This window comes from Callospermophilus lateralis, chromosome X, assembly GCF_048772815.1.
Source record: "Callospermophilus lateralis isolate mCalLat2 chromosome X, mCalLat2.hap1, whole genome shotgun sequence".
Classification (NCBI taxonomy): domain Eukaryota; kingdom Metazoa; phylum Chordata; class Mammalia; order Rodentia; family Sciuridae; genus Callospermophilus; species Callospermophilus lateralis.
Genome location: NC_135325.1, coordinates 107526892 through 107671070, shown reverse-complemented (window position 1 = coordinate 107671070; position 144179 = coordinate 107526892). Strand labels below are relative to the sequence as shown.

The 144179-nt window shown below is 36.3% G+C and overlaps 1 protein-coding gene across 1 annotated transcript; it reads left to right on the top strand.

The window, feature by feature from the left end:
• Positions 1–66909: 66909 nt before the first annotated feature.
• Mbnl3 (muscleblind like splicing regulator 3) lies at positions 66910–126723 on the top strand. Its single transcript, XM_077106271.1, has 9 exons — positions 66910–67086; positions 97094–97258; positions 113429–113620; positions 114724–114960; positions 118566–118716; positions 120945–120980; positions 123482–123576; positions 124672–124745; positions 126485–126723. The coding sequence occupies exons 1-8, from the start codon at positions 66910–66912 to the stop codon at positions 124726–124728; spliced, it is 1110 nt and encodes a 369-aa protein (XP_076962386.1). The 3' UTR covers positions 124729–124745; positions 126485–126723.
• The last annotated feature ends 17456 nt before the right edge of the window (positions 126724–144179 follow it).

Sequence of the window (144179 nt, the reverse complement as noted above, 5' to 3'; positions counted from 1 at the left end):
TAGCAAGTATTAAACAAAATGACAAAAATGGCTGAAAAGATGATTTATGAAGGAATAAATGTAAAATATTAGCTAGGACCAGAAAATAAATAAATGTAGTTATCTTATGTAGTTATCACAAGAAAATTATAGAAAACCGTGCTCCACAAGAAACTAAGGCACCTTCCCTTTCAGAAGATACTGTAGTATTTTTTAATAATATTGGTTGAGTTTCACTTGCTTTATTGTTGTTTGCTTGTCTCTGAGTAAAAGGTAATGATAGCAACTTAAGAGTTTTAGTTGGTTGAGATCCAGTTAATTGAGATTTTTCTCCTAGTATCAATAACTGAGAATTGACCTCAACTATAATAATAAACTCATGATCCTCTAAGTATGTAATTTGAGGGGGAAAAAGGAAAATTTAAGAGTAAATAATTTACTAAAGCCTCAATGAGAAATTCTGTATCTGACTCCTTATTTTAAGGGTCTGGATTAGCATCAACTCTTGTATTTCAAAGGAAGTTCAACCAACCAAATGTTATTTCAAGTGAACTCAAATTAAGGTTTTTAACTAACTTATTTAGCTATTCTTGGTTAAATGTTTGTAGAGTTGAAATACCAATATAAGAAGAATAGCAAATCTTAAGTCAATTGGGAGTAATTATCAGGTATAGGGAGTTACTCTTTCTTTGAGTTTAAATTCATTCATATCTTGAAGGTGTTTAATTTTTTTTTTGTACTAGGATTGAACCCAGGGGTGCTTAACCACTGAACCACATCACAGCCCTTTATATGTTTTATTTTGAGATAGGTTCTCGCTAAAGTGCTTAGGACCTTACTGAGTTGCTGAAGCTGGCCTTGAACTGGTCTCCTACCTTAGGCTCCCAAGCTGCTGGTATGATAGGCATGTGCCACCATGCCCTGCTTTAATCTTTTCTTAATAGCATCATTTGGAACCAAAATAGGAAAAATGAATCCTTAGGAAAATTGAAGCTACCCCTTTCTACATTTACATCTGTTTTTGCCTTTCTATTCTTCTAATTTAAGCAGAACTATTCATTCTTTTCTGCATAAGTGCTTATGTTTACTTAAACACATATACATACACCTTACCTTTGAAGATGAAATCTGGGGTCCACAAAATATATCCACATATCACATTTATTTATTACAACAGCCTTTTGGGGGTTTTATCCCCATTGTTATACTTAGAAACAAGGAAGCCTAGATTTTTTTTAAAATCCACTTTAAGGGGCCGGGGTTGTGGCTCAGTGGTAGAGCACTTGCCTAGCACAAGTGAGGCACTGGGTTTGATCCTCAGCACCACATAGAAATAAATAAAGGTATTATGTCCAACTACAACTAAAAAAGGTTTTAAAAATCTACTTTAAACTAAGTTTTCTTATCCTCCCCTACTATTTAAATAACATTCTACAATTTAAACAGAAATAAATACTCTTCCTTTGGGGGCTATATACGTTGTTCAATGAGAAACTTCCTCTTTGGAAATTGTCTGCAGAGCTCATTTTTATGTCTCTTAGTGGTGCAAAAAATTTTGTCTTCTGAGAGAGGATTTAATTTTTGGAAAGGGCATCCAGTCTCTGGATGCCAAGTCTAATGTGCTATGGAGATGGGGATAGGAATCAAGCTGAGCAAATGCTGTTTTTGTTCAATAACTAGGTGTGGATCTGAAGGAATAGATGTGCTTTACTTGCGTGACTCATACTGGCTCTAAAGATGTTTCCCCAAGAGGAGTTTAAAATATGAAGCACTGGCAATGATGAGGTTACTTTTGAAAGAAAAAGTTCACTTGGATGGTTCAAGTACTAGACGCTTCATTGAAACAGAGCACAGTAGCCTCATGGCTTCTATACAGGCCGTGGTCATTACAGTCTAGGAGACTAGCTTTTCCCCTGATGAGTTAAGTATAATTTTACTTTTGTTGGCCTCTTCTTCTAAAAAAAACCAAGCCTTCAGTTGCTTATCATGAGTCATTTATTTTGAAAACTTAGGCCATTCCTACTTATATAACACTTAGCTCTTTTAGTCTGTGGAGTCAAAATGAAGAATGATCTGGGAGTCTTGCTGATGTAAGAAACATCTTATGAGGAGAATTTGCTTCTGTTAAATAAATTGAGAGATCTCAAAACTTAGGTAAATTTCTCCAAAAATTTTCAAATGCAAGAGCCTGATTACATGTGGATTGTACTGCTCCAACAAGAATGGTAACTTGCACTGGGACCAAGAAAGAAACGTAATATTTGTCAGTAACATTCAGCATCCTTTTAATTCTGGGTGACCACAATGTTAAAAGGACTTCAATCAAGTATACAGTAATGAGAAATGCATAATGAGATTAAGGAGAAATCATACTACGGAGTATTAATGAGTAATCCCACTTCTGTTATGCCTTTCTTGTTTGCCACTGAAATGCAGCCAACTCTCTGTGACAGGGTAGGCAGCCCACTTGCACAAGAGCACACTGCACAGCAGGAATGGGAAGAAGAATGTCTTCCCAGAGGGTCACCAAATTTTCATATTCCAGTTTATTTTATTTATTTGTTTGTTTATTTATTTATTTGGGAGGGGTACCAGGGACTGAGCTCAGGGGCACTCAACCACTGAGGCACATCCCCATCCCTATTTTGTATTTTATTTAGAGACAGGGTCTCACTGAGTTGCTTAGCACCTTGCTTTTGCTGAGGCTGACTTTGAACTTGCGATCCTCCTGCCTCAGCCTCCCGAGCCACTGGGATTACAGGCATGCACTACTGTGCATGGCACAGATTTTCAATTCTTATGAGGAGACGCTGATGCTTCTCCTTTTCTGGAAAAAGCAAGTATCCGGAAATTGATCTCTTGGTTAGGATTCTTGGAGGCTACAAACACAGCACTGCCGGTTTGAGATTTTTTTTTTTCTATTGCATTGTACAGTGGTACAGTAAGAGGGTCTAGTCCTTGGACCATTATACAGTAAAGGAGCATACAAGCACTTCTTTACAAATGTCCACTTTTGGGTGGAGTTTACATGTGCTTCCTGAAGAGACAAGGAAGCCTGCAGATGGATGATGCCAGCCAGAGATGCCCTTAATGCACACTTTGACTTTTGGCTTTTAGAGTTTTTATCTAAGCCTTAGTCATTCACTACAAAGAGTTATGAACCCTCAATTGAAATTCCTCTGCCTTTCCTTACATTCTCCTCCTGTGTCTACCTTTCTAGATGCATTAAAAGAACAGTTTCATAGAAACAGAATTAAGAGAAACCAATCGTCCTCCCACATTTTCCTTTTTCTCTTTCTTGCTCTTTCTGACAAAGTACTTGCATTATTTGTATGTGACTGTTGGCCCTTTTAAATTTCACAGAATACCAGCAGGAAAACAACAACAACTTTGAAAAATGCTCCACTTAAGTAACCCCATTGAACTGTCACCAGAGCAATCAGCTCCTTCAAGCAACTGGTAGAATTTTCAGTTGCAGGTGGAATGTAAGGAAGCCCCCATTTTTCCCAGAAGGCCTGCTACTTACCTAAGTCTTTAGACACAGGGAGAAAGAAGCTGAAGTGGCTTAGAAGTACTTTACATATGATGATTGCAGCCATCAGTGATTGGGGATTATATGGCTTGGGTTGCACATCAGGTTTTGTGCGTCTGGGTTATGTGGTGTAAGTCAGTTTATAAAGGGTTGCACTTACCAAGGAAATAAAGTACCACACATGATCTGCCTTTAATGAACTGGCAAGTATTTTTTAGAATAGACAGTGACACAGGCTGGTAGAGAATTGCAAAAGTCAAATTTTTCTGTTTACCTTGAAAAAGAGGAAAATAGGTTTCAGCACAGAGGATGAGGGAAGCCAAGATGGTTAAAAAAGATTAGATGAGGCAGTATACAAAATATAAAATACAAATGATTTAAGAATGGAAAATTTGGGAGGACTGTTGGTTTCTCAAGCCCTTCTGCATCACTGTATTATCAATTCTCAAACCTATACAAAACGTGGTTTTCATTGAGGAGGGAAAGTATCAATTTAGCCTATTGTTGAGAGTTTTCAGGATGTATCTTGTCCAACCCTTTTCACTCATGCATTAATTTATTCCTTCCTATATCATTTGTATCAAATTTTTGAGCACTGACTGCATTCAAGGTAATAGTGCTACAAATAAAAGTAAGATTTAGTTCCAGCTCTAGAAAAGTACAAGGCCTAATCAGACAAAGTGGAAAGTGAAGGGATTGAGTTGTACCTGATTGTACAGTAAGGGCACAAAGGGGAAGATGGTCACTTTTGCCAAAGGAAGTTAATAATAATAATAATTCACAGACCAGATGATACCATTACTGATGAAGAAAAATGAGGTCTGGAGATGGGGAAGGGAAGCAAGCTGCCTAAGGTCCATGTGGGAGGTTCTATTGGACACTACCTTGCTATTGCCATAAAGGCAATAACTTTATACAGCAATAGCCGGTTGGTCTTGACCCCATAAATACCAATGGAAACTGAACCATTTGCTCAAAGAATATACAGAAACAGACTGGGTATGTAGATCTGTGGTGTTCTTGCCCAGCATGTACAAGGCCCTAGATTCCATCCCCAGCACGAGGAGGAGGAAGAGGAGGGAAGTAGGAGGAGGAGGAAGAGCAAGAGAGGAGGGGAGATTATCCCACAGGAAAAAAGTCTCATTCTCCTATAGGACATGGGTGTTAGAGAGAACTCCCTCAGGTTTATTCTGCTTAGCCAGAGGCACCTGAAAGAGCCCAGACTTTTGGTCTTCATGAGCCTCCTTCAAAGTGGGTTGTCACTCAGGCTGATGACCTGGTTACAGAAGCAAAGTCTTGGGATTGGTAAAATACTGTGCTCTTAATCATTCATAACTAAGAGCTTAGCTCAGCAAGCACACGTGTATCCTCAACCAGGAGTGAGAGGCATCCAAGTTTTGCTGGCATTGCCTCCCAGGGAACAGGTTTATTGTAGCAGAAAGAGAGAAGATTCTTTCCTTCTCCCATATTAGTCTGGACATCACTTTCCAACCACACTATTGTCTGAAAATGTTACTGGTGCTCCTTACAGGATCAAGTTCAAGGGCCTTCTTAATTAAGTCTTAACTGGGTTTTAAAATTATTTATTTATTTTAATTTTATTTTTTTACTGCCAGAGACCTGAAAGAAAAACCTGAAAGAAAAACAACAGACCCCATCTGATCATCTGTTTTTATTGAAATTTTTAAGAATTAAAACAAGGCTAAGGAATTATTAACTCACTCCTTTCCTTCATCATTTTGATCATATTTGTGATATACGCTCTGTGTTAGTCAGCTTTTCATTGCTGTTAACAAAATAACTGACAAGGTCAACTTAGAGAAGGAAGAGTTTATTTGGGGCTCACCATTTCAGAGGTTAAGTCCACAATCAGCCAATTCCATTGTTCTGTGCCTGTGGTGAAGCAGAGCATCATGGTGGAAGGGCATGGTGGAGGAAAGCTGCTCAGCTTCTTGCAGCCAGGAAGCAGAGAGAGCATGAGGAGCCAGGGACAAGATCTATAATCCTCATAGGCATGCTCCTAGTGACCTACTGTCTTCAGCCACACCCCACCTGTCTACAGTTACTGGTAACCCCACGATCCATTCAAATTATTGATCCATCCAATGGATTAATCCACTGACTAGGTTACAGCTCTCATGATTTAAACATTTCACCCCTGAACATTCCTGCATTATCTATCACATGAGCTTATTGGGGGAGACAACTAATATCCAAACCATAACAGGCTCATATCCCTTTTATAAATAAAATATATAAAATGTGGAGAGAAAGAGGATGAATGATTGACCTAAGAATATATAAATGGTAGTGATGGAGGCAAAGATATTGACTATCAACATAGGATTAACTTCTTTTAGTTCACATCACAATTATAATGTGAAATGTTTGTGTATATAAAATTACAAAGGAATATTGTATGCCAGTGTCACCTTTAATACTGACACTTAAATGGGAATGTTGCCTATACCAATTAAAAGAAGTTTATAATAGGACTTACTAGTTTCCCCTACATCAGGTTTTATTATTTATTTGGCAAAGACTTATATAGGGCTTCCCATATTTTTGTATTATTCTAAAACTTATAAAAGTTTGAAGTTCATTGACCTTCATAAGCACCATATTAAGTAGATACTAGTCATATCCCAAATTTATAGATATTTAACAGGTTTACTTTGTTTATTTATTTAGGGTACAGGGAATTGAACTCAGGGACACTTGGCCACTGAGCCACATCCCCAGCCCTATCATACTTTATTTAGAGACAGGGTCTCACTGAGTTGCTTAGGGCCTTGCTAAGTTGCTGAGGCTGGCTTTGAACTCGTGATCCTCCTGCCTTAGCCTTCTGAGCTGCTGGGATTACACACATGTGCCACTGTGCCTGGCTTAACAGTTTTATGTACATTTTAGTTCAAATTCAAATTTGTTAACAAAGGAAAGAAGCAGTTATGTGTTTATCTCTCCAATCATTATTAACTCTGAATAGACCTATTTTTTTCCTGCACTGGAAGTGATTAAGGCAGATCACCCATGTCCATTTTTCAGGGAAATCGATATTTATGATATGCCCTTGATCCTGACTTATCATGTATGCCACCTTTCTTTCATCACTAAAAATGCTCTATCATTGACTTTTGGAGGAAAACAGTAACTACCATGTAATTACAGACTGTGTCTCAGGAGCAAAATGAACTGGAAGGCCCTGGACCATGACATACCATCTCTGAGTGTTATTTACAGGTCCATGTTATCCTTTCCAGGACTTCCACTGTCTTTTTGGCTAACTTTAGCTGTATGAAGGAGGAAGACTGATGGATCCAATTGCCAAGGCAGACAGAGTGTGGACATGCAGTGCCAGGCTCATGCCGTAACTGGTGATCACACTTCACTAGAACCTTGCAACACTTGCTGTAATCCCAGCTGGGCCTCCCGTGAGCAGAGAGGCAATTATGTGTAGTGGTTTTCAGATGTAAACAAATGTTCATGGGGGACTGAGTTATAATCAGCCAAGTCATTTCACTTATGGCTTGCAACGAATTAGAATGAAGGGCTCTGATCAGGGAAATAGAGCACATTCATTTACTACCTCAGCAAGTGTTTTTAGAACTTATATACATTTCTTCCCCTTTGGAGATATGTATGTACAGTATACTCAGGGTTCAGAAAGCACTTTAGAAATAGAGTGTAACTCAAAAATAACTTCATATTTCCCTTTGCACTTAGCTCAAGAACACCAACCTGCATTTGGCCATTTTCCATTACTATTATTTCTTCTTACTCAGTGCCATATATCTGGAAAGGCAAAACACAGAAAATTACATTATTACAGGAATTTTGGTGTTACCATACTGCTTCTCTGTCTCTCAGTCTCTGTGTCCATCTCTCTTAGTATCTAAGCACTAGCAAAATCTTTAAAAGATGAGAGCTGAGAGAATTTTTTAAAATCTAAGAAAAAAATGCTAAAACTTTATATAGGATGAGTTCAAAACCAAAATGTCATTTCTTTTTTATTAACTAATTAATTGGTTTTTTGGTACCAGGGATTGAACCCAGGGTCTCTTAAACACTGAGCCAAATCCACAGCCCCTTTAATGTATTTGTTTTTTTAATTTTTGAGATAAGTTTTCACTAAGTTGCTTAGGGCCTTGCTGAGTTGCTGAGGCTGATCTTGAACTTGCAATCTTCCTGCTTCAGCCTCCTGAGTCGTTGGGATTACAGGCATGTACCACTGTACCTGACCCAAAATGTCATTTCTTTCTGGCATTGGTTAATTTAAAACTCAGGGTTGGGGTTGTAGCTCAGTGGTAGAGCACTTGCCTATGTGTGTGAGGCACTGGGTTCAATTCTCAACACTGCATATAAATAAATGTATAAAATAAAGGTCCATCAACAACTAATTTTTTTAAAAAAACATACATGCTCTATTAAAAAAAAAACCCTCAAACTGAAAATGGATGGGTAGAAGTAGAAAATGTGGGCTACCTAAGACTAAGGAATTCTAGATCACTATGAGCTGCCATATGCTTATTCCACTCAAAACTCTGTAAGACCACACATTCCATTGAAGAGCTATGGGCAAAATTTCAATGAAAAAACACAGACGAAATACTAGGAATATTGGAGGATTAAAAGAAAGAAATAGACTCTTTTTATTTTAATTTGTTCTTTTAAGATATATACAACAGTACAGTGTATTTTGATGTATTATACATACTTGGAGTATAGCTTATTCTAGTTAGGATCCCATTCTGCAGTTCTACATGATAATGAGTTTCACAGGTCATGTATTCATATATGAACATATGAAAATAATGTCCTATTCATTCTGCTGTCTTTCCTATTCCCATCTCCCCTCCCTCCCCTTCATTCCCCTTTGTCTAATCCAATGAATGTCTATTCTTCTCCTTCCCATCTCCCCTTATTGTGTGTTAGCACCCACCTGTCAGAGAGAGAACATTCAGTCTTTGATGTTTGGGGACTAACTTATTTCACTTAGCATGATAGTCTCCAGTTCCATCCAGTTAGTGACAAATGCCATAATTTCATCTTTCTTTATGGCTGAGTAATATTCCTTTGTGTGTGTATGTATATATGTATATATACGTATATATATATATGTGTGTGTGTTTGTATATGTGTATGTATATATATATATATATATATATATATATATATATATATATATATAAAGAAAATGTGATATATATCACATTTTCTTTATCCATTCATCTGTTGAAGGGCAGCTAGGTTGGTTCCATAATTTAGCTATTGTGAATTGGGCTGCTATAAACATTGTTGTGGCTACAACACTATAATATGTTGATTTTAAGCCCTTTGGACATATACTAAAGAGTAGGATTACTGGGTCTAATGGTGGTCTCGTTCCAAGTTTTCTGAGGAATCTACATATTGCTTTCCATAGTGGTTGCACCAATTTACAGTCCCACCAGCAAGATATGAATGAACCTTTTCTCTCCACATCCTCATCAACATTTATTACTACTTGTATTCTTGATAATTGTCATTCTGATTGGAGTGAGATGGAATCTCAGTGTAGTTTTAATTTGCATTTCTCTAATTGTTAGAGATGTTGAACAGTTTTTTTATATATTTGCTGCTTGATTGTATTTATTCTTCTGTGAAGTGCCTGTTCAATTTCTTTGCCAATTTATTGATTGGATAATTTTGGGGTTTTTTTTGTGTCAAGTTTTTGAGTTCTTTATATATCCTGGAGATTAATACTCTATCTCTGGTGCAGTTGGCAAAGATTTTCTCTCATTCTGTAGACTCTCTCTTCAAGTTCTTGATTGTTTCCTTTGCTGTGAAGAAGCTTTTTAGTTTGATATCATCCCATTTATTGATTCTTGATTTTCCTTCTTGCACTTTAGGAGTCTTGTTGAAAAACTTGGTTCCTAAGCCAATATTATAGAGATTTGGGCCTACATATTCTTCTAGTAGGTATAGGGTCTTTGGTTTAATACCTAAGTCCTTGATCCACTTTGAGTTTTTTGTGCAGGGTGAGAGATAGGGGTTCAATTTCATTCTACAACATATGGATTTCCAGTTTTCCCAGCACCATTGTTGAGGAAGCTATCTTTTCTCCAAAATATGTTTATGGCACCTTTGTCTAATATGAGAAAACTGTATTTAAGTGGGTTTGTCTCTGTGTCTTTTATTCTGCTCCATTAGTTTCATGCCTGTTTTTATGCCAATACCATGCTGTATTTGTTACTATAACTCTGTAGTACAATATGAGGTCTGCTAATGTGATGCCTCCTGCTTCACTTTTCTTGCTAAGAGTTGCTTTGGCTATTTATTCTAAGCCTCTTATTTTTCCAAATGCATTTTCATGCATGCTTTTTCTATTGCTATGAAGAACATCATTGGAATTTTAATGGGAATTACATTAAATTTGTATAATGCTTCTGGTATTATGGCCTTTTTGACACATTATTAATTCTGACTACCCAATAACATGGGAGATTTTTCCATCTTTTAAGGTCTTCTTCAAGAGGTGCACAAGCTAGTTTGGGGAAAAGATAATGTGGAGGAACAAATTAAAATCCTTAAGCAAGGAGTCTGTCACCAAGTATTAGCCTGTGAACCAGAGTGGGGGTGGTCAAGGCAAATTTCCTGGGACATTGGAGACTTCAAGGAGTCCATGAAAAGAAGTGAAATTTGGGTTCCATAGAAAAAGCAGGAATTTTCCTAGGACTGAAGTATTTGGACCTGGGCTCAAGTCCTGCCTCTTTCCCACACTGGCTGCATAACCTTGGGCAAGTTTATTTTATTTATTTAAGCAAACACAAAATGTTCCATCTGTGGCAGACACTGTTGTAAAGGCTTGGTAAATATTAACTCATTGAAGTCTTATAAAATTTACATAAAACAATGCTACTATTTTTTTATCTTCATTTTTAACAAAAAAGAAATGGAGGAACAGAGATGTGAAGCAACTTGTTGAAGGTCACATAGCTAATAAGTGGCAGAACCAGGAGTCAAACCAGATCCATGTCTGGGCACTTAGCTGCTACACCATGCTATATATTTCTCAGCTTTTCTGATGATCAGATTTCAATTTATTAACAAAGTATTTTTTTGTACTCTTGTGAGGAATAAATGTGATAAGGCCAGTAAAAACGCCTGGCACAAAGGAGGCACTCAATTAAAAAAAAAATAAAAAAAAAAAAACTCTTTCTTTTTTAAGATTTCCTCTCTCTTGGAAATTTTGGTTTCCTTTGGTTCTTGGATTCATTCTTGATATTTTCTTGAATATTTATTGCCTCAATGCTTGGATCTTCAACATACTTCTGGAGTGTATACAATGACACTCAGGCTATGTCATCAGCACTTTCTTAGTGCATGTTGAGTTGAGGCCACAAGTGCCTATTTCACTCTATGGAGCAGGTCAGCCTCTAGATTATACCTCTTCTACTCTGACCTAATAGTGTTCATAATAGGACATCTCTGCAGCAAGGGGAGACTTCTGGTGAGTATTCACTTGCCAGGAATTTCATAAATATCCTTTGATTTTATAGGTGGCCCTGTGTTAGGTAATATACAGTACAGAAAAAAAGGAGAAAAAATAAAACAAAATAAAGGGAGGGGGGAAGACAGTAGGTCTCCATCCCAGAGATCCTACAGAGCATGGATTTGCCCAGCTTTAGTCCCCAGGAGCCCCTGGGATGCTTCCAGATGCCCCTTTCCTCTTCCTTTCTTTGCAACATCATTAACTATCCTTCATCTGCTGGCTTCAGGGTCCAGCTCCCAGAAGCTAAGTAATCTGATAAAAGTAATCTCCACTAAAGTGTTCATCCAGCTAACAGGTTAATGTGTTACTCTTCCTGGGTAATTTGTTCATTTCAAAAGGGGTTTTTTGAAGACATTAAGGCATGATGGCAGGAAATTTCAGGTCTCATTGCAGTCTAGAGAGGAAAAGAATGCCCCCATATGACCCAGACTTTCAGAACGAGGCCCAGTCTGGTTTCTATGGACCTTTGCAAGGTTTTCCCAGTGCAAAGTCACTTCACTGCCTTGTGGGTTTTATTATGACACAACAACATTTGGATCAAAAAGAAAATGCATGATATCTCTCTTTTGTGTTTGAAATTTGTCTTCCCTGAACCCAGGAAGAAAATTCTTCTCATCACAAGAGAAGCTGAGGAATGGGCTGTTGGTACCTGGATAAAACTAGGCCACAGTCATGATCTGACAGGAAGCATTCCAATACCCTTACACATGTAAGAGCCTTACACATCTCTTTTAGTTCTCTCCCTGTAGTTCATCATTATGCCAGTCTTCAAACAAAGAACTGAAGCACAGAGAGGCTAAGTAACTTTATTCAAGGTTACAGTGCTACCAAATGGACTCAGGCAGCATGGCTCATAATTACTGTGCCATGACAACCAGTCTCAGGTTCAAGTTCCCTTTTCCTGCCTAGCATCAGCAGATAGACAGACACAGCCATTGACTCATATGCTCACCATTAAGGCACAGGATTTGTCCCTTATCCTGGATACTGCAGCCATATTGCACAATTAGCAGGGCAGATAGACCACTGACCTGGCACTCTGGCCCTGCATGTAGGAGCCTAAACTACTTTCCAGCCAACAGTGCCCTCTTCTCTTCTGTGCTCTACAAGGTTGGCAAAGGACAACCTCTAGCACTCTCCCTCTGCCACATTGTTTCACCCCAAAATGGGAGGCAATGCTCAGATCTGGTGGCTGCTTTGAAGATTTGATAAGGAACAGCTGACCTGTGACTAATCCTGTTTTCCAAAAGTAAAAGGCAGATTCTTCAAAATTAATCATGCAATACAACTATAGCCAGGCCAGTCTCTTGTCAAGCCACCTTGTATACTATGCCCCTAACTCTGCAATGCCTCTACCTTCTTTCACTGATGGAGTGCTTGCTCTGTGCCAGGTAGCATATTATAGCATATTAAGTGCTTTCAAAACCTGCCATACAGTAGAATGAATTGGACATAACTTTTCTATGTTTGTATATGAATACAACCAGTGTAACTCCACATCATGTACAACCACAAGAAGGGGATCCTAATCAGAATAACTTATACTCCATGTATGTATAATATGACAAAATACACTCTACTGTCATGTATGTCTAAAAAAGAACAAATAAAAAATACAAAAGTATATTTTTTGAAATCTATCATATTAGGAGTGTGACTCAGTGGTAGAGCACTTACCTAGCATGCAGGAGGCTTTTGGCTCTATCCATAGTATTGCAAAATCTAACAAAGAACCCTGTAATATTTAATCATTTATTTTATTTAATTATGCGGTGCTGAGGATCGAACCCAGTGCCTCACACATGCTAGGCAAGTGCTTTACCACTGAGCCCCAGCCCCAGCCCCAGTCCCATAATATTTAATCTTATAATATATGCTTCCAGGAAGATAGTAGTATTGTCACGTTATTTCTGAGGAAGTTGAAAGGGAAAAAACTTGCCCAAAGTTATGAGATACCAATAGATATTTTCTAGCTTCTTGCCCATTCTCTGCATTTGTGTGTTACCATATACTTTCATCCCAGGTTCCAGGATTAATAGCACCCATTCATACTGATATTACAGTCACAATAACATGAAGGCAAAATACAATGAGATCACAATTAGTGGTCAACATGCTGTATGAAGATTAGGGCATATTTCAGAAAGATTAAAAGGTGGATATTTGCTGCTAGAAATGGCACCCACCTGCAATCCCAGCGACTGGGGAAGCTAAGGCAGAAAGATCACAAGTTCAGGGTCAGCCTCAGAAACTTAATGAGGAATTGTCTCAAAATAAAAAATAAAAAGAGTTGAGGATGTAGCTCAGTGGTAGAGCACTTGCCTACCATGCATAAGACCCTGGGTTCAATCCCTAATATTGGAAAAAAATTCAAAGGTATTTGAAAATAAAAAATTGGAACAGCAAGGGTTTCTGGTTATATGCCAATGTAAACTTTTCATATTTATAGTCATTCTTCTTCTTGTGGTGATAAATCCAATGGAATTATGATATTGAGTATTTAACACTTAAGTTTAGGGACTAGAAGAAGCTTTTCAACTTTAGGGACTAGAAGAAGCTTTTCATTTAGTCTTTCCCATGCATAATTAAAGACCATTCAATTTGGATGCCCTTTATTAAAGAATTTTAAAATAATGAATTCAGCTCATTCACTTTAAAAATGAACAAAAGCAATGTTTTATACAACAGAAAAATAAAATACATTCCTGTCCCATATTTTAACTATTCTAAAATCAGAGGTAAAAAAGGGGTTAAAAGGACTAATGGGTAAAAGGAAGAGTAAAATGGATGATAGAAGAAAAAAGGAAGGGTAGTTGGAATAGGGAGAAATGAACAGAGACAGAAGGGCCAGAGAAATAGTCATAGAAGGTAAATTAATAGATTTTGAAGTGAAAAAGGTGAGAGAAATAGAAGTAGTTTATTTGAAATGGAGGTTTGAGTCACACATTAAATTATTTATTTCTCCAATTACATAGTGTTTTATTAGACAAATTATCAAAAATTTAAAATGAATAGAATATTCCCATATTAACTTTTTAAAAAACTGAATTGTAATTTTTTGTGTTTTCATGATTATTATACTTATCAATGCATATGAATGCAAACAAAGTGAAGAATATAATTTTCATTTTATCATGTTATTTCCTACACAATTTTCTTTCTTCTTTTTTTTACACAATGACATTATTTATTTATTTTTATGTGGTGCCTCACACATGCTAGGCAAGCACTCTACCACTGAGCCATAACCCCAACCCTCCTACACAATTTTCTATTTTTGAAGTTATAGTATTTAAATTATTCCACCATATTAATATATAATAAATAGCTTAAGCATTCCCCTTTTGTTGGATATTTAGGTTGCTTTTTAGGGTATGGATTTTTTAAATACTCAAACTAAGTTTTTTTTTTTTTTTCAAATTATTGCCTTCATATAATTTTCAGGTTCAAAATCCCTGGGACTAAAACTATGAACATTTTTATGATTCTTTTTCTTTTTCTTTCTTTCTTTTTTTTTTTTTTTTTTTTTTTGTACTGGGGATTAAACTCAGGGGCACTTGACCACTGAGCCACATCCCTAGCCCTATTTTGTATTTTATTTAGAGACAGGGTCTCACTGAGTTGCTTAACACATGAGGCTGGCTTCGAACTCGTGATCCTCCTGCCTCAGTCTCCTGAGCATTTGGGATTATAGGCATGTTCCACCATGCCTGGCTCATTTTTATGATTTTTAATTCAGTTTTTAATGCCATCAACAACTTGAATCGACCTATTCTTCCTGGGCATGAGTAGTATTTATTGATGCTTGTAAATTGTTATTTTGGGCAATTTGTTGAGTATCAGATGATGTCTCTTAGTTTGAACCATGTATTTTTCTTTCAGCTTGATGATGTTCTTTGAGTATTTGTCTCTCGGGGATCTAGTATAGGTCTCATAGATCCATAATACTTTTGTATATAGTATAGATTTTATTAATTTATCTATGATGTTTCTATCATTTCCACACTTTAACATTATTTTTAATACTGATTTTATATTGTTGTATTGTTTTATTTTTAATCAATCTTTCCTTTGTAATATTTCCTATTAATTCAAAACTTTTAAAAATCCCCATAATAAAATAGTGCAGCCTTTCTAGTGTTTGAGTTTTCTTTAAATATTTAGTTTTCTAGTTGATGTAGAATTATTACATATGATAAGAGATAAAAACTTGTGTCAATTTCTCTCCATATTCATGACCAGTTACACCAGGTGAATTTAATAAATACAAATGCTTTCCCCCATTGTTTAGTTATGTTTTGTTCATCAACATCCAATTCCTACATTTATTAGGGTTTTTTCCTGGTCTCAGTTTCATTTACTTATCTACATTTCTGATTTGCATCAGAATACTGCTGTTTAAACTAGTGTCCTTTTATAATACATTCTAATATTTGGAGGTTCTTTTAGATTTGTGTTTTCCTAGAATAGTCATGTGCAATTAATGTGGTACCATTTTTGAACTAATATTTGCCTTCATTTGAATTGTCTACATTTATAAATCTGTAAATTAGTATCATCTTCATACAGTTGGTGTTCCCTTTCAGAAATACAGTATGACTTTTTTCAAAAATTTGTCACTGATTTTATATCAATTCATTTTCTCACAATTCTTGTGTATGTTGATTTGTTTCCAAATATGTTGATGACTTTGCTTTTTAAATTACTCTTCTCCTTTTTGGTTGGCTTAGAAATAGGTAATGTATTGACTTTGAAAGGCAACTTATGCTGAATTTTGTGAATTTACCAAACTGTAGCTATATTCAATCTCTTTCACTTTAGTTTTGTGTTTTTTCTATGTATACTATAATGTTGTCTAAATTTTTTTCTATTTTGGATTTAGGACAGTGAAACTATTCTGAATGATACTAAAATGGTGGATTCACGTCATTACATACTTATACAAACTCATAATATACAGCACCAAGAATGACCCCTATTATAAATTGTGGATTGCTTATGAGAATGTACACTCTGGTGGAAGATATAATAAATAGAGGAGTCAGCACATGAGTGGGGGCCAGAACTATATCAGTAATCTCTGTATCTTCCTCTCAATTTTGCTTTTGTCCTAAACTGCTTTAAAAAATTAAGTCTTTAATTTAAAAAATCTATCTTTAATTTCTTATTTTGCAATATTTACAACCATTTTATTTTCATACCTTATTGCCAAAACAAGAATTTCTCAGAAACACTAAATTTATAGATTAAAAGCACTCTTTTTTTAGTTCTGTTTTTATGGGAACTATCATTTGTCCTAGGCAATTAATTCTTTCTTTTTTAATATAAATTGTTTATTATATTAAAGATATAGCTCAGTATTACTAGATGGTAACCATAATAATAACTGCATTTTATCAAATGATTTTTTTGGTATTTACTGGAATGATCATACATTTTTCAATACTATTGATATTTTGTTGAAATTATGATTACATTTCTGAAATAAATAGTACTTGATCTAAAATCGAAATTATTTAAATAAGTTTCTGTATTTCCTTTGTAGTATTTTAGTTAAAATTCCCACATCAATTAAAGCAGTGTGGCATTCTAGGTGGAATAAGTGTTGGAGTTCAAGTCCAAATGGATCTTGCATTAGCTGTATTCAGTACTGTGTAGTAGTTAAAAGCATAAAAAATTGTGGGCCCTCTGATTAGAGACAACTAATTTACAATCCTTGCTCTCCTACTTAATAGTGTTGTTACTTTGCTCCTTTGGGAAAGCCTCACTTTACCTATTTTTCACATGAGCCCATAATACTAGTTATCATGTAGGGATTGATGTGAGAATTAAATGGGCTACCATGTGCCTAGTATGGAATAGTTCCATTTTAAATTGTTGCTTTAATAATTGTCATATTTCTCAGTGACAATAGGCCTCGTTTTCTTTTTTATACCATTCTTAACTTTTGTATTATTCTTATTCTTTGTAGTACTGGTATCTGTATTATTCTTGATACATTTCCCTCTAAGGATACTTTTAAGAAATATACCATATTTTTCAATGATCAAGGATAATTCATATACTATATTCTTCAAAGGCTGGGGTGGGGTGAAAATTATCTTGTAAACCCATCAGGCCCAAGTGTGTTTTGGAGAATGGAGGATGAAGTTCTTTAATATTTATCTTGTTTTCTTCTGTATTTATTAGAATATACCCAGGTAAGTTTGACAGTTTTGTCCAAGTTAAAACAAACAAAGCCTTGAATTTCAGAAATTTTATTTGCAACCCAAGAACTGTTGATCAATTTATTTTCTATGCTTGCAATTATTTCTGCATTCTGCTTGTCACAAGATTGCCTTAGCTTTTATTCTGTAAGAAATGCAGCCTGCACCATTTTACAAACACGTTACCTTGAAAGCCTACATTTATTTGATCATTCAAACTTTTTTTTAACAACAGATCCTGCTTTTTCTTCTGTTTCTTTAGTTGAGACCTTTCTGTGAACCCCAAACTCCAAATCTTTAACTCTGAATGAAAAAGGCTTTTTTCAAGAATGAATGAATAATAAACAATGCCTGTAGCTCTTGAACCACCCTTCAATGCCGGAGGCTTTCTTTCCCAAAAGACCACAAATGTTACCGTGGGGCTGCAGCCTGCAGAGCCATCCCTGGAACACAGCAACAGCAAATAACAGTTCCACGGATTCAAAACAGGAAGGAGATCCTTCAGCTTTTGTCCATAGCATGGCCCTGCTGATATGTTCAATAGCACAGGTTGACTCTGTTTTTAAGAGAATAACAAATGATTTATGTGGCTTAGAAGAGCAATGAAATGATAATTGCGATAGAATATAATGACAGCTCAAAAATTCCTTAAAATCACGGTGCACTAATATACCAGAGAGTGTAACTTTTCACTTCTCCAGCATCTCTAAAAACACAGCAATATTTGTTTGGTGGTGGATTACAATAATCCTTTTGTTACTAAATCATTACATAACTTTTAGAATTCTTTCCTGCACCAGTGAAAATTAATTATATTTTATTGGGAAAACATGCTACTTGCAAGGCTGTGACATCTTTACTCAGAGTCTTAGTCTTACATTTTTATATGTAAGTGTCCATTTTGAGCTTTAAGACACAGATCTTGGTAGGAATGTCTTGAGGTGTTTTTAAATATTTGCTTACATGCCTCCACTTGACTGGCTGGGGCAGAGGGCAAGTGTTGCAAGACACTGACCTTTGAAGGCACATCAGGAGAATGGTTCTCAGAGGATCCTCAAATGCAATGGAGGAACAGGTGTGAGCATGGAGTGACTATAATATACATACATTATGCTAAGAACTCATCCAGGCTGTCAGTCAGTATATAACTCTATTTTTCCTGGGTCATGTCTCCAACCATGTCCAAGAAGAACAAAGAGAAAATGTTGGGTAGTTTTGGCCACTCCACTAAAGTGGAAAGTAATTCCAAGGTGAATCTACACCAGAGAGCAAATTGACCCTTTTAAAATACAGAGGGGAGGGAACAGTAATTTCCCAAGGCATTTGAAAATTTTCCCCAGTGGCTGGGTGACAAGGAAATTTGCCTAGCTTCATTTGTGGAGGTCATATCACCCTTGGTAAAAGGAAGACAGTTTACCAGGCTAAAATTTGTTTATAAGGTTACTCTCCCCTGCAGCGTGGGAAAGAGAATAATAAAGTCTCATTTGCAATTTTCACTGGCCAGAAATTTTAAGCAACAGACAATGTGGAAGAAATAGCAAAATGACCAATGTTTGTTTTACATTTATAATAAAACAGTTACTTCAGCCACTCAAGAACAATAAAATTGAGTCAGTTTCTGTGGTATTAGGGAAACCCCAAGTGTCCCGCAGGACATGTGGCTTGCAATAGTGGACAGAGGTAAAAGGACTGGTGTTGACCCAGGTTAGGTTTAGTATAAAGACTTCTTTGTTGACTCACAGCAATAACAGTTCCTCATTTGTTAGATCATTGGATATAAAGTTATATAATTCAGCCTTGCCCTTCTCTCAGCCTCCTGTTGTAGCCAACATCTACTTTTAGCTGTGATAGTTTCTGGACTGCCAACGCCATTTCCTATAGGTTAGACAAATCTGAATTTTACAGTAATGCGGGTAACTTGGCAAATTTGAAGATAGGTGGGGAGAGGTGGTTAGGAATTTGTGAGTCACAAGAAACTCCTTCTCTGTTTAACTTATGCTAGGATTCTATCCATATTACAAAGCATCAGGCACTGTTCCTGCCCATAGTCCTGATGACTTTCACAGTTCTTATCAAATGCCATTGGGAATTCTCTCAATTATTTGAAAGGCAGTTTGTACCCAGTCTTTGCCTCCCAACCATTAGGATCCCACTCCTATTATCTTGCATTTAACAAACAGAGATTGATTTCTTGCCTAAAATTAGCTGGAGAATTCTATTTGGAGCAGTCCAGCAGAATTAAAAAGTATAATTAGCCCAAGAATTCACTCCACTCCTCAACCTAACTGCTGCTTAAATATCTCCTGCAATGTTTTTGCACTTTCTGCAGAGCATGTAAAACTCAGTCCTCGGATGAAACCATTGATTGCAGGAAAGCAGCCATGAATTGCTATGAGCTTGTCACTGCCGATCCTGCATATGCGTGTGTTATCAACTACAATTGTCCTCATAAAATTAAATAAAAGCACGCATTTATTATTGTGAGGCTCCAATTAAGGGACAGCTGGTGCTCCTATTATACTTGCATTAAATCGAAACTTGTAATTTAGCTGTCCAGATGCACACTTTTTAATCAAAATATAAAATTGCATTTGCTTTGTTCATTTTCCATTCAAAAGTATCTGGAAGCTTACCTCAGGCTCCTCCTACCCTGCAAACTCCATCGAAGAAGGGGAACTATTTGCACTGATCAACATTTTCCTCTAGTAGGTTCTTGGAGGGAAATGAAAAATTGGGGGCATTTATGGAAGGGTAAGGACCCACAAAGGCAGCTGGTGAGTATTTATTTATTCAATCGGCAGTGAGTCGCTCTATTTATTGACTATGGTCGTTTTTGGAATACCTCTTTTGCCTCACCTGTCTCAGAAATGTCTATAAGCCCACAGCTTTGAGGCACACTGCATTTTCCATTGGCACTTCAGTTTCTGAGGCTCTAGAAACTTTGCTGTCGCCCCCTCCCACCCAGGATGTGTCCATACTCCATGTGTTTTCGTTTTGGAATAAGCCCAGCGTTATGATTTGCCCCCCTTCCCTTAATAATGAAATGACAAAGGGCATTCACAGCGGGGGCTGGGCGGCCAGGTTTGGGGGAGAGGCGTCACACCCCCTGAGAATAAAGCCCACGCTGCTCTCTCTGAAAACCCTGCACGAAGGAACGAATCACACAAAGAATATATTTCGCGACGAAACAGCGCCCTACAGGAAGAAAGTGCCCGCACTCGGAGCGTGATCAGGAGCGCGACTTTTTGGCGCTCTTTGGGAGCAGCGAGAGGGAGGCAGAGGACAGAGAGTCCCCGGGTGGGCGCTGGAGCCCAGGCAGCACGCGCCCCAATTCCCGCGCGTTCCTCAGCGGCGAGCCAAGGCTGGAGCCCAGCGCCTAGCCAGGTGAGGTCGGCGGCCGCGGCGATGCGGGGCGCGCCGCACTACCTGGCCGGGCGGGGCGGGGCCAGGTGGCTGGGGACGGCCGTGAGCCACTTCCGAACCCCGCGCGCTTGCTGCCTGCGCGCTCGCGGCTCCAATGCCTTGTAGAGTTTCGCGGGAGTTGCGTTTTGGCGCCTAAAGCCCCCTCGCGAGCGCCGCTCCGTCAGCGCGACTGGTATGTCAGGCGCAGGGCACCGGAGAACTGTGGCCCCAGCGGCCTGGCCCGGGCTACTCGGGTCAGCGGACTCCGCGAGGGGACATCTGGTTTAGGGCACTGACCTGGACGGGAGGGCACGCCTTTGGCTAGGACCGGGCGGGGTTTGGGCCGGGGTTGCTATGGCAGCTTCTAGCCCGGGCGGGAGCCCCACGCCCGCCCGCTGCCGCGAGGGAGCTGGGGCGCTCCGAGGTGTGCTCCAAGTGGACTGAACCAAGAGGATGGGAGAAAGGGGGAGGGCTGGCCCGGGTCCCCCGTCCCCTCCCCCAGTCGGTTGCCGGCCCCGGGAAAGGGCCCCAGTGGAGTCCAGAAAATAAAATATTCTTTCCTCCGGGCTTGAAAGGAGGCTTGCAAAAGCACAGGGGTGGCACGGGGACGAGGGAAGCGGAGGGACTGTCGCCTCCATTCGGGAGTCCCCATGTGCGTGTCTCCAATCTTGACATTTTATACCCCCAGCGGCCGACTCAGAGCCAGGTAGCACGTCCCAGCCCTGAAGTTATGTAGGTGGGGCGGGCTTTAATTTGCTTATATCTAATGATTTGAGGAACCTCGCTTTAAAATGGCGGCATTCAGTATACACCCCTGCTAAAGGCTCTCCCGGCACCGGGGCCACCTCACGCAGCGCTGCTTTTGCTTCTGCCGCTAACACATGGCATGTGCCGCTGTCGCTGCCGCTGCCCCTACTGCTGCCGCTGAGAGCAGGGTCCCTTAGCCTCTGGGTTTGCGCTAGCAGCATAAGGTAAGGCTGGAGATAAGTTGGGGTTTGTGAGAGTGGCTGCCTTTTTTAGGACGCTAAGAAATACAATGGTTTTAAACTTTATTTTACAAAATGGCAAATAGAAGGAATATTAATACTGCAACTTTGTTGGAATTTAGAGCTTTTATCTCCCTCCTTTTTTCTCCTCTTTCCTTCTTTTTTCCCCTTGCTGTCGTCTCTTTAAATAAATTAAAAGGAACTTCTTGCGTGGCATACCATCAGCAAATGCTTTTAACAACACATCTCCCCATTTCCACTGCGATACCGATATCGTGAGCAGTGCCACAGCTTCCTGGAAAAACCAGGTCTCTTCCCGCCCTGGATCAACACATTTGGGCAGCTTACTGTTACTGCCCGGCTCTGAAGGGAATGAGAATAGATTTTGGGTAGATCTTAGGAGAGTGTTAAAAAGGTAACTTTAGCTTTTAACACTCATACAATATGCTTTTATGGTAAGAAACTGAAATTAAACCCAGACTAAAAATGAAAGTTGGAATTTAAGTGATTCATTTATGTAGTTTTATGATTGGGATAGACCTACTGTGTGTTCCTGAACACAGTCTAGTGGTTGGTATATATAGGTACAATATATGAATTCATGTTGGTCTAATTAGTGTGTTTTAGAGGAGTTTTCTCTGAGATATTCTTAAATTGCTATTTTTAAGTTGGGCTCAGATCCCCACAGCCTCTCCATATATATCTATAAAGTTCATTGGGAAGCATCAATTAAAACTAAACTGTTGCAGTATTTAATTTGTAAATGATTGGAAATTTTTCACTATGCTGGCTTCCTCATTTAATGAATAAGTTTTTGGGTGATTACTGATATAATGGTCAGAAAGCACGCTGTTGATGTAGCTGTATAATGACTAGATACTAATGCTTAATATAATTTGCTTGGGTTTTTCCTTTTCTTTTTCCCCCCTTCTGATGAAAGGCATGTTTGACATTGAGACTTACAAGAGACCTTGGATTTTTCCTTTTTATATTCACATTTTGTCTTTTACTGATGCATATTTAGTCTTGATGTTTAAATACATTTAAATTAATTTAATTTTTAATTTGCAATACTTTGGAGGGATGCTTTCATATTTATAAAAACTTTTCCAAATATAAGCTAAATAGTCTTTTGCCCACAGACCAGCTGATATTATACTATCCCAGTCCACATTTTACTTCTCCCAGCACAGTGGACTTACTCTTTCCATTAAGTTTAGCAAGTGTCTGGAAAGGGTGGGGTGGGGGGAGTGTTGCTTTGCAACTATTAAAGCATGGTATGGTTTTTCTACCCAGGTGCTGTAGTCTACCTAGAAACAAAGAACAGAACTGCTTACAATGTGATTTACTATATAGTAAATTTCACATCACTTTTTAAGATTATTTTTGAGAGACTGGCTGTGGGGGCAGTTCATTTCTTCATGCCTGAGGGTTCCTATACATACAGCAATAGATTAACTTGAATTTTTTCAATGGGACGATAACAAATAAGCACTTCTTCCATTTTTAGATCCCAGTTCTGTAAGCTTTGATTCTGGATGTGATTCCTTGTTGCTGAACAACTTTGGACCAAATGCATCCTTTTTTTTTTTTAAAGTGAAAATACTAAACCTTGAGGCCAGAGTAGATAAGCTAAATTGGTGTTACAGACTTAGGAGGAAATTTTGCCAGTTACCATTCTGCTGCCATATATAGTGATGAGATTGGAAATCTTGTATGGAAACAAGGAAAGGAGTTTGTCAGAAAAAAATTTTTTTAAAGAGAGAACTGATATAGTGCTGGGCTATAGGTGGTGACTGCATGCTTTGCTCTACTTCTAAGATCTACTTCATTTCTTTGATTTCCTTTACTGCCTTAAGCACTCATAATGACTCCCAGGACTATTATAAAATAGCTTCCCCCCCTCAACTGTCCACTTCAGGCATTTCACAACAGCTGCTTTTTAAGGAGGATAAAACTTATGGTTATGAGCTGGTAGCCAAAGTAGCTTTTATTTATTCCCTTGCACCTATCCTACACCTAAATAATACTTTGCACAAAGTAGGTGCTTAATAAATGTTGAATTAAAAAGAAAATGTATAGCTTATAAACCCACGAGGAGCATGCTTGGGCACAGCTTTTAATTTAAATGGAAGACTTTTTGTGTGCTTACAAGAATCTAAATTTTAAAATTGATTTGAATGTATATTCCCCTAATTGTCTGTATTCTACTTGCCTCTCATTGTACTTTATAGGCACTTGTGTAAGACATGACTTTAATCAGTAGGTGCATTATTATCTGTCCAGCTTGACAGTATGAAAAAGGGAAAAAACAGCTTAGGAATAAAAAAGGGTTTTGTTTTTTGAGTGGCTGTACAGCACTGTACATGCTGGAACAGTGATAGTCCCTCTGCTGTTGTACAGATGTTGACAATATAGTTTGAAGTACAGTTTGGTTCTGTACCCAGCTGTCTTTGTATGTGAGGTAAGGGGAGAAGGAAGGAAGGGAGTGAGAAACCCTGAAGTGATGGAAGATTTTTATTCATAAAATTTTACTTATCTTGCTTATGTTACAATAAATTCAGGAAGGTGGCAGAATTTCTCTGTTTTGAAATAAATTATATTGTCTGATAGGATTACAAACAGGGATTGGGGCAGAGCAGACAAAAATAAGTTACAGTACATGTTTGACAAGTAATTTGATCCTGTAATTAAAGTTAGATAATGGCCACTGCCATGTTAAAACTATCAAATGTCTAAAAGAAATGGCAGGATACACTCACCTTTATTTTATCCAGGCGCTTCCATGCTGGCAAGTTTTCTCATGACAACATCTACTAGATTAAAAAGATAGATTTCCCCCATTATAAATGTAAGTTATGTCAAGAAAATGGAAATCAGAAATTATGCTTCATTGTGAGATTTTTCTGCCTCCCCTTAGGTGTGCTGTGTTTCCTCACTTCGAAAATAGAAACCCGAGGGGCTGGAGCTGTAGCTCAGTGGGAGAACACTTGCCTAGCATGTGTGAGGCACTGAGTTCGACCTTTAGCACTGCACAAAAATAAATAAATAAAATAAAGGTATTGTGTTCATCTACAACTAAAAATAAAAAAAGTGGAAATTTGAGTTTCAGATAAAATAAAGTGGATAATTTCCTTCTATGAGAATAACCGTTCTGAGAGCAAGTAGCTTATCAACTAACTAAGCAACAAACATGATGTATGACCAAGAAGAAGGCCGTTAGATCTATATTAATGAGGGATTTTTGATCTAAAGGAAACCAGATGGTTATATGGCATCCTACTCTTCCTGAGTGATTATATATTGCCTCAAGACAGCCAAGTGACAATAATGGAAAGACAATCTTGAGAATTAGGATAAATTAGGTATCAATTACCTTATCAGGTGATAATGACATCCATGGGACCTAAAAGGGATCAGAAAATATTTATTTTCAGGCCATTCTAGTAAGGGCACAGTAAAAATCCATCATTTTTTTCTACTTGGTATTAAATTGAGTGACATTGTTTTTAAAAAATTGATGGGGAAAATAATAGAATCCAGGAAGTTGGACATTATTTTTATTTGAGTAATAAAAGTATTCCCAAATTGCTTGGGACCACAGACACAAACACAATATATGTGTATGAATGCATATATTAGTGGTCAGTTTAGAACAATTTTTACAGCCATGTATTCATTTCTCCTTGGAAGAATATAGAAAAAAATACACATTTTTACATCATTCTTCCAATTCTAAGAATTAAAAGAAAAAGGTTCACAATAAATTATAAGAAATATTTAACGTAAGTATTGTGTCTCTGAGGCTGAGAAAAAGAGCCAGGCCTCTAAATGTTTAACTCCATATAATTAACTTTCAGAAAAAGGATGGATGCATTGTTCAGAACTCAAGAAGAAGAAAGAGTGAAAAGAGGCTTGATTTGTACATGCATGAGTATCTATGTGTATTATATGTAAATAGTGCTTTTCAAGAATCATAGTAACCCCAGAACTCTTTTTTTCTTTCATTATTTTGAGACATAGACTCACTGTATTTCACAGGCTGGTCTTTACTTCCTGGGCTCAAGCCATCCTCCTGCTTCAGCCTCTTAGGTAGCTAGAAATTGGGTTGGGTTACACAGAGCCCAGCTTCCCAGAACTCTTTATAACAGCCACAAGAACAAAGTGTAAAGGGGAAAAAAGAAGCCTGATTAGAGATTTAAGACTCAATTAGTCATGCTTGTTAAAATATTATGTCCACTCTCAAATCCTTCTTGCATCAGCATTAAGATGGCTCATGAGCAGAAGAAGTGATTTGTTTCTGATTTTAGGCAGTTTGATTTATGCCTGTACAGTGAGTGAACTTGAAGGGTTCAGAAAGAAAGGGCCTCCAATTGAGAAAAAGGCAGTTTAGACAGAATGCAGGGCTGTCACTAAAGACTTCAGACAATTTGATCTCCTTAGGCCATAGGAACATCCTAGAGACTGCTGGTTTGAAGGATCTGGTTTTCCATTTTGGCTTATTCAAATTGAATTAAAATTGTTCCCATTCTATTCTCTGAATTCTGAGCTTCTTGGTGTCGCCTGCAAATAGGGCGGGAATTTGAGAAAGGTTTCTTTAGGCTCATTCAGGTGTCCTTGAATGTACCAGTAACTCCTTATTAGGTAGGTTACTGGGTCTCTTACATCATCTCCCCAGTGCCTGCGGGTCTTGGTAAAAGTTTAAGTAAATCCAAGAATAGATTCATTTTTCTAATATGTACTTGTATTTTGTGAACATTCTTCCTGTGATTTTAGGTAGCATTATTTTTTTATTGATAAAACATCAACAACAGTGAACACTAGGTTGAATGTAGGTTGCTGCAGCAGCAACTCTAAATAAACAGGGAGAAGCTTGCATTGGCAGCTTTTGGGCTGAGATTTTGAGGACTGGCTTGAAAGCCAGCTGCTATTTTTCTGTCGCCTGAAGTTACACTTTTCCCTCCATCACAGGGAAATCAGTCTTCAACACGAAGTTATATAGAAACAGTTCTGTAAACTGTTTTACTAGATAAAAAAAAGAACAAAAGAAATACTGGGGCTCGGGTGCCTCCTGTCATGTGTAGTTTAGAAAGTGATGAAGTCACAGCTGAAACCCAAAAAGGATACTGGAAGCTGTCTCATTTTCAGTCAGACACTGATTGCCCATTTAGAGTTTGGATTTTCATCGGTTTTTATTTACCAAGATACAGGTGTGAATAGTGCCTCTTTTTACTGTATCCAGAAAGCAAAGTCCACACAGTAGAAGGGAAAAGAGCTGCCATTTCAGATCCACCACAATCATCTTTTGTGCCCAGAGGACCATCAGTCCTTAGGTACAGCTCTTGCAATTTCTCCTTATGTGGTAGTATGAAGAAACCAAACAAGAAGGCGTGTTGAGGAAAGCCGTAGAAGGGGTGACCTATTGGCAAAAATGAGACTCAAAGAACCAGAGAGCTTACATTTCACATTTTGTTTTGTAGTCTTCAGCCTTTAAGCAGGAAAACAAAACACAGCAAAACAAAAGGGCCATTTGTAATATTAGCTTGGGCATATATCCTATAATTCCCCAGTTATTTGTTTTACAAATGGAGAAAATGAGATTGTCAGATAATATTAAGGTAACTGCTTTATTAAGATTGGATTTGTGCCGGGCACGGTGGCTCATGCCTGTGGTCCCAGCAACGCCCCAGGCTGAGGCAAGAGATTACAAGTTCGAGGTCAGCCTCAGCAACTTACTGAGACCCTGTCTCAAAAAATAAAAAGGGATGGGGGTGTAAACTCAGTGGTAAAGCACCCCTGCATTATCCCAGCACCAAAAAAAAAAAAAATTAAGAAAAAGAGAAAAACAATATTGAATTCATATATTTTGATTTTTTTCTTGAATTCTATTTAAAATATATAGAGATACATTTAGCAAGACTCGTGGCACATTTCACATTTGTGGGGATCACATTTCACCTCCATACCCAAGTGAAAAGTTTGTATTTGTCCTCTGAAAACTAGGCATTCAATAAATGGTCCTGTTGTGCATGCCTTTTTTTTATTAAAGGGCACACTGATGTTCTCAAAATTCTTGCTGTCTGATATTGACGAGAATCCCAGAGGGAGGGGGGAGTATTTATTTTCAGAAGTGATTTTGAGAAAAAAAAACAGTGCACATTGTACAGTCTTGTTTTACATCTAAGGGCTTCAAAATCATAAAATCTTTGGAGGGAAGCTAGGATGCTGAGCCTATGTGATTTGATCTCTTTTTTGAATGCCTACACCAGCAGCCTCAGCTACAGACTTTGAGTCAATGAACACACAAGCTAGGGTAGGGGCTGGACTCAGATTGACAGGCTCTGCAAGGGAAAGCCATTTTTGAAAAGAGCCTTGGATTTTGGCGGGACTTTTTAAAATGGGGATGGAACCTAGGGCCTCACACATGCTAAATAGGCACTCTGCCACTGAGCTACATCCCCAGCCCTTGCTGGGACGTTTAACTGATGGATTAACTTCATGTATTAATTCTCTTTCTCAGCGAAGTAAACCTGGCCCTGCTGGGAAATTCATGTGGACATACTGAGACATTCAGTGTTGCAATAATACTATGCTTTTCACCAGCTGGGGTTGTAGCTTAGTGGTAGAGATCTTGCCTAGCACATGTGAGGTACTGGGTTTGATCCTCAGCACCACATCAAAATAAATAAAATAAAGGTTAAAAATATTTTTAAAAATGCTTTTCTTTCCTACTGAAATGTCCCCTCCAAAGCTCTTTGTCATTGAGAAGATGACAGGATAGACAAAATGTGACCTAGCCCTCATAGCATTTCACAGTGCTGGAAAAACATGAGAACATTTCTGTATTTTTGGAGAGTGTGATGATGATGATTATCTATAATGTGATTCAATTAGAAGATTCTCATCCCTGCACATACATTGAATTTGCACAAGTCATTTTGTGGGATAATGATGAGGAGGAGGAAGCAGGCAAATCTAAGAAGCTATTACTCTGGGATAATGTAGTATTCAAGTTCTATCATTTACTAATCAGATACATGAAAATTGTGGTTTGATCCTAAATTAACAGGAGCTGGGCATGTTGGTACACACATGTAATCTCCTCGACCTGGGAGGCTGAGGCAGGAGAACAGCAAGTTCAAGGCCAGACTCAGCAATTTAGTGAGGCCCTAAGCAACTTAGTAAGACCCTGTCTCAAAATTTTAAAACATTAAAAGGACTGGGGGATATGGCTCAGTAGTAAAGCACTGGGTTCAATTCCCAGTATCAAGATAATAATATTTTTTAAATAAAAATTAACAGGAAACAACTAGGCTATCTCATGTCTAATTCTGAGCACTTATCATTCTGGTATCCATTTAAAGTGATCAGATGTGTGACCTGTGTTATTTTTTTCTGTAAAAGTTATATTTCTCACTCTTAAGCCAAGATCACATAATAGCCCTCCTTAATGTCTTATGTCTATCCCTGGAGAAATTTCCATAATAATTTTAGCCATCTAAGAAAACAATTCAGATAGAAGCACTCAGAAATGGTGACAAGCAATGACAGGAAGTACTGGTTGCCCTGGTCTCCTTCATAACTTAGTTGAGGCCACAGCTGGCTGATTTGCTTTAAACTTCCTGTTTGGGGTCTATTTGGGTCAAAAGTAGCTGTGTTTTCCATATAGTGATTTTTTTTCTTTATTCTGTAAGACCACAATAAATCTGTCACTGGACTGCATGTTTTGTATATTTTATGAACTGTATCATGTGGTTCGAGTTTAATTTGGAAGGCAGTGCTTTTACAATCAAGATCCCCCCCCACACACGTGCAGCTTTGGGGTCTGGGATTGCAGGGGCCTTCAAAAGTTTATAGCTTTATTTACACAATAGTGATTGCTGAGGAGGGCATTTCCTGCCCGTTAATGACTAGTTGGGAGGACCAACAGTCCAAATCCAGTGAGAGAGGACCTTTCATTAAATGCCACGAGGGGACCAAGGCACTTTTCTCATGGAGAGGTGGGGAGAAAGTGAAACCACATTCTGCCCTTTGAAAAGCCCACAGCAGTGAGAGCAGAACTAGCTATGGATGTGGGGTCTGGTAGTGCTGAGAATGGAGCTTCTTTTCCTGAGAGGAACAAATTAATTCTTTCCCATAGGTTGCCAAAGGGGAACATGAGTGGGGAAGGTATTTCCTTTAGATTGATGGCCCAGTAGAGAAGGGTCAAATAAAGCAGAGGCCTTCAAACTTCCCATTTAGTGCCTGAAAATGTTCAACACAGTGGTGTTAGAGTTACTTTTAAAACCTGTAAGATCACATGATTGAATTTCCTAATTTGTTGAATAACTGATCATAATTAAAGTGAACAAAAACTTGGAAAGGAATGGAAAGAACGATCTCTTTTCAAGGTCAGTTTAGCAAGACATACAGATTCTATTTGGATTCCTCTAATATAATAAAGGTAAATAATATTCGCAAAGTGTTTTCTTTTGGGGAAAGTAACATTGAGAGCTGAAATATTAACCATATAATCCATGCTATTCCCAGGAAACAGTTTTGTTCCCCAGTATAATTCTTGCCTTCTATAAAGCAGCTGAGGTGTGAAGAGTTTGGCATTGATTTAGAGCAAAAACAGAATTAAGATCAAGGTTGGGTTCACATCCAGGAATCCCTGGACTTCCTGGCCTGTCCTTCACTCCCTTAGCTTGCTAAGCCTTCAATTTGCCAAAAGTTCAATGTTTATAAAAGATAAACATCTGTTCTGAGTTCTTTTAGTAGGTACCTCCATATAAAGGTCGTATAACACCCCCCCGCCTCCGAACTTGGCTTTTTTTTTTTTTTTTACCTTAAAATTTTAATTTCTTTCATATCTTTCAAGCTTGGTGGCGGATGGCAGGGGTGGGCTGGACCCCTAAAATAGAGGCAATTGTTGAAGGCCAGACACCTGGGTTTCTTCATGGGATTGAATAATCTGTCACATGAAGAATAAACCAAATATTAAGTTTCATTTTTTTGAGCCTGGCAAATGTCATTATATGCTTTTTAAATATTCAGTAATCCAGGGATTGTCGGTCATTACCAGTTCACAAAAGTGAAAAAGTTTTCTGAACTTTAAAACATTCTACAAATAAACTGTATACTCCCTACATTTATTACTTTTAAATGATGCCTCAAGTAGATTTATAAACACAGAAGTGACTGATGAACTAAAAAAATACATTAAAACATGATTCTAGTTTTTGAACACTCTTAAGTTTGATTGTGAAAATACACTAAAATATTTGCCAACTCAGATTAAAGACAGTGTTCTGATTTACAAGATGTTTTGGACTAAGAACTAACAAGGTTTTTCTAAGTACATGTCCTATTCACTTGAATGTTAACACTCATTACAATTAGCAACACAGCTGAATTTAAATAATAATTCCAAAACCATAGAAGTAGCTTGTTCTATTTAAGAAGTCAAATACTTCCATTTTCATGAAGTTATTATTTTGTTCAGCAAACCCTTTCTTTATAGGTAATCTAAAAATATATTTCAAGCTGGTCCAGGTTCAGTTATTGTAGTCTGAACTACTGGCATAAAAATCAAATGAAGATTTACCCTGCTATATTTGGATCTGACAACATTCCCTTGTAGTATTAGAAAAGTGTATTTGTTCTATCATTGTAGTTTTCAAGTGTTGGGCAACAACTTTAGCACATAATGAAATCCCTCTAGTAGGTTGCAATTTGGCATTTCTTTTAAACAAAATTCCATGAAATATCAATGTATCATCTACGAAAATTAGGCATTTTGTGTGAGTTTGCTATTTGTAATCCATGCACATATGTACTGAGTTAGGATGCAAAGTATGTTTCTTACCATTTGTTGCTGTCAAAAAGGTTTAAAATCAATGTTTAGTTGGATGTTAATTCAGACTGGATCAGAAATGGCTTTTCTTCTTTTTTATTTTTTGAGAGAAAAGTGGTCAAAAGATGCTGGAGGCTTTGGAGCAGATACGGAGTGATGTTTGTTAAGTTCTTTGGTAGTTATATGTGTTTTTCAAATGCCTAGAGCATTAATGGGAATGATTGTACAAATAAAGACAACAGTAGCCACATAGCCTTTCCAATAATTGAACCCAGGAGTAGGAAACAAAAAGGATTTACTTCCCTGGCCAGATATGAGATTAAGTACTGTATTCAATTCACCAGGAGATGGAATCATCCTTAGAAGCCTGGACAATTGTGCAGATTACTTTGAATTAAATAATTGTTGGGTAGAGGAAAATATTACCTTCTGGGGTACTATTGTGTCTTCAGCAGGTGCCTAAGGATCTTGTCTTTACCCTCCCTTCATCCCTCTCCCTTTTTTCTCCCAATGCTATTAAATCCCTGTCTGCTGTTGAATTCATTCCCAAAGGCCTCCTTCTGCGGACGTCCTTCAGAGGCTCAAATGCTGCTTTCTCAACTCCGAGGACTTGAAATCTAATTAGGCTTTTCATCATAGATGTTTAATTGTTAAACTTAAGTTGCTTTTCTGAGAATAAAATATAATGTTGGCTCTGATGAGTTTGTTACTAAATTCTGTGATTATAAATGAGTTTATAACTTCCTCCTCAGACCACACTTAAAATTCATTAAAAATAGAAAAAGACTTACACCTCTAATTGTTGTCTAATTAGCAATCAAGTTATGAAATGAGATGTAAAACAAATTAAGTATCATAGTAGAGTTATACCATCACCCCCCAAGAAAACAAAACAAAAACAAAAAACCCTCAATTTCTATATGCATGACTTTTCATGGTAAAAACTAAAAAATGTTGATGGATGAAATTTCATGTGTTTCTGTACCCTGGGAGTGACAGGTTTTAACTATTTCTTATTCTGTTTGCTAAAGCTATGTAGAAAGCAATAACAATATGTTCTGGTGCCAGAGGCTACCTTTGCCTTATAGAATTTATTTTACTGTAAGCAACATTTACAGAATAGCATAGAGTAGGTTGAATAAGGTGGGTGGTTTGAGTGTGAATAATGCACAGTTTCCAGTTGCAGCCAGCATATAGTTGTGTGTTTTAGGCAAACCAAATTAGTCATTGTTTGGGGGTATCAGCTACAGTTTTTTCTATTTAGACTTCTGGGATTTTTGTTATGGAATACTTGGAAAATGAATATTGAGAAGTGGAAGCTATGTGCGAGGGTGTCCTAAAGCCAGAGAAACCCCAAGCTATCATCATTTCATGAGGCATTCTGAGCTTTTCTGTTGGTTTAGGAAATACTATTATTATCTGTTGTATAATAACCTTCCAAATTGCATTTGAATCTTTAAGGTATACACAGGAACTGAAGGCCTTCAACAGGTGAGTTTGTTTTGTTTATTGTGCATAAATTTCCCATGGGAGGCAATAAGACTGTGGGGATACACTTTCTTCTAGAATGCAGGAAGAGGAAGGAAGAGGAGAACAAGATACAAAATTCACTACTCATTAGTTTGAGTGGTCCCTTATACCATATTTCTCATTTTTATGGAATCTTTTTGGCCCAAAGAAAGTTCAGAAGTTGGTGTTGCTATGAGTAGAGTCTTTCCTGAGGAGTGAGGAAAACCCCTTGGTCTTGGCAACAAAAGCCTGATCGTCTTGGCTTCTGGATGGGAGTTTTACTTCTTATCTTTGTACTCCATATCTTTTTTTTTATATTGGATAATAATTAAAATTTTAAAAAACCCTCTTGAAGTGTCATGGGTTTTCTACAGTGAAATAAGTTGGTTTCCTTATACTACTGTAAAGGAAATCTTGTGAAGCACCTGTCTAGACCTCTGAGATTTCATTCTTTCAGCTTTCTAGAGCAAGACAGATTTAGAAAATAGGAAGTCAAAATAAAAGCAACAGTAATGGCCTCTGTGCAGATAAGGGTCCCTTTCTGATTTAGCTTGGTGTGAATAGTGGTGGAAAATTTAACCATTCAAGGTTTTAGAGGCCTGAGACTTTGCTCAACACTTCTTTATGCTGTCAGGCCCAGGCAGGGTAATTTTGGCTCTTGTAGTACTTGGGTGGCAGGAGAACCAGCGTTTACAACCACCTTCACCTCCAGGAATGTATTATACTTTTAAATCAATCTTAATATCTGTAGGCAAGAGTTTATATATAGGAATAAAATTTGAGCCCCCATTTTCACACCCAATAAAAATGTCCTATAATAGGTGTTTATTCAGAGTCAACTGACATTTATTGAACAATTACTATGTGCCAGATGCCCTGCTAGGTATTTGCATTTTGTTATGACAAAATTTTCTTTAGTAATGAAATACACTTTGTTTTCTGCAGGCAGGTACTCTCTGGCATCTAATAGACATCAAGCTAAAATTATACTCTTAAGTCTGTTCTCACTTTTTATAAACCTCCTTGAACAAAATAATTTCTTCTTCATCTAGTCATATCCTCTTTGCATGGGGACCATTGTATGGCCCATGGCCCACCTCTCTTCTATCAGTGAAGCATTTATTTCCTCATAAGTCAAAAAACACTAATCTCTTACCCATCTTGATATAACAAAAGGAACGTTTAGCTATTTGGTGGATGGTGCTCCAATAAGATAGGGAAAACAGAAGAAGAGGCTTGACAGGCGGCTGAAGAGCAGGGAGTCAAGTGTATAAAATGATGTGGAGTAAAATGCTAGTGAAAGCTGTGTAGAAAAAATCTATAACAGCATTAGATTAAACATGTCCAAAATGCAGAGAAAATAACAGCAAGATGTTTGTTAGTTAATTCTTCACCCCTCAGAGTAGCCAAAGCATCCAAGAGAGGAGGAATCTTCATGTTACAGAAGCAGAAGGGAAAGAAAGTTTCTAGAAGACGAGAGCAATCAATAAATACTATGGGAATTATGTAACTTGGGGCTGCTGGTTTTGAAATTTAAGAGGTCATTGTGACCTATGAGGAAACCAGAAGCCAGTTTACAGTAGGTTAAGGAGTAAATGAAAAGTTGGAAAATGAACATGGGGTATTTGATGATGAAGGATAAGAAACGTTGGAATGTAAAGAAATTGGATCAAGGGAAAAAAGACTTTGGCTGTTTTTAGAGTGGGAATGACTTAGATATACTTGCAGATGAGGAGGCAAAAGTGAATATAAAATGTACATCAAGCACAAAATATGTCCTGAGTGACTACTCTACTTGTCCAACATCTCTATTAATAATATGCAGAGTATTATTTGTGCAGTCTGATTAATACATGCAAAACCCTGGTGATATTAAGTTTTAGATCCTGCTTATTCTTCTTGTCTTTAACATATTGAATTAAGCTTGTCATGAAAGAACTGGGATAGGTTTGTAACCCTCAAAAAAGACAATGGAATTTAGCCAGAATAACAGGTAAGATTGTTTTTAAATGGCTTCAGAAACAAGATAGTGTTACTGAATTAGGGAAAATGTGGCTGACATTTTTTATCGCCCAGGCTCAATGAAAATGAAAAAGAGGGTGGAGAAAGCTATAAAAAATAATGAGGACTAGAATATAACAACCAAGGATGTGATTGTTACTCCATAATTTTTCTTTAGACTAGGATTCAGTGTCTGTCCTTCATAATATTGGAAATTTACCATTTAGCATTTTCTCTGTGTTGCATCTGTCAACTTCTGTTTTTCATGGATTTTATATTTCAACATGTAATTAAAAAATAACTTTAGGTCCAGATTCAATCCTCCTCATTTTAATCACCCTTCCCCATTCTTTCTTGTAGAATATATTTTGTTTCTTGTCTCAGAGGCTGGTAATTATTGGTATAAAATAATTTTAATTTTTGCCTTGAATTTAATGTTTAGATTCATTCTGGTCAAAGAGAAAGTGTTGCTCCTTGAGGTTCTGCAAATTTCTTTTTACTCTGAAGAGGAAAATGATGCAAATTATATTATATGTTGAAAAATTTAAGTCTTTGAAGTTTCTGTCCAGATACAAATGATCGAAGCCAGCATTTCTCAAACTGTTTATTTTGCCACATGTTCCAAGGGAATAGCTTTCTTAGGTGAAATTGGTGGTTGAAATGGATACCACATTCTGAGGATTAAATTGCATTAAATCTATATGCCTCAAAATATGTGTATGTATATATAATAGATGTGTGTGTTCTTTTAAGTTTTGGCTTTGGGCTTTTTATGCTGTATTTCAAACTACTATGCAAATATTACTTGTTAATAAGAATTTAAGAATATTCTATCAACAGGAATCAAAATAGTTTAAAGACATCTTCTTGCCAAGAGAGCACACTGAACAAAATCAACAGTAACTTAGATTAAAAGATTTCCTTTTATACTGAGGTAAAATATTTGTTGAATGATTTCTAAAATGACTACAGAAGTTTTGCTCTTAATTTCTTGTTCATGGTTTCTGGTATAAGTTTATCTCTCTCTCTCTCTTTTTTTTTTTTTGTTTATTTTGCATTGTCAACCCAAGCCAAGGCCTCAAACATGCTAGGCAAATGTACTCTCTGGTTTACATTTCTTCCTCATCACTGGAGAAAATAGATTTGTATGCTCTCCTAAATAGGGAAGCATACTAAATGGTTTCAGATTTAAATTATTGAGGATATATATTTTTTCTTTGTTCTGGTAAAAATATTGAGTAGATAATAACTGAAATGATATAATGAATGAACTTATTAAGCCTCTGATTAAGGATTTGCAAGTGTTTGCTTGGTAATTGGCAGTATTAAAAAGGAAGGCAAATCCATATAGTTGATTTAAATGAAGCCTTCTGGTTTGAGGGAATCAAGCATTTTGATAATCAATTTGTGACCTCTGTGCATCTTTTAACTAATTAACTTAATTTGATTCCTTTTCAAAGGCTTTTCTCCATGTTATCCATGAACTACACTTCCTAAGAAACTCAGGCCCTCATTCAGGGTCTGCTCTCTGACTTATATTATTATAACTCTTATTAGATTTGGTCAAGAAATTGAATTTGTAAGTAGATCCTTTTGGTGTTTGAAGAGTATTAATAATCTCCATTCTTAGAATCCTTCTACTCAGTAAAATTATATTTTTAACAACAAGGTCTGCACATGGAAATTAAAAGAATTAAAATTGAAAACATATAGAAAGATGTATTATTACAAAAAGTATTTATTGGACTGGGGATGTGGCTCAAGTGGTAGCGCGCTCGCCTGGCATGCGTGCGGCCCGGGTTCGATCCTCAGCACCACATACAAACAAAGCTGTTGTGTCCGCCAAGTACTAAAAAAAATAAATGTTAAAAAATTCTCTCTCTCTCTCCCTCTCTCTCTCACTCTTTAAAAAAAAAAAGTATTTATTGCATTATCTTTTGGGGGTGTGTGTGTATGTGTGTGTGTGTGTGTGTGTGTGTGTGTGTGTGTATGTATGTGTGATTAATATTGTAATAAATACCAAAGAAATGACGACTTGTTTGTTGAGCTTAAAGTGGAAAAATTTCAACAAGGAAGACACAAGTGAGTGATGAGAGACTATTTCCAAACATATCCTCTGAAAATAGCTTTTCACTAAAAGCCTTTGCCTCCAACTCTGCCCAGCTGCATTAACTTGAGAGGAACATTTACTTTAGCATGCCAACTACCTTGTTTTTTCAAAGCTAGGGAAGTCCAGTTTTGTAGAACTTGATATCTTTGAGAGTTAATTATTTGCTTCTTCGGATTCAAACCCTGTTTATTTCTCTTATGTTTGCTCATCTTCAAAACTTCCCCTTGTCCACAAAGGCAAGTTTACATCTGTCCCTTTAACCTCAGTTCCTGGTACAACATCAATGTTCCTAAAAATCCACGTTGACATTCAAAGGTCTATATCCCCTTTTCTTGGCAAGAATTTCATTCTTCCAATATTTAACTTGAAAATTATACTCTTTACATATGGAATGCAGTTTGGAATCCAATTAGAACAAAGGAGAAGGGGGCTAATTTATCAAACTCCAGTCAAGAAGCTGCACAGCTTCACAGGAGAAAAGCAGATCTCCAGATACATGGAGGAAGGTCGGGTATAGCAATTGTGTTTGAATTCTGCAATAGGCTTTTTACAGCATATCAATGCTGGCATCCTTCCAAAGCAGTCTTTGCCCAGGAACTCACTATACCTATAACCTTGGAAAATTGCTTAGCAATAAAACATATTAGTCACTGTGTCTTCTTTTTGTTTAAAAAGCATATTTACAGACTACATATTTATTATGACTTTATAATAGGACATTCTAAATGCAAAATATTTTCCCTCCCTCCTGCAACAGATATACATACAAATATAAATAGGAACAACTTTAACTTCTATTTCAACAAGATTTCTATAATACCTTGAAGTTGTGTTATACATATATAGTAGTTGTGAATCTTTTAAATAGAATCTTCTCACATAATAACTGTCCTAAAATAAATCAATTAATTGTACCTTTTATTTAAATATATTAATTAATAACCAGTTTTCAGTATCACAGTGAGTATAACTCCAGAATCACTCGCCAGGGAGAAAAAAAAAGGAATATTGAGATCATAGTAAGAAGTGGCAGGAAGCAGTGACATAATTGTGTATTATTTTCTAATGTAGGTTGAGTATCTCTTAACCCAAATGCTGGGGACCAGAAGTATTTCAGATCTGGGATTTTAAAAAAAATTTTAGAATACTTGCATATACATAATGAGATTTCTTGGGGATAGGATAAAAGTCTAAACATGAAATTCATTTACATTTCATATATATCTTATGACATAGGCAAAGTAGTTTTATACAATGTTCTTAATAATTTTGTGCATAAAACAGTTTCACGGTATACAGTTTTCCATTTGAGAGGTATGCCAGCCCTCCAAATGTCTTGGATTTTATAGCATTTTGGATTTCAGATTTTCAGATTAGGTATGCTCAATTTGTAGTAACAGCTACTTATGCTGTGCTATATTCTGAGGCAAGAAATTTGCACACATTATCTCATCTAATCCTCACAGTGACCCTGTGAGGTTGGTGTTCTTATTTATCTCCTTTTTACAGATGGGGAACCTAGGGTTCAGAGAGATTAAGTAGTATGCCCAAAGACATTCTGCTAGTAAACAGAAAGTATCAAAATTTGAGCTAAACACTCTAACTCCAAAGTCTATGCTTATAGTCCCTATGGTTATATTATGGAGATATAAAAATGTTTTATTTGGGAACTTGAGCTTACTACTTGGGTCTTTCACAATGTGTTAGTTAGTCCTAGAACTCAGCACCAGATAAAGATAGTAAATCTCTGGAACAACCAGATGCTTCAGGTTTTACCACTCACTTCCGAGTTACAAAATTATAGATGGTTAGAAGTGGCAGAGGAAGGTATCCTTCAATTAACAATGTGGCGTCTGATAGAAGAAAAAGTTGGCTACGATCTACATACTGTGGGTTCAGGCTCCAAATTCCTCAATAGGACACCCATAGCACAAGAGTTAATAACTAGAATCAACAAATGGGACTTACTCAAACTAAAAAGTTTTTTCTCAGCAAAAGAAACAATAAGAGAGGTAAATAGGGAGCCTACATCCTGGGAACAAATCTTTACTCCTCACACTTCAGATAGAGCCCTAATATCCAGAGTATACAAAGAACTCAAAAAATTAGACAACAAGATAACAAATAACCTAATCAACAAATGGGCCAAGGACCTGAACAGACACTTCTCAGAGGAGGACATACAATCAATCAACAAGTACATGAAAAAATGCTCACCATCTCTAGCAGTCAGAGAAATGCAAATCAAAACCACCCTAAGATACCATCTCACTCCAGTAAGATTGGCAGCCATTAGGAAGTCAAACAACAACAAGTGCTGGCGAGGATGTGGGGAAAAGGGTACACTTGTTCATTGTTGGTGGGACTGCAAATTGGTGCAGCCAATCTGGAAAGCAGTATGGAGATTTCTTGGAAAGCTGGGAATGGAACCACCATTTGACCCAGCTATTCCCCTTCTCGGTCTATTCCCTAAAGACCTAAAAAGAGCATGCTACAGGGACACTGCTACATCGATGTTCATAGCAGCACAATTCACAATAGCAAGACTGTGGAACCAACCTAGATGCCCTTCAATAGACGAATGGATAAAAAAAATGTGGCATTTATACACAATGGAGTATTACTGTGCATTAAAAAATGACAAAATCATAGAATTTGGAGGGAAATGGATGGCATTAGAGCAGATTATGCTAAGTGAAGCCAGCCAATCCCTCAAAAACAAATGCCAAATGTCTTCTTTGATATAAGGAGAGTAACTAAGAATAGAGTAGGGACGAAGAGCATGAGAAGTAGATTAACATTAAACAGGGATGAGGGGTGGGAGGAAAAGGGAGGGAGAAGGGAAATTGCATGGAAATGGAAGGAGACCCTCAGGGTTATACAAAATTACATACAAGAGGAAGCGAGGGGAAAGGGAAAAATAATACAAGGGGGGGATATGAACTGCAGTAGCGGGGGTAGAGAGAGAAGAGGGGAGGGGAGGGGAGGGGAGGGGGGATAGTAAAGGATAGGAAAGGCAGCAGAATACAACAGACACTAGTATGACAATGTATAAATCAATGGACGTGTAACTGATGTGATTCTGCAATCTGTATACGGGGTAAAAATGGGAGTTCATAACCCACTTGAATCAAAGTGTGAAATATGATATATCAAGAACTATGTAAAGTTTTGAACAACCAACAATAAAAAAAAAACAATGCACTTGTGTTGCAAATGTATGTAAATATACAAAAACCGTTGAATTGTACTTTTCTAAAGGGCAAATTTTATGATATGTGCATTGCTCTCAATAAAGCTGTTATTACAAATTATGTTTAGATAGGATGAAAGTTATATTTTTCCCACTATAAGAATTGATAAGTAACAACTAAACAGAGTTGTTGATTGGCTTTTAAAGAGAGGCAATGGATTGGAGCAGCTTTGAACTCCTATTTATTCTGCGACTTTTATAGGAAAAGTTGGCTTTTTACTCTTTTTAGTTTTTTACATAATTTTAGGGTTTATATTAACATAATTATAAAATTATGGAACATAATTTGTTCTAATTCAGTTCCCAGGACTTCCCTTTTTCTTCCTCTCCTCCTTACCTCTGTTCCCTTCCCTCTATTTTACTGATCTTTCTGTGTTTTGATTATAATTTACTCAAAAAGGTGACATCCACTGTGGTATATTTATATATGCCCTTAGGAAGTTAGAACAGATGCATTCCACTGTTCTTACCTTTTCCCATCCTCCTCCCTCCCTCTCGGTTCCCTTCCTCAACTCCACTGATCTCTCTTCTATGTTAGTGGAATTCCTCCCTTTTTCTTTTCTTTTCCTGCCTTATTTTGGACTAAACTGGCTTCTGCATATCAGAGAAAACTTTGACTATGGATCTGGCTTATTTCATTTAGCATGATTTTCTCCAGTTCCATTCATTTACCAGCACATGCCATAATTTCATTCTTCTTATGGCTGAGTAATATTCCAGTGTGTGTGTGTGTGTGTGTGTGTGTGTGTGTGTGTGTGTACCAGATTTCTTAATCCATTTATTGACAGGCATCTAGGCTGAGTCCATAATTTGTCTATTGTGAATTTTGCTGTTTTAAACATTGAAGTGGCTATATCCGTATAGTATGCTGATCTAAATCTTTGGGAAAATACCAATAAGTGGGATAGCTGGGTCATATGGTGGTTCCATTCCTAGTGTTTTGAGGAATCCCCATACTGCTTTCCCGAGAGGTTGCACCAATTTTCAGTCCCATCAACAATGTATGAGTGCACCTTTTCCCCCACACCCTCACAAAAAGTTGACTTCTTACATGAAGTTCTATATTGACCATTTCCATTCTTAGAGGTGCTTCCCTCTTTGGTCCCACTATGCTTTGCCATGCATCTATGCACATAGGAAGTTAAGACAGATGCATTCCACTCTTCTTCCCTTTTCCCATCCTCCTCCCTCCCTCTCAATTCCCTTCCTCTACTCCACTGATCTCTCTTCTATTTTAGTGGAATTCCTCCCTTTTTCTGGCTGAAATCTTGGCTTTCCCCACATCTAGCACAATGCTTTCCATATACCAGTGACCACAACTTCCATTGCTTTAACAAGTATTTGTTGAGAACTTACTAATATGGGGTATTGAGACAGACACTGGAGATGAATAAGGTGTCCCAGGAGCTCATGGTCAGGCAGACAGCTACACACCAGTTCCACTACAGAGTGACAGGTGTTAACATATTTGATGGGGAGACTGAAACCTTGATCATAGTTCTGTGTCTGGATCTGGTTCATTCACTTGATTGATATACATTGAGGCATTCTTCCCTACAGTTGAACACATCCAATAATAAGACAGTCACAGTTTGATAAAACAATGAAGTTAAACTGTATTTTTCCAATAATTGAAATGCCCATGTATTTTGACATCAAATCTACCAATACAAGGCAATTAGATATTTTATTTATGAATAAAACAACTAGAGCTGTAATTAACATTTCTTGGCACTTCCAGAAATCATTTCAATTCTTAATATAACTTTGATTAATCTCATTTTATAGGGAGAAATTAGATTCTTTATGTGTTCGAGGCCTTGATAATAACCCTATAAATTTTAGGTTATTTCTGTGCCTAGGAGAGATAGTACAGACCATCAAACGTTCTGAAACAGGCCTGGATTTGATCCCAAATCTTCTACTTCAAAATCTTGAAGCAATTTATTTGCAAATAAATAACAGCTTTCTCATCTGTAAAATGGGGAAAATAATAGAATTTGCCTCACAGTATTGTTATGAGCAGTAAATAAGCTAGTTTACATGAAACTGCTAAGAAAGTACCTGGCACATAATAAACTATATGTTTGCTGTTGTTTTGTATTCAAATGAAATTTCATGCTTTATTAGTATGTTACTCATAAGTCATACAAAGTCACCTTTAAATGATAGTCAAATCATTGGAGATTGATGTGAAGAGTTCTCTTATCATGCCAAAAGCTAACTAGGCTTTCAAGTGCCCTTTACATGACCACAGAGTTTTAGACATCACATGCCTGTCTCCCATCAGTTAGCTTGATAAAACCTCTGTAATTCACATAGCATATCATGCCCCCAAATCAGTACTTTAGGAATGTTTGATGCATAGTTTAAAAATCTACAAGAAATAAAGCATACAACAAGGTTGGATTTATACTTCTTGACTGGATTAATGCCATTCTATTTGCCAGCCTTGTGATTTACATGAGCATTTTTTAGTCAGTAGATAGCACATTTGGCCAGTATGTTGTCAAGGGGCCAAAATTTAGTGGTGAATTTCAGACATCTATTGCCGATGAATGTTTTTGGCAGCATTTAGAAGCTTTACTTGGCCAAAACCATTGACACAAAGTAGTTTAGAATAATAACAAATTAACATTGAGTTACTGGGTTTTTTTTGCCTTCTAGTAGATTATTGTTAACCTTTTATCTTTCCATATTATTTCACATTTGTTATTTCCAGTACAATGATAACATAATCTTTTCTATAATGATATAATCTTTTTCAGAATTAAGCACAGGTAAAAATGGCATGAAGGAGTGAAGGAGCTGGTTTGGCACTGAAAAAGGAAGCCACTTGGGACATGATATTACATTAAGTGCAGCTCACTCTAGGGTCCTGGGTAGATCCACTTTGCTCTTTTGGACTTTATTGGACCAAGGTGTTAAAAATGCCATCATCATTTTCTCTTATATATAGAAGCTAGAGAGAAAAAAGGAGAAGAAATATGGTGGGGTGATCTCATGAAAATGGAAAGGAAACCAGTAGAGTAGAGGAAAGGGATTGGGGGAAGGGAAAATACTGGGAATTATATTGACCAAATTGTATTGTGATATCATAGACATGTATGAATATGTAATAATGAATCCCACTGTTATGTATAATTATAATGCGCCAATAAAAATACAGGAAAAATGTCATCTTAATATTGTGCCCACCAAGAACACTTCCTTAGTACCAATAAGTAAATGAGTTAATTATATTTTGCATATGTATGATGGTTATTGACGTTTAATGAGAAGTTTCCTTAAATAGTGGCTAGGAGTGTAGTGCCTATCATGCATGAAGCTAACCTAGCATGCATGAAGCTGTGGGTTCCATCTTCAGCACTAAAAAAAGAAAAAAAGGGGGGGAAAAAGAAGAGCAAGGAGGATGCATGAATCGTTGAGGGTCATTTCATATCCAAACTACAACATTACTCTTTCTACTGCTCACTCTGAGACATCCCCTTAATTCAGCCACAAAAATGGTGATACCTGGCAGAAGCACATCAGTTCTGATTGGCAAATGACTGTTCTGTAAGTGTTGTTCAATAATTTGAATATCATCCCTGGTTCATAGCCTATAGTGAAGTCAACCCATGCCATTGGAGCTCTGGAACCTTCACTCTTTTCATGAACTGTTTTCCCCTAATTTTTTCCTAAATGTCAGCTAGGATTCTGAAAGAAGAGTTGTATCTCAAAGAGATGAGACACTACTTCCAGATCTCAGCTTCTACCAGACACTTTAGAGTTCATGAAAGCCAGGTCCTTGAAGCTTTTAAACTGTACTCATAGAGAATCCCCCAAGGTCCTCAGGAAGAGCACTCCAGAGCCCATACCGTTTGTATTTCAAGACCCAAATCTAACACACTTGATTCAACACCTTATACCTAACAGTTGTTTGCTACATTTTATTGGCTTCAATCTAGTTTTGCCAACCACAGACAATTTAACTGGTATGGGGGGCAGTTAATAGAGGCAGATGCACATTAAAGTAATAGCTACTAAAAAGCTGACAGTGAGGCAGATGGTGGGCAAACTGCAAAAAGTAGACATGAAGACTCCAAATGCTCAGGCCTTCAAGATATATTTATTTGGGCTGGGGATGTGGCTCAAGCGGTAGCGCGCTCGCTTGGCATGCGTGCAGCCAGGGTTTGATCCTCAGCACCACATATAAACAAAGATGTTGTGTCCACCGAAAACTAAAAAAATAAATATTAAAAAAGTCCTCTCTCTCTCTCTCTCTCTCTCTCTCTGTCTTTAAAAAAAGAAATATTTATTTCTAATGATGACCTAGAATTATCAACAAAATTTGAATTTTTTGACACTGTCCTGTATCTAAGTGGAAAAATATAGTTTTACACAGCATTTCAGAGATATTTCTACCCAGAGTATTAAAAGGCAACTATTGATAGATAAAGGTTTTGTTTTTTGAAATTTAATTTCTATTGATACCCTCTTTTCCTGACAGTTTTCTGGTAAATGAGGTGTTAATGAAATAAAACCTTTTGTGACTTTTGAAGGTTTTGATGGGCCTATAATATTAACAAAAAATTATTTGTAATAGAAACTGGGGTATCAACAAAATTATTTGGGGGCCAGTGTCAGCATTTTAAAGTGGTACAGATTGAATATGCCTTGTTCAGAGTGTTTGTGACTAGAAGTATGGAGGATTTGAAAATATATCTTCAGAATAAGACCTCAGTTTAACATGTAATTCATTTATGTTTGTTTTATGTTTCATATTCACACTATACACATAGCCTGAGGTTAATTTTGTGTCCTATTTTTAATAATTTTGTACATGAAACAAAACTTGATGATGTGAAATTTTTCACTTGTTATCATATCGGCACCTAGAAGGTTTCAGATGCTTGGAGCATTTCTGAATTTGAATTTTTGGATAAGGAATGATCAACCTGTATCTGATTTCTGTGAAAACACTACCCAGATTATAGAAATTGTAGAGTGAAAGAATATGGAACATAAATATCTATCTCTTTTTAAATAAAATGTGATTGAAGAATTATTAGATATCTCATGGAAATAGCATAAGGAAGCCTGCTGAAGAAGAATCTAAAATGAGGTGGTGTCACTATTGAAAATTTGCATCTTTTGGGGACTTTTTTAAAACATTTTTTAGTTTTTTTCATAAATGCACATTTGTATTTGGAGGTAAAATGATTTTTCACTAATCAATATAATAAATATTCCAGAATATTTGTGCATTTTTCATAAATAGAAGTGTAGACTCAAAGAATAAAGATTTAGAACACTAAAACTTTTTGAGTTCTGTTTACCAAAGAAAGTTTTTTGAAATATCAATAACATCTTGCTTATGTGGATTTTCTTTTGTATATGGGGATTTTCAAGTGCTTTGCATTTTTGACTGTTCACAATATCCTGCCTTATAAATGGGGATAGAATACTATACAAATGGAATTGTTGCTTGTATGTGCTTAGGGGATAACCACATGCATTTTCTTCAAACCCATAACTTTTACAGTTAAGCTTTGTGGCAGTCACAATGTAATGAGAAACACGTATTGTAATTTAGTTAAAAGCATTACCACTACTATAACCAAATACATAGTGCCTTATAAGGTTTGTTTTACACAGAGTTTGCTATGTGCAAATTTATATGACTCAACGTGATTTACCAGAGGGAGATATTTTCATAGGCTTCATATTAGAATTGAATATTTGTGCTAATATATTTTTGAAAACCTACTATGTACTCAGCACTGAAAAGTCTATTTTGTCCCCCTTTTCATGCAGCACTCCTTACCTTTACCGTCTTGAATTCTGTGTTGGCACTTCTGCCTCATCTGCTTTTAAAAAGTGATATTTCTATTGCATCAGATATTTTTGAAAACATGCTCTTCTTAGCTCTGCTTAGCATAACAAATGTATTTGGACAGCATAATACAATAGGACATCTCTTTTTGTGATTCCAGCTTTAGTTGATACAGTACCATTCCACTTAACAATAATGGTCTTCCTGATTTTTCTAGTGGCATGAATAACCTAGCAAAGAAGTTTCATTTGGAATTAATGCTTCTCTGAGGTTTTAAGTCTCACTTAAGAGTTCCCACCAGATGTGCAAATTGAAAGTTCCTCTCTATTTTATGAACTTTTACAATTGTGAAGAGTTGATTTTCTTGATTTTGGCTTAGCCTTCTGAAAAATAATTTAACTTTGAAATTACATTGTAGAATCATATTTTTACTCCCAGGATTTCCATTAATTGTATCCATCATAATTATGTGTCTATTGATTTCAGTCAATAGTATACTTTATCTTTTCACAAGACTGATGAAAAAACCTATTTATTCTCATGTATCCATTTTTCATGTTTATTTCATACCACATTATTCTCTTACCCTTAAAAAAATGCAGCCAACCTTTTGTAGATAGTGATAACTTAATTTGTCTTAGCTTTGGTACCAATGTGCATTATGTTTGTTTGATTATGAGTCTGAAACCCACTCATCTTCTATATCATACCCATTGGTAGGATTTCTATCTATGCGGTTGATTCAGCTGTAGTGATCTATATGAATATTTATGTGAATGTATGTATATATTTGGATATTTGATACTGGGGATTGAACCCACGGGCTTTTTACCAATGAACTACATCCCAAGCTATTTTTAAAGTTGCTTAGACCCTCTCTAAGTTGTTGAGACTGGCCTCAAACATGAGGGCCTCCTGCCTCAGCCTCCTGAGACACTGGGATTACAGGTGTTTGGTTGAATATATTTTAAATACCACAAAATGAGAAAGAGGAATTGTAAAAGCATTACTTTAGTTATTTGTTGACATTTTGTAGGATGCATATCTCTTCCATTTTTGTGTAGTGTGCTGAGGATCAAACGTAAAGCACTGACCTACACTGCCAGCCCACATATTTATTTTTAATTATAATTGTTTTGTTTATTTATTTATTTAATTTATATATGACAGCAGAATGCATTACAATTCTTATTACATACATAGAGCTCAATTTTCATATCTCTGGTTGTATACATAGTATACTCACACCAATTTGTGTCTTCATACATGTACTTTGGATAATAATGATCATCACATTTAACCATCATTAATTACCCCATGCCCCCTCCTGCATCGTACCTATACATAATAATGGGGTTCACATTGACATATTTGTAAATGCATATAGCATAGTTTTCTCCATTCCAATCTCTAGTACTATCCCCTTCTCTTCCCTCCTCCCCACGTGTTTATTTTTCTAAATTAATTTATTCATATATGACAACAGAATGCATTTCAATGTATATTACACACATAGAGCACAATTTTTTATGTCTCTGGTTGTACACAAAATATAGTCACACCGTTTGTGTCTTAAGGTAATGATGTCCATCTCATTTGACTGTCTTTCTCATGCCCCCTCCCTTCCCCTCCCTCCCCTTTGCCTATCTAATGTTTCCTCCCATGCTCCCCCCATCCCCATTGTGGATCAAAATCCTCATATCAGAGAAGACATTTGGCATTTGGTTTTTTGGGATTGGCTTACGTCACTTAGCATAATATTCTCCAGTTTCATCCATTTACCTGCAAATGACATAATTTTATTCTCTTTTAATGCTGAGTAATATCCCATTGTGTATATATACCACATTTTCTTTACCCATTCATCTACTGAAGGGCATCTAGGTTGGTTCCACAATTTAGCTAATGTGAATTGAGCTACTATAAACATTGATGTAGCTGTGTCCCTGTATATTCTATTTTTAAGTCCTTTGGATATAAACTGAGGAATGGGATAGCTGGGTCAAATGGTGGTTCCATTCCCAGTTTTCCAAGGAATCTCCAAACTGCTTTCCATATTGGCTGTACTAATTTGCAGTCCCACCAACAATGTATGAGTGTGCCCTTTCCCCCACATCCTCACCAACACTTATTGTTGTTTGTATTCTTAATAGCTGCCATTCTGACTGGCGTGAGATGAAATCTTAGAGTAGTTTTGATTTGCATTTCTCTAATTGCTAGAGATGTTGAACATTTTTTCATATTTGTTGATTGATTGTATATCCTCTTCTGAGAAGTGTCTGTTCAGTTCCTTGGTCCCCACCTAATGGAAGAAAAAGTAGGCCCAAATCTCCATCATGCCCCAACTTCCTTAATAAGATTCCTATAGAGCAAGAATTAAAATCAAGGATCAATAAATGGGATGGATTCAAACTAAAAAGCTTCTTCTCAGCAAAAGAAACAATCAGTGAGGTGAATAGAGAGCCTACAGAATGGGAGCAAATTTTTACCACATGCACATCAGATACAGCATTAATCTCTAGGATATATAAAGATCTCAAAAATCTTAACACCTAAAAAAAAAACAACAAATAACCCAACCAATAAATGGACCATATATTTATTTTTAAATTGCCTTTTTAAAGAATTTTACCTGGGCTGCTTATTTTTAACTAGCTGCTAGGCTTAACATTCTATTTTCTGCCATTAGGTAGTGGCTGATTGTGAATTGTAATCATTTGAGCAGCTGGATTATCAATGAGACTACATTTATACTGCACAACTAAATCAGGTTTATTTTTCTATGAAAATTTGTCATTAAAATAGTCAATAAAAATATACAGTCAGTTATCAATGACAAACTGACAATTTTAATAATATTTAAAATTTGAATAAATATTAAAATTTTAATAATATTTAAATACTCATTAATTATATTTCTCCTACCAAACATTAAATGATATTAACCATCTCATGTACTTTCTCTGGTTCTTCCTTTAAGGAAAACTTTGCTCTTCCTTTCTCTTCAAATACTTTGTGTATTAAGAATCCCTGGACCACATGCCTATGTATGGTTTCATGAAGGTTTTTTGCCTGGAGCTTTCTCTTCTACTGCCCTACTTAGTTATTTTGCTACCAGTTCCTTTTGAGGGAGGGGTACCAACAATTGAACTCAGGGACATTTGACCACTGAGCCACATCCCCGGCCCTATTTTGTATTTTATTTAGAGACAGGCTCTCACTGAGTTGCTTAGGGCCTCACTTTTGCTGAGGCTGGCTTTGAACTTGCAATCCTCCTGCCTCAGCTTCCCGAGCCACTGGGATTACAGGTGTGCACCACAGCACCTGACTTGCTACCAATTGTAATTGCCCTACGTGAGTAAAGTCTAATTTCTTTGGGTTTCACATGAAGTGTTAGTCCCTGACACTGTTTATATAGGAAAGAACTGTAAGGTATATCAGTGCAATGTCTCAATAGGTTTGGCTCCTTTTTAGCCAACAGACTTAAGATTCCACCTTCACACAACAACAACACACAGATATCCTAAGTACACTCTCCACCCGCCCCACCCCCACTGGTTTCTGCAAGTGTAGTGTACATACCTAGACATGTAGCTGTGTCTTTCCTTGGTCTCCGGAAAAATACTGCAGTGGTTTCTCTTCTACCAGCTAGCTGCCAGCTTCTGTCACTCATACTAACTTCGGCTTTCTTTTGGACTTTGATCTTTGGTTGCTATAAAAGCTAATTTGCATCAAATACTAAAGATTATTAACTTCCATAGCAGATTTCCTGCAGTTTTATAGTTTGTTTTGGAAAAGGAGGCCATTACTTTATTTCTTCTGAAAATTTGAAAGCATTTATAACTTCTCATTCAAATAAATAGAATGCTTTCAAAGCAAAGACAGTGGTTTTGATTTTTATGACCATACATATTCTCATGCCATGAAAATCAAGAGTTTAACTGCAAAGGGAAAGAAGAAAGAGATGGAAAGGGAGGAAGAAAGAAGGATGAGGAGAGGGATTAAGATTGGGAAGGGGATTGAGATTGAGATTAAAACTTTCTCCAAGGTATAGAACAAAATATTTATCTCTGGTTATCAGAACTGGGCTCTTGTGCTGGCTCTGTCACTAACTCTTTTTGTCATTGTGACCAAGCCATTTATCGTCTGTACTCCTGTCCTCTCTTCTGAGGAGCTAGAGAGCTGGTCTGTAGATCATCACTGTTGACATTGAGTCTGTGACTCAGGTTTGCATATCAAAGCAAAAATGTGGGAGAATACATCTTAGCTTCAGGTCTGTTTGTGTTCATAACTGAATAGCTCCACTGCTAATAAAAAGCCTAGATCCTTATGCATAATAAAAGTGTGTGGGTCAATCTTTTTCTTGTTCATTCTTGCATTTTCTGGATCTGCTGCTGTCAATGCAGCACTTTGCATTTGGGAGATCTTGGTAGATATAACACTGTTATATCTTGATATAACACATTTATGATAAAAGAAAACAAGAACCCTATAGAGATTATTTCTTTTGTTTGCATAGATATAGTCATTGTAATTTACAAGAAATATTACCTTTGTGGAAGAAAGTACTCTGAGATGGCATAGGTTGGCATTTTGTAATTCTAGGAGTTCTTGGTTATTAAACAGACGAAATTCAGAGCTTAATCAATCATGTCATCTCTAATAGTTTTAGGGTGTGAGATTATCTCCCAACCAGAGTATAAGCTTATTGATGGAAGAGGCTGTCTTGTGTACATTTGTGTCATCCGAAGGCAGTGCTATGCACATACCACACAAGTTACCAATGTGTTTCCTCTCTGATATTATAATAAAAATTAGGGGCTGAGGTTGTGGCTCAGTGGTAGAGTGCTTGCCTAGCAACATGAGGCACTGGGTTCCATCCTCAGCACCACATAAAAATAAATAAATAAAATAAAGGTATTGTATCCAACTACAACTAAAGAATAAATAAACAGATAAATAGATAGATAGATAGATAGATAAAGAAATAAATAGAAAAAAAGAACTGGTAGAGCACTTGCCTGGCATGTGCAAGGCTCTGGGTTCTATCCCCAGCACCACAAAAATAAGTAAAATAAAAAGTTACAGACTCGTGGTATCTTAGCCTTGTGTGGTGGTTTTGAGATTTCTGGTCCATATTGCTATCCAATGTAACAGAAACTCAGCATAGAGGACTGTGCCACTTGCCAAAACATTTCAACATACTCTATAGCTTTCATGTATAGATCCTTCTGGAGAAAGAGAAAACAAGTGAATCACTTGCCTATTGTTTTTCTTGTTCCATCTCCAGAGTTTCTCATTTTGTAAGCATTTATATAAGGAACTTGATGGGGTCAGAATAAATACTGAAATATTGAAAAAAGTTTTAGTCATTGTAAAATAATGGGAGGAGGCTTATTGGATTCCTGTTTCCGTATTGAACAAGATGAGCTCAGGTGATTCATTTCAAAAGCACTTGGTATTTACTCTTGACCAGACAGTGTTGTGAGTACTTTATAAATATTAACTCATTTCAACCTACAAAACAACTTTACAAGACAGATTCTATTATTGACAGTACTTTCTACATGAGAAAACTGAAGTACAAATTGTTCAAATACTCCTATTTTGTCCACTACTCAGCCAACTCACTTCACTGCTTTGAAAATAGAACAAAATTCCAACATGGATTTTAAATAAAAATGCATCATAAACAAAAAAAAATTGTTCAAGTAACTTGCTCAGTGAGTAAGAGGTGCAAAGTATTATCCAGGCCTTCTGGCTTAGAATCCTATTTTAACCACTGTGCTATGCTAAGATATCTTTTATGGGTTAAAAAAAAGATCAGGGACATTTAAATTTCTGTCTTTTTTCTCATGAATTAGTACTCAGCTGTTTAAAGTTTCCAGTTTTTCAGAGTTATTTACTTATGTTAAAATTAATTTTCCTTTAAAAATATCTGGGAAAGGTACTGCCTAAAGACTCAAAAAACACTGTTTTTCTCTATCTTGTTTGTGTCACCTTGAAGCACTATACCTTTATGTTTATAATATAAAACTTTGGCTATTTAATTAACTGACGTTACTAATATCTGGATGAGTTTTGCTCTTCTCTCTGAGGATGATGTTACATCAGCTCTGGTTCTGTCCCTAGGGTAGCTGTTGATTTTTTTCCATCTAGGTCCTTTGCACTCTCTCAGACTGACAGATTTTAAATGTTCACTTTGGCAAAGGTCAAGCCTACAACACTAAATAAATAATTGTCTCATTTTTTTCCAATTTCTTTAAATTCTGAACAACCTACCTACCATGTCTACTGGCTTACTATCATTAACTAAACCTTACACCAGGGGTTTACACGTTTGTCATATGATTTATTCCTGCTTCGATACTGAGATACTGAGATTAAGTACCTTTTTTTAAGTTGTTAATAGACCTTTATTATTTATTTATTTATATGTGGTGCTGAGAATGAAACCCAGTGCCTCACACATGCCAGGCAAGTGTGCTACCGCTGACCACAGCCCCAGTCTCAAGTTTAAGTATCTTGACTGAGGTTCAAATCCCAGTCTTTGTGATTCTGAAGATTATTCTATGTAGTATACAACAGATTTTCTTAAGTTTTCTGAGCTTTATTTTCCACATCTGCAAGATGAAGAAAACAAGTGGACTCAGAGACTGTTGCATCAGGAATCAGTCTAGATCCTGCTCTGAAGGGGTTAGTAGCAGTAGATGCCCAATTAGGATATAATGGCCTCACCATTTGGACAGTATTTTGAGCACCCATTGATGCCTTTTACTTGGTGAAGTTGGAAAGCTAATTCCAGAGGAAGGAGAAGAATTTCTCCCTTTCTAAGAAAGTGTAGGGAGGCTGGGGATGTGACTTAGTGGTAGAAAATTTGCTTAGTGCACAGAAGGTCCTGGGTTCAATTCCCAGCATTGTTCAAAGAAATAAAGTACACTATTCCATAATTCTATAAGACCTTAAAATATATTTTTGGACATAGTACTTAAATATGTGTGCAGAATGAATAAAGGAAAAATTAGTTTTATAAACATGTAGTCTCTTATCTGTAGTCAACTGACAGTTTGAAGTTGTATTTAATAAAAAATTATGTGATGAATACTACCACTTTATTATTTATGAGATAATCAATTTACCCAGTGTTTATTGAGAATCTAGTTGTGCCACATACTGTTCTGCAGGAAGGTAATAGTAAATGTACCTATAGTTCTAGAGATATTTAATTCAAATTAGTGTTGTTTTAGAATGCAGTTCTAGGGCAATTTTAATAGAATGGTAGAGATGAAATTCATATTGTAACACATGCAAGAGTGATTTGAGTTAAATATGAAGAGACATTGGTAGAAAATATTCCAACAATAAGGGCTTTGGAAGAATTATTTGAGAGGCAGAGTTGAAGTATAGGATAGTCATATTGATGTTTGTTAGAGAAACAGAATTGCAACTCAAGAGATAATGTGGATGTATCTGGAGACCATCATGCTAAGTGAAATAAACCAATTCCAAAAAACAAAGGCTGAATGTCCTCTCCAATATGCAGATGCTAAACCACAATAAGGGAGAGGGGAGGATAGAATAGAAGTTCATTGGATTAGTTGAAGGGGAATGAAGGGAAGGGAGGTGGATGGGAACAGAGAAGACAGTGGAATGAACTGGATATTACTTTCCTGTGTTCATATATGAATATACAACCAGTGGAACTCCACATCATGAACACCCACAACAATGGGGTCCTAAGTAGAATAAATTATACTCCATGTATATATAATTTGTCAGAATACATTCTACTGACATGTATATATAAAAATTAAAAAAACAATAAAAATTAAAAAGGAGGTAATGGGAAGATGCCTGAAGAACATGGTCAAGGAATGGGTGGGTTCCTAATGATATTATAGTATGGTCTAATCATCAATAACCTTGTGGACCTTGTGAACATGTTTTCTTTTAAATGTAAGGTATATGGGAGCTGGGGTTGTGGCTCAGCAGTAAAGTGCTTGCCTGGCATGTGTGAGGACCTGGGTTCGATCCTCAGCACCACATATAAATAAATAAAATAAAGGTCCATCAACAACTTAAAAAAAATCATTCTTAAAAAAATTTAAGGTATATGACATCTAAATTCCTAAAACCATGTCATTTATCTACTAAAATTTTCTTGTGGAGATTTAAAATGTTAAAAATAAAATGTAAACATGAGGAACTATAGCTTTTTCATGTTTGTACCCTCAGCAACCAGTTACATGGTCCCTTGAGTTGGTCCTTAACAAATGTTTGTTTAGTGAATAAATTTGTGAAAAATTAATTATGGATAACTACTAATGATATGCATTCAAATAATTAGATAGAAGTCATCTATTCTGAATAGTTTAGAGCCTTTCTTTTACCTGCCTGCAGGTTATGAGCTATATTTGATCTTTCTGGATTATTTCTGATGCTAAAATTCTCAAAATCCTTCTTTCTTACTAAATGAGTCTTATTTGATTTTTGATAAATCTGGTAACCTGAGTTGTGTTGTTTCAGTCATTACTAATGTGAAAGTTGATTTACTGCTAGCAACTTAACTATTCTTAGTATAACAAGTGCTTAGTAGTACATGTAATTGACAATGCCATCCATTTTAGGACCTTGGGAATTTAAACTCAGTTTTATGTCAGTGTGAGTTGGAGAAATTTGTATTTGCAGAAAACCTTTATGACCTTTGGTGGGATTAAACTGTTATTTTAAACAGAATCAAGGTATTTTGGTCCCCTTCATGTATATATTGAATTATATGGCTGTCTAATTTAATCATTTAAAACATCCAATACTTGGTGATATAGATAATATAATGTTAACCTTAATTTCCTCATCAAACATATAATGTATATTCACATGATTTTAAATTGATTAATGCAACATGGTAATTATAATATAGTATTCCATCCCCTTTAATGGACATTCCTTTTACTGCAATATGCATTAAAATCCTCTCTAACTTATAATTTAGGTCTCTTCCTATACTCCTCCTTTTTTAAATTTTTTGTCTTTGATACTGGTGATTGAACCCAGGGATGCTTTACCACTGAGCCACATCCCAGTCCTTTTTATTTTTATTTTGAGGCAGAGTCTTGCTAAGTTGCTGAGACTGGCTTTGAACTCGTGATCTTCCTGTCTCAGCCTCCTGAGCCACTGGGATCACAGGAGTGTGCCACTGTGCCTACCCTCTCCTTATTTTTAGCTGGGCCATTTAAGTCAAATTGATTTTAAAAAGATGATTCTTAATGTCACATATGTTGGTATTTACTTGGTGTACAGATTTCCTTGCTGCTTGTGACATTAGCATTTCCCTTGAGTTTTGTTTTGAAATTACCACTTTCATAGAAGGCTCTTACTCAGATCTTATCCTCAAATCCTATCCCAGATAATAGCAGGAGAAATGGGTTATCTTAGAGTAGAGAAAAGAAAAGGAGCACACATCAGTAATCCCAGTTACTCGGGAGGCTGAGGTAGGAGGATAGCAAGTTCAAGGCCAGCCTCAGCAACTTAGTGAGACCCTGCCTTAAAATAAAAAATAAAAGGTAGTGGAGATGTGATTCAGTGTAAAGTGCCTCTGGTTCAATGTCCAGTATCCCCACCCCCCAAAAAAAGGAAAAAGAGAGGATAAAACCACACATTTGTGTAATAGTACAAATGTGCCGTATCTTAAAAGCTTTGGCTGATAACAGACTGTAGCAAGGAGGGTCAGATGGTCATAAGAAGATGAGCTAAATCTTAGTCTAACAGGTTTAGAAAGTAGAGAGGATCAAGTAGAGCATGACAGCAAAGCATAGTCTGAATTTGGACCACCATCTATAGAGAAGCAGTTGGGCCAAAACCACTGGTGCAAAGAAGGTGTTGTTCTATGAAACTGATAGAGCCTGTCAAGGAAGTTACTTTGAAACTAAGACACAGACCCAGAGAGGTCAATACATCCTTATAACCACAGAAGCAAGGGATTCAAAGCTCCCGGGAGTGCCCTTCTGGTTTTCAGGAGTGAGAAAATTCCTCCACTGCCATGAATTAAGTAAGCTCCAACACAGATCTGAGGTGTCAATAAAACAAACCTAATGAATCAGGACAATTAGGTTAAAGTTGCCTACCCATTTTCTACACAAGTCACCAACATATGAGATATGATGAAATTTGACCCTGAACTCTTCATGTGTACACTAAAATTTCAGGCATTTCAGCCAATTAGATGAACCTTTCTGGGCCTCTGTTCAAGGCTGAAGTAATCAATAGGTTACTTTGTCCTTTACTGGCTTTGAAAGTCTGTTGTAAACTCATTTTGAGTTATTTGGAGTGTTTTCAATATTTGATATGTGCCTGATTTTCCACACTTTTTTTTGATACCAAGGATTTAATCCAAGAGTGCTTAACCTCTGAGCCACATTCCCAGACCTTTTTATATTATATTTAGAGACAGGATCTTGCTCAGTTGCTTAGTGTCTTGCTAAGTTGCTGAGGCTGGCTTTGAACTTGCCATCATCCTGCCTCAGCCTCCAGAGCCATTGGGATTATAGGTGAGCCACCGTGTCCAGCACACACACCCTTTTCAAAACCTGAAGTCTGGATTTAACTTACATGCCTTGCACAAGTAGGCACAGAAGTTTTTCCCTATTTATTGATGCAAACAAGAGTTAAAATTCATAGATTTCACAGAACATCATGGCAGAAGGGTGTGGTGGGCGAGCACTGTTCCATTTATGCTGGTCAGGAAGCAGAAAGAGAGAAAAAGGAAGGGAGTGTAAGGGAAGATGAACCCTTCAAGAGCATGCCCCAGTGACTCATCTCCTGCAGCCAAGACCACCTGCCTATAGTTATCACCCAGTCAGTCCATTCCAATTAGGATGAGCTGATTAGGTTACAATTCTCACAATCCAATCATTTCATAGCTGAATATTCCTGTGTTAACACAGGAGGTTTTGGGGGACAGCTTATATCCAACAATAACATCTAGGCAATTGATTTATACATACATATTTTAGTCATATGTGTGATATGCAATAATGCCTCTAGAAGCAGTGACTTCAGACACAGAGGGTTGAAGCTCTCATATATTGTTTCCTAGAAAATTCACTTTCCCAGAACCCTCCCTCCAAGCCTTGGTACACTAAAGGCTTGTACTTGAAGGCTTGGCATTGGTCTTTGAAGTTGGGGTACATTCTTGCAACATTTTCAGCCACAATGCTTTTTCCTCCACTTCCATCCATTCACAAGTTTATACATGCTCCTAATAAGGAGTGGGTTCTTAGTATTGAGAGTGAAAAATCTAATTTATTGGCTATAATGCCATAATGAATTCAGATGAGGAAGTCCTCACTGGATACACTAGGATACACCACTAGGCAAAGTGATGAATCCCTGTATGCCATTAAATCATTTAGACACTACCTCAATTTACCTCTCTGACAAATAGTTACCCTTATTGACTTGTGTTTATCTAGAGAGATACTTGGGGACTAGTGTTGTAGCTCAGTGATACTGCACCTGCTTAACAAGCATGAAGCCCTGGGTTAGAGTTAAAGAGTTACTTGGGCTACTTATAAGTACTTAAAAGATAAACACTTAACCATAGCTTTTGATTATAGTTTTGCAGTGTGTCAGGGTGGGGGGGTGTAGAGGATGAACAACGAGTACATCAGCCTTCAAAATGCAATTCATCTCACTTCCAATCCACTAAGATACTGGGTAAACTCCTATGGCAGGAATTTTCAGGATGGTATTGTCGCCCAGAAGTTACTATCTAAATTTAACTCCTGGGATGAGCTTGTTCTCCAGAAAAATTGAGCTGAAAAAAACAGTGGAAATTTTAACTACACTTTAAAAAGTGGTTTTTGTTTTAGATATTAAGATTACAGCTGGATGTGGTGGGGCATGCCTGTAATCCCAGCAATTTGGAAGGCTGAGGCAGGAGGATCAAAGTTCAAAGTCAGCTTCAGCAAGGCCCTAAGCAACTTTTAAGACCCTGTCTTAAATTTTTAAAAAAATTGTAAAAGACTGGGGATATGACTCAGTGGTTAAGTTTCTCTGATATCAAAATTAAAAAATGATTGCAAAAATATTTGAGATTTGAGTTGACTCAGACCCTAGAAATGTAGATACCTGTCCTTAGGTAGTTGGCAAAATGCACACAAGAAACTGCAATTTTCAGTTTGTTTCTCAACCTACTTTTCATGCTGGCTGGACTTGACCCACTGCCTTTCATGGCCTCACAGAGCTTGTGAAGTGGAGAGCAGCTCTCTGACCTATATCCATTTCCCTCTCATCTTTTGGTCTTACAGGGGTATGTTGGATGCATGAACTTTACTCTGATTGTGTGTTGTAGGTGTCTTAAATAAAACAATTTTCAAAGGGCAGATCATTGTTAACATTCTACATTTATGACCACTGAGTCTCCACTTCACTTAAAAGACTTTGGGAGAGGCTTCTCTTTGTATATCAAATGTACATTCCATAGATCACTTTCCAGATGCTTCAGAAACCACCCACATGTTTTTTTTTTCTCTTCCCCAGTAGGAACATGCCATCCTAGCCAGCCCGTGTATGCTACAAATGCTTGCACCTTATCTGATCTTCTTGCCCTGATACCTGCTGTTCTTTTCAAAAATTCTCCCTACCCCTTCACCCCCCACCTAACTCCTTCTCATTCCTTAGCTCCACTTTCTTCTCCTTGATAACTCCCTTGAGTACTTCAGGCCTTAGTGACATTCTCTTTTCAGAAGTCTCATCGCATTTGTTGCTACTGTTGCCTAATTTTGCTCTTCATTATCTGCATTGCTTGATTTTATTTCATATATATTGTCCTTCCTTCACCCAATGAGATAAGGGGCTTCTGGGGTTCAGAGGCACATAATCCAGGTCTGCACAAAGAGTTGGTGAACAGTAAAATTTCGTTGATTGGTATTTTCCCATATGAACATTTTCAAAAGCCCCACTTGCCTTGAAAATAAATACTGGTTCCATAAATAAAACGAATGATGGTATGTTTCTTTGTTTTCTCCTACATCCCATCATAACCTGCTGCCACCCCTACTTGAATGTATGGTTTAAAGGACACAGATTTTGTCTTCTTTACCTTTATTTCCTCAACACCAACATCAGAGCATGGGTTGTATTAGGTGCTCATTGAATACATGTTGACTGAATTGTTACCAAAATCATTGTGTATATGTTAAATGCAGTCTTGTGACTTATTTTATATTTCTCTCATCTCAAATGCTCCAGCATTATAGGACTGGAATTGTTTAATATTTCAGATTCCTGCTGTCTTGAAGTTTAAATACAGTTTTTGGTGAAAAAATATATTTTAATGGCACCAGGGTTTTTGTCCCATGCACATAAGCATGCACTTAACTAGTGTTATTTTTATAATAACTGTGTTTAGGAGCTGGGGTTCTGGCTCAGCGGTAGAGTGCTCGTCTAGCATGTGTGAGGTCCTGGGTTCGATCCTTAGCACCACATAAAAATAAATAAACAAAATAAAGGTATTGTGTCTAACTACATCTAAAAATAAATATTAAAAAATACTAACTGTTTAGAATTCAGTTTCTCATTTTTACATTAAACTGGATTGATTTAAAAGGTATTTAGCAACAGTGTCTCAGAATTCTGGTATACTATTTTAAAATACACACACCTACCTTCCTCAGGAGGCTGAGGTAGGAGGATCACAAGTTCAAGGTCAACCTCAGCAACTTAGAGAGGCCCTAAGCAACTCGCTGAAACCCTGTCTCAAAATATAAAAAAAGGATTGAGGGTGTAGTTCAGTGGTTAAGTGGTTCAATCTCTGGTACCCCCCCCCAAAAAAAAAATAGACACACCTTAAAAAAAAAGGTGAACTGCATTGACAATCAAAACCAGGAACATCCATTGGCACAACTATGTTCAAAAGAGACAGTGTAGAACCTATTTTTTCTATCGTGGCCATGTGGATGAACTGAGGTTGGTCATTTAATTGCTTTATGAAATATAAGTATTTGATTTACCTGCTTTTTGAAAAAGTATATGAAATGTGACAACGCTTAAAACATTTAATGAAAACATTCTGTACACAGGCAAAATATCTTTATTTTTATGGCCATCTTTTTTTTCAGACAGAAGGCTCAGGTTTTCCATAGGATGCCTATGAAACCATGGTTTCCATGTGCAGTGCTGAGCCCCTCTCAGATGCCTTAAAGAATGTGTGGTGGTGGACCACTAACCAAAACATGGGAGGGAACTAGAACCTGAAGCAAATTTGAAAACTCAAAGGCTTTTAAATTTTGTCAGCCTGCCAATTCAAGCAGTGTGTGGCAGGTGTCTCATATATTTGTAGAGCCAAAATAAATGGCCACAAGAAATTTAGAGGTAATACAGATGTTAAGCAAAGCTTAAAACGGAAAGAAAGGAAACGTTGTTTTCATTGTTTATTCAGGAGTTTGATAAATGCTTTTAAAAGAATGCCTCTTCAGCTCTTGGTCCGGGTGCCAGATAGTATCTTTGTGATCTGCTGGACCATACATCTGCCATGTTTGTGTTATATGGGGACTTGTAGAGAAAAGGCAGAAGAAAGGAGGAGACCAAGACAATGTAGGAAAATGGGTGAAAGTAGCTGCCACCAGTGCCCTTGCAATCAGATCCAGAACAAGTTTCTATTTCCATTAGATCAGTAGAAAATATTTATTTCTTCTTTAGTTTTATCATCAAGAAAACTTCTATGAGACAAGATGTGAATCTTTCAAAATCCGTAGTCAACTTTTTCAAAGGATTCACTGAATAGTGAATCTAGAATGTATGTCAGTTTAGAAGTGGATATAGTTTCCTTATGTCTTATTTAGGAATGTGATAGATGAGCATTAAAGTCAAAATGATTTCTTGTTTTCAAGGAAACTTAGGGAAATGTTTCTTTCTATGGCTCAAAGTGCAATTTTTCCCACCCTCACTCCCACCACCATTTCAACTTTATCACATTCATTGTTGGGCAAAAACATTCCAAAGATTCACCTACTATATCCAAATATAAAGATGGGAATTATTTACATATTCCATATTTTTATAAGATCTTGCTGCTATCAACTGATCAGGAATAGACCATCCTTGATGGCAGTCTAATATACTGTATAATAAGAATTCCAAGTACTATTATCTCAATTTGAAGGTTAGAATTGTGAGAAAATATTCAACTTTCTAAGTCCAGGGAATTCAAAACCTAGGGATATGGCCAAAGCTCAGCCAGCCCAGGGGATGTTCAATGACAAAACTTCTTTCTAGCATGGAATAGCAGAAGGGTTAGTGTTAAATTATCATTTAATCTTTTTTGTTTTTTCTTTTGGTGCTGGGTATTGGACCCAGGGAGGTCCCAGCACATTCCCAGCCCTTCATTTTGAAGTTGCCTAGGGCTTTGCTAAAATGCCTAGACTGGGTTTGAACTTGTGATCCTCCTATCTTATCCTCCCAAAATATTTAATCTTAATATCTTTTAAAAAAGAATTCTGGGGAATGTTCTAACACGCGAAGCAGCTACAACAAGGAAGAATGTGACCTGTGCCATAAGAGATACACAGTATTGAGGCCTGGTTAATAGAGTGGGTCCTGGAGTCAGTTGTCTAGTTTGAACCATGGCTTGATCCCCTACTACTTACATGAAGTTGTGCAAATTAAATCACTTGACATTTCTCTACCTCTATTTCCCTATCTGTAAGATGAGAATGGTAGTACCCTCTCCAAGAGGAATCTGAATAGCAATAAAATTTATTGTGAGTAATTCCCAGGTATTTCTCTCTTACTCCCATGCAATAGTGTTTGAGTGTAGATTTAAGAGTATTAAGTCATAGTGTTTCATTCATGGCAAATTAGAGATTTGTATTAAAGGCAGAATACCTAGTGTGTACTTCTAGCTCTTCATAAACTTTAATAATCTTTTCACTTCGCTGTGCCTTATGTTACTTCTCTATTTAAATGAATATAGCAAGTTCTGTGAGAGTGGGGACCTTAGCAGTCTTGTTCAATGTGTAGCATAGTGACTAGTATATAGTAGATACTCGATAAATAAATGTTGGCTCAGCACAACTCAGGGATATTGTGAAAGTGATGATCCATCGAGTAAGAATGCAATTTTGAGAAGGAATCATAAGTATTCTGCAAAAATGACTGATTTTCTTTGTTTAAGATTCCCAGGGGAGATAAATGGTCTCGCCTAACATTTCTCTATCAGGACTCACACACAACATTTGGAGTCAGAAGATCTTGCTTTGAGACATGGTTTAACCACTTAAGGTTTAAAAACCTCAAATAAGTAACTTAATTTCTATGAACTTCATTTCCTTCATAGGCATATTTGAGTTATCAATAATGCTTCAGAGTATTTTTGAGACAACATGCACAAGGCTCTGGGTTTGATGCACAGCATCACAAAAAAGGAATGGAATATTTTGAGAGATCCACAGATTGATGCAATACAAGCACCTGTCAACTTCAATTACAATAAAGCACAAGTGCATTAAGAAATGGTAATTTACCATGTTCTACTTTACAGGACTAGAAATCACAAAAAGCAAAAACATATTCCTGTTACTCAGCAAGATAAAGCTGTGCTGTCCCCTCAAACAAACCTAACCTTCTTACAAATACAGGAAATACAGGAAGCCAGGCACCATGGTGCACACCTGTAATCCTAGTGGCTCAGGAGGCTGAGGCAGGAGGATTGTGAGTTCAAAGCCAGCTTTACCAATGATGAGGCACTAAGCAACTCAGTGAGACCCTGTCCTAAATAAAATACAAAATAAGCTGGGGATGTGGCTCAGTTCTTAAGTGCACCTGGATTCAATCCCCGATACCAAAAAAAAAAAAAAGAAGAAGAAGAAGAATACAGGGGAAACTGGCATCTCTTTCTGTCCTTTATACAGAGTTAGATAAGCAGAGCTGCATAAGAGCCCTTCTCCCACTCCTCACACCAGCTCCCTTTACTTGATGCACCTAATTTCCTCTGAGCTAGCCCCACTAAATATTTCCAGTCAGAAGGAAGACATGTGCTGGCTAGAACTGCTTTGAGGAATTGGCCAGGGTCCCATCTGAGGTTACAGGCCAAAGTAAAAAATCCCTCTTCTCTCATTCCTGATGTTACATAAAATGCATGGCCAGAGGCCAGTTCCTGTTTGCACTTTTCATTTGTAAAAGTTCAAAATTCAAATTTATTATTTATTATCTGTTTCTCTACTTGATGGATCTCCATAGAAATTTTTCTCCAGATCCTTTATGTTTATGTTCTGAGCAAATCTTCAACCTATATATATATTTTTCCTTTTTTTGTTTATTTTTCTTTCAAATGTGTTCAGACAGCCTATATAATTTAGCTGTAGGATTACGTTCTAATATAAACTTACAACCCCCCAGAACACACTCTTTCACTGTACTATTCATGACATATCAAAGCAGTTACAGTATGTAAACTGATTTACTATTGAAATTTAACTTAGTAACCAACATTACTGAGAAAATTTTTTGTCTGTGCAGAATCTAAGAAAGCATGAGGTAGCCAATCCTAACACTCATCAGGATTATTATTATTTTTTGCTTATCATGTCTTTTTAGACTTAAAAACAGTTATTGAGACATAATTTACACACTATCCAACTCATTCATTTTTTAAAAAAGTATATGATTTAGTGAATGTTTTTAATATATTTAATATATTGTGTAACCATCATCACTATCTAATTCTAGAACATTTTCATTACCCCCATAAAAAGACTCCTTGCCCATTAGATAGCCCTTCCCGTATCTCCCGCCTCCTAGCTCCTGGCAAATACTTGTCTACTTTCTGTTTCTGTGGATTTGACTATTCTGGACATTTAATGTAAATGGAATCATAGAATATGTGCCTTTTTGTGACTGATTCATTTTACTTACTATAGTATCTTCAAGGTTCAGCCATGTTGTAAAACTATCTGTATTTCATTTCTTTTAATGGCAGAATAATATTATATTGTGCAGACATAATACATTTTTCTTATCCATTCATCTTTTGGTAGACACTTGGGTTGTTTCTACCTTTTGGCTCTTGTGAATGATGCTGTTATAAACATTAGCATACAAGGATTCATTTGAATCTTGTTTAAATTATTTTCATTTTATACTGAGGTATAGAAGTGTTAGATTATAAGGTAATTTTAACATTTTGAGGAAGTGTCAAACTGTTTGCCCTAGCAACTGCACTCTTCTACATTCCTACCCAGAATGTATGAAGATTCCAATTTTTCATTTTTTCTGTCTTTTTTCATTATAACCATCCTGCTAGTTATGAAGTGATATTTATTGCATTATGGTTTTGATTTAAATTTACCCCATCAGGATTTTTTTTTAATTACTGTGTTTTTAGAGGTCATTTCTCTGACAACTGCAACTCTCTGAACCACAGTTCTGCATGTAGTGTATTGTAAAAGGACGCTCCAAGCAGTTAGGATTCATTATAGAACATTCGCAACAAAATCCCTATCTTGTCCCTTAGGCCCCTCATTCAGTAACTAACTCTTATTCAACATTTATGATTGACCATTAGATTTTCCAGAATGGATCTAGAAAATTTACTATGGCAGATATTAAGGCAGCAAGTGAAGTGACATATGAAGTAACAATTAATAGTCTGCCACCGATGAAGAAGCACTGTAATCTTTCCCCAGACATTAATGACTCCAAGTTTTCAACAGAGGCCAACTTATGTTAAATACTTTTTAAGAAGACAAAGCTATTTACAATACATTTTAGAAAGATTTCCATAAAGAATAACTTAGAGAAAAACATTTTTGGCTCTGGAATAAATAAGCTTGCATGAATTTTCCAGGTTTTTAATTCCCCATTGATATCTGAAATATCAGGAGATATTGAGTTTCCTCCAGAATTTAGAAAGGACAAGCAGATTCTGTAAACTTATTGAAAGTATTGTTCAAAAGGTTAAATGAAATATTTTCAAGAACGTTAATTCCACTTCTTGATGACTTTAACAATTACTTGACTAGTCTGGTACTCAGAGCTTACTTTTCCTTCAGTGGTATTTTGGCACATGTTGATGATTTATTGCCAGTAAATTAACCTTTCATATATCTTCTTAGCTGAGTTACTTGACACTGGTGCTGGTTGACACTGGGTTAAACTTCAAACCTTAAAGCTGCACAATATTTAATATATTACTGAACAGTCCTTTCTGTCTCACTTATATCTGTATGCTAATATCTTCTGAGCGGTTCTGATTTCCCTTCATAAGGACAATATTCCCATGAGAAAAAAAATATGGGATCTTTTCAAAAAATTTTTTTTATACAAAGCACATTTTACATTTCGTTTCTCCATACTACCTCATATAAAGTGAGTCTCCAACTAGTTGTGTCATGACTCTTTTATGGATTTTCAGTGATTATATTTTCAATACACATAGAAGGAACTTCTCAGTACACCTTAAATTTTCTTAGCAATTCCTATTGCTTTTGGAAAAAAAATGATCAATTTTTAATTTTTTTTTTTTTTTTGGTGGTGCCTGGGATGGAACCCCAGGGCCTGAAACATGCTAGGCAAATGCTCTATCACTGAGCTTGATTAAAGGTCAAGCCTTTAATCAGACCATAGTAAAGTTACTTTAAAGACAGGTTTTTGATGATAGCCTCTAAAAACTGGAGACACACAAGTGGATTATGAATGCATAAGGGACTGTCATGTTAAGCTGTGACATTTTCTGCACAGTGGACACCAAAATGAATTTCTACCTTAACCAGGTAAAACATAATAACATTTAAAAGTTTGGGTTGTTGCCCAGTTTTGTACTACAGCAGCAAGAAGCAGTTGCTTCGTTTACTGTGCATAGCTTTACATTGGGAAATACCCTTTTTATTTACAAGAGCTGACTGTACTCTGTTGCACCGTCAGTAGGTAGATGCTTCCTGTTCTAAATAGAATATGGTTACTTTTCTTTCCAAATCTAGAGTTTGAAATGGAAGCATTGTAGTATTTTAGCTAATTTTATTTATTTTTTTCTTGCAGGTTCTGAAAAGTGCCTTTTCTGAAAACTCTGCTGCTTGGATTCTACTCTAGAGCTGTCTCTTTACCAACCCCTCTCCCTGCCACACCCTTCCCTGCTCCCTGCCTCCTACAAAACCTGGCGTGCTTGTAGTTCACTTGTCAGCAACTTGTCCATTTTTTTTTCTGTGATTCGCAGTTTTCTTAGTCATTTTCTCGCCCCTCGATTTTGCAGCAAAGCTGGTTTTCGGGTTGTAACATCTTCCCCAATCTTACTCTTTAGAACTAAGAAATAGGGAGAAAAACTTTTCTCTCCCTGATCTGAGACCCTTGCACAAATTGAAGGGCAGCAAGCAGCATATGCTTTTTATAAGAATAATTGAAAACATCAACTAGACAGCACAGAATTCTTTTGAAAGCCTGCCAGTTTTTTGAGGCAAATTCAGCAAAGGAACAAAATAAACCATTCACTATCTATAAGCTTTACAGTTGCCTTCTTGGAGTTGGTCTCTAATTTGATTTTTAGTTATTCTGATACAACTTTGATTTTTCTGAGTGACTTTTTATTTGACTAGATCAGATTTGACTTAAATGGAAACCTAAGTGCTAACAAATAGACATTCTGCCAAAGCAACTTGGTGTCTTTCACATTTACCCCTAATTCATTTTTAGTCATTTAACAATCCATAGTGATATTCTCCTAAAGAGGGTGCACTTGATTATAATTTTGCTTCAATATGACGGCTGTCAATGTTGCCCTGATTCGTGATACCAAGTGGCTGACTTTAGAAGTCTGCAGAGAATTTCAGAGAGGAACTTGCTCTCGACCTGATGCAGATTGCAAGTTTGCCCATCCACCAAGAGTTTGCCATGTGGAAAATGGTCGTGTGGTAGCCTGTTTTGATTCTCTAAAGGTGAGCACCATTTGAATGCACGTAATTTAAATTGGTTGATTTCTATGTTTTTCAAAATATGATGTGCTGTGAAATGTTTAAAATTAATAACAGCATGGAATTGGTAAGTTTTGCTTTTTAAAACAGAATGTAGACTTTGTGCTTATAGAAATAAGCCAGTCTAAAGCTCACTCACCCCTTATAAAGATAGATACAAGAATTTTTGTAGGAGAGATATAGTTTTGCTAATAGTTAGCTTTTTTAAAAAAATGGATTTAGATTTTGAACACAGTAATAGAAATCCTCATATAACCTAGAGAAGCTTTTACTAAATTACAATGTAGCTGATTATCCATACTATAAAAATACATGTGGCAGAGACCAGTTTTTAGAAGATAGACAAAGCCAGACTGGAATAGTATAAGGTGAAAATCTTACTTTTCAGGAAGAAAATTATGGCATTTAGAAGATTTTTACTAAAAGTATATTTTGAACCTTTAACATAAAGACATAACTATAAAACTAGGCTCACAGACTGGCAATGTAGCTCAGTCGTGCCCTTGCCAAGCATATACAGGATCCTGAGTTCCATCTCCAGCACTGCAAAACAAAACAAAATAAACTCACTAGGTTCATTTAATTTTCTTCTTGAATACCTAATTGACCAAATCCAGATTTGTGACTACATTTTATAAGGAAAGTTCTACAACCAAGGTCTTCAAATCTTAATGTTATACTGGAGTATAAATAAAATATGAGGAAGATGAGGTATTATGTAGAACAGGACATATATGATTGCAGAACAAGAAGATGCACTGATTTTCATGTTTTATTCATAGTTATCCCTAAATTAAGGATAAAGATGTACAAAATCAAAGCATAGGAGCAAAAATAGTAATGGATTCTTGGCTTAATTAATAAGATTTCCTATGATGCATTCAAGATGTTTTTTCAAAATATGTTAAAATGAATTAAGCTTAACAAGAAACTTTTCAATTTCTTGATATTGTTTTACCCTCATCTTGACCAGTTTTACCTCATTAACATTTTTATTTATGGTGGCATTGGCTAATGGAGATGTATTCTTTCATGTGAAAGTTTCTTCAGAAAATATTTTCTCCAATGATATACGACAGGTTGAGCATCCCTTAGTTGAAATGCTTGGGATCAGGAGTGTTTCAGATTTCTGAGTTTTTCAGACTGTAGAAAATTCACATGTATGTAATGAGATATCTTGAGGAATCCAAGTCTAAGCATGAAATTATATAGTATTTTTAGTGCAACAGCATTTTGACTATAACCTGTCACATGAGGTCAGTTGTAGAGTTTTCCATGTTTGACATCTTGTTGGTGTCAAAAAGTTTTGGATTTGGGAGCACTTTGGATTTTCAGATTAGGGATATTCAACGTGCACTTCAGTAGTTACTCTTAACTTATTTCAAGTTCTTAGTTTTTATTGAAGATCATTCTAGTTCAAGAATGGGAACTTGTTATGGTAAAGGTAATTCCTACTGTTGAAAATCTCAGAATTCCTTTTATTTGCAAGATACATTATGACTAAAGGACTTATTTTGCTTTCTTTATTTTGGGGTCATTCATGTTTCATTTACAGTTGTTTGTATATTACTTCAATCTACTACTATAGGACTAGGCAGTGCCTCCACGTGCAAGAGTGCACTAGTCAGGGTTGGGGAAAGGCAACTTTTTCATCCTGTTCGTACTCAGATTGGTTCAGTGCACTAGGCACTTTATGTATGTGGTTTCTGAAGATCTGGAGTATACTCCTAACCCCACAACTGTACTTGACCTTGGGATCCTGAATCTTACGAACCTTGAGTGACTTCATCTCACTCTACCTAACAACTTTTCCACCTTATTTTCATGATCAATTGTGAGAATGCCAAAAACATAACACAAATGAAAAACCATGCATCACTACAAAAGTGAATTAAATGAAACGTTATGTTCTATCAACTAAATGTTTTTTTAAAATTTTATTTGTTTATTTTTATGTGGTGCTGAGGATCAAACCCAGGGCCTTGCATGTGTGAGATAAGCGTTATACTGCTGAGCCATAACTCCAGCCCCTCAACTAAATGTTTTTTAAGGAGTGCATCAAAAAATTTTATTTAGTGGGGCTGAGGTTGTGGCTCAGCAGTAGAGCGCTTGCCTTGCACATGTGAGGCACTGGGTTTGATCCTCAGCACCACATAAAAATAAATTTAAAAAAATAAAGATATTAAAAATTTATTTAATTAGAATTTATTATAGAAAACTACAAATTCATGTTCTATGCCAAAATTCAGTTGCTATGAGTGTGATAACAGTTCTTCTCACTAAGTATCATTGTTTCTGTAGTTTTCTCTTTGGTACAGAGTTCTTCATAGATTCTGTCTTTGTAGGCATCCCAGAATGTGGCAGGAGATATGTGACCCTCCTAAGCATTGATATACTGTAGGTCATGGTTCCCATTTAAAGACAAAAGAGTTCTATAAACTAAATATTTTAAAGAAAATATCATGGAAGGCATTTGTTTTCAAAATGCATAGTGCACTTTAAAGCTTAGAAAATGTTTAATTCAGAGACTAGGTAACAGCTAATGGATATAAATAGCCACTTTATTATTTAAATAAGCTGTCTACTCACAGTATCTGTTTTTTTTAAAATAATTTGTGCATTGTGTTAATATCCTGATGGCCAGTCACATGGATAAAGATAATTTGCATAATCCTTACATCCTAAAATTTTAATGAAAAACTTAATTTTTCAAATATACAGAGTCTTTGAGACAGTTATTTAATTTGCCACTTAGATAGCACATTCATCAGAGTTCCATGTCTACACAAAAGCTTTGTAGTTCCCTTTTCTATTATTTCTTCTCCACAATATGCGTGAAAGCTATGGCAAGTTGAGGGTAATTGACCTATGGGGATAGTGCCACTGTCACAACTACAATACACAAAAAAACATACCTCAATAGTTACCACACCATTTACTACCCCTCTTGAGTTTGTATAATTTAAACACCGTGAAATTCATCTGTGTACTATTTCTTCTTCCATGAGTGGTTAAATAACTGAAGCAATCATTTGTTGAGTTTGGGGCTGCAGCTTTTGTTTTTAATACGAATTTCTTTAGCACTCACTATTGTATCAGATGATGGTCCTTTGCCTTCATAATAGGTCCAATAGATAACAATGTCTTTAACTCACCTCATAATGAGGGAATGTTACAAAAATGAGAAGGGTGAGTTGGATGGTTAATTATGAATTGTGCTGAAGTGCTATGCCCATCACTCCATGAATGTTGAGTGTTTAGTGATGAATGTTTTCTCATCTTCAGATAGAAATCTAGATGGTGCAGCCTGCAGATTAATTTCCAGAGACAGAAGAGTCTCATGTCATGTTGGTATGCAGCTGTTTTTGATTCAGTTGCTTGGTCTGCTTGGCACAATTTATTTCAAAAGTTTCCTTCAAAGTATCACTTAATCCATTCTATGCCAACATTTTAAAAATATTTTTAGTATTTAGATGGACATATATCTTTATTTTATTTTTATGTGGTGCTGAGGATCGAATCCAATACCTCACATGTGCCAGGCAAGCACTCTACCACTGAGATACAGCCCCAGCCCTATGCCAACTTTTTGATACTCTGGTTTGCAGTTGATCTGAGTTGATATTTTTAGTGAATGTCCCTTGGATTTCACAAAGGTTCATCGCTATAAAAATTAAATCAACTCTTGCAATTGTTTTCATGGCCAAGTTATTCTGCTTCCACAATATTTTGGTATCTGGTGTTTTGAATTTTCAACTCCATACTTGAAGCAATATGTGGTATCAGCCACCTGTTATCTAGGAAGGAAGTAAATTGTCATTATTTCATGATGACAATTCAACATCCTTTGCATTTGTCCACCACACTTGAGGTAGTTTTGTCACAGTTATTTCCCGGTTAAGGTCATAGCATCAGGCATAGTCAGGGGATATTCATGTCAACCCATATACTTTCCTATATGAAGCAAACTGATAAAATAGTGCAAATGAATCAACCCTACATTGCCTTCAAATATCACATATGATCACAAGCATAACATTTGACAAGTAGAACCTGTAATAGAGGCATAAGGATGGGAATGTATCCTTGTACATAAAATTGATCAAGATACCAGTGTACTCTCTAGTCACAGCAGTTTTCACTAGTTTTTTTTTTTTTTTAATGACTATTTTTATTTATTTTTTGGTACTGGGCATTGAACCTAGGTGGCACTCTACCCCTAACCTACATTCCCAGCTCATTATCCCTAGCCTGTTTTGCTTCTTATTTTTTAAAATTTTTTATAACTTGTTTTAATTAGTTATACATGACAGTAGAGTGCATTTTGACACATTTCACACAAATGGAGCACAACTTTTCATTCCTTTGGCACACATAGTGCAGAGTCACACCAATAGTCTAATCACACACACACACACACACACACACACACACACATATATAGGGTAATAATGTCTCTCTCATTCTACCATCCTTCTCATCCCCACACCCTCTCCCCTCCCCTCTGCACAATCCAAATTTGCTTCTTATTTTTGATACAGGGTCTCCCTAAGTTGCTGAGGCTGGCCTTGATCTTAGGATACTACTGCCTCCCAAGCTCTATGATTAGAGACCCATGTGTCACCACACCTGGCTAAAATTTGACCATTTTTAACTGAATATTTACTCATCCCTGTTTGCTAAGGGAGAGTTTACCAGAAGCTAGACTCCTAGCAACATAATCCCAAGGGTCGTCAGATTACACAAGATTTAGCGCCATTTTAAGCTCCATCAGAGAGGCACTACAAAGACACAGGAGTAATGCTTGTGTCTAAGAGTCAAGGAAAATAAAATTTTACTTAAGGAACTCTATCTTCTATGATACTGACATTAAAAAGGAAGTATCCTTCACTGGTAGAAATCAGTGATATTTATTGATTTTCAAAAACCTCTTCTGAAAGAAAAATGGAATTATTATTTGTACTCAGTTAAGTATATATTGATAGTTCAGCCTTCTTTTTTAACTTTTTATTTTGAAATAATTTTAGGCTTAAGGAAAACTTACAAAAATAATGCAGGCAGTTCCTGTATACTTTTCACCCAGATTCCCCTAATGTTAACAACTTACATACCATACATAGCACAGTTATCAGAACCAGGAAATTAACAGTGTGTTAGGACTCTTAACTCAGGACCTTATTTGAATTTCTCCAGCTTTCTCCATAATGTCATTTTTCTCTTCCAGGATCCAATTCAGAATCCCACTTTGTGTTTACTTGTCCTGTCCCTTAGTCCCCTCCAATCTATGACAGTTCCTTAGTCTTTCCTTGTCTTTCATTGCTGTGACACAAAGCGAGAGGCATTCCATAGAATAATTGACCAGTTTTAATCCAATGTGTCATGGTCACAGATATTAGGGAGAAGATTGATGAAATTCAAATAAGGTCTCCAGTTTAGTTAAAAGTCTCATGTTAGTATTAATTTCCTGGTTTGGGTAATTATGTTATAGGCATATAGGTTTTCTGGGTGATCTGGTGAAGGTTATACTGGGATTCAAGATATTATTTTTGCATTTTTTCTTAAGTCTAAAATTATTTCATACTACAATTTTTTTTTCAGTGGGATGCTGGGGATTGAACCCAGGGCCATGTGCATGCTTAAGCACACACTACCACTAAATTATACCACTAATGCCTCAAAATAAAAAAAAAATAAAGTTAGCTTTCTAAATATTATGCATGTATCTCCTGCCCTTTGAGGCTCACAAATATATGGAATAATTTTTTCCATTTTCTTTCTTCTTAAAAAAAAATTAGGGTATGGTAATAAAATTCTGAAATCCATTCAATGACTGATTCCAGAATTGCCTGCACAAAAGTTCAGTGAGTCTGATAATTAGTTTAAAAAGTATTCATACCCCTAACAATAATTCGCAGACCTTGAAAACAAGAATGTTGGCTGTAGAAAGAAAATCATTCAGTCCAAAATTTTTACCATTTACAGATGAGGAAACTCCAGAACCAGTGAGGGAAAGTCATTTACCCAAAATGACCTATGCAGTTATCAAAAGAGCTTGATGACTCCAATGTCCTTCCAATTTTTTTTTCCCCTATGGAGAAGAAGGAAATGGAGGAAACATCAAAAGGGCTATTGTTTTACTAAACCAAGAGCATCTGGTTCTTATCAGGTTCATGCTGTTCTCCATGACACTGGGATGTACTTTTGTGGAGTTTTATTTTCCATATTTTTATTGGTGCATTATAGTTATACATAATGGTAGGATTTATTGTTATATATTCATACATGTACACAATATGACATATATGTAACAATGAATCCTACGGTTATGTGTATTGGTACATATTGTTGCATATTCATACACACACAATATGACAATATAATTTGGCCAATATAATTCCCTGATGGTTCAAATTTATCTCCCTCCTCCCTGCCCCTGGTCCCTTTGCTATCCTGTACTGATCTCCCTTCAATTTTCATAACATCTCCCCCAGCACTTTTTCTCTCTAGCTTCCACTTACGAGACAAAACATAGAAATCCTTGACTTTCTGAGTTTGACTTATTTGGCTTAATATAATATCATAAGTTCATCCTATTTTCCTGCAAATGGCATAATTTCATTCTTTTTTATTGGTCATTTTTAGTTAAACATGAGAGCACAATCCATTTTGATATAATTATACAAGCATGGAATGTATCTTATTCTAGTTAGGACCCCATTCTTATGGATGTACATGGTGGGGGGATATCAGTGTGATGTTTTCATCTATGTACATGGGAAAACTATGTCAGATTCATTCCACTGTCTTTCTTTTGCCTCTGGGTAAGGGGAAGAATAGACGTGCAGTAGATTAGATAAGTTATTTTTTTCCTCATTCTCCAAAAATTATTTTTACTTGTAAATTGACCTTCATGTTTCATTCTTCTTTATGATTGAGTAAAACTCCATTGTCTGTATAAACAACATTTCTTTATCCATTCATTCACTGATGGACATCTAGGTTGGATTTAACAGCACAATTCACAATAACTTGTGAAGTTTTGTTGTTCTCCTTCAGTTTTTGTAACTGAAGACGGGAAAGTTGAGAGAAGAACCCAACTTTCCCTTTCCTAATCCCTCCCATTTTTTATTGTTTCATGATAACTTATTTTGGTTAAGATTTTAAACTGAGGCTCATATTTCCTTCATAGATAATCATTTGGAAATTTTATTTTGAAAAAGGAAAAAAGAAGCAGTGTGTTTAAATATTTAGACAAAATTATTTAATTTTGTGATATTAAGCTTTGATTAATTGTTGAGTGTCTGAACACTGAGTTATCTCTGCTCTATATCATAGTCCACCCTCTTCCCCAAACACTGCAATGCTGGGTTAGCTGGCCAGGATTGAGGGGTTATTATTGTATAATATTCTCTGATGTCTAATTCTGCTAGGCACTCATTAGTATAATGACCTGGCTAGCTGGGAGGTAATTGTCATAGATCAGCTGAAAACACTGCAGGAGCAATTTGTAACTGACACAATTTATTTTAAAATAGTGTCTGATGGAATTATAGTTCAAGATCAGTTTCTCTCTTCATCTTGCAGCCAAGTTGCAATTGGGTATCTAGAGAGAAAAGTCTCAGGATAGGGCTAGATATGTGCTCTGCAACCATACTTTGATTATACCATCCCCATAAAGCAGGAGAGATTTTGAAAGTCTTAAATTTGAAAAACTGTATATTATATGTCAACTCTTTTGTTTGGAAGAAACTCTTACATGTCAGGGAAATATATAAATATATAAATAATTCTCTTCCTGTTAGCATAACTGTATGAAATCATTGCAAATATTGTCTTTCTCAATGCCAGATTTTTGTGAAATGTGGATGAATAGCTGCTTCTGTGCATCTGGAAATAATAATTAGTTTTTCTAGGAACATGACTTTGTTCCTAGAACATCATTTACTTATTGCTCTTTTTGTCCTATGAGCTTTCTGCTTGTACTATTCTTGAGAATGACCCTGTTTTCCTTTCTCGCCATGTGTCATTGGATCCTTGATTTGTAGGGTTATGCATTCCAGAGGAATCTTGGCCATCTGCTCTTTTCTCATTATATCTAAATAATCTTTTAATTTTCTTCTTTTTTTTTACACCATGTAACCAGTTCAGCTTCTTAAATTTGTGTTTTGATTGTTGTTGCTATGTAATCCAGATTTGCAATCCTGCTTGAGTTTTCAATGTTTTTATTTCTATGCCTTCAATTCTCACCCAGAGTTAAGTTTTACTGTTAGATGCAATTAGAAGTTTAACTTGTGATTTCTGTCTTCTTTCTTTCTTTCTTTCTTTCTTTCTTTCTTTCTTTCTTTCGGTGCTGGGGATTGAACCCAGGGCCTTGTGCATGTGAGGCAAGCACTCTACCAGCTGAGCTATATCCCCATCCCTCTGTCATCTTTCTTGATGTTGTTTTCTTAAAAGCCATTGACAAACATATTTGTCAAGATCTAAATGATCTTCCTTATTTGAACTTGACCATGTTGTCTGGAGGGAAAGTAAACCATTGTTTCAGTACTTTATTTGTGATGAGTTTGTGTAATATTGCTCAACACCATGTCTAATCTGTTATTTAGTTAAATAGTATGGCTATAGGGTCCCTCTGTTGAAACCAGTTTTGTAGCTACAACTTGATCAAAGATATTTAAATGTATGCCTTAAATTGGATTTTTTCTGTAAAAAAAAAATGACCATTTTTTCTTTGCAATCTCAACTTTTTTATCCACTTGAAATTGGAAATTGGTAAGTTTCCAGACTGTGAAAACTATGCATAAATTTTAAAATGTAGAGTCCACAATACTTGTAAGTGCATTATTAAATAAGATAAATCCTGTGTCAGTCATGATTTGCCAGCTAACTAGCTAGTACTGTTCTAATTTCTCTCTTTAGCATGCAAAAATGCAAACAGAAAACCTTTTTGCTCTGTGACTTTAAACTTTTACCCATCTTTTATATGCTTCTAAATACAGTGAATAGACAGTATTGTGCTATCAATATCTCTTACTCCAAGATCACATTGTTTTAAGATCTCATTGTCATGTTGTCTTAAAACCTCTTCTTCATCCCTTTTGTGAAAGATATTTAACACTGATGTAACAATTTGAGAATTTTTTATACCTCCCTTAGCCCTGTGTTTTTGTTTTAAAATTTTGACAAATGCCTATCCCAGAAGTTGTTTTTCTGTTAAGTTTTATTCATATCTCCTCTAACTTTTTTCTAGCTTTTATAGTGAAATAATATCTAGAGTTTCTATAATTTCCTGATTATTTAATTTTTTATTAGCCAAGAAAGCATTCCATGTAAAAACAAATTTAATCTTAACATAAATGCAATTGAAAAGTCTTGAAACCATGTCCGTCTTCATTCCACAGTACCCCACTGGATGAAAGACTTAATTTTGGAATATTGTCTTATTTTTCAAAGAAGCCTAGAAAGTAGTCTTGATAAATCCCTCTTTCTTGGGTGAGTTACAGATGTAAACCCTTGAAATATCAGGAATGAAAAACAGTATCAGCAAGTGGCATAAACATAGAAAATGTATCCTGTAATAATAGCTGTAACAAGGGCTCCTTGTGTGGCCTTGAGCAGGTCATGGGAATCCTACTGCCTCTGTTTCTCTTTATACAAAACAAGCAGCAACATCAATTTGTATGACTATTTGTTGTGGTTTACTACAAGGATTTTTATAAATGTCAGGATTATTTAATGCTGAAAGTCCTGTTAAATCCACTAAGAGTTTGTATATATTCAATTCCCCAAAGAAATGATTCATTCAACAAACATTTGTGAAACCTATTATTTGTTAGGCACTGAGCTCAGCATTGTGCCAAATACAAAAGTATGGAAGATGTGATTCCTGCCTAACCTCTTAGTGAGAGATTGCTTGTACTATGTGCCATAAGTAAGGTACAAGCTCACAGTTAAGAGTCCAAGGGGAGGGGCAGGCACTAGGATTCCATCCAAATGTGATAGTTAAAGATACAATCATGGGAGAGGTACTGATTTAACTATTCTGAGAAAAGGAATATGAAGATTTTGCAAACAGAGAGGGTGACTACACAAAGGGAAAACTTACGTGTTTGGGTAGTGGAGTGTTAAGTCCAACTAAAGCATAGAGCTTCATAGAGTATGCACTTCAGAGGTATAGGCTGCAAAGTCAGTGAGGAGTTTAGACTTGATTTTGTAGATCTGAGAAATCTGGCCATTTTTAAGCAGAGAAATGATAACATCTGTCAATGCAAGAAAATTGGTAGAGCAAAAGAAACTAATGAGAAAGGGCCTTTTAGAAAGCTATTGAAATATTGAAGGTATGAAATGATAAGTATTAAATTAAGTGGTGGCAGTGGGAAGAGAAAGCTAGTGATAGAGTTGAGAAGTAGATGAACACAATGTGGTTAAGAGGTAGTTGCCAGGCATGGTGGCACATGCCTATAATCCCAGTGGCTTGGGAGGCTGAGGCAGGAGAATCATGAATTCAAAGCCAGTCTCAGGAAAAGTGAGGCCTCAAGCAACTCAGTGAGACCCTGTCTCTAAATATAATACAAAATATGGCTGAGCATGTGGCTCAGTGGCTGAGTGCCCCTGAGTTCAATCTCTGGTACCAACCCCCCCCCCAAAAAAAAGAGGTAGTTAACATTCTACCCAGCCTATAGCTCTTAACATCATGTCTAATCTGTTACCTAGTTAAGTAGTATGGTTATAGGGTCCCTCTGTCAAAATCAGTTTTGTAGCTATAACTTGGTCAAAGGCATTTAAATGTGTGCCTTAAGTTGGATTTTTTCTATCATAAATGGCCATTTTTTTCTTTTGAATCTCAATTTTTTTTACACCACTGGAAATTTGTCTCACTTTGGTAGCACATGACATTTACTTCATCTTTGAAATGATAAAATATAAAATAAAAATACCATATTTTGTTTATTTCTTCCCAAAATTTTCCTATTCTTCCACGAGAGAAACACATAGGGAAAAATCATGTTATTTTCAAGCCAGAGATGTGGGGGGGGGGGCAGAAATGGAGGAGGATGAGAGAAAAGAAGGAAGGAAACAAGAAAATTAGGAGATGTCAATTGAGAAAGGGTTTTCATCCTGACATACTTCAGCTCCAGTAGTAATGCATTTGAAACAAAACCAGAATGAAAATGTAATGAATAAAATTACATAGTAATTAAAGGGGGGTAATAGAGAAAGTCTTTTGTAATGACCTTATTAGAAAGGTATCTTTCTTGTAAGTCATTTCCAAGCCTTTTGGAAGAATGTAGCTGTTTTACTATTAAGAGCAAATCAGCAAGGGAAGGGGATAATTCCGTCTCTGAATTTCTTATGTGCAGTTTATTAAGCTATCTGAATGGTTTTCATTTAGACATGTTAATGTATTCCAGGCATTCCAACATTGCAAACTGGGGAACTCAGTTTAAAATAGGCTTCCAGTGACACAGATTTAATCATTACATAGTAAATACATGAATTGTAACATCACAATGGACACCATAAATATGTACAATTATTATGTATCCATCTATCATAAAATGAAACAAAAAAGTAAGGAAGGAAGAAACAAGAGCAGCTGAGATTATTTTTAATACAGAAAGGAAAGAGTAAAAAATACTTAGAACTCCTTAAACAAGTGTTTATTTGCTTCAGTGAGGACTAAGGATGTAGCTCAGCAGTAGCATGTGCATGGCCTGGGTTTGATCCCCAGCACTGTGGGGGATGGGGAAGGAGGAGAAACTGCTCTATGCGATGTATTGTTTTCTTATGGCCTTACTGCAAGGTGCAATTGGTGAACTTTGTATTCAGTGCTTGCTTTGAGGGTTAGGGATCTATTGATACTTCAACTTTTGATTATCCACGTTGAAATGCTGTGGTCAGCATTAGCTTGTTTGTTCATCTGACGCAAAATGTATTTTTTTCCTTTTAGCTTGTATTTTTCAAGATGTAATTCCGGGGCATTGGAAGTGGTAATGCTTTCAGATGATGAGGGGTCCTGCAGTGAGTAAAGGGATAAATTGACAGGAGAGCTGAGGGGAGGTTATTAGAAAACCCTTTGTTCCCTTAAATTTGCATACACAGCATACATTTAGAAAACACTCTCAAAGAAGCTTATAGAGCAAATGTAAGCAACATGTAAACAGAGTTCTCATATACTTACTTATCATTATAACTAATAGCCCTACTTTTGCAAACAGAAAATGAATGCATTTTGGAGGACTAGTAGAATAGGTTATGAAAAGCCCAGTGTTTCTTTTTAGTGACCTGGGCTGGCCTCCTTTTACATGAGTGCTAACATCATTACTGATGTCAGAGACATAGAATTAAGATGTCCAAATCCTTTCACTATGACCTTTTAGAAACTGAATTATCAGTAATATAACAAACTGCTCAATAAATGGCTAAATCCATTGTCAGATAGGACAGAGTTTCTCAAAAGTGTGGTGGCAGACTTGCTTTACCTGGGGACTTGCTAGAAATGCAGATTCTCAGGCCCTACCCTGTAAGTACTGAATCGAACATTCTGGGGGTAGCCCTGGGCATCCGTGTTTCAAGAAAACCTCCTAGTGATTTTGATGAGCATTAACATTTGAGAACCAATGGCTTAGAGGACATTATAACAATTTAGAAGAATGTCAATTAAAGATGATCTTTCAAAGTTTCAGAAGTTTAGTACTATGTTGTTTCCTGAATGCTTTTTCCTTTCTTGCTGCTTGTTCAAAATGGCTTTTTTCTTGGGTTGTATGTTTATACACAGATCTGGTGGAAGAAAACTTGTATCTGTTCTGGAGGACTTATGTATCTTTGGGAAGCCTATATATTTCTCCCTACAATGAGTATCCTAATGCTTATTAGCTTAGAGGAGGCTCTCAGATGTACATTTCTCAAAATTCTTTGGCCACAGAACCTTATTTTTGTGGATCATATAGAAATGTCTCATAGAGGGTGTTTTTATTTGTTTTTAGTACTTGGAATTGAACCGAGGGGTGCTTAATCTCTAAACAACACCGCAGTCTTTTCTATTTTTTTTTTATTTATTTCTACTTTTTATTCTGAGACAGGTTCTCACTAAGTTGCTAGGGCCTCGCTAAGTTGCTGAGGGTGGTCTCAAACTTGTGATCCTCTTGACTTAGACTCCTAAGCTGCTGGGATTACAGGCAGGTGCCATCACCTGGCCATTACATGCAATATTACATGACAGATGACTGAGTGGGTAAGAATTGTGTTGGTGTCCAAATATATGAAACCCAAAAGTAAAATTTTTAGTTATTATTTGAAAAGATTAATGACTTTTTTGTGCCACAAAAGCTCTATTGAAAGTATTGTCAGCTGCTACAAGTAGCCCTACAAAATTCTATATGCAGCAAACATGAAGATAAAAAGATTGTGCATATGTATACATACATATACATATAATATTAAACATGTTTCACATTTACATAGCTCAATGTTGGCATCTAAGACATTGGCCTATCAAGATGCAAAATATGGAAAATAAAAAATGAATTAAAATAGTTTTATAATGAAATTTAATTGTATTATTTCACCAATTTATATAAGTAATATTTTAAATACCTTTGCTATAATTAATCAATAGTATTTTAAGCACCATTAGCATTTTCTCTTATAGTCTATTGTTTGTTTTATCCTCACAGGAAAAACTGACTTGCCTGATTTTTAATCATTTTAATATATGTCATAAATAAAATATAGCAGTAATCATGGCAAAGTTAGGATTAAAAACAGAGTCAACCAAAGATGGTGATATATTCTATGCTTTTCATATAAAAGAAATGATACTGAACATTTTACTCATTGTGATGCTAAAGTGAATTTTTGTTATGGTGGATCTTTCTGTGTGTGTGTGTGTGTGTGTGTGTGTGTGTGTGTAAGTGATATGTGTGTCTGTGTGTGTGTGTGTACTCACACACATGCACTAGAGATAGAACCCAGAACTTCCAGCATATGAGGCAAGTGCTCTATCACTGAGCTACATCCCTAGCCCTAGTTATGCTAAATCTTAAAGTAAGAAGCTTATAATGGTTAAAAAAAAATGTCTCTTGATTAGATAAACTAGTCTCCTAAGTTGGTACTGGTTTATTACCAGTTGAAAAGAAAAAGGAGTAATAATTCTTTTCTCTTAGTTTACTTGCAAGAATGAGATTAAAACCTGGATCTGCTTTTCTAACCTCTGCCCTTTCACCTATAATACCACTAAGCTGTGGGGGCAGAAATTGCTTAACAGTAATATCCAGTTCTAATAATAAGAGATATGTCCTTGTTTTTTAACACTATATATATAAATTTCCTCCCTAGGCATGTGATAACCTATATTATTCATCTAATCAGTAACTATGCATGTAATATTACCATGTGTAGGAGAGAAAAATGATACAAATACCTATAATTTGTCAGACTGTTTATGGTTAATTCTCAGTAAGTATTTTAGTTTTAAGGTAAAAAAGTAATGAAGAAAAATACATAATATTTTTTACATCTGGTACTATTTTATTTCCAAAGCACACTAAATTTTACTCTGCTCCTGTATTCTTTCAAACTACCTATAAAATATGTAGAGGCAGGAATTATTCTTAGAGAAGTTAATTAACAGAATTGGAAAATAATTTACCCATGATCTAAAAGTAATTAGAATCCAGAGTTCTTGAATCCAGGTTAAGAATTCTTTCCAATAAAATAGTGCATTCATTTAAATGTTTATTCCTTCTTTGTCCTAGGAATAAATATGCTAGAAGTCAGAGTATAAAGAGTCTGGGGCCTGGTTACAAAGATTCATGTAAGAATGGAATTATTTTTGTAGTTTTCCCTATCATATTATCTTAAAATTATAAGTACAATTTTGCATTCTGCACTCTCTGTTGTTTAATCATTTATGTTAAGAGCTAGGTTCCCTAATGTCATCAGCAAATGATTGTAACACTTTGTGTTTTAAAAGCAGTGGAAAAACCTAATTTATAAATTAGAGAATAGAATTTATATGTTTACATTATTGACATAGTTACATGATATAGCCACATATTCATTTGTAGTTGAAAACCATCAGTTTTGTGACTAATGTTTACTTAACCAACATGAAATTGGCAACAATATAGCTGAGCTCAGTGGTGCATGCTTATAATTCCAGCCACTCAAGAGGCTGAGGCAGGAAGATCACAAGTTCAAGGCCAGCTTCAGCAACTTCGTGAGACTTTGTCTCAAAATTTAAAAAGGAAAGAAGGAAAGGAAGAAATGGGCTGGGAATGTAGCTCAGTGGCAAAAACATCCCCGGGTTCAATACTAAAAAAAAAAAAAAAAAAAGGAAAAAAGAAAATGGGGATGGAAAGAAATTGACAATATACAAAAGAAAACAAATAAATGTAACTCTTGCTTATCAGCTACATTTGAAGCACTGAAGAAATCAAACCCTAATTCCCAGGCCCACAGATCATCACCTCCACTTTATACTGTCTCAAAATATTTCTACTTTATGGCCATTTAAATCAGATTCCCACTGAAACTGACAGGGGGTAGGGCAATCTTTTGTGAGGCGGACAGTGTACTCTATGAGAGTTCTTATTTGCCTGTGTTCTTAGAGGAATGAAATGCTTCAGGACACTTTGTACTTTTGGTGACAAGGTTGATCGTTGTCATTATTTGGAGGCATTGTCCACTTTGTGATAGTGTTAAACCTACAGTACTCAAACAATTGTGGTCTGAGTAAACCTGCTTCTGAAAGGCGCTAGTGTGTTTTGAAGAGGTTCTTCTCTTAGTAATGATCACAAAGTGCACAGACCAACTCTTTCAAACCCCACTTCTTTCTCCATTGGTTCTCAATCTCCAAAGGGTGTTGATGGACTCTTCCTTTTATCAGGTCATGGCAGTTTTTCTTAAGCTCTCATGACACAATTTCTCATAATTTGACACTGTTTCTCCCAAACTAACTGGTAAAATTCTGTTCTGCAGACACTTACTAATGAGCTATTGTCGAGGTATCTTTTTTATTATAAATTGTTTTCTATCCCCCCTCATGTGGTTTGATCTCAAATGTACCCCAAAATTTCATATGTTGAAGGCTTAGTTCCCAACTGATGGCCCTATTGGGAGGTAGTGGAAATTTCAGGATGGCAGGATGGGGCCTAGTTGGAGAAAGTAGTTCACTAGGTACATGCCTTTGAAGGGGATATTGGGACCCTGGCCACATACCCTCTCCCTCTGTCACTCTCTCTGCTTTCTGGCCAGCAAGAGGTGAGCAGCTTTGCTCTGCCATGATGCCCTTTGCTGTGATGTTCTTCTTTTCTTCAAGCCCCAAAGCAGTTGGGCCAAGTAACTATGGACTAAAACCTCTGAAACCATGAGTCAAAATAAATCTTTCCTCTTTATACATTGTTTATCTCAGATCTTTTGTCATAGCAACACAAAACTGACTGACACAGCTAAGAGAAGATATGTTTATAGTAGTTGTTCTGCTCCAGAACTGACTTATTTTAACTTTTGATTACATGGTCTATTCATTTTCAAATCCCCTGAGACCCCAGATACCTAACAAAATATCCTACTTGCCATGTTTGTCTGTTAAATTGTTTCTGGACATACCAAACAGCCAGATGATTGCAATCTTTGTTATAATCTGTTTTAGTCATCTCTTTCACTGCTGTGACTAAAAGAGCTGACCAAACAATTTTAGGAGGAAAAGTTTATTTAGGGGCCTATGGTTTCAGAGGTCTCAATCCACAGATAGCAGGCACCATTCCTCAGGGCTCAAGGTGAGGCAGAACATCATGGCAGAAGAGTGGCAGAGGGAAGCTGTTCACATGATGATCAGGAAGAAAAGAGAGAGAGAGAGAGACTGACTCCATCCACCAGATACAAATATAAACCCCCAAGCCATGTCCCCAATGACCCACACCCGACCTGCCTTCAGTTCCCATTCAAATTCAGATGACTAATTCACTGATTTTTTTAAGGCTCTCACAACTGGATCATTTACCCTCTGAGCCGTCTCACATTGTCTCACACATGAGCTTTTGGGGACACCTCACATTCAAGCCGTAAAATAATCTTAGAAGGAAAAACGTGGCTCAGACAGTAGAAATATTTGAACCAGTTCCTCAGTTTAGCTCTATCAAAATATTACAAAGCAGGGCTGGAGTTTTGTTTCAGTGGTAGCACACTTGCCTAGCATGTGTGAGGCACTTGGTTCAATTCTCAGCACTGCATATAAATAAATGAATAAAATAAAGGTCCATAAACAACAAACACACACACACACACACACACACACACACACGTGTGTGTGTGTGTGTGTGTGTTTGTGTGTGTATATTTTTTTAAATATTACAAAGCATAAAGTTCTGGTCTTAAAAATGTGAACTCAGGATCCAGAATTCCTAGGTTGAAATCCCAGCTCTAATACTTTTTAGTTCTGCCATTTTGGGCCTTTCCTAAATTGTGAAGAATAAATGACATAATGCATATTACAATACTTTTCCCAGTGCCAGGCACATGGTAAATACACAATGAGGTAAGATACTAATGTACAGGTTGAAATGGTGTTGAAGAAAATGCAAACCAGAACACAGTATTCTAATTATCTCTCAAATGAATTTTGTTATGATGAGTGCTTTTATGATATTAATGGAAAACATAATTTTACAGGGATCTCAACATGATCTCTAAATGTGTGTTAACAATTGTCCCATGACAAGGGATATGAGCTAAAACTGCATATACAATTATTCTACAGCACTCATAAATACTCTGCATTAGTTCAAGTCTGAGGGGTCATTTGACCTTATATGCTAGCGTCTAGTATATAAACGCAATGAAACATGAAACCATCTAAAGCCAAATAAATGCTCTGGTTACCTTCAGTAGAAAAATAAGTGTAAAAGATTGACATGCTGATATTTTACACTGTCTAGTTTATTTTACTGCAGCTACTTTATCAAATCTTTTCTAGCTTGGAATTTGATTTACCTTATATAAGAGGCATAAACAGACTCATTTTTTTTTCCAGAAAGACATGTTTTCTAATTTTATCCTGATTTTCAGGAATAGGAAAATGGAGCTTGTGTAGATTTGTTTTGTTTTATTTTTCTCACCAAACCAAGGATTCCACTCCTTAAAAGGCACTAATTAGATGATCATCATGGCCCAAATGACCCTAGAAACCTTAAAACTTAAAGGATGCACATTTTGAAAGAATGCCACATTTTTCCAGGTGTTCTTATCTTCTAATAAGTCTTGTTCCTACTGTTTAAACTGATTTAGGGAGTACAATTTGATAGATTTTAAAGCTAATTAATGAACTCTATCTGGTCTTTGCTTTATTTTGTCCTTCTCTTGGATTTAGAGATAAGCATTCTTTGAAAGTGGTCATATTTCAAATTCTTCTTTGTAAGGGCAGAGAATTAATGGTTGAGGGATTGATTTATTTTAAAACAGAAAACTCTCCCCTAATCACTTTAGTTAAAATAACCCAACTTCTAGTTACATTGTTTGTAGATGGCCTTGTTTAGGTTTTTGAGTACTGAGTACAGTTTCATCATCATCAAATATTAACTGTTCCTCTGAAAGCTTTGCCAAATTAGACTAGAAAAGAATCATTTTAAAACACATAGATTTTTTTTAAAAAAAAAAGTAATTGCAACAGTTTCATTTAGAACTTTGTAGATTCTATTCACATCTCTGAGACACACTTTGAATGAATCTTTAAACAACTTGGTAGATACTCATGCCAAGCAGAATAGATCTTTACTTTTAGAAAAGAAAGAATTTGCTTGTTTTCATGTCTACAAAACGAAAATGGACCATAAGTTGGCCTAATTTTTGATGCATTTAAAAAGAATCACTTAGCTAAAAATGCTAAAAATGGAACTTTCTTTGGGGGTTTGTGCAATACTCTAAACTGCCTACAGTTTTAATAACAAGTTAACACGAAGGTCTCAATAAGACTTTTTGGTGATAAATATATATTATCACTAACAAATGTAGACTTTGTACATGTCTCAAAGTATTTTAATGGCAATCCAAGCCACCAAGTAAAATGTTCTGCTTGGAAACTGCATTTTTTGGTATTAGTTTGGCAGTTGGAAAGGATTATAAGGAACATGCTTATTTTAAAGTGAATATATGTGGCTCTATTAGGGGTTTGAAATATGATCTCACTCTTAGGAATTTAGCAAGACCCTGTAAACAAGCATTTTGGTATCATGCTTGCTTTTTCATTTCTTTATCTGAAAGAAGACTCATGTTTAGCACAAGAGCAACTGGTTTTCATCTTTGTGTTCCTGATTTCAAAATGCAGTGGTAAATCAATAATTGTATCTGCCCTTTACATAACCTTTGGGTGGAGGGATATGTGGCTGGCTATAGAGACATAATTATTTAATTTATTCAGCAGCACGCTGAGACCCACAGAGATAAATTGCTTAAATCTGAACAATAATCAGTGACTTTCTCACTTGATACTCTTTTTACACCTTTGTAAGATGTTTGTCTAAATTAAATTCTTGTTTGAAACTTTCTTTTCACTTAGAGACAGGAAATTTAATTTTGCCAAGTAGAAACCCCAATGTTTAAGCTTAGTGCATAACTAAAACATGTAGGAATTGTGGGGATTGCCAAATACCTTCCCACTTCCTATGTTTTAGTACAGCTAAAACTCACTTGAGACCCTTAAGTCATGGAAAACCTAAAATAACTGGCTTGGTTTCAAGGGAAAGAAGTCATAGTATAGGAAATCCAGTTAGAGAAGTCTTGAAGTTTTTATTTCAGGAGTAGCCTGAGTGAAGTCTTTAAACAAAAGAAGAAAGACAGTGGCCATTTGGAGAGATCTGAGGAAATTTACAGCTTCAGAAAGGGGTGTTGGCAGGATGATTGTGGGATATTATTTTGTAGCAACCATAGGAAAAAATATCCACCTTGTTATTTTTTGAGAGATGAAGTATAGGCAAAAGTATCCTTTCAATGAAAGATCCAATTCTTTTGATTTCACTCTGTTTTTCAATTTAGGAGAAAAGTCAAAATGAAAGTGAGAAGAAAACTATAAACATCACACACTTTTGTTTAGGCTTCACTTTCTTTACCTGTACCCTGAGGAAGGTGAGTTAGATCAGTATTTTCATAAGGGTATTCTATGGAGAGATGTCAACCGGCCTTTGATGAAAAGGTGTAGGGGTAGTTTCTGTTATTGAACAATGTTGGAAAATTCTGGGTTAATAAACAAGTTTCTTTCCCCTAGGAGATGTGAGAACCTTTATTATGCTCTTGCATATCATCAGACTAGAGCAAGACAGTACACCATTTTTTTCTACCTATTTGACCAGGAGACCTAGTTCTTGAGAATCCTCTCTGGAACTAGTGGTCTCTGTACATACTCTGATGAATAATGGAGTAAAAGATTTCCAAGAGCCTTTCCAGATATATCACTTAATGTTTCTATGATTTGTCTCTAGACATCTCAACTTCCACAGCATTGTACAATTTCATTCATTCTGACCTTATTAATCCTGAATCTTTGATAATTCCAGTGGAAGCATCTGCTTTCTTAATGAATAAAAAATAAATTCAGGACTGTGTCTAGCAATTGATTCCTAAATGTTCATTATCACCATTTCTTGTGAAAATTGTATTCAGAAATATGGGGCTATTATGAATTGCTATTTTTCCCAGAATATATTACTTTATTAGTTAGAATTAGCCATGCCCCTCAACTTTTCTCCCTCTCTTTTAATATGAATAATCAAGGATTGACTGAAAAAGATATCTATGCAAATAATGGTTATTCATCTGCATATTTTGAATATGTACCTGCATCGATCTTATGTGTTTATAGAAACATGATGCTAATCAATCATTTCCCTGGACTATAATGGATGACTTTTGCTTGAAATTCAGTATTCCAGACAGGTCTAAGAAAAAGAAAATATTCACTTGCCCTCTGCCACACCCCCTCACACCACAAAAAACATCCTTAAAAAACATAAAAGCCTCATCTTCATGTAACAATTTATATGCTCAAAACTATTTTATCAGACTGGGGCTGTAGCTCAGTGGTAGCCCACTTGCCTGACATGTGTGAGGCCCTGGGTTCCATCCTTAGCACTGAATAAAAATAAACAAAATAAAGCCATGCTGTCCATCTACAGCTACAAAATTTTTTTTGAAAAAAACTGTTGTATGAATTTGGAAGCAGGCTGGGGGGGGGGGGGCAGCTCAGTGGTAGAGCGATTGCTTAGCATGCACAAGGCCCTGGATTCTATCTCCAGCACCACAAAAATAGAAAAAAAATTGGAGGTCTGAGTCACACACCATGCCCCTCTGCGTCCTAACCTAAAGAGGGAGCTCCAGCAGGCATCAAGATCAGAAAAGATCTCTTGGACATATTTTAGTCCAGTTTTGCTTCTGTGGGTGGGAAGGTGGAGTGGTTGATAAGTTAAGTGATTGGTGTGAAGCTTTTGGTGGGAGGAGCTATGGAATTAAAAAATTGCCTTCTCTAACAGTCAACTTCCTTCGATTTCTTGCAGCTGGTCAGGTAAGCTGGTGCTTTGAGTACCTTGTGCTTCACTCTGGGCAACTGATTGACTGATCAGGGATTACATGGAGGGGGCTGCCTAGGACTTTGTGGTAAAGTAGATAAAATGGGTTTTGGAGAATTTGAGTTTATTTAGCTCAACTCACCAGGGAGAGGACTGCCAAAGAAAATATTGTATGGGGCATACTTATTCTTTAAAGAATATTCAGTGTTCATCTGCAATTCAATTTTAATTGGGAGCCCTGTGTTTTTTATTTGATAAATCTGACATCCCCAGATAGGATTCTAAGCAGGAGCCCTAGCCGGGAAGAAAGGGTACAAGCAGCTGGTGTCCTTTTTGTCCTGGTTTGTAAACTGCTCTGGTAGATGTTGGATGGGCTGTCTAGAAAAAGGGAGTGAGAGAACCATTAGGACAGGAGATTTGACTTATGGGCCAGAAACAACGCTTTGTTGTTTTATAACGAAGTGTATGGGGTAAGTAGCTTTTTGGTTGTGTGATTTTATGTGTGTTTTCTTTCTTAGAGTAACAAATTGAATGCCATTACTTTGCTTTCCATTTTTTTTTTTCTGAATTTCATGACATTTTATGTTAGTTGCCATCAGCTGCTCTAAAGACAGCTTCTGTGGATACTTACCATGAGGAATGCCTTCTGGATTTTGGTAGCTAGGTGCCAATGTGCTTTGTTGTCTTTGGGGTCTTACTTTTATTCTGGCTGGCTGTTTTGTAAACAGAATGATGCATTCTCAATGAGCTTGTTATTCACCAAACATCTGGTTAATATTTTTCTAAAGCAATTGAAGGTATTCGATTAAAGCAGGGGTAAAAAGTGTGTTTGGGAGAGGGAGGGGAGCCAGAAGAAGATTCAGGGTGTTGGTGAGGCAGGCTTCCTTTCCCTGTAAACAGCAACTAAGATTTTTAGTGATATCTGCTCTCCAAAAAATTCCAAAGAAAAATCTCAAGCTCCCGGTTATTTGAAAATAAATGTTTAATGTGACTGAAGTAGAATGTAGGTGGAACATTTTTCTTGTAAGTCAGTGTATGCAGTAGAGATCCACAAGAAGGCTCCACCTGCTGTTATTTTCCTAAAGCCTTGTATTCCACCTTTGTCTAAGTAGCTTCAGGGAATTTGACCTACAGCTTGTTCTGAGAAATTCTGGGTGGAGGTGGGGCAGTTAGAGAAACAGTTGTAAACTGACCCTGGAAATTCAGGGTTCCCCTTGGGCAGTCTCAGGTGGTGATTAGATATGGATCAGCTACTGGTTTTTGTATACAGCCTATGGGACCCTATATCCTGGGAGCCCTTGGGGCCAGAGACCCCTGAAATTAGACTAGGACTTGTGTCTGTGTGCCTCATGGATTCATATCACTTCTGGATAAGCTATACTAAACTACCAGGCTTTTTCAGCCACAATAATCCCATATTCCTCAGGACTTCTAGTTATAACAACAATAATGAAAAAATTAGCTATTTTCTAGACCTAAATAGGATAGCGGTTCATTTGGAGGAGACAACCAGGAATAGCTTCAATCATGTGTTGAAGGGAGAAGAAAGACGTTATGAAAGGAAATAGTAAGAGAAACGATTAGGCTTCTAAATGGTAGGTAGGCCTTATGAAATTATTCTCACAAAGTCCAACAGACTCATATGGTGGGGCTGCTATTCACCAGGCACAGACACATCCCTGGAGATTCAAAAGATGAGGAAGGTACAGTTCCACCTTTAGATGGCCTCAAACTTTAATAGGGGAGATAGGCATGCCAACAATTTATCGATGTATTCAGTGATAAGTACTAGGCTAATCTGAGTACAGGTACAGTTGGAGGCGCAAAGGAGAGAGCGATAAGGGATGTGGGGGTAGGGAGATAGCTTCAGGAAAATCTTTGTAGGGGAAGAATCCTTTGAACTGAGAGTCTATGTTGGATAATGAGATCCTGGAAACTTGTCTTTTATGGCTTGCTGAACTGCTTGTGAGTTAGGACAAGTCACCTCACCCTTTTGACCTTGACTTTCTCAGTCAGATAGAGGTGCACAAGACATTCCTCAAAATCCGGTTGAGCCCTAAAATGTTTCAATTTTGAGAATCAAATAATCTTAGCAGACTCCTTCTGAACAACAGTGTAATTGTTGAGGCTGACCCTCCCTTCATCTTTTGGAGGTCACAATTGAAAAGCTTTCTTGAGGACAACTAGGTAAGAAAATTCTCTCATTTCCTCCCAGGTTCTTTTTTTTAATTGATGAATTAATTAAGTTGTTCTAATTTGTTATACATGACAGCAGAATGCATTTCAATTCATAGTACACAAATGGAGCACAATTTTTCATGTCTCTGGTTGTACACAAAGTAGAGTCACACCATTTGTGTCTTCATACATGTACTTAGGGTAATGATGTCCATCTCATTCCTCCCAGGTTCTTGCCTATTCAAATTGGATAGCTCATTTGCATGAAAGTCATTGTTCTGTATATGTGTATATGAATTATGTCAAGAAAACAGTGTTCCACCAGCATGAGGAAGGTATCTACAGTGCTGACTGAAATGGGGGGCACTTGGCTGGCCCATTTCATGGGGGTCTATGTTCAACCTCATGAGTCTTGCCTTCAATATATTCAGAAAATGATTTAGTAGACTTTTTTCACCAGATTTCTTACATCTCAAATTTAAAGGAAAAGTTGTATGCAGAAGTTTAAGGGTACTGTGCATAACATCAATACTTATTTATGATATACTATTTGGAGGAGAAAATGCTGTAGATTGTTTCCATTTTTATAAATACAAAATTCTTTTTTAAAAGTATTTTTAGTTGTAGATGGACACAATACCTTTATTTATTTATTTATTTTTAAGTGGTGCTGATGATCAAACCCAGTGCCTCACATGTGCAAGGCAAGTGCTCTACCCCTGAGCCACAACTCCAGACCAAGACAGAATTCTAAGAGAAAGAAAATGGAAAATTTGCCATTTCTTTGCTGATATCTGGCTAATGCCCAATGTATGCCAATGTTGACTCACTTTTAGCTCTTTCAGGTTTTTCCTAGACTTTAATAGGTCTGTGATTGTTGCAGGAACCAGGCAACATAGTACCTATGATTTCCAATGCTCAAATTCCTATTACTTACTCTGAAAAGCCATGTATATACACATAAGTATGTTACATCGGGGCAACATTATCAATAGGATATTTCATTTAACACATGATGGTTAAAATGCAGTAACAATATTTTCTTCATAGTCCAAATCATCTGACGGGTCTATTTATTTAACATTTAAGTTTTAACTCTTGGTAGTAGGGAAGATTGGTGAGATTATGTCTTTGAAAATATAATCCAGTTATAATTATATTTGAGAGAGGGCATTTGGGGTTTTTTCCCCTATAACTTCAAATGTATTTGAAGAAGCAAGTCACTCTGCCAACAGCTGTTTTTGTTAAGATACTGTGACTGACAAAGGGTAGTTTTCAGCTTCCTAGGGTCCTTTTCTTATTTTGATGGATGGTAGAGCTTTCTCATGAACATAAAAAAAAGTACTTTTCACAGGCTTTTTCTATCACCAAGTGCATGGGAAGTCTTGTTATCTGACAGAATCTGACTCTCATAACTCCCAAGACTTAGGTGGGATTTGAATCACTACAATGCTATTTTTCTCCCTCAGTCAGAGGCTTTGTATTCATTTGTGAAAAGCCTGAAGGTTGGAAAAAGGCAGTAGATTGAATTTGGGAGGTTTTATAAATGCTCCGCAACTTTTTCCTCTGTCTGTTATCAACTATTCCATGTAGATGTAGTTCAGAAATGTCATTGACCATTCCTCCCTCCTGCTGTTTTTTTGGCTGCATTTTCTAAGGCAGTAGGTGGGAAAAGGGAGCTAGAAGATTCACAGGTATAGGAGCACTTACTTCAGCAGTGAACTACTTTCCTATTGAATCACTGTGGTATTTTCTTAACTCAATAACATAATGAAAGACCAGAAGAGAATGACATGTTTTTAATGTCAAAAGGAAATGGAAAAGGAGAGAAATTGAGGCGAGTATAAATGAACTTTCACACTCATCTCTTACATTTCTCTAACTTTGTATATATAGAAGGGAAGGAGAGAGATTTTTTTTTTTTTGTGTGTGTGTGTGTGTGTGAGAGAGAGAGAGAGAGAGAGAGAGAGAGAGACTGGTTTAATATATCTTGACTAGCCTTAGCTGCTGTTTTTAGGATATAGGCACCTCTGAGAAAGGTGGTAATTGTGACAGATACAACATTTATGAGTCCTTGATAAATTACATAATCTAATACTTTCCACTAATACATGGCCTTTCTGACCTTTTGTGTCTAGATTGGAAGAAAGAGGGCTTAGGACACCATCGACTTAGCTAGGGAAAAGTGAGAAGTGATTTTTTTTAAGATTCAAGATAGTTTCTGGGCTATTATAGATTTACTGTGGTGGGATATCTTGTGGCCCACTTAGAGTGCTTAGTTAGCTCAGAAAAATCATTGGAACTTTCTAGTCATAGATTTTTCCAAAATACAAGTATAATGTATGATTACATACTCTGTTGGGACAATCACTGCCCCTTCCACACTTCATCCCATCCATACTTAATCTACCACAGTCTTTATCCCCTGTAATGATGAAAAGAAAGTGTTACCAAATATCAAAAGCAAAGCTTGTTCCCCACAAAATGCTATCTAGAGGAGGTTGATTATCACCAAGTGTTCTGCACATAGATACATTATCCTGAGTTCTAAAGACATTTTGAAAAACATGAGAGGCTTGGTTTTCTTTTGTAACTTTGTATTCCACAGATAACCTAGATATTAAATTACTTGTTCTCCTCATCTATTGTTTCGAAAGAAAATGCAGATTTTTTTATTTTATAAGCTTTCTTTAACATAAACAGCAGTCTCTGGTAAAATGGTATTGCTATGCATTTGCATTGTTATAGAATTAAATTATGAATTCTGTCATTCAAAAGAGAATGCTTTATAAATCAAGTAAAATCTCATAACTAAGATGAATATGTTTTTTTTAAATCTCTTGCTGCCTCATATTCCAGACTTTAGTTTTATAGCCCAACTTGATGTAATTTTTAAGGCATGATTATCCTTTTTTTCCTATTTGTTTACCATTTTCGCTTTGTAAAAATGTTATAAGTGAAAACTAAAGTTGCTATATGTAAGGAACAATGATATAAAAGCACAAAGGCATGTTCAATTTTTTATCTCTGGGTTGGCAGAAAATGTGCCAAATATTCTATACTCCCTCCCTTTCTTCTTCTCTGATTGCATTCATTCCAAATGGTATTAAAACTTTCAAAGTTCTCACAAATAATGAAATCCCAATTATTATTTTTTTCTTTCTTTTTAAAAAACTAATGTATTATTTGGAATTTGTGAGTAACAAAGATGATCTTGGGCTGGGGTTGTGGCTCAGTGGTAGAGCACTTGCCTAGCACACATGAGGCACTGGGTTCAACACCACATTAAAAAAAAACAAACTGAAAGACAGTCTTTATATACGTGTGTGTGTGTGTGTGTGTATGTGTGATGTTTGTGTGTGCATTGCAGAAGGGTTAGAAATTGTATTGTGTGACCATATGTACTAATTGTGTTAACAAGCACTAGGTGGCTTCGTAATCCTAAGGCGATCCTGCTCAGCAGCTGCCTAATTTCTTTTCTCACTGCTGCAATGTGAGTGCCCCAAAGCCTAGGGATTTGTGCAATGGCCCTGAATGTGCGTAAGCAGCAAGATGAAAGATAAGAAAAGGAGAAGGAAGGTCAGGAGTGAGGCATTTAGACCTGGTTGGGAGGCAGTATCTTCAAATGCTGCTGCAACTGGTGATGCAAAGGTCTGAAATTCAGAAGAGAGGTCAGAGGTAGAGATAGAGATTTAAGACCTGGACAGTTGCAGGGCAGGATGAAACTTTAGAAAAACTTTGGAACAATTTCATTTCTCCAGGGAAAAGAGATGAGAAGAGACAGCAAAGGATTTAGGCCTGAGCCTTGGGGAAATGTTTAATGTTGGGGTGTGGAAGGAGGAGGAGGAGGAAGCCTGAAGTAGAAATATAAACTAGCATGCCTGATGGTGAAAGTCACTAAGTGCCATACCTCCTCCAGGCGGTGAATTTTAAGCCAGATAACCTCAGTTATGTGGGTGGAGGGTGGAAGATGTATACACTAAAATCCTGAGACCATCTTTGCCTTGCTGCAAGATATGATAGATGTAAAAACAAAGCTAATGGCTTACTTTGGAACACATTCATCTTGAAAAAACCTCTTTTTTGTCATTTTTTAGCACAGATGAGGATTTCCTTACAGTCCCTACATGTGCTGAAATTATATAGCTATTCCTAGTCTCCTTGTAAGAATTCAGGAGGATTAAGTTAATACCATTCTTAATTCTTTCAACCTATAAATTCTTTTTTTTCCAGGATTTGCAGAGAAATATAAAGGCAAATTGAAGTGGAAATGTTATTAGACTTTGAAAATCATTTAAATTTGCTTATATCTAAATTGATCAAAAGGAGAAACAAAAAGACATCCACCATAGAAAGCAACAGTGTACCTTTTCATTTCTGGCACTAAGTTTAAGTTATATTCCACTTCTTGCCAGGGAGGTAAAACAATAGAGCTACCTGGTTCCAGTGATCTAGTATGGTTAATGGATGCAGTTGCATAGGGGATCACTGCTAATGTTCCATAGCACAGTAAGGTAACTATTATTGACAATAATTAATTGTATGTTTTAAAAAATAGCTAACTAGACAGGATTTTGAATGTTCCTAGCACACACACAAAAATGATAAATGTTTAAGGTGATAGACAAATTATGCCAATTTGATCATTGCACATTGTATACATGTATTGAAATATTACACTGCATGCCATAAATGTGTATGATTCTTATGTGCAATTTAAAATATTTTAAATGTTTTTAAATGAATTAAAAAGTAAAAGAGATTCAATGCACGTATGATGATGTGGAAATGAACCCAGCTATTATATACACCTGTAATGCACTAATAAATTCCTCTGAAAATTCAAAAAATAAAAATAAAATGAATGAGTGAAGTACCCCCCATCAAAAAGTTTGCATTATATATAGCTTTATAAAAGTTTTGAAGGCCACACCTGGATTCCCAGTGAACTTATAGGAATGCTTTCATGGCAAGAAAAATAAATATGGAGAAGTGATTGCCTAAACTACTTAAGCATCATAAATAAGAAAAATGCATAGCATGTGTTGAATGAAAAACACTTGGTACACTAACTCGATTTTCTCCTGGGAATTCAGGTGGCCTAGCAACTTGCACTCTTGAGTCCAAAAAAAAAAAAAAAAAATGTCACTTTTCTCTCTCTTCGTCTCCCAATATCCTCATGCACTATAAAGAATCTTAGTATCTATAGGAATAAGAATTTCTTTCGGTTGTGTTTGCCATAAAAGAATTATAGTGGACCTAGTAATCCAAATGAGATAATTATTAGCTGCTGCATGTAGTGCTCATGAGTTGAAAACAACAATGGTTCACATGATAATGTGATAAACAGCTAGTCCGGTGACATTCTTTGCTACCACATAGTAAACACCATAATTGGCAGCCATGTCAGTGTTTAGGTGACACCAAAGGCATGTTGGATTCTGTGGAACTGACATGTTATCCTGTCTTGAAGGTGTTTAAATCATCAATAAGACATCCAAATAGCTGAGAATCTAAAATATACTTTGGTTTCAATTATCTAAGTAATGTAAGGCCTTTGCTTCTGGAGCCTGAAGAAAAAGTTGGCTGCCAGATATAAGGATTTATTTTTTGGTTAACAGAATGTCAGTGGATTTCAGGATGTTTTTCACATTGTGGATTTTGGGAAAAGAGCTCCTAGATTGCCCTCAAATCATGGAATCCAAAATTTATATATCTATGTGTAGATGGTTATTAAATGTTTTCCCTGAATTTTCTTGGTTACTTATACATGTGGATCCAAATCCCAAGTCTTCTTTAAAAACACATGATTTGCCAACTCGTGATGGATGATTTTTATTTAAATTTGTAATTTATTTAAATTTTATGACATAATATTCACAATATTTTATGTTCTAAATATAACTTGATACATACCAAAGCAGAGCAGAGTGGCTAAGAGAAGGAGTTCTGGAATCAGACCAGCTGGGTTTTAGTTCTAGTTTTGTCACTTTTTAGTTGTGTGTGCATGGGCAAGTCACTTAGCCTCTCTTAGTCTCAGTTTCCTGGCCTAGAAAATGAAGATTGTAAGAGTATCAGTTTTACACTTAGGAAGATGAAATAAGTTAATTCATGGAAAACATTTATGAAAGTTCTTGGCACATGATAAGAACTTAATAAATAAGCTCTTATTTCCTCAACCATGTAAGATTGTTAGAAATACTAAATAAAAACTTTGTCTAATTCTTCACTATTAGGGTCGGTGTACTCGTGAGAATTGCAAGTACCTTCACCCTCCTCCACACTTAAAAACGCAGCTGGAGATTAATGGACGTAACAATCTGATTCAACAGAAGACTGCAGCAGCCATGTTCGCCCAGCAGATGCAGCTTATGCTCCAAAATGCTCAGATGTCATCACTTGTAAGTCACAGCTATCTGAAAGTTGACAGTGCATATTGTGTGTCTTATGATGCTGGGAACTAGACCCAGGGCCTCATGTGAGCTAAGCAAGTGTGTCACCAGTGAACTACATCCCCAGCCTCATGTACTTTATTTGAAGCATGTATATCTACATTGGAATAACCTTGTAGGCCTTTTGGGAAGCTAGTTACTACAGGATTTAGGATTCAGCTCATGTTCATTGACACTTCTGAGCTGTGCATGTGAAGAGAGCAATCAGGTGCATGGGATTGAAATTCTGGTTGCATTTATGCATTAGTTGATTCCTAGAAGAATATTAACAAAGGAGCAAGTGCATTTTAAGATGAAGAGAAAGGTTGATTATTATTACATGGAAATCTTTGAATTCTAGGACATTAATTCAAACAAAATTCTCTGTTCTTTGATAGTTTTGTTGTTGCCTTTTAAATCAACTTTTTATTTTAAAGTCATTTTGGATTCATTGGAAGAACTTTAAAAGCAGGCCAGAGAGTGCCTGCATTACCCCTCACCCAGTTTCTCCAGTGTTTTGTTTTATGTTGGGGGGGTTTGTTTTGTTTTGTTTTTTACAGGGCTGAGACTGAAATTGGGGTTTTGAACATGCTAGGTAAGTGCTCTACTACTGAGCTACACCCCAGCTTTCCCCTGCCGTTAACATCTTAAAATACCATAGCAAACTTATCAGAACCAAGAAATTGAGATTATCATATTACTGTTAACTAAACTGCTGGCTTTATTCCCACTTCACCATGTTTTCCAGTAATGTTCCCTTTCTATTCCAGTGTCTACTCCAGGATACCAGTACCACAGTACATTTGTTTGGATTCTGTCTCCCCTCTCTCTTCTGATCTGTAACCATTTCTCAGTTGTTTCCTATTTCGAATGACTTTAACATTCTTGAGGAATACTAGCTAGTTATTCAGTGGTGGTTTGTACTACTTAACCTAAATACAGAGTTTCCTTCTGCACAAAATTAGTAAGATTAATAAGTGTCTAGTATTTTTGTGGATCAGTGAGTTTAAATGTATTTATAGAAAGCAGTTAAGCTATATCTGTTCATATTGTCCTATTGAGAATTTATCTTGTCCTGATACCTTCAAATGTAATGTTGCATTTTGGCCCAACACTTCTCAGAGGGAATTGAAAACTGTTCCCTTTCTGCTACAATTCTTCAGCTCTCAGATTTAGCACAATGGTGTCTCATTCTAATTCCAGCTAGCCAACATTTTTAAAATTAACAAGATAAATTTGAAAGAGCTGTTACCTTTCTCTGTTACCCATTCCATCAGTGACTATATAATAAACACTGAAAGCCAAAAGATACATGTGTTATTTAGATGCAAAGAAAATATGGGAATAAGACAATCTGCTATCAGCAAAAGCTTATTATAAAGTTGGTTCTCAGAATTCAAGGAAATCTGGGTTAATGTAACACCCTTTAACTGTCATGCCTGTATACATAAATGCAAAAAACAGTTGAGAGGGGCATTGATGTTTTGTACCATGATATTCTTTTTTCCAGAATGTCTAGACAGATTTAGGTAAACTAAATATATTTCATGGCCTGTACTCTTAGTTTGCCAAAATATTTGCCTTGGAACCCAGTGATAATTAATTATGTTGATAAATTGATTCTCAGATCACCAATAGCCTCTTCAGAGCTCCTGTTTGACCTTCACTAATACTTTTCATTGTCAACTCCTTACTGAAACTCTTTCCTGGGCTTTCACACACTGCGTTTCCTCCCTGGGTCTAAAGGAGTAGGGAAGGAAGACAAAGGCTCCTAGATATGTACAAAACAGAAGTGAATATGCTTGGTGTGTCCAGAAAATGTAGAATAAACCAGAGGAGCTTTTACTTTTTTCCATTTTATTAAGATATAATTGGCAAATAAAAGTATATATGTTTAAGATGTACAATTAAATATGATATTTGTATAGTTTATTAAATGAGACAACATGGATTAGCTTGGAAAACATTATGCTAAGTGAAATAGGCCAGATAGAGAAAGAAATAATGCCTGACCTCACTTGTATGTGGAATCTTGAAACAAGTTGAACTCACAGGCACACAGAATAGAGTTAGACTGGGGTTACGGGAATATTCTTCAAAAGTGACTATGACAAAGGAACGTTTAACTCAACATTGCTACCCTCATCCTCTTATGGGATGTCTTACTTTCAAATTGAGCAAGGATTGGGAGCAAGAGTTTATTGTCAAACACCTGAGCCCACCATATTTTATAGTGTTAGAGCAAATCTCTTTTCAAAGGTCAGGGGCTAGTTCAGAGCACCAGTCAAATGACCTGCTTCAGGGAATCAGAGAGCGAGTTGTAGGGTAAAGTAGTGGTAACTATACACCTTCCATTCAACTTCTGCCAGAGTCTCTCCATTCAAAGTCTCAATCCTTCTTGCATTATTGATCATGTGGGATCACACTGGAGGAGTAGGGAGTGGGGTTTTTTTGTTTTTGTTTTTTTTAGAATCCGATAAGAAATTCATTAAGTTTTCTAGCCTCTTGATTTATGCTGTCTAATTTGATTCAACATGATTTCTATAGTAAAATGCATTTCCTTTGGTTTTTTTCTTCATTGGTGGTAATTTCAGATTTTAGACTGCAGATGATGATTGATATGACTCACAGGAGTACAATTTATTTTATGGCATGTCACAAGATACAAGGCATTACTTAGAAGATCCCAGGGAACAATTAGAAATTACTTTTTTACCTCATAGATTATTTAATGATAGCTGTTATGATGTGATAAACTGATAAAAGATTAATTTCTGCAATTATTATGTGTACAAAATTCTAAGCCTGCTGTAGCTGATATGCTCCTGCTCTGTGGCCTAGGAGGCTGCCTCATAGATGTTCTGTAATTGAGTTAATGCAAACGATTTTAAGTGGCATTTACCAGTCTGATCTGGAAGAAATCTTTTCATTATGGATCCTGATCCTGATATAATTACAGAAGTAAAGTTTAATTTTACTTAATTTCCCTATCCCGGCTCTCCACCAAACAACTCTTGCTCTCTTAATCACCCCATTACCAATAATTGAATACATGTCCCTAAAATAGTCAAGCTTTTGTTTAAAATATTTCTAGTTCTTATATTTGTATGGTTTCCCAGTAAGACCCATTTATATTACTGGCTTAAACTTTAGGTCTTTCTACAAAGCATACTTTGATCTGTTTCTGGGATACCAGAAAAGCACATCTGCCTTTGCAAGATTTAATATGGTTTGCTTATTATAAGCCCATAGATAAAGGGAATGTCAACCTCAATGGGATGGTAACCAGAGAGCAGATTCTGTTCAGTGTGACTGAACAATGAATAAAAGCCACACCTAGTCGATTTGTGTGGAATGCTTTCTGCAGCAGGCAAGTTTGTTCACTGTATTTAACAGGTCTGCGTTGACATTTGCTATTATAAAAATCCACCCTGAAAGCTTTTTGTTGGCTTTATTAAGAAAGTGAAACAAAGGGTGTGACTCCCAAATATTTTTTAGTGCAATTTCAGAGATTGCTTGTAATATTCACAGCAAGAAAAGAAGAAGAATTATAACTTTAAAAACTCCTCCTTTTCATAATCAGAAGGCACACATGAGCATTGTTGAAGAATGGTAGGAAAAGTAGACATACTGGATTACTCTCAAGCAAAACTAAAATTGGAAAATTTTAGTTTCACAACTAGGAATTTTAGTTATTGGGATGAAGGATTCTCACTAATGGATGTGATGCATGTGTCTGTGTGTACAAATATATGTACATATATGTTTATATATGCATGTGTAGATAAAGTAGATATGATGTTATAAGGTTATTAGAATATTCTTATTTAGACATTTTGCATCTATAGATCTTTTCATATCTGGAAAATTCCTTTAGTTTCTTTCTTTGAAAGTGATGATTCACATGGAAGCTGATGCTGACATATAGGTGAACTTGACCCAGGAGAGTATATTCACCTGATGATTTATATAGAGGGTGTAGTTCAGCACATTTGAAGTTTCATTAAGGTGTGCCAAGTCATGTGATTCTGCTATTTTCATGACTTTCATTCCTGAGGCCAAGTTATGAAATCTAGACAATAAAGGATATAAACAAGCATTCCATTCCTTGATTTTTCTTTTTCCTCTATTGAATCATTTGATGTCTGTCTGGACCCCTGCTCCCCTTTTTACATCATTTTAAATTTCTATCTATCAAATATATTTCTCAGAAATAGGATCATATGTTTACATTAATATAGTAAGGTATGGAAGTGATGCCACACTTCAGAACCAAAATTAAAAAAAAATAGGAAGTCAAGTAGATAAGAGGAAGGGATAATACTAATTAATTACATAATAATAAATATTATTTTCAGATTCCAATGCCTTTAATGTTTTTCTTCTTTACTTAATTAAGCACTATAAGGTATCATATTACTCAATGAAACTTTGGGCTAGAACAGTTTTATGTGGCTGAAAATAAAATTGGAAAATATTTTTTTACATTTTTTTATTTTTGAAAATAAGTAGTTAAATAATTTAGGAGACAAAAACAAGAGGATAATCTCCTTCCCTCAACAAGATATATTCTACATTTGCCATATTTCTATTAGTTGCAATTTTTCTAGTTCACATTAACTCAATTTATCCACCAATATATTTATGTAATAACGAATAGTTATTGTCCTGGTTTATTTTGTATTAAAATTTACTATGAAAAGGGTGGGCCAGACATTTTGAAGACTTGATAGAAAAGAAAACCATGTCTATTGTTCTAGAACAACTTGGTCCTAATACAGGAGGACTGGCCCCAGAGTGCTAAGATACCAAAGAAAGATGCAGACAAATCCAGGATTGCACAGAGTGTAATTGGATGTAATGACAGAAGCGTAGTCCTGGGCAGCAACTGAGACCAGCTGGATCCCCACAATTGGGTCACAGGGAAGTGTGTACATATTGGTGAGGACAAAAATGACTTCATCCTAGCCAGAATGTACCTGGTTTATCTTAGATTAACATCAAAGAGTCAAGCATATTTCTGGCACCAGGGTCTGGTTGTAAAGCTCCATATGCCTTTGTAAAGGTTTTTGTCTATTTATAGTTTGCTGGGAAACTCTTGAAGAAAAATTGACCCCCTAGACACAGAGGCAATCATGGTGGTCATAACTCGACATGACTGTAGTCATATCAAACTGAATCCACACATCCATATTCCAGATTGCTAGTCTCCTCACCAGTACAGAAGTGACAGTACATTTTAATGAAGGGTTTGCAGCAGGCTTTTCAGTTTACCTATTCACAGAATAATAAATTAAGCTATTTAGTTTTTCACCTCAAAGTAGTCACATTGTTTTGTAAAGTGATGTAATTAGAAATAAGGTTAATGTGCTCTTAATATAATGAGGATTATCATTATCATGTGAATTTCCACATTGACTGAGGTTGACCATATCACATTCCAGGAGTGCTTGGAGTGCTACTATATTATGAGCCCCAAATTTCAAATGGATATTATTACATTTTCTAAAAGATTTTACTTTTAGATACAGCAGCTGAAGCTCATGTTTTTAATTGTTCAACACATATTGTTCCAAAGGTGAAGTTACCTTGGGTGAGTGAAGGTTCTGGGTCCCACATTTGCTTGGTCTCCTTCCAAGAATAATATCTTTTTAAAATTTTAATATTTTTAGGTGTAAATGGACACAATATCTTTATTTTTTTATGTGGTGCTGAGGATCAAACCCAGTGTTCACGCATGCTAGGCAAGCGCTCTTCCACTGAGTCACAACCCAAGCCCCAAGAGTAACATCTTTTAAAGATGGTCATAAAATTTGCAAAAGGTATTTGTGTGTTCTAAGTCCTAAGAGCTCTCTTCTTCCAGCCAGTGGTCTGAGCTTCAGACCCCACAGATCCCAGATTCATTCCTAATTGCAATTACTGGTCCAAAGTAGTTATTCATGACTCAGGTCCTTTCCTGTGACTGTATATGTCACACAGCTTAAAGCTCCTTTTATAATAATATAAAATCACTAGCAGTAGGTGTGCTGCCTTGCCCCAACTCTGTTAATAGGAAGTATGAAATCTGTTTGTTTCAAAAGTTAACTGAAAACGCTACATTTTCGCAACCAAACAGAGGGTACTTGTACATGATATCTTTTACAGTGCTCAGTTCCTTCAATGGTAACAAATCTCAACATTGTCCCTTTATCCTCCCTTTTGTATCCCCATGGGATAAATTAAATGTAATCTCCTCTTGGCCCATTTTGTGTTCTCTTCCTCTGGGACTGGTTAACTCAGTCTGTTAGAGCCTGGTACTAATGAGACCATGTGGGCCTGTTAGGTTTACTGTTCATGGTCAAAGTCTAAGCTACCAGCCAGCTATCTCAAAATTGCTTACTGGTGATCACAAGTGAGATGAAGGCTGGGAATTTGAAGGGCTCTATGAAAATCTTTCTCCCTGAAGGAGGATAAAGAAAATATCAACAAATAAAGCCAATGCTTGATAATCTAATCTATAAGGAATAATTTTTTCCCTTATCAAAACAATCCTCTTGCATAAGTGCACATGGTTTAGCAGTTGTCACTGAGAGGGCCACCAAGAGACCTCCTGTAAAAACCTGTAGTTGCCCCACCATTTGATAATCTTAAAAGTAGTTCCTCTAATATTCTTAAATTGCTTTTATAGGCTTTAAGTATCTATTCAATATTAATTTGCTTTTGAGAAAAAGGAAAAAGAAGGTTTATTGCTTTGTTAGCAAAGGAGAAGCACAGGGGACTCCTGTCCCAGAGGTTGTGATTCTGCTCATCAAGGAGAGCAGTGGACTTTTAAAGAGGTGATTCAGTGGCCACATTCTATGTGTTCTCTGTAGGAGTTGTGACACACTTGTTAATTTGGGAGATAGTCATTTCTGAGATCTTCTGGTGCCATCCCCAAAGTCAGAATTACTTGGTTCCTGTGGTGGGTGTGTGTTCAAGGACAGATAACTCTGCCTGGGATGGAGAAGAAAGGTAATCCTGTTTCCACTGAGATTAGGGAGGGCAAGAGGTTAGGGAGGACCAGGGAGAGAGGAAGAGAAAGAAACAGATTCTTTTAAAAGTGGCAGAGCAGCAAGTGTTATATTTAAGGCATAAAGTGGACACTTGTATATTCCCCCACTGTAAATTTCTACATTCCATTTTTTTGGTAAAAAGTGTGATAACATCTCCAACCTGCTTCCTGCTGAGAGAGGGAAAAGTTGGGGGAAGTGACCTGAAGTCCTTGTTCTCTATCAGGTGGGGTGCAGATAGGCATTCAGCATCAGAGCAGTCCAGAGGTCCACAGTGGCAGATGGAAGGTGACTGGACAAAGCACACGTAGGGCAGGGATCATGCTAAGCCAACAATAAACAAGATAGCAAAGAATTAACTTTTTTTGTAAACAATTAGCACAAAGCAGTTAGTATTTCAGTCAGGCTCTGAAAACAATGAGGACAGTAACTCATAATCATACCAGTGAAAAACAGATCAAGTTTATCAATATAGGAGGTTAGGAAGATTCATAGGTCTGTGAGATCAGGCTCAAATTGACTCAGGACAAATTTGCAACACTAGAGTTCTTTGTGATCTTTATTATTAAGCATTTCCACACAAGAACCCTTACTTTTATATCCTCCAGCTTTACTTACCTTTGGTAGGGCTGACATAAGTGTACATCTTGTTACATTTAAAGAAAACTATTGTTTTTCCTTTTTAATGTCCATGTAGGACTGTGCATAGGCTATACTCTCCTGCTGGGTGTTTAAGACTAAATTGAACAAAACTGACCTTGTTAGTATCTACTGTTAAGAGTCACCTGAGATTCCTCAGAGATCACTCTTGGGGATGTGTGCAAAGCCTCTGGCTCCTTTAGCTTTCCTCCACAAGTGGTGCCATCTGCTTGGATGGGTGAAGGTCTTGCTGACCATATGTGGCTTCTTTTAGAAGCATCAGGGACATTTCCATTGCCAGTGGCCCTCCTCTTTGCAGAATGTGCACTGGTTGGCTTCCTGTTCTCTAAGGTCCTCTTGGTTCCTCTGATTGACACATTGGGTGACTCACCAGAGTTGCAGGTCCCATTGTTTTCTGGGTCCTGGCTAACCATAGAGGGCAAGAGCCAAATTATTGGCTATTTTTTCCTTGGCCCTTTTACTTCCTTGACTTTAGTCTCCAAGTTTTTAATTTAATCATTCAGCAGGACAGTTTCATCAGTGTTAAAGTAGGAATAATGGGTCATGACTTCAATATCTATAATTTTACAGTTATCCCTTCCATAGTTAACAATAATGTAATCTATATTTCAGAATAGCTACTAGAATTCTTCCCACAAATAAATGATTGTTTGAGATGATGGATATATTAACTAGCCTGATTTGATTATTGCATAAGGTATAAATGTGCATAAATATATACACATAATACACAAATATATACATGTCACTGCATAACATATACATATATGTATGTGTGAATGTATTAGAAAATACCTCATACTTTTCATACTGTTTGATCTAACATTTCCCATCTTTAAAAAAAATTATTTAGGAGTGGCCATCTGCCTGAAGTATACCTCAGGAAAGAGAGAGAAGCTAATGTACATTCCATCACTTTGACACTGCTTTTGAAAGTACTTTTGTTTTATTTTGTTTCTGTTTTTCTTGTTATGCACTGTGATGTTCAAATTGGACTTTATTTTGTTACCCCAAAATTAATCTCAATATAGTTACAATATATTAGGAATCACTTTTCATTCAATTCAGTGTATATTTATTGAGCATACACTCTATACCAGACATTAAATGGATAGGAGGTGGATGAAAATAATGAACACAAAATAGGCTGTACCATCTACAAATTTATGATCTAATAGTAATGAGGTATTGAATTAGTATTTTTGTGGACCTCTTAATTTCTTATTTGTACCTGTTGTCCCATATTCTTAAAGATATGGGCTTTTCTTTATTCCATATTAGACCTATCTTTCAAATAGCCATGTACAATTTTGTTTGATAATCTTAAAAGTAGTTCCTCTATTTTGTTGTAGTTTTTGTTGTTTTGGTGATGATGGTGTTGGTCCAACCCCTGATAATTTTAAGTTATACCTCCTATTTATCCTGGACTTGCATTGATATGTTTATAAATAGTGTCCAGGTTTCCTGTGTGTTCCTTACTATATAGTAAGTTCTTCCCATTTGCCCCCACAAAATCCACATTTTGTTTCACAGTCTTTGTTAACAAGCTATTTTTTTATTATTTTTGGTGCTAGAGATGGAACCCAGGGGCTTCATGCATGTGAGGGGTGCACCCTACCACTAGCCTACAATTTGGTTAAAAATGCTATCAAGGTATGAGTGATACATCAAAAAAGCTGTACACATTTATTATGTACAATAATAAATCAGAGCTTAGAGACAAGCATATACTTGTGAAATTACCACAATCCATGCCACAAATTTGACTTTTAAAGTAGTTTTTTTCCTTTCCTACACGGTGGTCATTAACAAATCATTTTTAGATCAGGTCTGGTTTTCTCCTCAAAACAGTCAAATTTGCTTTGTTTATGAGGTCTCAAAACTTCCTCCTGAGGAAGAAGTCATTTGCCCTCTTCCTATGCTGATCTGTTTTTAGGTACTCAATTATAATCCCAAGTATTCTATTGTAGCTTTTTCCTTCCACCAAATAAGGGTAGATCAGAACCATGGTTTGTACTCTTTTTTATGCTATTCTTCACACATCTTGTACCCACAGTAATATATTTATATTTCATCTGTTTGCCTACATTTAACGCTTCCTCTTACTTGAAGACATCTGTGATTATTAAAGTCAGAAGAGCTAGTTCTAGGTGAGGACAATTATTTACTTTAGACCCTTGAACTTTTTTCTTATACTCTAGGACCACAGTGACTTATTATTCATTAGCAAGTATGATTGGTACATAAACACCACTCTCAGTTTGCATCAGTTTATAAAGCTAATTCTCAATTATTGAGGGACCAGTTAACTAGCCTGGAGGTTATGTGGGACTCCTGCAGCCAGCCTTTGGGATACTTCAGTCCTCATAGACCATCACTCAAAGAATATGGAAATTACCAAGTAAAAACTGTGGGGGAAAAAAGAATACTCAGTTGTGTTCCATGTGAAAAGTTAGAAAAGTTTGATAGAAATTAAAGTTATGCATTTCAATATGCTTTAAAATTATCAAAGGATAAAAGTAAACCCAATGATATTTAAAGAGGCTTGCTCCCTTTTATAATATATAAATGCTTGTGAATGAACAGTAAAACAAAGGTATTATGAGTGCTAGTAAAATTTAAGAGTGCTATTTTTCTGGTATTAAAATCAAGTCAAGAAATTGTTACCAAATGTTTATCCTTCCATAAAAGAAAATGTTTGGTCATCAACCTCTAGCTCAGAGAAGGAAGGCCCAATTATTCCATGGACTTCAGTCTAGGATGCCATTTAAGGGACTTAAAGTATTTTCCATTCATCCATCAATAATTGTTTCTGATCTCAGATATTATTGAGGTAACTAAAAATAGATATATTCTGTTAGGAAGACACAAAGATCAATTCATCATAAATGCAGAATTTTCATATCTTTTAAAAAATATTTATTTTTTAGTTGGACACAGTATCTTTATTTTTATTTATTTTTATGTGGTGCTGAGGATCGAACCCAGGACCTTGCACGTGCTAGACAAGCACTACCGCTAAGCCACAACCCCAGCCCCCAGAATTTTTATATCTTTATGCTAGCTTGAAGAATAATGTTTTAAGTTATAAGTTAGTGTCCCTAATATGTGTGTAAACTAGACATATTTTTTGGAGGCATAGTTTTTTAAATTTGTTTATTTTTAAAATTTTTAATTGACAAATGATATTTGTACATATTTATGAGATACAGTACAATAATGCAGTTTATACCTAGAATTATAATGATGAAATCAGTGTAAATTAGCATTTCCTTCTCTAACATTTATCATTTCTTTCATTGGGAATCTTTAGACTCTTCTAGTTTCTTTGACAAATATCATAAATTGTTGCAGACCATAGTTACTCAGATTATTATATCAAGGAGATACCTGCACTTCCATGTTGACTGCAGCAGTATTCACAATAGCCAAGATATGGAATTAATCATGGTGTCCATCAACACATAAATGAATAAAGAAGCTTAATATTTCTCTGGATTGTTTTATAACAGAAGCTACAGAACACTTTAAGGCAAATATGCAGTGGCTCCTAAAGTTTTACCTTTATAGGATTCCAAGTACTCTTTTCCCATTGTCAATCACTGAGGAGTGATCTATACAGATCTATACAGTTGAAAACCTTATTTAGGGACTGCTTAAAAGAACATGCTCATGAATACCTTAATAGCAGCTTATAAAGCCAAACTTCTTCAACTTGTAGAATCTTGCCAAAGATATTAAATTTTCGCATCAGCGGATTTATGTATAATTGATGCTTTACTCCAAAAGTTGTAGTATTTTATATTTTGGAATCCTCTAGAACCAAATACAGTGAGCTTTTCTATAAATGGCTATATAGTAAATATTCTTTATGGGGAAAGAAGATATTGAATAGGTACCTATACGAAACAAGAGAGAACAAATATCTACAATTTTTTATTACACAGGCCTAACTGATGAGTACAGCTTCATCTGTGGATAGGCATTAAAATAAAAATTTCATATAATTTTCATGTGCTACTAAATATTATTATTCTTTTAATTTTTTCAACCATTTAAAACTATAAAAAAAAAAAAAAAAAAAAAAACAGGCTACTGGCCATACAAAAACAAGGGCAGACCATATTTGGCCCAGGGGTCCTAGATTGTGGATCCTTACTCTAGAGCATTTAGCTGCTGCTGCTGCTGCTGGTGGTGGTTCTTCTTCTTCTTCTTCTTCTTCTTCTTCTTCTTCTTCTTCTTCTTCTTCTTCTGAAATTTTTTTAGTTGTAGATGGACATAATACCTTTATTTTATTTATTTGTTTATGTATGTATTTATTTTTATGGAGTGCTGAAGATCAAACCCAGTGCCTCACACACGTTAGGAAAGCCCTCTACCACTGAGCCACAATCCCAGCCCCAGCATTTAGTTTCTTAATCACTAAGTAATCCATAACTATGCACCAGGAGAGTATCTTGGGGGCCTTGAACTTCCTAAGGTCATGTGAAATATTTTGTACACACATGAGTTTTTCTGTGAATAGGGTCTGCAGCTTTAATCTGACTCTTAGAGAAGTCCGAGACTAGAAAAGGATTAGAAGCCACTGTACTGAAGACATTTCATTAATTTTTAGGAGGCATTTCCTAAGTGCCTCATAGTTCCTAGGTACAATGGTAAGCACCAGGAACTCACAGGGATTCCTATCATAGGAGGTGATATGCAACAGATACTGAGGGTAAATACTTTTCATGTAATCTTATTCATAAAGTCTGTTATCTGTGCCATTATTGTTGTTTTACAAGACTCAGAAAGATGGAAAATCTGGTTCTGGGAAAAGAAAAAAAAAAAACCTTTTCACATTTTCAAGTATTTGGTGAATAACTTAGGTTCAGATTTGAATATCTGAAATACATTTAAACATCCAGATTAGTTTAGGCTTCAAAGAGAAATAAAATTCAATGTATTAAGAGTCTTTTTTCTTAGGACTGAGGGAGTAGATCTGTGGTAGAGCATGTGCTCAGCATGCACAAGGCCCTGGGTTCAATCTCCAGCCAAAAAAAAAAAAACAAAAAACCCAACCTTTTTTCTTTGAAATAGGATTAACCCATAGATAGATTCACTTTGCTCAACTGACATCAAGGGCTATGATATAGATAGAAGCAGGATTAAGTTGCTTACTAAAGCTGAATATGTGAGTTTGCAGGCTGTTAGTCAAAGTTAAGCCCTTGAATGTTCAAATTCATGAAATGGAGTAGTTGCCCTGGGGCAGAGGTGGCGGTGAGAAAACAGAAATGTCTATTGGAAAATAAATAAGCAGCTGGGAGTTCCTGCCTCTGCCCCAGGGCTGTGAGTGGACAAACTTGCTTCTTCTCAATAAACAGTGTTATAGAAAGAAATTTATACCCAAGGAGGAAATGGTCATAAAAGCTTTGATACTGATTTTAAAATCTAAAGACAGCACAGTATAGTTCATGGTGAAATCTTTTAAAGATCTAAGTGTTTTCAGCAGCCCCCTTAAACTTTGTATATAGACATTATTTAAAGCTTTTTTTCCCATATGCTTGAAGCATGTAACAGACTTAAGTAAGTTAAAATTATTCCAAAGATAATAGAAGTTAACCAGGAAAATTTCCCTGGTGAGTCATCCCCAAAAGGAAAGGAAAAAATAACAGAAGTTCAGAGCTACCATAAAAAGAAGGCATTGCTCATATGTACATTAGACTTAAATATTAAATGATCATTAATTAAATTAATATTGTTAATGATTAGTGTTTTTTTAATCTGGGAAATTCATCCACCTCCCAGTCTTTCAACAGTTTTAGTCCAATGGTTAATAGATATAATAATGGTCTTTTTCTAGTTTTGCAAAAGGCAAAAGCAAAAATTATCCAGGAAAATGGAATGGTGACTTCCATGAGAAACTTACCACAAAAGTCCCAGAAAAAATTAAAACAAAGAAGATCACTGTGTGGTGCAAATATAGAGTTTTTACCTTGAGATCCTTGCTGATTTTGATATAACCATGAATCATTTAGTGAAGTTTGCCTTGTTGCTGAAGCATGTTTGGGTGGCTGTTTCCAAAGTATTTCCTTCTCATGAGATGAAATAATGTCATATCAGCTAATTCCTAGAGTTTCACATCTCATTTGATGAGGCTACAGACTTTTACATCACCTGGACTTAGTTCGGCTGGGTCAGCCCTAAGATGTTTGTACTCAAACCTTAAACCCTCTCCCCTGACTACTTCACCAACTTTTCTGGCACCTGGTGTCACCCTTTTCCTCTTAAGCTGTCAGCCACCATGCCTTCTTCACTCACCCCAGTGAGTCTTGCCAGTTCTTTGAGGCCAAATTCTTTCTGTCCTTCATAACACATCAAACAATTAATTTGATAAATTCAACCAAGGCAGAGTGCTAATGGAGGAGTGCTTACATGTAAATTGAATGTGGCTTGTAACAGGAGCTTCTTGGAGAGTCTGTGCTGGTGAAAATTACAAGTCAGCACAGAGGTTGGGGCAGGGAATCTAGGTTGCCCCATCCAGGGTCTATGGCTTCCTAGTCTCCTGTATTTAGAGATGTTCCAATTAGTGTGACTTAGCAAGTCTAGGCACAGCTCGGCAATATATCAGCTTCTTGGTTTTTTTTTAGTTGTTGTTGTTTTGTTTTTTTTTTTAGTGAAAGAAAAAGAAAGCAAGAAAGAACACATGTGATTAGTAATACATAATGAAGGGCTGGGGATGTAGTTCAGTGGAAAAGTGCTTACTAGCATGTGAGGGACCCTGGGTTCTATTCTCAGCACTGCCAAAAAAAAAAGCAATACACAATGAGACAGCAGCAATTACACAATAACTACCTTACTGAGTCACTACTAGAAATACACTACATCTCATCAGATGTATTATTCACTCATTACAGTTCAAAATTTTTAAAACTCATCATTGATTATATCTGTCAGTCATTCACTATGCATTAAGTACTTTAGAGGAGACAAGAGAAATATCAAAGAAATTATGACTACATTGATAAGTAAATAAGTTCATGTGTGAAACAAACTGGAAAATAGCACAGTAAAGTGATAAATTATGTGGTTACAGATAATAAAGGCAATACACATATCAAGCTCTTTGAATCCAGGACTTTTAAAAATAAAAAAAATCAGTAATAGCCTTTGCATTTCTAAGGCTTTTCTTTATAAGTTGTGCTCTAGTTTGTATTCACCCAGTTATCTTATCTCTTCTTGTCTAACAAGGATCCTTATAGTATTTTAAGGCCTCCTTTTGAACTATATCATCTGGCCCCCCTAGATAAACACAAGGCTGGGCAAGTCAAGATTCATTTGTGAAGTAGGACCTCTAGTTAAAGAATAAAAAAATATAATAACCATATCAATCTCATTTTAGGTATATAGAAAAAATGGTTAAAGTACTTACTTTAAAAAAGTTGGTACTGGGAATTGATGCCCAGGGTGCTTTACTACTGAGTTATAACCCTAGCCCATTATTATCATTACTACTACTACTACTACTGTTACTACTAGTACTACTACTACTACCTGGGATTAAGCAGAGGGGTGCTTAACCACTGAGCCATATCCTCAGCACTTTTATTTATTTTGTTTTTGTTTTTAATTTGAGATGGGGTCTCACTAAATTTCTTAGGCCTTAATCTTGTGATACTCTTGCCTCAGTCTCCTGAATCACTAGGATCACAGGCATGCAGCCAGCCAAGTATTCACTTTTCTAACCTGCTCTTTTCTTCATTAATTCTTTGCTATCTTCCAAGTCAGTAGACTAAGAAAAGAATCAAGGTCAGTGTTTGGTAATACAGGTGGAACCTATGGTATGAAGGGCAGCCTTAGAGCCAAGTAGTACTGATGGATAAGAGGGAGAAGGGTGGAAAGAAGGAGGGTTTCAGGAGTACCCAAATTCCACCTGCAGAGTACAAGCCTGTGTGAGGAGACAAGGGAGATTGTCTGTATATGTGCTGTCACTGGTGATGTGGTTTTTAAGTAAAAACAAAAGTACTGGAAAAAATACATTTGGAATGGGCTGGGGTTGTAGCTCAGTGGTAGAGCACTTGCCTTGCACACATGAGGCACTGGGTTTGATCCTCAGCACCACATAAAAATAAATAAATAAAATAAAGATATTGTGTCCATCTACAACTAAAAGAATATTTTAAAAAATACATTTGGAACAATGAGATTTAAGTTAGTTTATTCATGGCTTAAAATCATGAAGTTTGCTTGATCAGCTTATCAATAAATTTGTTGCTTGAAGAGATTTGTTGCTTTAAAAGAAACTCCCATATAGGCATTACCAGGAGATTAAAAATAAGCCAATCAGAATAGACAATGGTAAACATTGATATGGCATAGGAAATTCTGATATTTCTGCAAGATATCATACTGTGCGATAACAAGAAGAATCTGTTTACTTCTAACACTTCTATCCCCTCTTTTAAACATACAGGCTTCTTTTCCTGTGAATCCGTCCCTTGCGGCTAATCCTGCCATGGCTTTCAATCCTTATGTACCTCATCCTGGGATGGGCCTAGTTCCTGCAGAACTTTTACCAAATACGCCTGTTCTGATTTCTGGGAATCCACCTCTCGCCTTGCCAGGAGTTGCTGGTCCAAAACTGATGCGTTCGGATAAACTGGAGGTATTTGTGAAGAAATATATAAATACCTGTAAGGTGGATATTAACCTTATGTACAAAGTAGCATTTTCAGAACCCAATGTGTTAAATATTTTAAATAAGTACACCCAAAGGTTTTTAGCCTATGGAGTATAATCTCAGAAAAATGTTAAACATTTTATTGCTACACTTATACCTTATTATTAAGTGCATTGATTCAGTGATACAATTGGTCAAAGTTTTAAGTGTACCCAGCCTAGACTGTGTTATGGCATAGGAAGTCTGGGTGAGAATGCTCCTTATATTCAGGCTCCAGCTTTACAGAATGGAATTACTGTATTTGTTAATGATCCTCTACTTACTAGAATAGTAACCTGGAAAAACAAATTTAATCTAACTCTATGATTGTAAAATGTAAAGTCATATGAATGCAGAATGTACATGAGTCTCATAGTGTTTAAACCTTTTTCTATCTTAAGAATTATGTACTATATGATTAATACCGCATAATACCTAAAGAATCAAAAAGAAGTTTTCAACAGCTTTTGGTTTACTGAAGTCCTTCCATTTTTCCTTAATTGTTGGTTTTTTTTTTTTGAAAAATTGAAATAAATGATTAGTTGATTTTGTAGAAATTTAGCTCCATTGACAGCCCCTTAAATGCCTGGTGATGTACTGCAATGGAATCTGATTGTACATGTAACTCAATCATGATTCACAAGTTGACCTTGGAAAACTACCAGTGTGTTGCTGTGTGATAAAGACTCATCTTGAATCTTAAAAAAACTAATTACACTTGAGGCTGTGTATTAACTGGAGGATTAAAATCGATTTTCCATAATACTTTCAGATACAAGTTTAGGTCAGTGTAAGGAAAACAGAAAAACTTTCCTTTGTGGAGGATGGAATTTTTTCTAGAAATGCATTGTCTGTGTTTCCGTCCTATAGTGAATACGGCTTTTGATTAGCCTTCATCTTTTCAGATTTTCCTTAAGTAAATGACAAAATGTATATAATTATCCTTGCATGCATTGGCAAAGCAAATAAAAGCCAACCACCTTCCAGTCATCATACTGATATGTGTGTGTGTGTGTCTGTGTCTGTGTTTTTGTGTTTTCTTCTTTAAGGTTTGCCGTGAATTTCAGCGTGGAAATTGTACCCGAGGGGAGAATGATTGCCGCTATGCTCACCCTACAGATGTTTCCATGATTGAAGTGAGCGATAATACTGTGACAATCTGCATGGATTACATCAAAGGTCGATGCTCCCGGGAGAAATGCAAGTACTTTCATCCTCCCGCACACTTGCAAGCCAAACTCAAGGCAGCTCATCACCAGATGAACCACTCAGCTGCCACGGCGATGGTAAGAGCAGACCAGCAGTTGCAGCCTCTCCATTTTGGGGTAAATGATTTATCAAATCAATTTGTCAAATATTCTATAACCATAATGTTGGATAGTCATGAGTGTATCTTAATATGAACAGTCAAGGTTATAAGCTAGATAAAAAAGAACCTATTTATTCTACTTTATTTACTAAGATTTTCTAAAGGTAATTATTTAAAAGCTTTACTAATGATTTTAACCTACTGTGGCTCTTTCTCCCATTTTCAGAGAAAGGGCGAACTCTATGATTTAAGCAGTAAATTGTTTTTGAGTGCTTTTTATAGTCTAACTACCCTTAATATCCCAGAAAGGCAGAAAGTTGCCTCTGCTCTGTGAACCACTTTTGAGGGCACTTTGCCACTCACGTCCTTAATGCCTTTCAGAACAGAGTACTTGAAAGATGGGATATTAAGTAGGTTCTAATTTCCTAAAGGTTAAGGTTACCTTTCCTTTCTGGAGGCCTGGTGTAGGCAAAGGAGAAGACAAAAGACAGAAGCCTGCTAAGGCTATGGGGAGATTTCCTCAGGACTAAGAGAGGCCTGGCTTTTGTATTGCCCTAGTAAGTCAGTTTTGGGGAAAATATAGTTCTACATAATAACACTGAAAGGTTCCTCAAGTATGTCTCAGCTGTCAATTAAATGTGCCACTTACTGTTTATTTCTTTGGACAACTGGAACTTTCCTCATGTGATAGGGTATAACAGCCCAAGATCTCAATACTCATCTGTTTTCAGAACTGAACACATTACTTCATGAAGGATCTGAGCACCAAAGTAGAACATACTTGCTTTTTTCTTTTCTTTTCTTTTCTTTTTTTTTTTTTTTTTTTTTGATCTAGGTAACATCATCTGTTAAGGAATGTTTAAAAAATCTTCATCAAATATTTTTGTCTTAAATGCTTCTGAATGAGGGACTTTTAAGCTAGGAAAATAGCAAGGAATGCAGAATATAAGCCTTCATTTTTTTAAGAGATAGGATCTGGCATGATGCCCAGGCTGGCCCCTAACTCCTGGGCTCAACTGATTCTCCTCCCTTAACCTCCATAGTAGCTGGGACCATAAGTCCTTCAGGGTTTTTTTGGTTTTGTTTTTGTTTTGTTTTTTCATACCAGGGATTGAACCCTCATATGCTTTATCACTGAGCAATATCCCCAGCCCTTTGTTATATTTTATTTAGAGACAGAGTCTCAGTGAATTGCTTTAGCCTCTAATTTGCTGAGGCTGGCTGTGAACTCGTGAACCTCCTATCTCAGCATCCCGAGCCACGGAGATTACAGGTGTGTGCTACCATGCCCAGCAGTCCTTCAGGTTTTTTTTTATTACTTATGTTAGAGTTACATAGAGTTAGGAAAGATGTGGGGCTATTAAAGGAGCAAGAATGCACTTGTCCCCCTAAAAAATGATCACACAAACAGGATGAACAAAAGAAAAATGATTTGCTTGCTCAGTTATGCATCTCTCCCCATGCTTGGACATGAGACCTTCATGTTTCTGCCCATTTCTGATGATTTGAGCATGTTTGATAGAATGCATATTACATATGAGCATCAAATTTCCATCTGGAGAGCTAAGTATTATGTAGTATGCCCTCAACTGGTACTTATGAATGTCAATATAAAATTCCTTCCTGAGTAACAGATCACAGCAGGATCTTAGTTGTAAAATCAATTTAGCCCATAAGAATTTCTTTAAGGTAAGACCAAATAAAAGGAGAGCTTTATGAAGATGTTTAATCTTTTTTATAATTTTAAGGATTCAGAGTAGAAATGCTTTATAAAAGGGGAGTTTTTACCTTTTGCAGATGTATAGCTCAGGTTGACTTTGTTGAGAGCAATTTGCATACATTAAAAAAAACTTGGATGGACTGGGGCTGTGGCTCAGTGGTAGAGCACTTGCCTAGCATGTGTGAGGTACTGGGTTCAATCCTCAGCACCACATAAAAATACATAAATAAAATAAAGGTATAAAAAAGACTTGGAGGGTTGATAATTATTTCATCCATACTTAACTACAACTTTGGTAAGTTGGCAAGATTGTGATGAGGGCATTGAGGCCCTGGCCAGTGTTGATTATTGAGAAATACTTTAATGGCAGTATAAGCACCAGCCAATCAGAACTGGGTGCTAACCTGTCAAGATAGACCCCAGCAGTAAATCAACAGTACTTCCTTGCCAGGAACCATGAATCAAATGTCCATCTAGGCGTTTCCTCAATCTGTAGTTTACTGGGCAACACAAGTTTGATTCTGATGATCATACATGCTCCTAACTTTCTAGAGAAAGGGACACCTCCCCCCATACTAAACCAAGGGGAAATCTTTTAAATAACATGTCTACTCTATTGAAGTCTTCAGGTAATCCGTTTTCCCTCAAAGGTGATAAAAGGCCTTCAAAATGATCAATTATGCTTTAAAGTTTATGATTTTAGTCATGACTTTTGCCACGTCTTTCTCTCAGATCAGTTTGGAAATCTAAAGCTACTTGGTTTATTTTCATCTCACTTTTTTAGGAGATGGAAATAAACTAAGAAAAAGCAGACCTGTCACACTGTGTGCACTGATAGCAGAGTCCCCAAAAGAAAAAAGAAATAGCTTTAGGCCCTTGATAGCCATAGGAATAATAAGGTCATGGCATAAGCCTTTTTGCAAGGCTAGTGACTCTGCACAGGTGTCAGTATCTCATTAAGAATTTGGAGCATACCTAATGGTTGTTGCTGGGGCATGTTTTTAAAGTAATGTGCAATTTGCTGAGGGGAAAAATATAATGTTAAACTTCTTCAATGGATCTGGAGCAGGTCTGAGTACTATAAGCACAGTGGGATTTTGAAAGAAATGTAGACATGAAAGAAGGGTTTAAAAGGCCGATAGGTTTTAGAATTAATCCTTACAGGATTTAACAAAGCAAATGGTGCATAATAAAATGCACAGTGATCCTCTATAAAACAGACCTACATATATTTTGCTTAACTATATATCATACCTAGGTGTGGTAGGTGGCAGGGGAGGAATGATTGACTTTCTTTTTCCTTACATGTGAGTTAGGAAACATACACTTCTGGGATTTGAACCTGAGGTCTTTGTATTAATTAGATTGTGTTTTGTAGGGCCATGGTATCAGACTCCAATCTAACAGCATCTGTTTTATCTTCTGTATGCCTTGTATCTCCTAGATCCATATTGGAATTTTAACTGGCAGGATTTTCTTTGCTGCCATACCTGTTGCTTCTGCTAATCTCATTTTTACAGATTAATAGATGAGCATTTCTGTGATGTTAATTGTAAATGTATTTGCTGTAATAGTTTTCTGTTGCATCCTGTTCAAATGAGGTCTCAATTAGGGATGTTGAAAGCTTTTATTTTTTCCCTGGTATTTTTATCTTGTGTTTTGGCCTAACTGCTTATTCAGTGAACTACTTCATCTCTGCAGTTGGTTACCTTGCTGTGCAGCTGCTGCTTATTGAATGTCTTGCTCAATGGATACCTTTGCAGAGAATTCCCAGCCATTCATTACATAACTACTGCTTGTTTAATTTGACTATATTTTTAACTCACTCTGTTACTTGTGATTAACCCATCCCTCCCCCACAGGCCCTGCAGCCTGGTGCACTTCAACTGATACCAAAGAGAACAGCCATTGAAAAGCCCAATGGTGCCACCCCGGTCTTTAATCCAAATGTTTTCCACTGCCAACAGACTCTGGCTAACATGCAGCTCCCACAGCCGGCATTTATCCCAACAGGTGAGAACACAGCGCTGGGCACCTCGAGTTTAGTGATGTTGTGAATGTATATGATGCAAAGCAACTTTCAAAGGGCTTTCATGGGAGAAATATCCACATGCATTTTGACTGATTAGAAATAAAACAAGGCAATTATGCTTGATATGTTAATACTTGTCAAACAACCTGTTTTTCTATGATTCTGAAAATTAATGGTTTGGAATCAAAGTAGGAGAAAGTCTTAACTTTCTTTCTTTCTTTCTTTTTTTTTTTTTTTTTTTTTTTGCTTCTTGAGATTGATTTGCTTGGTTTGATCTCAACTAATTCCTTGACTCTTAGGTATCACTTTCACAGACAGCACGCTGCTACCCCCAAAATAAAATAAAATAGAAAATAATTCCAGCATCAGCATTACAAAACTCTGTAGTCCATAGATTGTGATATACCAAAGGCAGTTATTTTAAAACTACCCTTAAATTTACATGAAGTATAGTATGGCACAGTATAGTATATATAAAATAAGAAGTTTTAGCTTCTAACTCCTGAACAAGTTAATATGAAAACATAGCAGTTTGTTACACTTTCTGATACTTTGTAGCATATTTTGTATTACCTCCTACATTCATCTATATTTAATAGTATAATAGTTTTGAGCCTAATTGAGGAGAAAATTTAAAGCCAGAATTTCATTCAAATAAATATCATATATGCAGAAAATAATTTTCTTCCAGTGGTTTTTACTTTAAGAGTAAGCATATGGTGCCTTAGGAATAAATTGAAAATACTAACCACTGAAAATAAAAATAAACTTTTTTCCCCCAGAATCCTAAATGTCCAACTTTGGAAACTATTATTAAAAGAAAATAATATCTGCTTTAAAATTCTATTTAGAAAGCCTTGTTAATTCTGAAAACATGAAGAACATGTAGAATATATACTACAACTTGGAAAAAACAATTAATAAATCAATCTGTTAATTAATTGTTTTAAAACCAATCTTTTATTACAGACCATGGACTTCTTCATGACACCATTTAAGTTACACACATTTATATAAATAGTTTCTGAGGAGGAAAAATTGAATTCTTTAGTACATTTTTACATCACTTTATAAAAAGTAACTACTGATATCTAATGGTTTTAGACTTTTCCCCAAAACCTAAGAAAAATGTGCTATGTCCACAAAGTAAAAAAAAGAACCATTGTGGGTTGAGATAACTTTATTTCTGGTGGTTTTTCCCTTCAAGATTTTTAGTCATTTGCCAGGCATGTTGTACATGCCTGTAGTCCCAATGGTTTGGGAGGTTTAGGCAGGAGGATCACAAGTTCAAAGCTAGCCTCAACAACTTGGTGAGGCCCTAAGCAACTCAGTAAGACCATATCTCTAAATAAAATATTAAAAAGGGGCTGGGGATATAGCTCAATGGTCAAGTGCCTCTGTTTTTAACCCCTAGTATCCCCCAATAAAAGATTTTTAGTCATTTCCTACCCATTAGATCTCTCCAGTTTGGCCGCTTCCATTTGTATTATAGAATGAGTTGCATAGCTCAGGAGTATTAGCCAAGGTGGTTGAATGTGGAAAAATATACATTGTTCACTCTACATTTCCTTTTACATTTTCTTAATCTGTTGCTTTGTTTAGAAGTTAGACTTCTTTTTTTTTTTTTGCCAGTTTTGGCCAGTATAAAATCTAGATTTACATGCAAAAAATGTGAGAAAATTTCCCTTTCCTTTAATCAATAGCAAAATGAAAAACCTCTCTGGCTGAGGTCCCTTTCTTGAGGGAAATAATCTTGTCATATGTTCATAATGAAGTCCTCAATTTCAATGAGATGGAGGAGGCAGTGTTAATAGTTTAATGCTCTAAATAGGAAAATAGGCACCAGATACAGATACTGAAGCATGTTTTGAAAAGACTATGTGTAACAAATGAAATTTTTATGATAAAAATTACTTATGACATATTTGCCCAGAATAAATATATAATTTAAAAGAGATAATTTCTTTACAGAAAAATTAAAGTTCATTTTTTAACCTAAGAATTCAAGAATTACTTTGATTAACTGGGTTTGTCATCTTAATGCTAATCTGTAATTATAAGCATGAAGGATTACTGGATTTGCATGTGCTGATTAATTGATATTTCAAATAAAGTATCTTTCTAGTTAAAAATTCATTTCCATCTGTAAAGCCTTAATAATGAAATCTCTCTTTTCTTTACTTTCCACGCTTTTCTGCATGGTGTACAGGGCCAATACTGTGCATGGCACCCGCTTCAAGTTTTGGTAGGTTTTGTACAAAAATTCTCAACTTTTTCTAATCTAAAAAATATGTTATTCTACTGTGATTATGAAAGAGATGAGTTACAGAATGATATGATTGGTCATTTTCTGAGTATTTAACATTTACTATGGTGCTTTGTGGAACTAAAATAGTCCTATTTTGTCAAGTCCTAGGTGGTTGCCACTGTGGCCAAATACTGACCCTGCCATTTTTCTATTTCCAATCCCCAAATAATAATAACTGACATGTTTCTTTTCCTAGAGAAACTGGGCAATTTAAATACAATAGAATGGTACACTTTAAAAAAGAGAGAGAGAGAGGGGCTGGGGATATACCTCAGTGGGTAGAGTGCTTGCCTCACATTCAGAAGGCCCAGTGTTCAATCCCCAGCACTATGAGAGAGAGAAAGAGAGAGAGAGAGAGAGAGAGAGAGACAGACACTGGGCAATTATATATATATATATATATATATATATATATATATATATATATACACACATATACAATTTTAAAAGTGTAAAATATTTCAAATGTCTAAAGTACAATGAAACAGTTCCTCCCCTAAAAGGTTATCCAGATGACCTAAGCCATTCAGTACTCGGATGTTAAGAAAGAATGAGCTAAGCAAAACATTCTTCAGTGTTTTGTGCTGAAATCTGTGTTCTAGGATGAAGTGCCATCTGCACAGAAACTAGACACAGCAGAATCATTTTAAAATGACTCTTTGGTAGTTATGAGATTTTTAGCAATCAGTTACGTACAGATCCTTTAGTTAGCCACTAGCCACCAACACAACCTGGTAGCCATCTCCAAGCCATTTTGCCCATCACTAATACTGAAAAGGATAAGAAAGCAACTGGGGAGTTTACAGGTCCTAAATTCCTCATAAGAAGCAGGAACAGATCAGGAGAAAATAGCTTTTTTCAGTGCAGGGAGGAAAGTCCCACCCTTTACAAACCCACAATCTCATATGAACCCGATTCCTCCCATCCTTTTTGAGAGTTTGCAACAACTTGACATCCATCCCATTAGTGGAGTAAAGTAGTTACAGTCTCCAAAGGCACTAACCGGCTTATGCAGATAAAATAAAAAGGTCAAAATGATGGCCACATAGAAACAGCACTCACTACATAGTAAGTTCTGACCCCTGACAACAGGAGTGAGGCCTCTGTTATTGAGGGATTAGCTTGCCCTATAGGAATTAACAACATGTCCAATGATACTAACTGGAACATTCTATGCATACAATTAGAAGAACAGACTTCTGCAAGTTTGAGATATATGTCTCTGTGTTGACATTTGGTGACCTGTTTCTTGGGGATGTTTCCTTGTCCTTTTACTTTCAGAGCTCTGCTTAGGAATGCAAATTGCATGCTTTAGTGCTGCTGATTCCTGTGTAGTTGCTGTGCTCCCAAAGGGGAAATAAGATTTTTTTTCAAATCAGCATTTGAGACAATAAAGGGATAACTGTAGGTAATAGGTAGCTAGAGTTGAGTGGAAGGGATAAGTATGGAGTTTCTGTTAATAGCCATTTGGGATAACTTTTTGGTATCTATAACATTACATGTGGCCATTCACTTTCTCAGTAGGCTTTCAAAAAGTCTGAATTTAATTAATATAGACACAATAAATTATCGTATACCTGCCAATCACACATCAATTTCCTGCTTGACTTTCCAAAGTAAAATGGAAATCAGAAAAACATAGAAAACTTTCAGAAAAAAAAAAAAAACTAGAGAAGGCAAAGAAAACACATCTTGAAAAAGATTTTACATTTGCTAGCCATTGTAGCACTAATACTGGTTGTGAAGACAAAATTTACTATGAAGGGCTCCATGTATATGTTTGATAAATAGCCAAAGTTTCCAAGGAACTTGTCAGAGGTGTACCTAAAAATCTGCACAAATAGTCCACTGAGGTCTTCATATCTGCTCCCCTACTACATACCCACCAATTAAACTACATTTTTTATTTGCAGGCAGATCAGGTAAGTATACATAAAACTGCCCCTTTGCACTTGCAAATCCAATGGCAGTAATTCATGTCCATAAAAGTCAGTGAATTCAAACACAAATCCACAATTCCCTAATCTCCTTTAAAATGTGCAACCAGTTACTCATCTGCTTAACTAGCTTCAGATAGATAGCCTGGTAGTATTAGGTATTTTTTCATATACATTCATTATAACCCCTTTTGAAAATTTGACCTATTGAGTCAACTACAATACAATACTGCTCAAAAACTTACTAAATGTTGAGAATGAATCCTTTTTCCTTAATGGTAAATATAATTGGATTTCCCCTTTTCTCTTTTTAAATTTCCCTCCTCCCATGCCGTGTTGCTTTGCACTGACTGTGATTGCATGTTGCACCCTGGTGTTTCCATCATGATGATGTCACTTGGCTTGTTGCTGTGATACCTACCACACCCCATTCCATCGAATTCATCATTGCATAAATGCTCCGCCCTCCTGTGTGTCACTTCCATGGTTTCCTTCTGAAAGTGCCCATGATGCACGGTGCTACACCTACCGCTGTGTCTGCTGCAACAACACCTGCAACCAGCGTTCCCTACGCTGCAACAACTACAGGCAATCAGGTTTGGCCATTTATTTCACCTGTTCAGACCTAGAAAACTACAATATGTTGGGAAGGCACAGTGTATGCTTTTTGGATTGGTGAGAGACACTGGTCCATGTATTTGCATGTTTCTTAAGCAATTGTCACATTTACAAATTTTACTTTTCTATACATTCTAAGATGCTGTATATACTTTGCCATTCATCCCAAGGGTGATTGGTGGGATTCTATTCATTTTTAATCAGTGAACAGATGTCATTCTTGATATTTTATAACTAATTTTTTGCTACCATACCAATCCTGAAATGTATATACTGTACTATTTCATAAATGTTTTCTCATTGGTCAAATGAGAATTGATTTTATTTTCCTGTCATTTTTTTATTATTGTGCTTGAACTTGGACTTAGTACAATCATCACTTTTACTTTCAGATACATTGGAAAGAAAGCAAGGCATCACATTTCTTTCCAAGGCACAGATATCCTTATCATTACCCAATGATTACATCAGACATTCCGTCTCATACAAACATTAGATGTGCTTTTGTTGTTTTGATTTTCATTTTCTTTAGGTATTTTTCTGACAGAGTCACTGGCAAATTAGTGGTATTTGGGGAGTCTTGAAATTTAAGATGGTTACATATGTATGAATACCGCACAATGAATCTCCATATCATGTAGATCCACAAGACTGGGCTCCTAATTAAAATAAGACATACTCCATGTTTGTATAAATATGTCAATATTGACTCTAGTGCCATTTATAGCTAAAAAGAACTAAAAAATGAAAAATAAAAATATGATAATTATTGAATAATGCTGTTCTGCCATAGCCAAGTGTTAACCATGCCCACAGATTAAAAATTCCTCTGCTACTTAAATTACAAGCATGATCACCATGAAACACACAGAGCATTAATTAATTATGGAGCAAACCACATTCTAATCTGTGCTTTGCTATTAGTGGAAATGGTTAATATGTCTAAAGTTTAAAAATTATATCTAAGGTTTTCTGTGAAATTATCATCATTGATTACCATGTCCAAGCAGTGAACAAAAGAAACAATTCTCTCAAGAAATCATTTTAATCTAAAATCTTTTTTACTACTGTAGATACCCCAGTTATCAATAGATGAACTGAATAGCAGCATGTTTGTTTCACAGATGTAGAAGTTACCAGTAGAACAGTAAGTTTCTTTAAGTATTAATATAAATAATATTTTTAGGTTTTATCTTTTTATTTACACAATGTATTTGCTACAGCTTTGCTAAATATTTTCATTGAAATATCACTTATGACTTAGATCTTGATGTATACATTCTAAATTTTCCAAATTGAAATGAGAAAGCAAAATGCAATTTTAATATGGAAATGACAGCTGATAACTGGGAAATACAACTTACAAATTCTGCAATGGTTGCCTGTTTTTAAAGAAGTGTGATTTGTTAGCCAAAGATACAAGTTGCTTTTGAACTCTAATTCCTAAACATTTTTATAGCTTTATTTTTTTATTGAAGTAAACAAAATAGAGCCAGGGATGTAGCCCAGTGGTAGAGTGTGTGCCTAATGTGTGAAGCCCTGGGTTCAATTCCCAGCACTCCCCCCAAAAGTAATATTTGTTAGGATTTAACTGAGATGATTATCTTAAAGACAGTGTCATGCTTCTCAGATGACATTGTGGAAAATAGTGCATTTACAGTCAGCTGCCTTATGTTGCTTCCCACATAAGTCACCCAGAATTGCTCCAGCTGTTTCGAGTTTTGAGTAGCATAATCAAGTGATTTAATCATTACTTTCATTGAAATCATGTTATTTTAAAATTCTTTTGCTCTTGGATTTTTCCCCTGTGCCCTTGATCTCCTCTTTGCCTAGTATGGAGCCCATGGTAGCACATACTTTGAGCAATCATGCACCTCAACCTGTGTCTTTTGAAGCCACTAAGAGAGCTAGGTATATTAATTCTAGAGACTTATTAAATATAAGTGTACCAACTCTGAATTACATACGTTAGTCATTGAAATTTTGAAGTTCTCACAGCCACATTGTCATTTGAAGGAGGCAGCAGTTATGTTCCCAGCTAATCCTTCTGTGCTGCTGAGGATACACAGGCCACCAACTCTGTTTTGATCAGAGCTGATTGCCAGATGTACAGCAGATAAACAAGTCCTTTTCATCATAAGGACTGTTTTTTAAAAAAGACACTTCTGAATCCATGGGATAACAGAAGGAAGCATAAATGGTAATAGTTTTCAGGGATGTTTTTGGGATAGTGGCAACTTGGGCAAAGCACCATACATGAGAATGTAGACTTTTGCCAACACCTTGCTCCCTTTTCAATGGCTATGCATGTCAAGGTAAACAAAAGTCATAATTATAATTAACTTTCTAACAGAATACTCTTGGGAAGAATGATTCTTTTTACTTGTTTCCATTGGAAAATGTAGAGGCATTCGATATGTAAGAAGTGTTGAAAATTTCTCCAGAGGTCAAAACAGTTTTATACATTGCTTTATGCCTAACTTAGGCTATTTCTGCATGGCTTTAAAACACTCTGATAAAGTGTGAAGTTTACTTACTATTGGCATATTTCAAAGTGTTTGTTATTGAATATGTTTTTCCAATATGTACCTGTTGAAGGAGATCAACCAATGGGTGGGTGATCTGCAAAAGTTTTGGTATTGTATAGATAATGCCTGAAACAACGTATCTCTTTTAATTGAGGGCAGTTCTCCACAATAACTCTCACTGGAAGTTTCCCATAGACTGACATAGCTGTCGCTGTTTACTGATCATTCACAACAGCCCCATTTTCACAGATGTATAAACAAACTGAAATTCAGAACTGAAGCAAGAACTAGTATCCTAACTCCTAGTACAGTAACCCTTCAATATGTCTCACTCTTTCTCTTGTTTTTCCCATTTCAGTCGAAATTCTGAACAGCAGAGTCACGGAGTACCGGAATCTCTCCATGAGAAGCTCCATATGGCCTTTCTATATGTATTCTCAAATGTCCTCTTCTACCAACACAACAATAAGCATGGTGCAGTCAATATATTAAGCAGAGAAAATGTACCAGCCAACAAATTTGAATAAAAAAATGAAGCATTAAAAATCAGCGAAGATGGTAAAACAAGACCCATATAAAAAGCTAATAACTACTACCCATCTTGTTTGAATTATCAGGTAGAATATGACCATAAAATTTGTGATTTTCCAATAACCAGTATGCTAAATTAATTTCCACACTATACTGTTGGCTTACTCTACATTCTTGGTGGATAAATGTTTATCTGTTGTTGAAGTGTTACCTTACTATTGTGTTTACAGGATAGTCTATTGGGTTGATTTAGAATGTAACAAATATGTCCAGTACCATCTTCCCCATCATTGTGTTGTACTGGTTTGGGTTGAATTTAGTCTTACATACTATAGTGTTTTGCTGTATATGTGTGGTGTTTGGTAAAAATTAAAATGTTACTAGTGGGGAACAGAAGTATATGTGCTTGAAAACATGACAGGATTATGTTAATATGCTCTCTTTAGAATCTTTCTGTAGGTTTCTAGAGGCAGATATGTAAAAGGCCTCACTTTTGAGTGTGCACAAAACCTGGTCATAAACATGCATGTATATAATTTGTACCTGTAGATTTGACCCTGCATAATTCAGTAAGCTTACTAGAATGTTTTGTGAGAGAGAAATAATTACCACCCAAAGTAAGGAACTTCTTCAAACATGAACTCCTAATACACTCCTCTTAAATGGCTTAAAAATGGAGAATTTTTCCTTTTAATGAAGTTCTCAGCATTTATACTAAAAATGATATAAAGTACCCATTACATTTTTTTTTGTATCTCAAGAAATCCTGTCTCCTAGGTTGAGTGTCTAAAATTGAGCCATTTGTCATCTTCAGCTGAGAAACTGGTACTTGGGAGCTTAAAGGTATGCTAATTGCAGGTTATAAATCAAACAGAAAGATGGGGGCGTGGAGATAGTTTTTACATACTGGCAGAAAGTGTGTAAAACCATTGCAATGTAACCTTTTACACAAGTGCCATTTCCAAATGCAAATGGCTCATGCTCTTTAGACTACTCTTTGAATAATAAGTAAGATGCAATCTAGCAAAAGTCAGTCAGGGTGAAAGAGAATTGGTTCCAAATGAGGCCTTTCCTCCCCAAATGGACAATCTTCTCTATTGATCACAGAGGGAGCCTGAGTACAGGTTCAGAGAAATTGTAGGGATGGGGGCAAGGAGACATTTAAAATTACTCTTTGGTTTATGCAAAAGAACTTGAAAAGGTGTCCACAATTGTCTTTAGCTTAAGTTTAACTGAATTTCCAATGCTGTTTAACATTTTAGTGAAGGAGCCAGCACCCATAACATGTAACAAGTGTTTCCCTGGCCAGATTTTAACATAAGAATCCTTTGCATCATAAAGCTTTTTTATTGTTTGGACTCATTAACCTTTTTATGTGTTCATAGAGAGATATTAGCACACTTTGATTAATATTGAGAGGCTATATTCCACAGAGATGAGCTGAATTTTCATTACTAATACTTATAAAATAGTTGCACACAGTAAAAATAGAAATTAATCCATTCCTGTGGTACATACATAGCATACCTCCTCCATTCTACTTAGTTATTAACATTACTCTTATACAGTGGTAGAAACATATGATATTTTACACAAATTAGATTTAATATTTTCTACTAAATATATATTCTCCCATGGGAAAGTATAAAAACATAAAATATATATGTTGTTTTTCTCCTTCATGAAAATGACAATCAAAGAAAAAATCTGATTTAGAATATCAAAAGCCAGCTGGTAGGTTTGAATTGTAGAACAATAGAGTTGGCAAAGATTTTTCACAGTTGATCAAACTAAGACCCAGAGCAGGTAACTTGCTCAGGGGTACCCAGCCAACTGTAGGACTCAGAACTACCAGTTGTTCCTTCTCCTCACATTTTGCTTCAGAACATTTCAGACTCCATAGGCAAAGCCTGAGCAAAGCAGTTTGGCTCACAATACAAAAGAACAAAATTATCCCAGGTAGTTTGTATCCCATTGATCTTAACTATCAATCCAAATCCTGGTCAACAGTGATTTCTAGTCAGTCTTTCTTGTATTGAGCCACTGTTATCTGTTAACAGTGTTACCTGGAGCAAGAGATCAAGAGTTGTCCTAACTTTTCCCAGTGGACTCTTTGAACCACTTAATTTGTTTCCTAAAATCTTAACACTGCTAGAAAAGAAAGTAGAGTATGCCTTTTTGAAATGTCTTTTGTATGCAACTGAATTTTGTATAATCTGTGCCAGTGCCTCTCCAGAATGGCAGATCTGATCACATAAATCCAGGAAGGAAGCACCTGAGCTGATCAGTGGAGATGAAATATTTGTGCAAAATGAACTTTTATGGAGTTTGACATTTTGATGCAACATACTATCTCATTGAACTTTTTTAACTTGTGGCAAAGATGTACAGAGACAACAAACCTAGAGTTCAGCTGTTTTCCTATTGCTTTAAGCACTGGAAGACATTAAAAATGACTTATTTGTAGTAAGAGATTCATGGGGGATATCCATGATAGTTGTATTTTGGAGCCACAATTTTCTATACTGTTGGCATTTTTAAAGTTGTTATGTAAATGAATTTAAAGAAAGAAAACTCAAAGCCCTAAAGTTTTGATCAAATTGAACAGAGTTTTGAGAGAAATGAAATTTTAAGATAGTACTCTGTAAGCTAGTTGTGCAATGACTTATTAAGATTATCTTTTTTCAAGAGAAAACAAGACCAATAAGTCATTAGACTATAAATTTCAAGTTATAAAGACAAGTCACAAAATCAGTGACTCTAAGCAAAAATTTACTGAATGAATTGTATATATGAAATTCTAATCACTTGTGATTCTTAGTTAACAGTTTATAATCTTTGTAGTTTACAAGGGCCTCTATCTTTATTTATCCAAAATTATGGGTTTTGTCCATTTTTCTCAGCCTTTTGCAGAACTATGCAAGAGTGCTGAAACTTGGATGAAATGGGTCATCCATACAGAAAAAGTAATCTAAAAATACCTTTTAAGAGGGTTTTAGTAGTTTCAATTTTTACCAAAAGCACTATGTGACCATAGCATAAGTATATTTTAAAGAGGGATTAAGATGAAATTAAAATAATGGATTCATAAAATTGCTATTTAAATACAGTATTTACTTTTGCAATGAGAGCATGATTCCATTCCCAGCTGTTGCATTTCATTTCACATTTCTAGATTAGTCTTTACTTTGTAGTTAATCATTAAAGCCATCTTCTCCCAACTCCATCCATTTCTGAACATGCTAAAGCACTTTGATCTTGCCATGAGTGTTGTCCTACAGCACTGGCTGTGTTCACTAATGGGAGCCCTTAACTCACCTGCTCTCCAACTTGGGAAAATGTCAGTACCTTCTCCCTGCCATCAGCAGGAACCAACTGAAATTAGCCTTTACAGCCTGAATCACTTTTTAATGCCATGACCAGTGAGCATAATGATGATGTCTGAATAAGGAACCAGATTTACAATTGCATTTAATGAAATAAGAGAGAAGGTTCATGTGCTACTTGGAAAGTTATTTGGTTCTTTTTCCCCCTCTTTGGAGAGTGTCGATGAGGATGCTCTCAGGTAAAGTGCAACCACAAGTTTCCTGAGTTCTTTTAGTCTGTAGAGTAGGCTGTGGTACTCAGAATGATTAGAAACTGGAGTCTTAATTCTTTTCATCTCTCATACATTGAAATAGATACAAGTAAAATTTAGGCGGGAAATTTGATTTCCCAATTTGATTAATAGATTTAGTAATATAGTGGCCTAGTTTAACAAGTACCTGTTGAAGGCAATAGAATAAGTAGCATTTAAAAATATAACTTTTTTTAGAAAATGTAGTTGCTAGTCTAATCAACCTGTAAATATATAACTACAAATATAGGTTTCTGAGCACCATCACTAATTGGTGCTGTGCTTTCATTTTTTTATTGTTAGCTTTTAGGATTCTTATTTTATTACTTTTTGTATCTCTAAGTAACTGATGGATTTAATTTTGAAGGAGAGTTAGGGAAAGTGTAAGTTTTTCATTCCATCTGGATAAGTTCTAAACTGACATTGAAGCATGGCAAATGTAGATTACAGTCCATAACAACTCTCTCCAGTTCACAGTTTAAGAACAAATTTACCTTTATACAAAAAGAATAATTATTAACTAATTATATTTAGTCGTTGCGTTGGCAACAAAACTACAACATGGCTACCTTTAGACGTTGTGTGTGTGTGTGTGTGTGTGTGTGTGTGAAATTTTTATTTGTAAACTATACATGGTTTGTGACAGTATGAGCATGTCAAAGCTACAGCTCAAAACTCAGAAAACAGATATGGTTGAATTTTTTTTTAAATCCCTAAGTCTCATGTGAAAGCTGAATTTGTGTCCTTGTGTGACTTTTTGGTCAAAAAGTTTATAACACATGGATTTTAGAGTCAAGCTTTATAGTTTATAGAATTTGTTGTGTGGATTGGGTTATTCCTCAGTATTTTGACATCAAAACATAATTGTTGAATATATAAAATATTACCTGACTCTTTTTTATAACTAAAATTATCCTAGTCATGTAACATCTGTAGCTGCAAAATTTCTGTTTTATGTATACAACATGAGGATTAGAGGATGACTAAAATATTTTTTGAAATCAATTCATATTTGCAAAACCATACATAAAGATACTGTGGAATGACCCCTTGACAGTGTTTAAGAGACATATGCTGCCGTTACCTGATTGTCTCAGTTAGGGTGCGGATGTGTGAGACACACCTTTTTTGCACTTATGTACATAGTTCATGAAAGCAATCCTTGGAGATTTTTTTTTTTTTTGTAACGTAAGAAGTCTGTGATGATAGTGGAAACATTAGTAAGAAAGAGTTATTTCTAAGGCCTTGAGAAGGAGGATTTTTTGCTTTGCTGTTGTGGATGCTTTTCTAGTTTGCTACAGCTCACTATAAGAAAAGGCTGGTAACAGAGAAAGGTCAACTTTAGCTAACAGCACTAAACAAGAGCAGAAGTATTTCTTTCAGCAAGACAACTAGCAATGATTGTTTTCTTTGTGAATTAACCCCCACTGGAAACACACACACACACACACACACACACATACACACACACACACACAAACATGCACACACATACACACCAAGTGGGTGTCTAGAAGGAATTTACTTTTTTAATGATTGCAAGCAGTTAAATATACTTTAAAGTTACAAAATAGTTATTCTCATTATGTTAAAATCAGATTTCATCTTTCCCAGAAAATTATTGCTATATGCATCAGTTAATATGTATGCCAACTAATGTGTATTCAAGGAATAGTCAAATTGTTACTGTTGACCTCTATTCCTCCTTTAAGATTCAGGCCCCCAAACAAATAGGCAGTCAAAAGAGCTTACTTAATAGTTAAGTGTGACCAGTTTAGGGCAGTTCATCCCCTTCAATAAAGGAAAACAAGCTTCTGACACAACTTTGGAAATAACTTTATTTACATTATACCTGCTCAGTGGAAGCTATTTTCTGACCTGATTTTACTAGATTACAGAGTACTTTGATGTGCCACTTCAGCCTCCCAATATTTTGTTTTAACTAAGAAGAGAACTAGCCAAAATCTTCCATAATATAGGAGCTGAAAGAGAATGTTTCAATCTGATCATTTCTGCCAGTTTTATCTCCACACCACTTACAAATAGACATGGAACTTTCTTATCCTGCCCAGGAAATGAGACAGGAAATGTTGAGGTTAGATAGGTTAAGGGAAAGATCACTCTAGGTCTTTTAAGTCCTTCACAAATTAGGACATGTAGCTCTTGTTCTCAAGAAGCCCATCCAGGGTTTAAGAGAGCTGCAACTGGGGTATAGCAGCCCATTTTTCTAGTTCTCACAGGATAGAAAATAGAGCTAGGGATGTGGCTCAGTGGTAGAGTGCTTGCCTAATATGCACAAGGCCCTGGGTTCAATCCCCAGCGCGCACGCGCACACATACACACACACACACACACACACACACACACACCACAAACAAAAAAACAGAGAGACAGAAAAATAAGCCAAAGTCAGAAAGCAATCCAAGCCTTACAGTTGTCAAATAGCTCAGGGCCAGCTGCTTAGAAATTTCTTTTGTTTTTCTTTTTACTTCCTCATTTCATAAGCACTTAAGAGTCAGTCATATAACCATACAACTAACAGCCTGACAATCTAACCACCATTTCCATTGATGTAAAATGTCAGCATTCATTCATTCTATAGTTAAGAATTCACCAACATAATTTCCCAATTTAACCTATGTCCTTGTTTTGACATATCCTTGTGAATATATAAGCCACAAGAATATATTTTCATAAGGTCAAGAGAGAGATGAGTTTTTTTGTGGTTTAGTTTATTTTATTGCCATGCTGAGGATTGAATCCACGGCCTCATGTATGTTAGGCAAGTGCTCTTACCACTGAGTCACATCCCAGCCTGAACTCTGAGATTTTAAGTCAGGAAAAATCATCCATAAAAGAGCAAGAATGGTCCTAGAAGCATTGCAGAAGATATTCAATAAATTTACAACATGGTGTGCCTGCTGACAGCATCTGGGTTGCATTCTTTGGAGCTTAAACACAGTGGCTGTCTTTAAGTAAAACAAATTAGGAAACGAAGTATAACAAATGCATGAGAGACCCAAAAATAACCTCAGCTAGGATTCAGTTTGACTAATTCAGTATCCAGTCCCTTTACTTCTCCATGCCTATAAGGAAATTACTCATTAATACTCAAAAGCTCAATTATTCCAGAGAAAAATTTATTTTTATATAGAACCCATCCTCAATTATAGTTTAACTAAAAGGAAAAAAATATATCACTGTGAAAGAAGTTACCACTCTGCAGATACTGTAAACATTCCTCACTAGTCATCTTCTATATCATGTTACTTAAAAAAAAAAATACCTCTGTAACAACACCGAAAAGTAACCTATTAAGTAGGCATTTTTTTCTCCTAAATGCATAACCTAAAGATTTATCTATCTTAGAACTGCATGATTCCAAAGCTTAAGTCTATATACAGATGCTATTTGTTAGTAATGGAAAGCAAATTATTTTATTGTTGTCTTTTGTGTCGAGCAGTTGAGGGAGTGATATGAACATCATTGTCATTTGATTCTGAGGATAACCTTCCCCAAATAAATTTCCTTTTATTGTTATCATTGCCACTTTACTAGAAAGTGAATAATTTGTTTCCATGCTCCCAATTACATTCATTTAAAATTAAGGATTTTTTTGTTTTTGTTTTTTATTTTTGAGATAGAGTCTGGCTACATTGCCCCAGGTTGACCTCAGATTTCTGGGTTCAAGAAATCCTCCCATCTTGGCCTCTTGAGTAGATGGGACTATGGGTGTGTGCCACCATGCCCAGCTATAAATTAGATTTTTTAAAAAAAAATAGATCCTAAATATACTCTTTTTTAAAAGGCTGATTTTATACCTTTATAAAACTCTCTGGAATATAGACAATGGAAACATGTATTGGGAGCAGAAAAATGGTAACTTGAAAATACCTATATTAAGAAAACTATTAACCCTGTGCAACAATTATAGTTTCTAATAATGATCAGAATATTTTATTAATAAAAACCATTCCCATGATGTTTTGTCCCTAAAATTCAATAACTCATTCCCTCAACGGCAGATGCTTTGACTTTTTTTTTATTTGCAAGTTATAGTGCTGTAGTGCTTGTTTGTGTTTAGAAGTATACATTATGCAACTCATTTTAGTATGCTACTTTTATGTCATTTTTTGTTCTTTTAATAAAGTATGTAAATTCTTTGGTTATGTCTTTTTTTATGAATCCATATTCACACATTGAGTTCTTTTCAAAGCTATTCATGTTCTAATATATCAATCCCAATATTTAGTAATTCTAATATAAAATTTAAATTTGTGATTTGGCTCAACATTATATTTCATACATATAGTAAATTTATTTCCAAATACCTACCAGTATTTTGAATTATGTAGATAATACAGCCATTGTGTTAGATTATGATTCCTATAAGAATGAAATTATTAACACAAGAAAAACATATATTTTAATAAAAGAAAAGTAAGAATTTTGAGATCATGCTCACTGGTTTCCATTGTGCCTCAGAAATCCTGAGGAATGTTTTAAGATACATTATTAGAAGTTTGTATGTGCCAGTTATTCATTTCCATTCTGCATCTTCTGTGTAACAAATGAAACCAATGTTGTTCACTTCGTCCTTCTCAAGGTGGGCATCAATGGTTTCATGCAATGAGATTCATGAATTGTTCCATTAAGGGGTTTTCTGTCACTTAAAATTGGTTATCTCCAATAAATGGCACAAAAAGATAACCATTTTTATTCTTTAACAAAACAAATGTAACTTGATAATACTTTAGTCTGTTCAATTTCTAAATGTCTCAAAAAACACTAATCAGGAACTCCTCTACATTGAACCCTCTCCTGGAGTCTGGCTAGTAGAAAATTGAAGTCAAGGGAATTTGGATCAGAGGTTGTGATAAAGTATTATTGACCCATCTATTATAGCGACAAGGGCCAGAGAGGAGGCTCTGTCCTTATCCAGCATCAGCTGTACTATATAGATCCCTCTTGCTCTTTGTTCCCTACTTTACTATTTCTAATATGGTTCCACTTTGGCCTTTCTTGATAAGCCAACTTTAAGTCCTCCTTTGGTGTGTCACATGTGTTTCTGTTAGTCTGATAATCCCAGCACTAAAACCAGTTCAGTATACAGACATTTACAAGAGGTCTTTGGCCTCCTCAGAATTCAGTTTATGTCTTTCTCGTTGAAGCTGCTAGATGGGTATGAATTCAGGGCAGGCATTCCCAACCATTGTCAAAATGGGAACTGAGTTTCTATTGGTTAGGGGAAAGTTGACCCACAGATAAAACCAGAAGTAAACCAAGTTTGTCTTGGGTATTTTTCATTGTTCTTTCACAACACCCTTCAAAGGCTCTCCCTTCCTCATTCCTGATGGTGGTCTCTAGCTCTCTGTGATAGCAACTTCTCAGGCCTGCCTTAGTAGATCTGGAATTTTTCCTTTCAGAACTTTCCTGTTGGGCATCTCAGGCTATGGAAAGCAGCTCATAGCTGAGATCTAAGGAAAAAAATCATACTCTGGTGTAATGGAATGGCAGTGCTTCATGTGCTGCCCCTCCTGGGAGTGTTTGTATTTAAAAAGGCAAGACTCTCTAGTGGTACAGTATTGAATATCAGATGGCCACATGCATGGATAAATGAGATATTTTACTGAAGCAAACCTCTAGACTTTGAATCTCAGAATTTAGGAGCAGCATCAAATTCCTATTGACCAATAGAGCAGTCATTTACCACTTCAGAAAGGCCAAAAAGTGAAAACCCTTGTAACATCTTAATTATCAGGAAAGTTCTGATATAATAATGAACCCAAAATATTGCCTAGACTGTGAACATCTCAAAGTTCCACAGGTAGAATCTATGCACATGACCAGCATCTGTACAGAGCATGACATAGAGACAGGCCTAATACATGATTTTGTTTCTGGAGTGATCTAATGCCTATACATGTTAATATATAGGCATGTGTGTTAACAGGTGAACACACATTAACTTGGCTCTTTCCTGTACTAGAAATACCCATTTAATTGAGCCCTCACAGATTTTCCTTTTAGTAACTTATACTTCTTCCTTAGGAGGGCAGTGGATATCTGGGGAACAAAAGCAAACGGCTGCAAACAAAGTACTTTAGATAGAAGGGGCAGCTACTAGGACATAGGATAAGGTTTGTGAGAAGTACAGAAAGTCTAATTCTCATCTGTAGAGACATGCCCAAAGCAAAAGCACAGAATTCTGAAGTGGATACAGAAGTCAATATAAGAAGGAAGTTCTATACTGGGAGAGGGGTGCACATCTGTAATCCCAGCAACTCTGGAGGCTGAGGCAGGAGGATCACAAGTTCAAAGCTAGCCTTAGGGCATTAGAAATGCCCTAAGCAACTCAGTGAGACCCTGTCTGTAAACAAAATATAAAAAAGGGCTGGGTAAATGATTCAGTGGTAGTGCCCCTGAATTCAATCCCTGGTACCAAAAAAAAAAAAAAAATCTAGCACTTTTGTGTTGTGCATGGGAACAGTACAGTGCAGAGGCAGGCAGAGTTTCCAGTACAAAGTACAGCAGACACATACAAAATGCAGGATTCCTGATGACAGAGATGGAGATGTCTCCCTGTAAGTGATACAGTGCATTGTCTGTGTGCAAATGCAAAGAGAGACAGAGGTGAAATATCATGGAGTAACAGTGGATGAATAGCAGAGACAGCATCTGCTAAAGCAGAGAGCCTGTTCATTGAAAACTGGACTTAAAGGAATCTGAGGAGTGTCTGTAATTAGGATGTTTTTCTAGAGATGTAATATGGCTACAGATGATGATGATCTGCCCCTCGAGGATCAGTGTAGTTCTCAAGAAGAGGATGGGGAAGATTAAGATTGGGACTGAGACTTTGCCTTTATCTTTCATGACCTAAAGAATTGAACAATTATTTGTTGAAAAAATTGGCATGTAACAGAGAATCCTACTTGTGTTAATTATATATAAATACATTGTAAGTGGTTATTGATGTGCCTTTGTTAACTCTTTAATAAATGTGTGTGTTTAGTTCATTCAAAGTGTCTTAGTCCTTTTTAATTTCTATTAACAGAGTCCCAAGTTAATTTTTTTTATTTATGGGTGGTTATATTAGGAAAACCTGAACCCATATGAGTCCAGGCAATAAGTAGTCACAATCTGGGATTCTAGATGTCAATAAATGAGTTCTTGTCCTAACAAATACACCCCACTTTCATGACTGTTGTACAAGACTTCACTGATAATATCAAGTAAATATTTACCATAAGCAGAACCATCAACAAATGCAAGAGACCCTTGTGATAAGCAAGCCTTTTCTCCTGTTGTACACCACCAGAAATATTCTAGAACTTAAAGAGACATGGGATCTCTAGAGTCAATGGGCCAAAAGAACACCAAAAGCACTCAGGAAAAATGGCCAAGAAATGTGGTGAGCCCCAGCCACATTCACTATTGTTTTCTTCCTCTCTCTAGATCTTGGAGAAATGTTTTCCTTGTGCTTCAGATAAATAAATAAATAAACAAACTCCAGATATTGTTAGGATTGCTAGCAGAAGAGTTAGTTCAGAAATAACTTTTTTGAAGGCTGGGGATATAGCTCAGTGGTAGAGCACTTAGCTAGCATGTTCAGGACCCTAGGTTCAATCTCCAGCACCACACATACAAAATCATGGATACAGGAATAACTTATTAAGTAATAATAGAGTTTTTTAAAAACCTTAAATAGTATTTTTAAATTAGTGTGTCTGCATTCAGTGCTGTGCTACTTCACCCTTCTTCCCTTCTCCCCTCCAACCCACCTCTAACATTATTGCTAGAGTGATTTTTCTAAGGTTAAAAACTATTTTAATTTCCTGACTAACAGTCTTCCATAGCTCCTCCATGCCTATTGAGTAAAGTCTATACTTTAGCACAGTGCTCTTTTATGCTCTGGCCTTAGAGTTGTCCTTCGGTTTCATCTTTTCCCTGTTTTCTGTAACTTATTGTCAAAGAAAACTGGAGCTGTACAGTAGAAGAAGCAGTAAAAACAGGGTTTTTTTTTCCAGGACTATTGCAAAAGGGGAAAGGAGACCTCAGTATTGAAATGGACTAAATGCTAAATACAACCAGGAAAAGTTGAAAGTTATAGTTCAGGAGCAGGATGGGGGGTCAGTGGAGTGAAAATAACTAAAAAGAAACATCAGAGGTGAGGGGGCATTCTGGCTAAACTGTCCTAACAAACAGGATTTTTTGCTGAAGACAGGCCAGGATGATCAGACATCACCTTGAGGGGAGAGGGAAGATGAAGAATTGGATCCGATATGGGAGAGGGGGATTGTGGGTAAACAAATTAGCAGGATTCTTGCTAAAACTGAGTCATACAAAAACAGAGACATGGAAGTGCAAATGTCAAGGCCTAGTTGGGAAGACCATTCAGAAGAGCCTGAGTAAAGTTTGATCAAGGAGAAACTTCATCAGTGTACACTACAGACAGAAGAAATCACTTTGAGGGAAATATAATTTAACAAGAGATTTCCCAATTCAAAAATTCTCTCCACAAAGGTTGTAAAGGGAAAAAATGCACTTATTAGTGAATAAGCGTTAAGCCGGAATGTGATACACATCACAGGCAACTTCTAATGAGGTCAAAGTTACGGACATCAAGATGGTGGAGGCAGGGTACAAGAAAAATGCTGACCAGAATACAAAACTGAGAGATGAGTCATTATAGTCCTGTTTACAATAAATCCCATTACCATGGCAACTTCTGCCTTGGAGGGCTTATCACCATAGCAACTCCCACCACAAGTTCTGTGTTCTAATTAGGCAAAAATAAAGTAATCAATAGGAAAAAAATGGGACATAATCTCCACTTGGTCCACAGGTAGGCTATACAACACAAGACTCGCCCAGGTATCAGGGCCATGGGCCACTCTCAAACTCTGCCTGCTCTACTCTCCTTTAGAATTGTACTTTCACTTTGAATAAATCTACACTCTGCTTGTTGCTTCTGTGAGCCTTGTTCAGCCCTTTGTTAGGAACGCCAAGAACCTGAACCCCTACTGGACACCCACTGGTATCACTAAGAGATTGTGAAAACATAAAGGAATGTCACCCCCTTATACAGCCAAGCAGATACAACCCGTTACATGCACATTCACAAGATAAGCAATAACAATTCCTCAAGTAACAGAACTTGAGAGAACCTTTTGTCACTCAAACTTCTGTCCTAACTTCATCATGATAACTTAGGAGGTCACCTATGTTTACTTTATCAGAAGAAAAAATAAATAAATTTTTCATATCTTTATGACAGGAAGTAGTTTTGCAGATTGCAGCAAGTTCCCACTCCTCCTATACACAAGTAAGACTCTTACTGTCTACTCTTGATGTTTGCACATCAAAAAGATGTTTCTCAGGAGTTGAAAGACTGGGAGCAAGCCTTGTTTATTTAGCCATTGTGAAGACATATGTCTGTGAAAAGGTCTGAGAAGCAAATAGTGAAAGAAATGGGGTGGGAGTGGAGAGAAGTCTCTTCTCTCTCTCTCTCTCTCTCTCTTTTTTTTTTTTTTCCAGTAATGGGGATCGAACTCAGGGCCTTGCACATGCTGGACAAGTGCTCTACCACTGAGCCACACACAGAATTCTTTCTGTTTTTTAGTTTTGAGATGGGGTCTCACCAAATTGCCCAAGCACTACTATGCCTAATTAGTTTAACCTGACACCCTGCCAGTGCTGTTTGCCTCCAATGTATTCTTCACATGACTATCAGAATGTTCCAGCTAAAAAAAAAAAAAAAAAAAAAAAAAAAAAAAAGCTTTCCAAGCTTTGCTTTTTAAAAATATTTTAGTTATAGATGGACACAATATTTTATTTTTATGTGATGCTGAGGATCAAGCCCAGTGCCTCAAGCATGCTAGGCAAGCACTCTACCTCTAAGCCACAATCCCAGCCTGTCCAATCTTTGCTTCTTAAATCAGCTAGGTTGGACCTTAAACAGCCCAACATGTCTAGTAGCAGGAAGCTGCAAATCTACCTCCCCCAGAGTGACATGCAAAATTTATCATGTTATGTATATTATAATGTGATGTGGAAAAGGACGGGGAAGCTCAGATCTAAAATAAGACTGCCCATATAACTCCACTGCTTATGGCATTTCAGTGATGCCCCATAGCTCTCAAGATAAATCCTAAACACACCCTATAATTGCCTGTAACATTTGGAATGATCTAGTTGCTATCTGTTTCTCCAGCTTCATCTCTTGCCATTGTCTATCTTGGACTCACTTCAATGATAGGAAAATGTTTGTAGTTTCTAGTACCTGCCATCTTGTTTCATGCTTACATTTTCTTTCTTTCTGGAATGCCCATTTTCCTACCCTTTTGCCTGGCTCACATACTTTGAGGCTGTTTCAGTAACATATCCCCCAGGAAGACTTCCACATGTGCTCCTCACCTCCAATAGTGCACCTCTCTTTGAAACCCTTGTGAGAACTTGAGCATATAATTGTCATTATATAACCACACTGTGTTAAATTATTTTTGTGAGTTGGGCATGACAGCACACACCTGTGATCCTAGAGGGAGGCTGAGGCAAAGGATCACAAGTTCAAAGCCAGCCTTAGTAACTTAGCATGGCCTTAAACAACTTAGTGAGACCCTGTCTCTAAATAAAAAATAAAAAGGGCTAGGGAGGTAGCTCAGTGGTTGAGGGCCCTTGGGTTCAATTTCTGGTACCAGAAATTCTTTTTTTGCTCTCCCATGTACTGTGAGTTTCTTGAGGACAGGGTCTATATCTTATCCATCACTACATTTTCAGTACTTAGCATAATAATTAAAGAGTAGGATCATATGACTCAACAAGAACAACAAAACCCAACTGGAGGATGGGCAAAAGAGTTAAAGAGTATTTGTCCAAAGAAAATATCCAAGTGGGTAATAAGCACATGAAAAGCCATTCAGCATCATTAGCCATTTGGGAAATGCAAATCAAAAGCATAATGAGAATATCACTTCACATCCACTAAGACAGCTATGATGGGAAAAAAAGGAAAATAAAAGTGTGGATTTTTTTTAAAAGAAAGAGTGAATTTAAAATCAGAACTCTTATACTTTGATGGTAAGAATTAAAATGGTAAGGACATTATGTAAAACACTTTGGTGGTTAAGCAGGGAAGGCATGGGGGTGCATAGCTATAATCCCAGCTGTTTGAGAGGCTGAGGAAGGAGGATCCAAGTTCAAAGCCAGCCTGGGCAACTTAGCAAGATCCTGCCTCAAAAAACTAAAAAAAAAAAAAAAAAAAAAAAAAAAAAAAATGGGGGCTGGGGCTAAGACTGTAGGTGAGTGATAGAGCACTTGCCTAGCAAGAGCAAGGCCTTAGGTTTAATCCCTAGTATTGCAAAAAATTAAAAGTTAAAAAATTAAAGAATTAAGATATGAAGCAGGGCTGGGGCTGTAGTTCAGTGGTAGAGTGCCCGCGTAGTACGCATGAGGCACTGGGTTTGATCCTCAGCACCACATAAAAATAAATAAAGATGTTTTGTCCAACTACAACTAAAGAAAAAATATGAATCAACAATTCTGCTCCTGGCTATATGCTCAAAAAAATTGAAAGTGGTGTCTCAAACAAATGCCTGTACATCTACATTCATAGTAGCATTATTCACGACAGTTAAAATGTGAAATCAACCCACATGTCCTTTGATGGGTGAATGGAAAAACTGTGTATCATACAAAGGAATACATACAAATGGCATAGATACATATTAGAATATTGTTTACCCATTTCAAAGAAAGAAACCCTGCCACTTTCAACATGTATAAAACTTGAGGACATTAAGTGAAATAAGTCAATCACAGAAGCACAAATATTAAATGGTTTCACATATATGAGATACCTAGAATCATGAAATTCATGCAGTCAGTAAAATGGTGGTTGCTGGGAACTGAAAGAGGGAAAATGAGGAATTGCTTAATGGGTACAGAGTTTCAGTCTTGCAAGATGAGAAGAGTTCTAGTGATGGATGATAGTGATTGGGCTGTGAAATGTGCCACTTAACACCACTGAACTGTACACTTAAAAATACTTAATGTGTCATGTATACTTTTCCACAAGTTAAAAAAATGAATGCAGATGACTCTATGACTTCTATGCTAAGCTTAGACACAAGAATCCCACTTTCAAGACTGAGAGACATAATTCCTAGGAATCAGCATTCCTCATTGTACTACTCACCCATTTCTTCAGGAAGTTCTGCCATATTCCCCAGAGCACTGACCAAGCACATAATGCACAATGTGATAGCAAAAGTTTCCTCATTGTGTTCTTATTATTTCTCCTCGGGAAGTTTTCCTATTTTGCCTTTTCTGTCTTTCCCCTCTCCAAGCCATCACTTCTTTCCCCTCTTGTTATGGTTTAGATATGTGGTTTCCCCCAAAAGTTCATGTGTGAGACAATACAAGACAGTTCAGAGGTAAAATTATTGGATTTCGAGAGTTTTAACCTAATCCATGCATTAATCCTCTGCTAGGGATTAACTGGGTGGTAACTGAAGGCAGCTAGTGTGTGGCTGGAGGAGGTGGGTCACTGAGGACATGCCTTTGGGGTTATATTTTGTCCCTGGTGAGTCAAGCTCTCTGCTTCAGGATTGCCACACCCTGAACTGCTTTCTTCCTCCACACCCTTTCATCATGACATTTTGGCCCAGAGCAACAGACTCAGCCATCTATGGACTGGGACCTCCAAAACCGTGAGCACCAAATAAACTTTTCCTCCTCGAGAAGTGTTTTTGTCAAATATTTTGATCACAGTGGTTAGTAGTAGTTAGCTTCTCATGCCTGGTTCAAAAGGAGACTCAGACAAGGGAAAATAAATTTTTGGCTTCTCTTATGATATGGGAGGGGAAAGTCCCTATAGTAGTGAGAAAAAAAAATATATATATATATATGAGTATCAATAGTGATTCTTAGTGTGAGCTACATGGAGGGGGAGAGATGGGACTTTATAAGATTATGGGTGTCTCTTTGTCCAGCTTCTTCTGGTTATAAATGACAGAATTCAAAATAAAGCTGGATTAGTAAAGAGAACATATATTAGGTCAAAGAGCTGCAAGATCCATAGGTGCTTTAGCTTCAGGCACAGCTGTGTGCTGGTGTTCAAACTGTGAGGCTAAGAATCTGCCTCTCTCATGTTCTCAGTTTTAACATCTATTGCCTAGAAAGGCCCATCCTTTATCTAACCACCTAAACAATCTAGAAGAAGAGAGTTCATTATTCCTAATAGCTACAGTTTAATTCCTAAGACTAATTCATTGGCCAAGTTTGGCCTCATGCTTATACTAGCTTGGGTCATATGCCCATTCTCAAAGCTAGGGAATGAACATTCATCAGCCAGGTTCAAGTTTATGTGCTTACTCTTTGAATCAAGGATTGGGACATGCCCACTCTGACCTGTGGATGTAGAGGGAAAAGGAAAGAGAGGGAGTGTGCCAGAGCTACTTAAAGGAAAACCACAGCGCTCTCCCCAGAACAATTGGAAATATATGTTGAGCACCATATGAACTACATGAACGCCATGTGAACAGAACATTCTATTACTTGATAGCCTCCCCAATATATTTAAGGCTTTCAACTAATATAATACAACTGTATCAAATGCAGTTAAAAATGTACTGTGCCCTATATAGAGAGAGACAATCCAAATTCAGACACCACAACTTTATAAGTTGGAACTTTTAGGAGCAAATTCACCCAGACTTGATGTAGTTTCCCATCACCTCACAACTATGGGTAAATGATGTATTTGACTCTGTCCAAAACATCCAAAGTCCAATGCTCAATATTTGAGGGAAAACAGGATGGAGTAAATTAAACCTCCCATTTGGAAATAGAAGAGATGGAAACAATATACTAAGATTACTAATGAATATCATGTCAACTTTATACA

What these genes read in the sequence shown, in the direction of transcription:
- Mbnl3 (XM_077106271.1), top strand. Translation starts at nt 66,910, where the DNA reads ATGACGGCTGTCAATGTTGCCCTGATTCGTGATACCAAGTGGCTGACT. An exon ending in ACTCAGCTGCCACGGCGATG is followed by an intron (nt 114,961 to 118,565) that starts GTAAGAGCAGAC and finishes CCTCCCCCACAG; the next exon opens with GCCCTGCAGCCTGGTGCACT. An exon ending in GGCACCCGCTTCAAGTTTTG is followed by an intron (nt 120,981 to 123,481) that starts GTAGGTTTTGTA and finishes TCCTTCTGAAAG; the next exon opens with TGCCCATGATGCACGGTGCT.